The following is a 132,819-nucleotide window of genomic DNA, read 5'->3' as shown; positions in this document are numbered from 1 at the left end:
CAAGCCCTCAATTCAATCCTCAGTACCTGCATAAAGAAGAAAATATAATGCTCATGAGTCTTTGATAGAAAACTAGTCCTAAGACTGGGAATGTGGCTCAATGGTAGAGTGCTTGCCTAGCATGCATGAAGCCCTGGGTTCAATTCCTCAGTACCACACACACAGAAAAAGCCTCAAGTGGTGCTGGGGCTCACATGGTAGAGTGCTCTCCTTGAACACAGAGAGGCTCAGGGATAGTGCCCTGTCCCTGAGTTTTGCCCCAAAACTGGCAAAAAGAAAAAGAAGGAAAGGAGTCTGTCCAAATCCAGGTGCAGTGGAGAACCCGTGGCTGATTTCCTGCTGTGGCATGACTACAGGAAGCCACTGGCACCTGTGCATTGAGCACTGACCATGGAGCCCACTAACTCACTTGGGGCCAGACTGCTTCACCACAGGGGCTGTGAGGCCTTACACACCTTGCTGCAGCCCTGAGTGCCAGCTCACCACACTATACATGGTGAAGCTGACATCCACCTCTGAATCACTGGAGTGATTCCTCAACCTCCCCAGACCCATCATCATTCACAATGCAGCCATCTTCCTTTTGCACACCTGGTTGAATACAGGAGTGGCTGGAAGCCCCCAGGGTGGCAGGCAGCATGGGGAGGGGGGACACAGCTGTGGTGAATACACCTTGCAGAGTCTGACCAGCAGGGGGCAGCAGAGGCCGGCCAAGTGCAGAGAAGCCTGTTGTCAGCACACACAAAGCCCACACCTGAGGCTCCTGAGCCAACTGTGAGGAGTGTCCAGGGCTTTGGCATCTGGCCTGCAGGGAGGGGCTCTGGGAAGGAGGGCCTTGCTCCAGAGACTAGCTCTCAGTGCCACCTAAAACCTTCCAGGCCACATGCGCACCTGTGGGGCAAATGGCCAACCTGGGATCCCCCCAGTCTGAGTGGAGGCAGGGACGCGATGTAGTCTTAGGCCTGTGATCCAGACTCTGGGGAGTTCCTCAGAGCCATGATGCTGTAGCCAATGCCCAGCACAAGAATGCTGACCTACCATCAGCCGTCTGCAGCAATGACGAACTCTAAGGGGCTCCTCAGGCACCTGAGGAGAGAGCAAATGGCTACACCTGAGAACTGCTGGAGACTTTCGGGGTGGGGACTGCCACAAAGGAGAGGACCATGTGGAACAGGATCCAGGCTGCTTTGACCACAGCCAGGATGCTGTGTGGTGAAGATCCTGATTGCAGTCACAGCCACCCTCCAGGGGTCTGACCCCAAGGGCAGGTGTCCTGGAATGCTGGTATTCCCCAGACCCCACTCACCAGACAGGTTCTCTGTAGTTCAATATGCAGACATACCACACCTACAAGATACCACTGATGTTCTGGTGAGAGAGAGAATAGAAACAGGAAATCAGGGAGGAAGTTAATGAGGAAGGAGGGAGGGAAGAAGGAAAGAAGGAGGGATGGAGCGAGGAAGGAAGGAAATCTGAGAATCGTAGTCTTGGAGCCTCAGCACTTTGGAGATTTTGGAGGTTGAGACAGGAGGCTCACCGGAGCCAGCAGTTATCTAGCCAGGCCTTCCTAGATAATGTGGATCGCTTCTCAAAGAACAAAACAAGAGCCAGTCATCAGTGGCTCACCTCTGTAATCCTAGCCACTCAGGAGGCTGACATCTGAGGATCCCAGTTCAAAGCCAACCTGGGTAGAAGAGTCCCAGTGAGACTCTTATCTCCAATTAACCACTAAAAAACCTGTAGAGGAGCTGATATGGTGGAAGAAGTACCACGGAATATTATAGTATTTGACTTGTGTTGTATAAAAAGGATAATGAATGATTTTAAGCTATAAATATTACTGTGCTTTCTGTGGATAAGACTTCCCTGGTTAACTAACTAGCTATTTTATTTTATTTTATTTTTTTGGGTCTGGTCATGGGGCCTGAACTCTGGGCCTGGGCGCTGTCCCTCAGCTCTTCAGCTCAAGGCTAGCGCTCTACCACTTGAGCCACAGCGCCACTTCCGGCTTTTTTCTTTTTGCTTATGTGGTGCTGAGGAATCGAACCCAGGGCCTCGAGCATGCAAGGCAAGCGCTCTACCACTGAGCCACCTTCCCAGCCCCAGGTGTGAATTTCTTGTAACAATCATTGGCTAAACCCAACACCCAAACTTCCCCTTTCCCTGCCCTAGCCAAAAATGCTTAAAGGCCAGGGTGGGATGGCACTCGGGGTATTCCCTGGGTTTCCGGACTTCAGGTGCGGTCCTGGCGTGTCAGCACTTTTTGCTCAATAAAATCTTTTACATTCACTGTGGACTGAGTGGTCTCACTGCACCTCCCCACTACAGAGCTAAACCTCCAAATGTTAGACCACTATTCTTGAGCAAAATAGCTCAAGGGCCAAAACAATTCTAGGCAAAAAAGACAACGAGGGAGGGAATCTCGAAGCCAGACTTCAAACTCAACTATAGAGCCATAATAACAACGACAGCTTGGTACTGACATAAAAACAGACCTGAAGACCAATGGAATAGATTAGAAGATCCAGAAATAAATCCAAATGCCTACAGTCAGCTGATATTTGACTAAGGAGCCAAAGACATACAGTGGAAGAAGCACAGCCTCTTCAACTACTGGTGCTGGGAAAACTGGGCAGCCATGTGCAGAAAACTAAAAGTGGACCCCAGCCTGTCACCATGTACTAACATCAACACAAAGTGGATTAAAGACCTTAACATCAAACCTCAACCTCTGACATACTGCAGGACAGAATGGGAGAGACACTTGAACTTATTAGGCACAGCAGGAACTTCCTGAACAGAGTCCCGGGGTCACAACAAATTGGAGAGAGACTCGATAAATGAGACTACCTTAAAATAAAAAGTTTCTGCACAGCTTAAGACATAGCAACCAAAGTAGAAAGAAAGCCAACTAATTGTAAAAAAAAAAAAAAAAAAAGTATTTACCAGCAATATATCAGACAAGGGCCTAATATCCAGTATATATAGGGAACTCAAGAAACTAATCCCTCCCAAACCTAACAAACCAATTACTAAACGGGCAACGGAACTAAAGAGAGACTTCTCAGAAGAGATAAAAATGGCAAAGAAACACATGAGGGGATGTTCATCATCCCTGGCTGTAAAGAAAATGCAAATAAAAACAACCCTGAGACACCACCTTACCCCAGTCAGAATGGCCCACATCCTAAAGTCAAATGCTGGAGGGGATGTAGAGAAAGAGGAACCCTATTGCACTGCGGGTGGGAATGTACACTAATATACTACTTTGGAAAGCAGTGTGGAGGTACCTCAGAAAACTAAATATAGACCTCTCCTATGACCCAGTCATACCACTCCTAGGCATCTATCCTGAACAACAGGGACCAGGATACAAGGACACATGCACCTCCATGTTCATTGCAGCATTGTTTCCAATAAGCAATATATGGAAACAACCCAGATGCCCCACTACAGATGAGTGGATCCAAAAACCGTGGTGCCTAGATACAATGGAATATTATGCAGCCATTAGAAAGGACAAAATAATGGCATTCACAGGGAAATGAATGGAACTAGAAGAAATCATGTTGAGTGAGGTAAGCCAAGAACAAAGAGACAAATGGCACATGGTCTCCCTGACCTGTGGATGTTAAGTCCAAAATGTAAGGCGATACGACAAAGTAAACAGGACTAGAGAAACAGAGAACTTCCACTCATCTGATTGAATCATTACTAAAAGACCCCATGCTGCTGACCACATATATGGTATATGTGCACACATAGGAGGGAAACTAGGAGGAAGACACAGAAACAGGGGGAAACAGAAAAACAACAGCTGCACTGGTCATTGATCAAAACAAAGTAGGCAACTCAAGGCAGGGATGGGAGGGAGGGAATGAGAGGGAAAGAGGGAACAGCTGACACTAAGCAAAAGGAAAGAAATGTACATATCACCCGATGTGGAAGAAATAACCGTATTGTCAGAGCTCATAGAATTCACAAACTTTCTAGACCACGATAATGACAATTTGCCTCATGAAGGTTAGGATGTGTTTGTGACTTTAATGAAGTATCACTATCTCACAATACTATGAAATTTGTGAAATTATGTAAATCACTTAATCACAATAAAAAATTAAAAGAAAACAGCTCAAGGAAGCACCTAAGCCCTGAGTTCAAGCCCCACATCTGACAAAAACAGAGAAAAACATCCAGTCCCCTGTGGCTCATGCATGTAATCCTGTAACCCTAACTACTCCTGAGGCTGAGTTCAGAGAAGAAATGTTCAAAGCCAGCCTGAGCATAAAAGTCCATGAGACCCTTATTTCCCATTAACTCCCACAGCTGTGCCCCCACCTCCCCATGCTGCCTGCCACCCTGGGGGCTTCCAGCCCCTCTTGTATTCAACCAGGTGTGGAAAAAAAAGGTGCTGCATTGTGAATGATGATAGGTCTGGGGAGGTTGAGGAATCACTCCAGTGATTCAGAGGTGGATGTCAGCTTCACCATCTGTGAAGTGAGTGTAGTGTGGTGAGCTGGCACTCAGGGCTGCAGCAAGGTGTGTAAGGCCTCACAGCCCCTGTGGTGAAGCAGTCTGGCCCCAAGTGAGTTAGTGGGCTCCATGGTCAGTGCTCAATGCACAGGTGCCAGCGGCTTCCTTAGTCATGTCGCAGCAGGAAATCAGCCACGGGTTCTCCACTGCATCAGATCTGGATTTCTAAGAGAGACTTGAGAGCGTTCTTTTCCTTCCTTCCTTCCTTTCTTCCTTCCTTCCTTCCCTTCTTTCCTTTCTTTCTTTCTTCTTTTTTTGTTGGTCATGGGGCTTAAACTCTGGACCTGGGCACTGTTCCTGAGCTCTTCAGCTCCAAGTTAGCACTCTACCACTTTGAAACACAGTGCCACTTCTGGTTTTTTGGTGGTTAATCAGAGGTAAGTGCCTCAGGGACTTTCCTCCTGGCTCTGAACCACGATCCTTAGATCTCAGCCTCCTGAGTAGCTATGATTACAGAAGTGAGCCACCAGTGCCCGACTGAGCTCTTCTTTCTCTTTCCTTCTTTTTGCTTTCTTTCCTTTCTTTCTCTCTCTCTCTCCTTTTTTTTTTCTTTTTTCTTTTCTTCCTTTTCCCCCATGTATTAAGGTTTGAACTCAGTGCCCTGGCTCTGTCCCTTAGCTTTTTCCAGTCTTGACTAGAAGTCTGCCACCCACTTGACACATCTCCAAGTCTGGAGCTCAATCTATCCTAATAGAAGGCTAATTGGAGATAAGAGTCTCAAGGATATTCTTGCCTGAGATGGCATGGAATTCCAATCCTCAGAAAGTCTTCTGGGTAGCTATGATTACAGATGTCTAGCCACTGGTGCCTAGCTTCATTAGCAATTTCTCTCTCTCTTTTTTTTTTTTTTGGTGAGTCCTGTGACTTGCACTCTGGGCCTTAGTGCTGTCCCTGAGCTTTTTTGCTTAAGTCTAACATCTGCCCCTTTGAGCCAGAGCTTCACTTCTGCTTGGGGGAAGAAATGCAGATCATTGTAAAAGTCTCACAGAGCCAGGCACCGGTGGCTCACGCCTGTAATCCTAGCTACTGAGAAGCCTGAGATCTAAGGATCCAGCCCAGGCAGGAAAGTCCATGAAACTCTTATCTCCAATAAAACACTAGAAAACCAGAAGTGGCACTGTGTCTAAGTGGTAGAGTGCTCACCTTGAGCTGAAGAGCTGAGGGACAGCGCCCAAGCCCAGAGTTCAAGCCCCACGACCGACAAAGAAAAAAAAAATGCTCACAGACTTTCCTGCCCTGGCTAGCTTTGAACTGCAAACCTCAGAACTCAGCCTCCTTAGTGTTATGCCAAGGTCACAGGACCCCCACCAAGAAGACCACCGAGAGTCAGACTCTACAGCTGTTTTAAGGTTTTATTAGACGGGCTGCAGCTCGGGCCCCGTCCTACACTCTGACACAGTGGAGCCTAGGAGGACAGCCCCAAGCTAAAGATTTGCAGGTCTTATAAAGGCACACAACCAGGTGGTTTAGCACCATCTATTGCACTGCTACAAACAAGCAACAAGTGGTCACTGCCTCAAAACTTTAACCTTCATTCCCCCCTTGACTTATGGTCCTGAGACACAATATTGTGGCTCCGGCCCAAAACTGAACTCCAACAGCTCTCGATCTTGACTAGTCCCTCTCTGACCTTAGCCATACCATTAAACAACAATACCAATAACAATCAGTTCATTTTTCTTTTCTTGAGGCATATGCGGCTTGGTTGGGTAGGATGCTTGGAGACTTCCCATGTTTCTCCATGGTCGTCCAGGACAAAGGGGTCAGCCAGTCTGGCGTGGGAGCAGTGGATCCAAGCAGCAATGCCATCCACCTTAAGGGCAATGGGTGTAGCCAGTAGCACCATGTAAGGTCCCTTCCACCATGGTTCCAGAGATCTCAAGTTGTGCCTTCGAACAAACACCCAGTCCCCTGGTTTAAACAAATGGGGGTAGGAATAGAAGCAGAATAGAATGTGGCTTTTAGTTGAGGCCACATACTCTTATGCACCAGGTGTAAATAATCAAGTTTACACAGAAATTCAGTATCATCCAAATCAGCAAGCAATTATTTCAAAAGGAGTAAGGCCAAGCTGATAGGGTGAATTTCTTACTCTAAGAGGAAGGAGCGATACCCAGTCTACACCAGTCTCCAAGGCCAATTTAGTTAAGGTCTCTTTTAGAGTCTGATTCATTCTTTCTACCTGCCCTGAACTCTGGGGTCTATAAGCACAGTCCAATTTCCAATCTGTCCCCAGTGCCGTGGCTATTCCCTGACTTACTTTTGAGATGAAGGCCGGTCCATTGTCCGACCCGATGGTGGATGGGAAGCCATACCTGGGTAGGATTTCTTCCAGGATCTTCTTTTTTTGGGGGGGTGGCCGTGAGGCTTGAACTCTGGGCCTGGGTGCTGTCCCTCAGCTCTTTAGCTCAAGGCGAGCACTCTACCACTTGAGCTACAGCACCACTTCCGGTTTTCTGGTGGTTTATTGGAGATAGGAGTCTCACGGTCTCTCCTGCCCGGGCTGGCTTTGAACCGCGATCCTCAGATCTCAGCCTCCTGAGTAGCTAGGATTACAGGCGTGAGCCACCAGCGCCCGGCTCTTCCAGGATCTTCTTAGCCATGATGTTCTTGGTCTGATGCTTTGTTGGGTAGGCTTCAACCCATCCTGAAAAGGTGTCTACAAAAACTAGCAAATATTTATATCCAAATTTTTCAGTTTTAATTTCTGTGAAGTCTACTTCCCAATACACACCTGGCCTATCTCCACGGAGGCGAGCTCCTTTTGTAACCGGTTGATTGGGGGCATTGGTGAGCTGACAGGCTTTACAATTTTTAACAATGTCCTCAATGAGTTGATTTCCTTGCCTGATTTTTACTTTTGAGTGTCAGCAAGTCCTGCATTCTTCGGGTTCCCATGTGAGAGACCCGATGGATTCTCTTAAGAATCCCCTTGCCCAATCTTTGTGGCAAGATAAGTTTCCCCTCACCAGTTTTCCACCAGTCTTTGTTTCCTTCTCTGTCCGGGGGTTTATAGGCTATGGGAATTTTCTTTATCCACTCCAACTCTTCTTGGGAGTACTGAGGCTCAGGAGGCAAAGCTCGTGGCCCTGGGTCTACTAGAGTCAGTACTTCCTCTCTGGGCTGGAGGGCCGCCTCCTTAGCTGCCTGATCAGCCAAGTTATTTCCTTTGGTTATAGAATCAGTTCCCTTTTGATGGCCAGGGCAGTGCATAATGGCAATATTTGCTGGTTCCCATAAGGCCCGGATGAGGCTTAAAATTTCTTGTTTGTTTTTAATAGTCTTTCCCTCAGCTGTCAGCAGCCCCCTCTCTTGGTAAATGGCTCCATGGACATGCATGGTGGCAAAAGCATACTGACTGTCCGTGTAAATGTTTAGTCTCTTCCCTTTTCCCATCTGTAGGGCTTTTGTTTGTTTGTTTGGGTCTGGTTGTGGGGCTTGAACTCTGGGCCTGGGTGCTGTCCCTCAGCTCTTCAGCTCAAGGCTAGCGCTCTACCACTTGAGCCACAGCACCACTTCTGGCTTTTTTTTTCTGATTATGTGGTGCTGAGGAATAGAACCCAGGGCCTCAGGCAGGCAAGGCAAGCGCTCTACCACTGAGCCACCTTCCCAGCCCCCCATCTGTAGGGCTTTTGTTAGTGCCACTAGCTCTGCTCTTTGTGCAGACGTTCCCTGGGGAAGTGCTTCTGCCCACACTATCTCAGTGTCCGTGGTGACTGCTGCGCCCGTGTACCTTTTTCCATCTCGAATGAAACTGCTGCCATCTGTGAACCAGGTATGCTCAGCATGCAATAGTGGTGAGTCCAACAAGTCTGGCCTGAGACTATATACTTGGGCCAGGGTCTGCTCACAGTCATGCAGGGGCACTTCCAGATCCAGATCCGGCAGCAGAGTAGCTGGGTTTAATGCTATGGGTACACAAAAGCTGATCCACGTGGGGTTAAGTAACAAGGTCTGGTAATGGACCATGGGGGCATTGCTCATCCACTGGTCGGGCGGTTGTCTTTTTTCTTTTTCCAGGGCTGAGGACCGAACCCAGGGCCTTGCACGTGCCGGGTGGGCGTCCTTCCGCTGGGCTAAAACCCCAGCCCTCGGGCGGTTGTCTTAGCACCCCCTCTAGAGCGTGTGGAGTGGCTACAGCCAGGTTTTGTCCCAGAGTCAATTTATCAGCATCTTTTACTGAGAGCTGCTGCGGCTATTATTCTTAGGCACAGAGGCCACCCAGCAGCAACAAGGTCTAATTTCTTTGACAAATAAGCAACTGGCTGCTTCCAAGGTCCAATTGGCTGGGTGAGCACTCCCTTTGCTATTCCTTTACGTTCAGCCACGAATAATGTGAATGGCTGTTCACATCAGGTAAGCCCAAGGCAGGGGCTTCCAAAAGGCTTCTCTTAATTGCCTCAAAGGCTTTTTGCATCTGCTCAGTCCAATGAAATTCTGGGAGATTTTTAGTCAAGATTTCCCTGAGGTCCTTCTTATGTTGTACCTGTTGTTGCTCCAGAATTCTAGCCAAACTCTTTTCCTTGGCCCGGTCTCTCTTTTCACGCTCAATTTCACATTCTCTGTCCTTCCTTTCCTGTCTTTGCTCCTCCGTCTCATTGTAAACCTTTTCTGCCATGGCTACTAGATCCCTAATAGACTTTTCACCAAGTCTGCCTAGAACCTGCAACTTTCGCTTTATGTCTGGTGCAGCTTGATTTGTATAGGCAAACATAATCATCTGAGTCAACTTCTGGGTCTCAAGATCATATGGGGTATATTGACTAAAAGCTTCCATAAGCCGCTCAAGATATGCTGCCAGACTTTCACTTCCTCCCTGTCTAACATCATAAACTTTGGCCATATTAGTAGGTTGGCGAGCCACTGCCTTGAGATCTGTCAACAGAGCCTGGCAGTAGACGAGGAGTCGCTCCCTACCTTCAACTGTATTGCAGTCCCATGTTGGTCGGATCTCAGGAAAATAGGCAGCGATCAGGGCAGGATCCGTGATGGGCACTCCTGTGGGGTCAGGGATATGTTTCCAGGCCGCCTTTCTGATACGGTCTTTCTCTTCGGTGGTAAAAAGGACCTGTAAAAGCTGACTGCAATCATCCCAAGTGGGCTGATGAGTAAAGAGAATAGTTTCAAGCAAATGAATTAAATCCTGGGGTTTCTCAGAAAAGGGGGCATTTTGGATGCACCAATTTTATAGATCACTGGTAGAAAATGGCCAATATTGGAGTTGCTGTTGACCATCTGCATCCACAGGACCTACAGCGCCTAAGGGAAAAGCAGCTGCATTAGAAGGGGGTTGATCCCAAGGCGTTGTGGAGTGACTGGCCCCTCAGAAACTTTAAGGGCAGGTGCTGAGGGTTCTATAGCTCCCTCCTCCTCTTGATCGTTCTCAGGTTCTGCAAAAGGAACCTGGAAAGGGGAGTATGGGGGAGGAAACATTTCTTCTTCCAAGTTATCTCCCTGAAAAACCGGGGGGTACCTTTTCTTTTCCTCTTTCTCAGTTTCTTTTTGTAAGTCTAGGGGGCTAGATGGAGTGGTGCCTGTGGTTTCCAGTCCCGTCAGTCGTACAGTCCAAAAAACAATAAACAGTACAAACAAAACACACACAGGCCTGACAGTTACGGAAAAAAACTTACGAAGTGGAGATCTCCCGAATTGGTCTGTTGACTCCTGTAATGGGACACCCACGCCCCATAGCAGAAGGAGCAGACCCACAGTGGGCGAGTTGGGCTTCGGTTAGGAGGCTCTCTTGGTCAGTTCTGGCCCAAAATCGAACCGACCCCTGCCCCACAATTCACACGGCGGGGTTCCAGGGACCGCCACTTCATCCAGCAGGGTTACCCCCGCCCCACAAAAGGATCTGGGACGTCTCTCAGTTCCTCCAGGGTTGTCATGCAAGCGTGTCCACTTCGACAACCCTTTACGAATCAGAGCAGTGGTTCTCACAAGGGAAAACGACAGTAAAACAGACAAATGACAGGACAAGACTAATTAACAAAGACAGCGCTGTTTTACCTTTGGAGTCTGAGGTCTTGGGGGTCTTTGGGGGGATCCCGGATGAGCCCCCACTAATATGTTATGCCAAGATTGCAGGATCCCCACCAAGAAGACCAACGAGAGTCAGACTCTACAGCTATTTTAAGGTTTTATTTAGACAGGCTGCAGTTCAGGCCTTGTCCTACACTCCGACACAGCAGAGCCTAGGAGGAGAGCCCTGAACTAAGGATTTGCAGGTCTTATAAAGGCACACAACCAGGTGGTTTAGCACCACGTGTTGCTCTGCTACCAACAAGCAACAAGTGGTCACTGCCTCAAAACTTTAATCCTTCATTAGTAGATACTGGTCATTAGATACTGGTGTCAGGCTTAAAATTAGGTTTCTAGGGGCTGGGAAGGTGGCTTAGTGGTAGAGCGCTTGCCTAGCATGCATGAAGCCCTGGGTTCCATTCCTCAGTACCACATAATCAGAAAAAGCCAGAGGTGGTGCTGTGGCTCAAGTGGTAGAGCTCTTGCCTTGAGCACAGAGAAGCTAAAGGACAGTGGCCAGGCCCTGAGTTAAAGCCCCAGAACCAGCCAAAAAAAAATTAGGTTTCTATCCAACTTTCTTTCTTCTTCTTTTTTCTTTTCTTTTCTTTTTCCTTTTGGCCCATCTTGGGGCCACAACTCAGTGCCTGGGCACTGTCCTTGAACTTCTCTTGCTCAAGGCTAGCACTCTAGCACCACTTCTGGCTTTTTCTGTGTCTATGGTACTGAGGAATGGAACCCAGGGCTTCATGCATGCTAGGCAAGCACTCTACCACTAAGCCACCTTCCCAGCCCTTCTAACCAAGTTTCTATGAATCTTTTTCCTTGATGCCAGTACTGGGGCTTGAACTCTCAGTCTGGACGATGTTGCCTTTTTTTGGATGATTTTTTTTTCAAAGCAGGTGCTCTATCACTGGCATCACAGCTTCTCTCCAGGCTTTTTGGTGGTTTAATCGCAGATACAAGTTCCACTTTTCCAGCTCCAGTTGAGTTGGAATTATAATCCCATAATCTTCAAATCCCTTGAGGAACCAGGACTACAGGTGGGAGTCGACGGTACCTTCTAGTTCAGCATGCTCTTGAACTCTTTTATTTCCCTCTATGGAGACTTAGCAATAGTGGGTTGCAACCAAACAAGCTGGATTTTTCTGGAAGGTTTAAACTCACAATCCTAATGGCCTTACTTGCTCAGTGCTGACGCTCTCTCTTAAGCCACAACAGGTCTCACCCTCCTGAGTAGCTGGAATTACAGATGTAAGCAATGGGCTGGTTTTGTCTTTTTTTTATTTTTTGGCCAGTCCTGGGGCTTAAACTCTAGGCCTGGGCACTGTCCCTGGGCTCCTTTTGCTCAAGACTAGCATTCTACCACTTTGAACCAAAGCACCACTTCTGGCATTTTCTGTGATTAATGGTAGATAAGAGACTCCAGAACTTTGCTGGCTGGGCTGTGTTCAAACCCCTAACCTCAGATCTTAGTCTCCTGCATAGATAGGATTACAGGCATGCATCACCAGCAACTGGCTTGTGTGTATGTGTGTGCGCGCACGCACACCATTCATTGATGCTGGGACACACCCTGGACACTGTCCCTGAGATTCTGTTTCTCAAGCTAGAGCTCTACAACTTGAGTCACAGCACCACTTCTGGAGATAAGAACTTATTGGAGATAAACCTCACAGACTTTTCTGCCTGGGTTGGCTTTGAACCTGGATCCTCAGACCTCAGCATCCTGAGTATCTAGGATTATACGTGAGTCACCAGTGGCCAGCTGATTTTCTTATTGCTTTTTGGTGTTTGTGTATGTCCTGGACCTGTGTCATGAATTCAGAAACTGAATGCTGTCTGCATTGCTTTTCTCAAGGCTAGCACTCTGTCAGTTGAGCCACAAATCCACTTCAGGCTTTTCTGGGTGCTTAATTGGAGATAACAGTTTCAGATTTTCCTGCTTGAGGTTGGATTCCAACTTCCAACCTCACATCTGAGCCTACTGTAGCTAGGATGACAGGCATGAGCCACTAGATCCCTGCTTATAATAATATTTATTATCAGGGCTGGGAAGGTGGCTCAGTGGTAGAACGCTTGCTTTGCATATATGAGTCCCTGGGTTCGATTCCTCAGCACCACATAAGCAGAAAAAGTCGGGAGTGGAGCTATGGCTCAAGTGGTAGAGCGCTAGCCTTGAGCTGAAGAGCTGAGGGACAGTGCCCAGGCTCAGAGTTCAAGCCCCACAACCAAAAAAAAATATTATTTATTACCAGAAAGTAAAATAAACAGAGTAAATGGCTTCATCAGGCTGTGCCATTGCCATAGAACCATTCAGGAGACAGGAATTCCCTCTTGCTCCTCCCAGGCTGAAGAATTTTAGTCAGATTTCTTTGTTGAGAACATAGAATACAGATGGCCACGGTTCCCAGAACACCCCACATCACGTTCTGATATTTAAACTGGAAATCAGAGGAAGCTGTATTCACCTTTCTTTATCTCTGGGGATTGGCCTGCCTGGGATTTGCATCCCCTTTAGGATATACTGGTGTCCTAAAGGGGACATTCATGTTCATTTCCAAGGGACCTTAAGAAAACAACACAAACTAGTAAAGTGCACAAAGGCTGTATTATCTAAATTCCTTTGAAAAGGGATATTTCACTGGGACTTCCTAACCATTGGGTGTCAGGCCATAGAATTGGTACATTTCACAGAAATTAGAGGAGTAAGTCTTGACGTGGATATTATGGGCTGGCTTTATGTCCATTAGGATCTGCTCCAAGCTCACTGGGAAAATCTCTCCTCCTTGCCTTGATACCCATTCAAATATTGCAACTGATTGCATTCCATAGGGGCCGGGTACAGCCCTCGCTGTAACTGCCTCAGCCTGGCTGTGCGGCTCAACAATTTCTATAGAGCAGCCATGGAGATGTGGTTCCCAGAGACACTGAACCAGCCCAGCTGGCAGCACTGGCTCAGGGTGGGCAGGATGGCAGAGAGCTGGGCCTCAGTGATCCCACAGTGGTCCAAGGCCAGGGCCTCCAGGGTGCCAGACACTCTTTCCAGCAGAGCTCGGAGGGGCCCAGACTCAAGTCACCCAAATTCACAGTCCTGAGATGCAGGTGCTTGAGCTGACTGGTGGAGGGATACAGAGACAGACACCTCAGGTCTGCTTCATTCAGTGGACTTGAAATCAAAGACAGACTGGTCAGAGGCTTGAGGGTCTTGAGGAGAGAGCAGAGAGACTGGGTGAATGGTGGTGGTGAGCAGCGCAGACTCGGGCAGGAGATGGTCAGCAAAGGTTGTCCTGCTGCACCGAGGGAGACCAACCACACGATGCAGCTGGCTGAGACCCCTGTCACTCCACCACCCCAGCCTGATGCCTGTCAGTGCCACCTGAGCCTGGCCCAGGCCGCACCCTCTCCAGCCCCCTCTCCTCACTGTCTGGACACACCACTGGGCTTCCTGCCCGCGGGGCCCAACCACCCATGCATCTGAGCATCGCAGCACAGCATCCTGTCCTGTTCCCTTGCTTCCAGTTTCTATCCTGTGAGCTCAGACTTGCTTCCTATAGAGGAACTCACAGCCACTCACTTCTACATAGGACTCCACAGTGGGCTTCCTGCCCTGAGCACACTCCCAGCATGCACCCTGCTTGCTAATTAGATTGAGAAACCAGATGAGAACTAACAGTAAACTGGAGAATGAACTTCCTCCTGTGTTTCCTCACTATACCTCACCAGCATGCTCACCACTCACAGTTTAGGCATTTCATATCTGTCCAACACAAGGTCGGCGCAACTCTAGTTCTTCTACCCTGCTAACCGCAGGACCTTCTGCAGACCTCCATAAAGGAAGATGACCTGATGCATATAAAGTTGCTCAAGGGGCTGGGAAGGTGGCTCAGTGGTAGAGCGCTTGCCTTGCATTCTCAAGGCCCTGGGTTCGATTCCTCAGCACCACATAAAAAGAAAAAACCAGAAGTGGCACTGTGGCTCAAGTGGTAGAGGGCTAGCCTTGAGCTGAAGAGCTGAGGGACAGCACCCAGGCCCGGAGTTCAGGCCCCACGACTAGACCCAAAAAAAATAAAAAAATAAAGTTGCTCAAGACTGATCTGTTCCATGAAGAAGTAATTCACACTGAAAATACAATATACCACATTTATCGTGGAGAGGGATAGCATGAGAAGGTTCTTCATCTGGCCCAGATAAGGAACCTTATTTTCCACTGTTCTGTGATGGAACAAATCATCCAGAACCAGCTCCTGGATAGAGTCCAGGTGAAGCACACAGAGAGTGCTTTTTTTTTTTTTTTTTTTGGGTCCAGTCGTGGGGCCTGAACTCTGGGCCTGGGCGCTGTCCCTCAGCTCTTCAGCTCAAGGCTAGCACTCTACCACTTGAGCCACAGCACCACTTCCGGCTTTTTTCTTTTTGTTTATGTGGTGCTGAGGAATCGAACCCAGGGCCTCAGGCATACAAGGCAAGCGCTCTACCACTGAGCCACCTTCCCAACCCCTCCCTTTCTGTTTTTTAAAAAAATATCATGATTATGAAAGTACCAAAGACTCTACTGCCCGGGCTGACATGGAACCCCGACCCTCAGACTTTAGCCTTTTGAATAGATAGGAGTACAGAAAATAATTCAGCACTGCTTTCTATGTTAGCACATGTCATGTCTGTCTGTGCTTGAGTTAGATGCTGGGCTGTTGTGCTGCCAGTCAAGATCTCCACACTGAGCCTGTCCACAAGGCCTTCCTCCTTTCCTTCCTTCCTCTTCTCCTTGCTTCCTCCCTGGGATTCTTCCTTCCACTCTCACTCCCTTTCTAGAACTCCAGTGACATCTTGATTGCTTTATACTTCTGAAGCTTTCTCTGCCTATTGAACTGCAGAGAACCTGTCTGGTGAGTGGGGTCTGGGGAATACTAGCATTCCAGGACACCTGCCCTTGGGGTCAGACCCCTGGAGAGTGGCTGTGACTGCAGTCAGGCTTTTCACCACACAGCATCTTGGCTGTGGTCACAGCAGCCTGGATCCTGTTCCACATGGTCCTCTCCTTGGAGGCTGACCCACCCCGAATGTCTCCAGCAGTTCTCAGGTGTAGCCATTTGCTCTCTCCTCAGAGCAAATTCTTCATTGCTGCAGACGGCTGATGGTAGGTCAGCGTCCTTGTGCTGGGCATTGGCTGTGGTACCATGGCTCTGAGGAACTCCCCAGAGTCTGGGTCACAGGCCTAAGACTACATCGTGTCCCTGCCTCCACTCAGACTGGAGGGAACCCAGGTTGACCATTTGCCCCACAGGTGGGCACGTGGCCTGGAAGGTTTTAGGTGGCAATGAGAGCCAGTCCCTGGAGCAAGGCCCTCCTTCCCAGAGCCCCTCCCTGCTGGCCAGATGCCAAAGCCCTGGACACTCCTCACAGTTGGCTCAGGAGCCTCAGGTGTGGGCTTTGTGTGTGCTGACAACAGGCTTCTCTGCACTTGGCCGGCCTCTGCTGCCCTCTGCAGGTCAGACTCTGCAAGGTGTATTCACCACAGCTGTGGCCCCCCCCTCCCCCCTCCCATGCTGCCTGCCACCCTGGGGGCTTCCAGCCACTCCTGTATTCAACCAGTGTGAAAAAGGAAGATGGCTGCATTGTGAATGATAATAGGTCTGGGGAGGTTGAGCAATCACTCCAGTGATTCAGAGGTGGATGTCAGCTTCACCATGTGTAGTGTGGTGAGCTGGCACTCAGGGCTGCAGCAAGGTGTGTAAGGCCTCACAGCCCCTGTGGTGAAGCAGTCTGGCCCCAAGTGAGTTAGTGGGCTCCATGGTCAGTGCTCAATGCACAGGTGCCAGCGGCTTCCTGTAGTCATGCCACAGCAGGAAATCAGCCACGGATTCTCCACTGCACCTGGATTTGGGCAGGACTCCATTCATTTTTTTTTCTTTTTCTCCCAATCTTGGGCTTGAACTCAGGAACAGGCCACCTTTCCTGAGCCTCTGTGCTCAAGGCTAGCTCTCTACCCCTTGAACCCCAGCACCACTTCAGGCTTTTTCTGTGTGTGTGGTACTGAGGAATTGAACCCAGGGTTTCATGCATGCTAGGCAGGCACTCTACCACTGAGCCACATGCCCAGCCCTGAGACTAGTATTCTATGAAAGACTCATGAGCATTGCACTTTCTTCTTTATGCAGGTACTGAGGATTGAATTTAGGGGCTTAGCCCTGTCCCTTAGCCTTTTCCCCTTTGGCTGTCAGTTATTCTGACCACTTGACACAGCTCTAAGTCTGAGGTTTTATCTATCCTCAAAAAACGCAACTCAAGGATTTTCCTCCTGGACTGGCTGAAAACTGCCATCCTCAGGACTCACTCTCCTATAACTAGGATGAGAGATGTTGAACTACTGGTGCCTAAGCACCACTAGTCATCTTTATTTTTTTTTTTCAGTTGTAACTCCAGACAGGATCCAAAGAGGAGTTTGACTGTGTCATCTCTGGGTTTTGTGGAGATTTCATTTACCCTTCTGTGTTAGCATGTTAAGACATGGGTCAACCTTAAAAAGGCACAGGAAATGACGTAGTCATCTTTCTTTTGTTGTTGTTGGTCATGGGGCTTGAACTCTGGGCCAGGGCACTGTCCCTGAGCAATTAAGCTCAAGCAAGAGTTCTACCACTTGGGGGGCTGGGAAGGTGGCTAAGTGGTAGAGCACTTGCCTTGCATTCCTGAGGCCCTGGGTTCGACTCCTCAGCACCACATAAGCAAAAAGAAAAAAGCTGGAAGTGGCGCTGTGGCTCAAGTGGTAGAGTACTAGCCTTGAGCTGAAGAGCTGAGGGACAGCGCCCAGGTCCAGAGTTCAGACCTCACGACTGGACCCAAAAAAAAAAAAAAAGAGTTCTACCACTTGGGCCACAGTGGCACTTCTGGTTTTCTGGTGGTTCATTGGAGATAAGAGTTGGGTCCGCTTTCCTGCCAGGACTGGCTTTGAACTGTAGATCCTCAGATCTCAACTTCTCCAGTAGGTAGGATTATAGGTATGAACCACTGGCGCTCAGCTTAATTTTTAAGTCCTAGGGCATGAACTCATGGCCTGGACACTATCACTGAGGTTTTTTTTTCTTTTTTCTCTCAAATCTAGCCTTCTACCAATTTGAACCACTGACCCACTTCAGCTTTGGGGGAGGAAAGAAGGATAACTGTGATCCTAAGATCTCAGCTTCCTGAACAGCTAGGATTACAGGGCTGAGCCACTGGCACCCGGCTTAGTTTTTCTTTTTATTTAGTCCTAGGGTATGAACTCAGGATCTGGCACTATCCCTGAGCTTTTATGCTCAAGTCTAGCCTTCTATCAATTTGAACCACTGACCCACTTCAGCTTTGAGGGAGGAACAAAGGATAATTGTAATCAAAAGTCTCACAGACCTTCCTGCCTTGGCTGATCTTGAATGGGGATCCTCAGATCACAGTCTCCTAAATAGCTAGGATTACAGACTGCGACGGACCAGCTCGGCCAGAGCACTGGGACCGACAGGACAGGGATCTCGGGATAGGTGGGCAAAGGAGTCGGCGAAGTGACAAACAGACACAGACTCAAAAGAGTTGCATCTGAGTGTATCTTTATTGCGGAGAATTAACACTTTTATACAGTGTGTGATTGTGACATAGATTCTTTGTTTATTTAAGCACATAATCAATTTTTTTTAAAAGCAAAGCATTGATGAATTACATGAAAATTGATGACTCTCCCACCAACTGTTTAAGCTAAGTGGTGCGAAACAAGTCTAGCCTATTGTTTAATAGAATACGTCATCTATTCAGCCTTTTTATGTTTCATAATTAACAAACCTAAGACAGGGCTGTACTTACATTATACTCTTTTTAATTTTATTTTTATCCAACTAATTTCATCTTTATAAGCTCCTGTATAAGGAAATGGTTCTTGGTTGGTTCAGGAAATATGTTAGTAACTTTATATTTTATGTGAAACCACCATCTATTCCCTATAACGTAAGTTGGACTAAACTTAATCATAACTGTTGGGAGAATCTTTCTTTTTCTTTTATAATCAGAGGTCCCTTCTTTTTTAGAACTCTCTGAACTACTGGGATAACTCTTTCTAACTTAGTTTAATTCATTGATTTTATCTGTTGGACACATCTGGAAATTTTAAGTCTCTATATTTACTATGCGTGAGCTGCAAAACCACTTGTGAAGTTGTAGGAGTTTCTGGAGGCAGTGTCACATCAGATGATAGATTGATTGGGGCATTGCCCACATTTAATTTTTGGCCTTAGTCTTTATTACTTAGAGAAGCCGTCTCTATTGGACTGGAAAAATACAACATGCTCTGTTCGCGGATCAATAGAAAAATAGCCAAAACGAGAATAAAAGCAACGAATGTACAATCAAGAAGAATATAGTAAGAATAAAGGTAGAGGCTATAAAGGTGCAGCCAAGTGTATGGGAAGCCTTCAACCAACACCCCCTTCCTGCAGGCATGGCACCCACTGGTCACAGAAAGATGTCCACTCAGCTGGAAATACCAGGAACCACTGGAAGTGCAGAAACTTAAGCGTTTGACCTTGTTTCTCTGGCCAGAGACTATTCATTGAATTTTCAGTCCCTTATTCTGTTGTCGATGTCAAATCAGAAGCCATCTATCCACCACAGGCAGCTTTATGGAAGTGCTCCGCCCACCTGCACCGGCCTCTCTTTGCTGAACCCAGCTAAGGACTCCTTGCAGACACATCTTCATGGCTGCTTTGCCTGCTGTGATCTCTGCTCCTTTCCAAACACTTGCTTCGGCCGCTTCCCCTCCATTGTGCCTCTCGGACTGGGTTCCAATGGTGGTTGGATACTGAGCGGCTTGTGAGAGCAGGAAACAAGGGTTGTTGTGTACAATGGCAGGCCTGAACTGGCCTGGAGGTAGGACAGAGGCTCTCCCAGGTGGGACTTGTCAGGGCACAGGGCAGGCATCCTGCCACTGGGCCCTGGGTCACTGGTGAGCAGCAGTCACACTGGAACTTCCCTTTCTCAGAGAACATTGGGTTAAGTCTGACCAGATTGTCATTTTTAGGGAATCCAGTTCTCCACCAACTCCTGGGGGATGCCTGTGGCTTGAGTCTATGCCAGGCTCCACTCCTGTCCAGAACCTTTCATTCCAGAAGTTTCAACCAAGTGTATGTGGTGTGGCAACAGACATGAACCAATGGCACTCTGCTTACAATAACTTATTTATTGTCACACACTAAAATGAACAGGGTAAGTGACTTCATCAGGATGCATTCATTTCCATACAACCATTCAGGAAACAGAAATTCTCTCTTGTTCCTCCCAGGCTGAATGCACGCCACTCAGATTTCTTTTTGAGAAGACAGAACACAGGAGCCCATGGTGAGTAGAACATCCCACATCACCGTCCTGACACTGAAAGTGGAAAGCAAAGGAACTTGTTCTCTCCTATATTTTCTCCTGGGGAGTGGCAGAGGGTTTGTGTTCCCACTAGGATGTACGAGTGTCCTAAAGGAGACATTCAGGTTCATTTCCAAGGGACCCAAGGAAACACCATAAACTATTCCCGGACACAAACCCCACAGTAGTTGAAGTCCTTTGTAAAGGAATATTCCTCTGTGAAAACCCAGTTGCCACTGGGTGCCAGGCTACAGAACTGATTCTTCTTACAGCCCGTGCATGAGTAAGTGCAGATCTGGACCTTATGGGCTGGCTGTAGGTCGCTCAGGATCTGCACCAAGCTCACACAAACCTGGGCAAAGTTCTCCTTGTTGACTTCACATCCATACAACAAACATTCGTGGTCATAGCTCTCCACAGGGGCCGGATACAGCCCTCGCTGCAACTGCCTCAGCCTGGCTGTGTGGCTCAGCAGGTTCTGCAGGGCAGCCAAGGACATGCGGTTCCCATAGATGCTGAAGAAGCTCAGCTGGGAGCACTGGCTCAGGGCGGGCAGGATGGCAGAGAGCTGGGCCTCAGTGATCCCACAGTGCTCCAAGGCCAGGGCCTCCAGGGTGCCAGACACTCTCTCCAGCAGAGCTTGGAGGGGCCCAGGACTCCATTGACCCAAATATATGGTCCTGAGACGCAGGTGCTTGAGCTGACTGGTACAGGGACACAGGGACAGACACCTCAGGTCTGCTTCATTCAGTGGACTTGAAATCAAAGACAGACTGGTCAGAGGCTTGAGGGTCCTAAGAGGAGAGAGCAGAGAGACTGGTGTGAATGGTGGTGGTGAGCAGAGCAGACTCGGGTAGGAGATGGTCAGCAAAGGTTGTCCTGCTGCACTGAGGGAGACCAACCACACGATGCAGCTGGCTGAGACCCCTGTCACTCCACCATCCCAGCCTGATGCCTGTCAGTGCCACCTGAGCCTGGCCCAGGCCGCACCCTCTCCAGCCCGCTCTCTAGTCCCCTCTCCTCACTGTCTGGACACAGCACTGGACTTCCTGCCTGCAGGACCCAACCACCCATGCATCTGAGCATCGCAGCACAGCATCCTTTCCTGTTCCCCTTGCTTCCAGTTTCTATCCTGTGAGCTCAGACTTGCTTCCTATAGAGGAACTCACAGCCACTCACTTCTACATAGGACTCCACAGCAGGCTTCCTGCCCTGAGCACACTTCCAAGCATGCACCCTGCTTTCTGACTTCATTGGAGACCAGGGCAGAACTAAGCAGCACCCTCAGGAGGAGGAGCCTCTTCCTGTGTCTCCTCAGTCCCCTCAGCCCCGCAGTCACCCCACACAGTTGAGCCCCTTTCATATCTACCCACCCCAAGTTCAGCTCAGCCCTGTGTGCTCACTGAGCTTTTCTGCCCAAGTTTACCTTTCTACCAACTTGAACCACTGGTTCACTTTCAGTTTAGGGGAGAAAGGCAGATGGTAATAGGTAAAAGTCTCACAGACGATCCTCTCCTTGCCAGCTTTGACTTAGGATCCTCACCTGAAGATCTTCTCCAGCTTATCATAAGGGAAGAAGCCTTCGTGTTCTTTGATTTGATGATTTCCGTGTAGCAGCATCTCAGACAAGTATTTGTGTAAATTCTCCAAGATGCAAGAACAACATTCCATTTTCACCTTAGCCAAAGAAAGCTTGCAAAGGTTCTTCATCTGAGCCAGATAAGGAACCATACTTTCCACTGTTTTGTGGTGCCACAAATCATCCACAACCAGCTCCTGGATGGAGTCCAGATGAAGCACTCCAAGAGTGTTTTGTATTTTAGAGGTGGAGCCAGGGGTGGAGGCAAACAGAACCTGCAGCTTCTTAGAGCACAGCTGAACCTGGCCTCTTCTTGTCTCCACCCACTGGAGCACGTGGGCCAGCACACAATCCCAGGGGCCATCACTGATGGTGACATCCATGAATATCCTGAAGGAGGGCTCCTTCCTCAGGTCTGCACAGTGGTTGGCTGCTGACTTGTCAGTCAGGGCTGCTGCTGAGCAGGCTTGAGACATTGCTATGTACCCTGAGGTCCAGATGTTCATGGACATATTCTGCAGATCTAACACTTGCAGTTTGCATCTACAGGGGAGACACAGGACAGTCTCAGAACAGACATGGCAGAACGGCCACTTTCTGCTTAATCATTATTTGATCTAGCCAATCTATCGTACTATGTTTCCTCCTGCTTTTTCCTAGATTTTATCTTTCTGGTTTTTTTCTTTTTTATTGTGCACTAGTAATGGGGCCTGAATACAGGGCATGGATGCTGCCGTTAGGTTTTTCTACTCGTGGCTCATTGTTCTACCATTTGAATCATACCTCAACTTTTTTTTTTTTTTGGGGGGGGGGGACCTGTCCTGGGGCCTGAACTCTGGGCCTGGGCGCTGTCCCTCAGCTCTTCAGCTCAAGGCTAGCTCTCTAACACTTGAGCCACAACACAACTTCCGGCTTTTTTCGCTTATGTGGTGCTGAGGAATCGAACCCAGGGCTGCTTGCATGGAAGGCAAGCACTCTACCACTGAGTCACCTTCCCAGCCCTTCACACCTCAACTTTTGGTTTAACGTTTTACTTTTTTTTTTTTTGATGGTTGTAGGGTTTGAACTCAGAGCCTGATTGCTATCTCTAAGCTCTTCAGCTCAAGGCTAGTCCTCTATCACTTGAGCCACAGTGCCAAGTGGTAAGAGACTCAGACTTTTCTGCCCAGGCTGGCTTTGAATCTAATTCTCAGATCTCAGCCTGCAGAGTAGCTAGGATTACAGGAGTGAGCCACTAGTTCTAGGCTTTGGCTTTATTTTGATTACAGATAAGAACCTCAGGCACTTTCTTACCCTGGCTGACTTTTCACCCTCTCACCCACCTAAGTAGATAGGATTATAGGAGTGCACCATTGAAATCAAGAAACTTTTCCCAGCCTTTCCCCACTTCATCACCACAGCCTGCTGTAGGTGGCAATCCCACAACCATGCCTGCAGCCATCCCTAGCAACCCTCCGAACCCAGGGGCCACTTCCACAAGGAGCTCTGCAGGAATTCCTAGGATCCTCTGGACCCCAGGTCTCCCCTGAGTCCATCGTACTCTGGCCGACTCCAGTTTGTCTCATCCCCAGACTCTGTGGTCCTCCCTGGCTCCCAACCTGGGTCCCCTTACCTGGGCCCCGCTCCCTGCTCAAGCAGCACATCAAGGCCCTCCAGGGTGACTTGCAAGATCTCCAGGTCAGCTGAGCCCACCAGGGCCCCCAGGGGGAGGCAGGCAAAGGGCCAGGCCTGCACCATGGCCTTCAGCACCTCCATGCGTCTCTTGGCAACCACCTCTCTGAACAGCGTGGAGAAGAGATCCAAGGGAAGGACGTCCAGAGCAGAGATGGCCAAGGCCTGGTCCTCTAGCAGGCTCTGCACGGCCAGCTGCCGCAGTGTGGGCAGGGACATGGTGCTCAGTGTTCTGGAGCCGCAGGGAGAGGGCCTGGGAGCACACAGGAAGAGGCAGCTTTAGCGGTTGAAGCTGAGAAGTCCCTTCTCAGAGAGAACTCATCTCAAAGTCCACATCCCGACTCCAGCCATGGGGAGATGTCAGTTCACGCCCTTTCCACATAGTCCGGATGCCCCCCCAGCACAGCGCTGGGACACAGGACAGCAGGATGCTACCCACATAGACAGCCCCAAGCTCATCATGGTCCCATCCAGGTCCAGCCACTACTCTGAGCTCAGGGCCTAATTGTCAGGTATAATGAGGAGCCTAAAGGTCAGCCCAATCTGTGTGTGTGTGTGTGTGTATGTGTGTGTGTGTACCAATCCTATGCCTTGAGTTCAGGTCCTGACACTTTCCTAGAGGGCTAGTATGAGTGCTCTACCACTTGAGCCATAGCTGCCTTTCTGTCATTTTCATGTTTAATTGAAGGTCAAGGTATCAAAGACTCTCCTGCATGGGTGGGAAGTCTTAGAACCCCCCACCCTCAGATCTTAGTCTTCTGAGTTAACATGGAGGAGTGGAGTTAGCCAAGAGCACATGACACACCCTAGCTTGTTGTCTTAAGGTCTGGCCAGCACTCAAAAGTGCTACAAGAAAAGCCACAGGAATGGCAGCTGCCCAATCTCTGTTCTCTTTTCCTTTTTAGATACCTGGGCCTATCTGGATGAGGACTACAGGCAATAAGCACCATTAGTATTCAGTGTCACCACTGGTACTGAGCAATAGTAATGTCAGGTACAGGCTAGTGCGGTATATAGAAAGCACCACCTTCGAGATGGAACCCTCACTCAAGGCTGACTCTGAGAGAGAGACTCCCAGGGCTGCTCTTCCACCCAGGAGATGTTCCCCACTGCCAGAGGAGCAGGGAGGTGGGGGGGACACAGATCAAGACAAGGCTTAACCTTTCAGGAACTGCTCTGTCAGGGAGGTGGAGCTGTGCGGTGGAGATTCCCCAGCACCTTGGAGGACCTGGGTTAGAACACAGAACCAACACAGAGAAAGAGGAATCTCTAAAACACCCAGAACTTCTATGACCACTCCCCCACCCACCCTCTGAAATGAAATACTATACAGCGGAAAAAGAGAAAAAAGAGAAAAAGAGAGCATCCCCTGGAGTATGGGGCTTGAACTCAATGCCTCTTGTTTACCCTTAGCTTTCCTACCCAAGGCCGGCAGTCTTCCACCAGAACCACATATCTAATTCTGAAATTTTGCTGCTTACATGAAGAGAAGAATCTCAAGGATTGGAAATGTGGCTTAGTGGTAGAGTGCTTGCATAGCACGCATGAAGCCCAGGGTTCCATTCCTCAGTACCACATCCACAGAAAACCCAAAGTAGGGCTGTGGCTCAAGTGGCACAATGGTATCCTTGAGCAAAAGCAACTCAGGGACAGCTCCCAGGTCCTGCCTTCCATCCCCAAGACTGAGAAAAAAAATAAAGCCTCAGGGATTTCTATCTGGGCTGGATCTAAACCACCTCAGATATCAGTCTCCAGAGTAGCTAGGGTTAATGGTATAAAGCACTGGTATCTGACTGGTTTTTTTTGGTGCTTCAAATTTGGATTGTTTTCGTGCTTGCACTAGACATTGACCTTTAGGGCCTGGGTGCTGTTCCCAAGGGCGGGTCAAAGCCAATGCTCTACCACATGAGTCACAGCTCCAGTCAAGGTTTATATATTTGGGGGGCAGATCAGGACCTTCTCCACCCATAATATCCTGTTACTTGGATTCTTCACTCTTAGCGAACCTCAAGTTGGTAGGGTTACAAACAGGAGCCACAGATTCCTGATTTGAACTCAATATTTAACTTGTCAAAATTGAGGCTTGGTCTAGTGGCTCCCACCTGAAAGCCCAGCTCCCGTGGAGTAGAAATTGAGAGAATTGAAGTCCTATCCCATCATTTACCAACCACCTGGCATGGTGGTTCTTATCTGTCATCCCATATTGCCAAGCCTGAATTAGTGGAGTTCTGGGGGCTCAGCCCTGTAATCCTAGCTGCTCAGGAGGCTGAGATCTGAGGATCCAAGCTCAAAGCCAGCTTGAGCAGGAAAGTGTGAGGCTCTCATCTTCAGCTGACCACCAGAAAACTGGATGTGGTGCAGTGGCTCAAAGTGGGAGAGTGCTACTTTTGAGCAAAAAGATCTCAGGGACAGCAGCCAGGCCTCTACCACAAGCTCCACATCACATATATATGAAAGCATGGATGTTTGGATCTGAGTCTGAGTGTTCAGGTAAAATATTGAGACTCTATTTAAAGCTGGAAGAGAAGTTGTGTCTTTAGGAGTATAGTGAAGACCTTGAAGGAAACTGTTGAACGACAAGGCCCAGACCTTAATTTCAAGCTCTACTACTGATGAAAGCAGTAATAAAGTAAAGAATTATTGAAAATTTTCAAGGCAGGTGCTGGTGGCTCACACTTGTAATCTAGCTCCTAAAGAGCCTAAGATCTGTGAAATGAAAGGCTTTGAACTCTGGGCATGGCTCTGTCCTTCACCTCTTCAGCTCAAAACTAGTGATCTACCATGTGAGCCACTGCGCCATGTCTGGTTTTCTGAGTGGTTTATTGGAGATATTATTCACACAGACTTTCCCTGCCAAGGATGGCTTTCAAATGCAGTCCTCAGATTTCAACCTCCTGAGTAGTAAGGATTTCAGTTGTGAACCACCCTTGGCCAGAAAGTCTGTGACTATGTTCAAAAACACCAAAAAGCTAGAAGTAGATCTGTAGATCAAGAGGTAGATAGCCTTGAGGAAAAAAATCACAGCAGTGCCAAGACCCTGATTTCAAGCTACAAAAGAGGCCTATGCGCTTGCCTGCGCGCAAGCACAAGCACAAGCACACGTACACGTACACGTACACGTACACGTACACGTACACGTACACACGTACACATACAAACACACACACACACACACACACACACACACACACACACACACACAAGCTCAGGGGCTCGTAATGTGGCTTAGTGATAGAGTGCTTTCCTAGCATGCATGAATCAAGCCCTGCTTTCCATTCCTCAGTACCACAGACACAGAAAAAGGCCAAAAGTGTTGCTGTGGCTCAAAGTAGTAGAATGCTAGCCTTGAGCAAAAGTAGCTCAGGGACAACGCCCAGACCCTGAGTTCAAGCCCTCAAAAGAAGAGGTCCAAATCACAATACTCTGTGGCATACTGGACCTACAGTCACCCCTGGCACTGGCTGAGGGGAATGCTGGGGGTTCGTCATGGAGGTAGGGACTTACCAGATGTAGACAGATCAGCAGGGCTCTCTGAAGGGAGCAGGCACAGGCAGTGACTCCACTTACCAGGATTCTGAACTCCCCTGGCTCCTCTGAAGCTTTATTCCCCCTGCCTACTGGGTCCTACCCTTGGCCAACTCCCAGTGTCCAATCAGAAAGCAGCATCTGCTCAGTCCTGAAGCTCCACCCACTTGATCCTGATTGGATTTCTGCCTTGTCCAGAGGGTCCTGGAGGAAAGGGGGAGGGTAGGGAGAAGGAAAGTTTAACACCCAGTCCTGACTTGTGTGCACTGCAACGCTTGTGCTTCCCTCACTCCTCTGTGTCCTTCACGTCCAAGTGTGTGAGACAGACAGGCTTCCCTTGCTCCGCTCTCCACCACAAGCAGTAGATGTTTTGCCTCTAGCTAGGAGGCCCAAAGTCACTGACAAAGATAATCTGGCTGTGTGTGTGAGAGAGAGAGAGAGAGAAAGAAAGAGGGACAGAGAAAGAGAGAAAGACAGAGACAGAGGAAGAGATCGTACTGGGGCTTGATCTCAGTATCTCACACCCTGTCCCTTCAGTTTTGCAGATCAAGCATAGCACTCGGAGCAACCCCTGAGCCACATCTCCACTTCAGGCTTTTTGGTGCTTAAAATTGGAGATAATAATGTTCAGGGAGCCAGTCACTGGTGGCTCAAGCCTGTAATCCTAGCTACTCAGGAGGATGAGATCTGAGGATCATGGTTCAAAGCCAGCCTGTGCAGAGAAGGCCTGAGACTCTCATATCCAAATAACCACCAGAAAACCGGAAGTGGCGCTGTGGCTCAAGTAGTAGAGTCCATGTTTTTTGTTGAAGAGCTCAAGGACCATGCCCAGGCCCAAACTTTAAGCTCTGGACCATGGAGAAAAAAAGCAGTCTTCAGGGATCTGGGAAGGTGGCTTAGTGGTAGAGTGCTTGCCTAGCATGCATAAAGGCATGGGTTCAATTCCTCAGTAGCACATAAACAGAAAAAGGCAGAAGTGGCTCTGGGGCTCAAGTGGTAGAGTGCTAGCTTTGAGCACAAAGAAGATCAGGACCTCAAGGCCCAGGACTGGAAAAAAAAAATCTTCAGGAATTTTTTTCTTATCTGGGCTGGTGTCCAACCTAGATAATCACATCTCAGCCTCCAGAGTAGACAGAATTACAGTCCTCAGCCTCTAGCACTCAGATGATAGGTTTTCTGTGTATTTAAGGGGAGAAATAAAGCAATCTTGTTTATCTGAGGCTTGTTTATTGTTTTTGTTTCTTAGGGTTTTTTTGGGGTGGAGGGAGGTTGGTCTGGTCATGGGTCCTGAACTCTGGGCTTGGGCACTGTCCCTCAACTCTTCAGCTCAAGGCTAGCACTCTACCACTTGAGCCACAGTGCCACTTCCGGCTTTTTTCTTTTTGCTTATGTGGTGTTAAGGAATCAAACCCAGGGCCTCAGGCATTCAAAGCAAGCCCTTTACCACTGAGCCATCTTCCCAGCCCGTCTTTTTTTGGTTTTGCATGATAAGTGCACCCAAACTTAGTGTGGCAACTTCCTCCTAACACACAGCTATTAGTGATGCTGAAGGGAGAATTACTTGCAGAATGGCTTACACAGTACCACATTCTGATATCTTTTTTTGATTAAACAAACAAACAAATAATCAAAACAAAACTATAAGCCAAACAATGCTGGCTCCTGCCTAAATCCTATCTACTCAGGTGTCCAAGTTCTGAAGATTGGAGTTCAAAACCAGCCTGGGAAGAAAAGTGTGAGAATATTTGTTGTTGTTAATTTTGTTAGTCGTGGGACTTGAACTTGGGACTGGGTACTATTACTCAGCTCTTCAGCTCAAGGGGAGCACTCTACCACTTGAGCCACAGTGCCACTTCCTATTTTCTGAGTGGTTTATTGGAGATAATATTCTCCCAGACTTGCCTGCCCAGTCTAGCTTTGAATCTTGATCCTCAGAACTCAGGCTCCTGAGTAGCTAGGATTATAGGCGTGAGCCACCAAGGACTGGCTGTGAGACTCTTCAATCCAATTAATCCAGAGGACTATGCCCTGAACTCCAAGCCAAATAATGGAGAGAGAGAGAGAGGGTAAGAGGGGGAGAGAGAGGGAGACAGAGAAGAGAGACAGAAAGAGAGAGACACAGAGAGAGAGACAGAGAGAGACAGAAAGAGAGAGAGGAAAAATGTGCCTATATTATTCTGGAGAAATGCTATCAGGATACACTGGACTACAAATCAAATATTCTTTGTTTTGTTTGCTTTTGGTTTTGCTTATTTGCCAGTCCTGGGGCTTGAGCTCAGGCCCTGGGCACTGTCCCTGAGCTTCTTTTGCTCAAAACTAGCACTCTACCACTTGAGCCACAGCACCATATTCAGCTTTGTTTACGTGGTACTGAGGAATCGAACCCAGGGCTTCATGCATGCTAGGCAAGCAGCCTATCACTAAGCCACCTTCCTAGCCCCCTGTTCAATCTCTTGCACTTAAGAAAATAATTCAGCACTCCTTTCTATTTTAGCACATGTCATGTCTATCTGTGCTTGAGTTAGATGCTGGGGTGTTGTGCCTGCCAGTCAAGATCTCCACACTGAGCCATGTCCACAAGGCCTTCCTCCTTTCCTTCCTTCCTCTTCTCCTTGCTTCCTCCCTGGGATTCTTCTTTCCATTCTCACTCTCTTTTTAGAACTCCAGTGACATCTTGATCCCTTTGTACTTCTGAAGTCCTCTCCGCCTATTCAATTGCAGAGAACTTCTCTGCTGTGTGGGGTCTGGGGAAATACTAGAATTCCAGAACACCTGCACTTGGGGTCAGACCCCTGGAGAGTGGCTGTGACTGCAGTCAGGCTCTTCACCACACTGCATCCTGGCTGTGGTCACAGCAGCCTAGATCTTGTTCCACATGGTCCTCTCCTTGGAGGCTGACCCACCCCGCCTGTCTCCAGAATTCTCAGGTGTAGCCATTTGCTCTCTCCTCAGGTGCTTGAGAAGTCCCTTGCAGTTCTTCATTGCTACAGACAGCTGATAGTGAGTCAGCATCCTTGTGCTGGGCATTGGCTGCAGCAGTGTCTCCATAAGGAATTCCCCAGAGTCTGGGTCACAGGCCTAAGACTGCATCATATCTCTGCCTCCACTCTGACTGGGGGAACCAATGATGGCCATTTGCCCCACAGGTGCGCACGTGGCCTGGAAGGTTTTAGGTGGCAATGAGAGCCAGTCCCTGGAGCAAAGCCCTCCTTCCCAGGGCCCCTCCCTGCAGGCCAGATGCCAAAGCCCTGGACACTCCTCACAGTTGGCTCAGGAGCCTCAGGTGTGGGCTTTGTGTGTGCTGACAACAGGCTTCTCTGCACTTGGCCGGCCTCTGCTGCCCCCTGCTGGTCAGACTCTGCAAGGTGTATTCACCAGAGCTGTGCCCCCTCCTGCCCATGCTGCCTGCCACCCTGGGGGCTTCCAGCTACTCTTGTATTCAACCAGGAGTGGAAAAGGAAAATGGCTGCCTTGTGAATGATGATAGGTCTGGGGAGGTTGAGGAATCACTCCAGTGATTCAGAGGTGGATGTCAGCTTCACCATGTGTAGTGTGGTGAGCTGGCACTCAGGGCTGCAGCAAGGTGTGTAAGGCCTCACAGCCCCTGTGGTGAAGCAGTCTGGCCCCAAGTGAGTTAGTGGGCTCCATGGTCAGTGCTCAATGCACAGGTGCCAGCGGCTTCCTTAGTCATGTCGCCGCAGGAAATCAGCCACGGGTTCTCCACTGCACCTGGATTTGGACAGGACTCCTTTCCTTCTATTTCTTTTTGCCAGTTTTGGGACAAAACTCAAGGATAGGGCACTATCCCTGAGCCTCTCTGTGTTCAAGGAGAGCACTCTACCATGTGAGCCCCAGCACCACTTCAGGCTTTTTCTGTGTGTGGTACTGAGGAAGTGAACCCAGGGCTTCATGCATGCTAGGCAAGCACTCTACCACTGAGCCACTTTCCCAGACTTAGGACTAGTTTTCTATCAAACACTCATGAGCTTTATACTTTCTTCTTTGTGCAGGTACTGAGGATTGAATTGAGGGCTTGGTTCTGTCCCTTAGCCTTTTCCCCCTTGGCTGTCAGTCACTCAGCCACTTGACACAGCTCCAAGTCTGAAGTTTAGTCCATCCTAGCAAAAGGTTATGAGTGAAAGAAAGTCAAGGATTTTCTTCCTGGGCTGCCTGGAAATTGGTATTCTCAAAAAAAAACCTCTCCTGTATACCTAGTATTACAGAAGCTGAGTTACTGGTGCCTAAGCTTCCCGAGTAACTTTGCTTTTTTCAGTTGTTGTTTATGGGGCATGCACTCTGAACCTGGGTACTGTCCCTGAGCAATTCAGCTCAAGGAAAGAGCTCTACCACTTGCTCAACAACACCACTTCTGGTTTTCTGGTGGTTCATTGGAGATAATAGTCTGGTAGACTTTCCTGCCGAGACTGGCTTTGAATTGTGATCCTAAGATCTCAGCTTCCTGAACAGCTAGGATTACAGGGCTGAGCCACTGGCACCTCGCTTAATTTTTCTTTTTATTTAATCCTAGGATATGAACTCAGGATCTGGCACTATCCCTGAGCTTTTTTGCTCAAGTCTAGCCTTCTACCAATTTGAACCACTGACCCACTTCAGCTTTGGGGGAGGAAAGAAGGATAATTGTAATCAAAAGTCTCACAGACCTTCCTGTCTTGGTTGATCTTGAATGGGGATCCTCAGATCTCAGCCTCCTGAGTAGCTAGGATTACAGACATGAACCAATGGCACTCAGCTTACAATAACTTATTTATTGTCACACACGAAAATGAACAGGGTAAGTGACTTCATCAGAATGCATTCATTTCCATACAACCATTCAGGAAACAGAAATTCTCTCTTGTTCCTCCCAGGCTGAATGCACGCCACTCAGATTTCTTTTTGAGAAGACAGAACACAGGAGCCCATGGTGAGTAGAACATCCCACATCACTGTCCTGACACTGAAAGTGGAAAGCAAAGAAACTTATTCTCTCCTATATTTTCCCCTGGGGAGTGGCAGAGGGTTTGTGTTCCCATTAGGATGTACCAGTGTCCTAAAGGAGACATTCAGGTTCATTTCCAAGGGACCCAAGGAAACAGCATAAACTATTCCCGGGCGCAAACCCCACAGTAGTTGAAGTCCCTTGTAAAGGAATATTCCTCTGTGAAACCCAAATGCCACTGGATGCCAGGCTATAGAACTGGTTCTTCTTACAGCTAACGCATGAGTAAGTGCAGATCTGGACCTTATGGGCTGGCTGTAGGTCGCTCAGGATCTGTACCAAGCTCACACAAACCTGGGCAAATCTCTCCTTGTTGACTTCACATCCATACAACAAACATTCGTGGTCATAGCTCTCCACAGGGGCCGGATACAGCCCTCGCTGCAACTGCCTCAGCCTGGCTGTGTGGCTCAGCAGGTTCTGCAGGGCAGCCAAGGACATGCGGTTCCCATAGATGCTGAAGAAGCTCAGCTGGGAGCACTGGCTCAGGGCGGGCAGGATGGCAGAGAGCTGGGCCTCAGTGATCCCACAGTGCTCCAAGGCCAGGGCCTCCAGGGTGCCAGACACTCTCTCCAGCAGAGCTCGGAGGGGCCCAGGACCCAAGTCACCCAAATACACAGTCCTGAGACGCAGGTGCTTGAGCTGACTGGTGGAGGGACACAGGGACAGACACCTCAGGTCTGCTTCATTCAGTGGACTTGAAATCAAAGACAGAGTGGTCAGAGGCTTGAGGGTCCTGAGGAGAGAGCAGAGAGACTGGGTGAATGGTGGTGGTGAGCAGCGCAGACTCGGGTAGGAGATGGTCAGCAAAGGTTGTCCTGCTGCACCGAGGGAGACCAACCACACGATGCTGCTGGCTGAGACCCCTGTCACTCCACCACCCCAGCCTGATGCCTGTCAGTGCCACCTGAGCCTGGCCCAGGCCGCACCCTCTCCAGCCCCCTCTCCTCACTGTCTGGACACAGCACTGGGCTTCCTGCCCCCAGGGCCCAACCACCCATGCATCTGAGCATCGCAGCACAGCATGCTTTCCTCTTCCCCTTGCTTCCAGTTTCTATCCTGTGAGCTCAGACTTGCTTCCTATAGAGGAACTCACAGCCACTCACTTCTACATAGGACAGCGGGCTTCCTGCCCTGAGCACACTCCCAGCATGCACCCTGCTTTCTGATGTCATTGGAGACCAGGGCAGAGCTAAGCAGCACCCTCAGGAGGAGGAGCCTCTTCCTGTGTCTCCTCAGTCCCCTCAGCCCCGCAGTCACCCCACACAGTTGAGCCCCTTTCATATCTACCCACCCCAAGTTCAGCTCAGCCCTGTGTGCTCACTGAGCTTTTCTGCTCAAGTCTATCTTTCTACCAATTGGAACCACTGGTTCACTTCCAGTTTGGGGGAGGAAAGGCAGATGGTAATAGGTAAAAGTCTCACAGACATTCCCCTCCGTTCCAGCTTTGACTTAGGATCCTCACCTGAAGAACTTTTCGAGCTTCTCATAGGGGAAGAATCCTTCACGTTCATTAATTTGGCGATTTTCCTCCAGCACCATGTCTGACAAGTATTTGTGTAAATTCTCCAAGACGTAAGAAGAACATTCCATTTTCATCGTAGCCAAAGGTAGCTTGCGAAGGTTCTTCATCTGGGCCAGATAAGGAACCATGCTTTCCACTATTTTGTGGTGCCACAAATCATCCACAACCAGCTCCTGGATGGAGTCCAGATGAAGAACTCCAAGAGTGCTTTGTATTTGAGAGGTGGAGACAGAGGTGGAGGCAAACAGAACCTTTAGCTTCTTAGAGCACAGCTGAACCTTCTCTCTTCTTGTCTTTACCCACTGGAGCACGTGGGCCAGCACACAATCCCAGGGGCCATCACTGATGGTGACATCCATGAATATCCTGAAGGAGGCCTCCTCCCTCAGGGCTGCACAGTGATTGGCTGCTGGCTTGTCAGTCAGGGCTGCTGCTGAGCAGGCTTGAGACATTGCTATGTACCCTGAGGTCCAGATGTTCAGGGACATATTCTGCAGATCTAACACCTGCAGTTTGCATCTACAGGGGAGACACAGGACAGTCTCAGAACAGACATGGCAGAATGGCCACTTTCTGCTTCATCATATTTTGATCAAGCCAATCTAGCGTACTATGTTTCCTCCTGCTTTTTCCTAGACTATATCTTTCTGTCTTTTTTCTTTTTTATTGTGCACTAGTAATGGGGCCTGAATACAGGGTATGGATGCTGTCCATTAGGTTTTTCTACTCCTGGCTCATTGTTCTACCATTTGAATCATACCTCAACTTTTTTTTGGGGGGGAGGGTCCTGTCCTGGGGCCTGAACTCTGGGCCTGGGCGCTGTCCCTCAGCTCTTCAACTCAAGGCTAGCGCTCTACCACTTGAGCCACAGCATAACTTCCGGCTTTTTTCTTTTTTTGCTTATGTGGTGCTGAGGAATCGAACCCAGGGCTTCTTGCATGGAAGGCAAGCGCTCTACCACTGAGTCACCTTCCCAGCCCCTCACACCTCAACTTTTGGCTTAATGTTTTACATTTTCTAATGTCACTTACATTTTTTGTAGGGTTTGAACTCAGAACCCAAGTACTATCTCTAAGTTCTTCAGCTCAAGGCTAGTCCTCTATCACTTGAGCCACAGGGCCAAGTGGTAAGAGACTCAGACTTTTCTGCCCAGGCTGGCTTTGAATCTAATTCTCAGATCTCAGCCTGCAGAGTAGCTAGGATTACAGGAGTGAGCCACTAGTTCTAGGCTTTGACTTTATTTTGATTACAGATAAGAACCTCAGACACTTTCTTACCCTGGCTGATTTTTCACCCTCTCAGCCACCTAAGTAGATAGGATTATAGGAGTGCACCATTGAAATCAAGAAACTTTTCCCAGCCTTTCCCCACTGAATCACCACAGCCTGCTGTAGGTGGTGATCCGGCAACCATGCCTGCAGCCATCCCTAGCAACCCTCCGAACCAAAGGGCCACTTGCACAAGGAGCCCTGCAGGAATTCCTGGGATCCTCTGGACTCAAGGTCTCCCTTGAGTCCATTGTACTCTGGCCGACTCCAATTTGTCTCATCCCTGGACTCTGTGGTCCTCCCTGGCCCCCAACCTGGGTCCCCTTACCTGGGCCCCGCTCCCTGCTCAAGCAGCACATCAAGGCCCTCCAGGGTGACTTGTAAGATCTCCAGGTCAGCTGAGCCCACCAGGGCCCCCAGGGGGAGGCAGGCAAAGGGCCAGGCCTGCACCATGGCCTTCAGCACCTCCATGCGTCTCTTGGCAACCACCTCTCTGCACAGCGTGGAGAAGAGATCCAAGGGGAGGACGTCCAGAGCAGAGATGGCCAAGGCCTGGTCCTCTAGCAGGCTCTGCATGGCCAGCTGCCGCAGTGTGGGCAGGGACATGGTGCTCAGTGTGCTGGAGCTGCAGGGAGAGGGCCTGGGAGCACACAGGAAGAGGCAGCTTTAGCAGTTGAAGCTGAGAAGTCCCTTCTCAGAGAGAACTCATCTCAAAGGCCACATCCTGACTCCAGCCATGGGGAGATGTCAGTTCACGCCCTTTCCACATAGCCCCGATGCACCCAAGCACAGGGCTGGGACACAGGGCAGCAGGATGCTCCCCACATAGACAGCCCCAAGCTCATCATGGTCCCATCCAGGTCCAGCCACTACTCTGGCTCAGGCCCAATAGTCAGGTATAATGAGGAGCCTAAAAGTCAGCCCAATCTGTGTGTGTGTGTATGTGTGTGTGTGTCCCAATCCTATGCCTTGAGTTCAGGTCCTGACACTTTCCTAGAGGGCTAATATGAGTGCTCTACCACTTGAGCCATATCTGCCTTTCTGTCATTTTCATGTTTAATTGAAGGTCAAGGTATCAAAGACTCTCCTGCCTGGGTGGGAAGTCTTAGAACCCCCCACCCTCAGATCTTAGTCTTCTGAGTTAACATGGAGGAGTGGAGTTAGCCAAGAGCACATGACACACCCTAGCTTGTTGTCTTAAGGTCTGGCCAGCACTCAAAAGTGCTACAAGAAAAGCCACAGGAATGGCAGCTGCCCAATCTCTGTTCTCTTTTCCTTTTTAGATACCTCGGCCTATCTGGATGAGGACTACAGGCAATAAGCACCATTAGTATTCAGTGTCACCACTGGTACTAAGCAATAGTAATGTCAGGCACAGGCTGGTGCCGTATATAGAAAGCACCACCTCTGAGCTGGAACCCTCACCCAAGGCTGACTCTGAGAGAGAGACTCACTGGGCTGCTCTTCCACCCAGGAGATGTTCCCCACTGCCAGAGGAGAAGGGAGGTGGGGGACACAAATCAAGACAAGGCTTAACTTTTCAGGTACTGCTCTGGCAGCGAGGTGGAGTTGTGTTGGGGGGGGGGGGAGTCTCCAGCACCTAGGAGGACCTGGGTTAGAACACAGGACCAACACAGAGAAAGAAAATCTCCAAAACACCCAGAACTTGTCCTATAGCCACTCCCCCACTCACCCTCTGAAATGAATTACTATATAGAAGAAAGAGAGACAAAAAAGGAGAGAAAGCCAGCATCCCCTAGAGTGTGGGGCTTGATCTCAATGCCTCTTGTTTACCCTTAGCTTTCCTACTCAAGGCTGGCAGTCTTCCACCAGAACCACATATCCAATTCTGAAATTTTGCTGCTTAACTGAAGAGAAGAATCTCAAGGATTGGAAATGTGGCTTAGTGGTAGAGTGCTTGCATAGCACGCATGAAGCCCAGGGTTCCATTCCTCAGTACCACATCCACAGAAAACCCAAAGTAGGGCTGTGGCTCAAGTGGCACAATGGTATCCTTGAGCAAAAGCAACTCAGGGACAGCTCCCAGGTCCTGCCTTCCATCCCCAAGACTGAGAAAAAAAATAAAGTCTCAGGGATTTCTATCTGGGCTGGATCTAAACCACCTCAGATATCAGTCTCCAGAGTAGCTAGGGTTAATGGTATAAAGCACTGGTATCTGACTGGTTTTTTTGGTGCTTTAAATTTGTATTGCTTTTTGCGCTTGCTCTAGATATTGACCTTTAAGGCCTGGGTGCTGTTCCCAAGGGCGGGTCAAAGCCAGTGCTCTATGACTTGAGTCACAGCTCCAGTTAAGGTTTATTTATTTTTGAGGAGATCAGGACCTTCTCCACCCAGAATATCCTGTTACTTGGATTCTTCACTTAGCTAACCTCAAGTTGATAGGATTACAAACAGAAGCCACAGATTCCTCATTTGAACTCAATCTTTAACTTATCAAAATTGAGGCTTGCTCTAGTGGCTCCCACCTGAAAGCCCAGCTCCTGTGGAGTAGAAATTGAGAGAATTGAAGTCCTATCCCATCAGTTACCAACCACCTGACATGGTGGTTTTTATGTCATCCCATATTGCAAAGCCTGAATTAGTGGAGTTCTGGGGGCTCAGCCCTGTAATCCTAGCTGCTCAGGAGGCTGAGATCTGAGGATCCAAGCTCAAAGCCAGCTTGAGCAGGAAAGTCTGGGAGACTCTCATCTTCAGTTGACCACCAGAAAACTGGAAGTGTGCTGTGGCTCAAAGAGGGAGAATGCTACTTTTGAGCAAAAAGATCTCAGGGACAGCATCCAGGCCTCTACCACAAGCTCCACATCACATATATATGAAAGCATGGATGTTTGGATCTGAGTCTGAGTGTTCAGGTAAAATATTGAGACTCTATTTAAAGCTGGAAGAGAAGTTGTGTCTTTAGGAGTATAGTGAAGACCTTGAAGGAAACTGTTGAACGACAAGGCCCAGACCTTAATTTCAAGCTCTACTACTGATAAAAGCAGTAATAAAGTAAAGAATTATTGAAAAATTTCAAGGCAGGTGCTGGTGGCTCACACTTGTAATCTAGCTCCTAAAGAGCCTAAGATCTGTGAAATGAAAGGCTTTGAACTCTGGGCATGGCTCTCTCCTTCACCTCTTCAGGTCAAAACTAGTGATCTACCACGTGCTCCACTGCGCCACGTCTGGTTTTCTGAGCGGTTTATTGGAGATATTAGTCACACAGACTTTCCCTGCCAAGGCTGGCTTTCAACTGCGATCCTCAGATTTCAACCTCCTGAGTAGTAAGGATTTCAGTTGTGAGCCACCCATGGCCAGAAAGTCTGTGACTATGTTCAAAAACACCAAAAAGCTAGAAGTAGATCTGTAGATCAAGAGGTAGATAGCCTTGAGGAAAAAAATCACGGCAGTGCCAAGGCCCTGATTTCAAGCTACAAAAGAGGCCCATGCGCTTGCCTGCGCGCAAGCACAAGCACAAGCACACGTACACGTACGTACGTACACACGTACACGTACGTACGTACACACGTACACATACAAACACAAACACACACACACACACACACACACACACACACACACACAAGCTCAGGGGCTGGTAATGTGGCTTAGTGCTAGAATGCTTTCCTAGCACGCATGAATCAAGCCCTGCTTTCCATTCCTCAGTACCACAGACACAGAAAAAGGCCAAAAGTGTTGCTGTGGCTCAGAGTGGTAGAGTGCTAGCCTTGAGCAAAAGAAGCTCAGGGACAACACCCAGATCCTGAGTTCAAGCCCTCAAAAGAAGAGGCCCAAATCACAATACTCTGTGGCATACTGGACCTACAGTCACCCCTGGCACTGGCTGAGAGGAATGCTGGCAGGTCCTCATGGAGGTGGGGACTTACCAGATGTGGACAAATCAGCAGGGCTCTCTGAAGGGAGCAGGCACAGGCAGTGACTCCACTTAGCAGGATTCTGAACTCCCCTGGCTCCTCTGAAGCTTTATTCCCCCTGTCTACTGGGTCCTACCCTTGGCCAACTCCCAGCGTCCAATCAGAAAGCAGCATCTGCTCAGTCCTGAAGCTCCACCCACTTGATCCTGTTGGGATTTCTGCCTTGTCCAGAGGGTCCTGGAGGAAAGGGGGAGGGTAGGGAGAATGAAAGCTTACCACCCAGTCCTGACTTGTGTGCACTGCAACGCTTGTGCTTCCCTCACTCCTCTGTGTCCTTCACGTCCAAGTGTGTGAGACAGACAGGCTTGCTCTGCTCTCCACCACAGGCGGTAGATGTTTTGCCTCTAGCTAGGAGGCCCATAGTCACTGACAAAGATAATCTGGCTGTGTGTGTGTGTGTGTGTGTGTGTGAGAGAGAGAGAGAGAGAGAGAGAGAGAGGCAGAGACAGAGAGAGAGAGACAGACAGACAGACAGACAAACAGACAGACAGACAGACAGACAGATAGACAGACAGACACAGAGACAGAGACAGAGACAGAGAGAGAAAGAGATCGTACTGGGGCTTGATCTCAGTATCTCACACCCTGTCCTTTCAGTTTTGCAGATCAAGCATAGCACTCTGAGCTACCACTTGAGCCACATCTCCACTTCAGGCTTTTTGGTGCTTAAAATTGGAGATAATAATGTTCAGGGAGCCAGGCACTGATGGCTCAAGCCTGTAATCCTAGCTACTCAGGAGGATGAGATCTGAGGATCATGGTTCAAAGCCAGCCTGTGCAGAGAAGGCCTGAGACCCTCATATCCAAATAACCACCAGAAAACTGGAAGTGGCACTGTGGCTCAAGTAGTAGAGTCTATGTTTTTTGTTGAAGAGCTCAAGGACCATGCCCAGGCCCAAACTTTAAGCTCTGGACCATGGAGAAAAAAAGCAGTCTTCAGGGATCTGGGAAGGTGGCTTAGTGGTAGAGTGCTTTCCTAGCATACATGAAGGCATGGGTTCAATTCCTCAGTAGCACATAAACAGAAAAAGGCAGAAGTGGCTCTGGGGCTCAAGTGGTAGAGTGCTAGCTTTGATCACAAAGAAGATTAGGGACTGTGCTCTGTCCAGGACTTCAAGGCCCAGGACTAGAAAAACAAAAAATCTTCAGGAATTTTTTTCTTATCTGGGCTGGTGTCCAACCTAGATAATCACATCTCAGCCTCCAGAGTAGACAGAATTACAGTCCTCAGCCTCTAGCACTCCGATGATAGGTTTTCTGTGTATTTAAGGGGGGAAATAAAGCAATCTTGCTTATCTGAGGCTTGTTTATTGTTTCTGTTTTTTAGGTTTTTTATGGGGGGGGGGCGGGGAGGGTGTTGGTCCGGTCATGGTTCCAGAACTCTGGGCTTGGGCGCTGTCCCTCAGCTCTTCAGCTCAAGGCTAGCACTCTACCACTTGAGCCACAGTGCCACTTCCGGCTTTTTTCTTTTTGCTTATGTGGTGCTAAGGAATCAAACCCACGGCCTCAGGCATTCAAGGCAAGCACTCTACCACTGAGCCATCTTCCCAGCCCATGTTTTCTTGGTTTTGCATGATCAATGCACCAAAACCTAGTATGGCAATTTCCTCCTAGCACACAGCTATTAGGGATGCTGAAGGCAGAATTACTTGCAGAATGGCTTAAACAGTACTACATTCTGATATCTTGTTTTGATTAAACAAACCAACAAATAATCAAAACAAAACTATAAGCCAAACAATGCTGGCTCTTGCCTAAATCCTATCTACTCAGGTGTCCAAGTTCTGAAGATTGGAGTTCAAAACCAGCCTGGGAAGAAAAGTGTGAGAATATTTGTTGTTGTTAATTTTGTTAGTCGTGGGACTTGAACTTGGGACTGGGTACTATTACTCAGCTCTTCAGCTCAAGGGGAGTGCTCTACCACTTGAGCAACAGTGCCACTTCCTATTTTCTTTTTTTTTTTTTTTTTTTTTTTTAAAGTATTTTTTTTTTTTTTTTTTTTTTTTTTTGGGTGCGGTAGTGGGGCCTGAACTCTGGGCCTGGACGCTGTCTCTCAGCTCTTCAGCTCAAGGCTAGCGCTCTACCACTTGAGCCACAGCGCCACTTCCGGCTTTTTTCTTTTTGCTTATGTGGTGCTAAGGAATCGAACCCAGGGCCTCGAGCATGCAAGGCAAGTGCTCTACCACTGAGCCACCTTCCCAGCCCCCCACTTCCTATTTTCTGAGTGGTTTATTGGAGATAATATTCTCCCAGACTTGCCTGCCCAGTCTAGCTTTGAATCTTGATCCTCAGAACTCAGGCTCCTGAGTAGCTAGGATTATAGGCGTGAGCCACCAAGGACTGGCTGTGAGACTCTTCAATCCAATTAATCCAGAGGACTATGCCCTGAACTCCAAGCCAAATAATGGAGAGAGAGAGAGAGGGTAAGAGGGGGAGGGAGAGGGAGACAGAGAGTGAGACAAAGAGAGAGAGACACAGAGAGAGAGACAGAGAGAGACAGAAAGAGAGAGAGGAAAAAAATGTGCCTATATTATTCTGGAGAAAGCAAATATTCTTTGTCTTGTTTGCTTTTGGTTTTGCTTATTTGCCAGTCCTGGGGCTTGAGCTCAGGCCCTGGGCACTGTCCCTGAGCTTCTTTTGCTCAAAACTAGCACTCTACCACTTGAGCCACAGCACCATATTCAGCTTTGTTTATGTGGTACTAAGGAATCGAACCCAGGGCTTCATGCATGCTAGGCAAGCAGTCTACCACTAAGCCACCTTCCCAGCCCCCTGTTCAATCTCTTGCACTTCAGAAAATAATTCAGCACTCCTTTCTATTTTAGACATGTCATGTCTATCTGTGCTTGAGTTAGATGCAGGGGTGTTGTGCCTGCCAGTCAAGATCTCCACACTGAGCCATGTCAACAAGTCCTTCCTCCTTTCCTTCCTTCCTCTTCTCCTTGCTTCCTCCCTGGGATTCTTCCTTCCAGTCTCACTCCCTTTCTAGAACTCCAGTGACATCTTGATTGCTTTGTACTTCTGAAGCTTTCTCTGTCTATTGAACTGCAGAGAATCTGTCTGGTGAGTGGGGTCTGGGGAATACCAGCATTCCAGGACACCTGCCCTTGGGGTCAGACCCCTGGAGAGTGGCTGTGACTGCAGTCAGGCTCTTCACCACACAGCATCTTGGCTGTGGTCACAGCAGCCTGGATCCTGTTCCACAAGTTCCTTTCCTCTGAGGCTGTCCAACCCCGAATGTCTCCAGCAGTTCTCAGGTGTAGCCATTTGCTCTCTCCTCAGGTGCCTGAGGAGCCCCTTGGAGTTCTTCATTGCTGCAGATGGCTGATGGTAGGTCAGCGTCCTTGTGCTGGGCATTGGCTGTGGCACTGGGGCTCTGAGGAACTCCCCAGAGTCTGGGTCACAGGCCTAAGACTACATCCTGTCCCTGCCTCCACTCAGATTGGAGGGAACCCAGCTTGGCCATTTGCTCCACGGTGGGCACAAGGTCTTGAAGGTTTTAGGTGGCAATGAGAGCCAGTCCCTGGAGCAAGGCCCTCCTTCCCAGAGCCTCTCCCTGCAGGCCAGATGCCAAAGCCCTGGACACTCCTCACAGTTGGCTCAGGAGCCTCAGGTGTGGGCTTTGTGTGTGCTGACAACAGGCTTCTCTGCACTTGGCCGGCCTCTGCTGCCCCCTGCAGGTCAGACTCTGCAAGGTGTATGCACCACAGCTGTGTCCCCCCTCCCCATGCTGCCTGCCACCCTGGGGGCTTCCAGCCACTCCTGTATTCAACCAGGTGTGGAAAAGGAAGATGGCTGCCTTGTGAATGATGATGGGTCTGGGGAGGTTGAGGAATCACTCCAGTGATTCAGAGGTGGATGTCAGCTTCACCATGTGTAGTGTAGTGAGCTGGCACTCAGGGCTGCAGCAAGGTGTGTAAGGCCTCAAGCCCCTGTGGAGAAGCAGTCTGACCCCAAGTGAGTTAGTGGGCTCCATGGTCAGTGCTCAATGCACAGGTGCCAGCGGCTTCCTGTAGTCATGTCACAGCAGGAAATCAGCCACGGGTTCTCCACTACACCTGGATTTGGACAGACTCCTTTCCTTTTTTGTCTTTTTCTTTTTCTCCCAATCCTTGGCTTGAATTCAGGCACAGGCCACCTTTCCTGAACCTCTCTGTGCTCAAGGCTAGCATTCTTCCACTTGAGCACCGGCACCAATTCAGGCTTTCCTGTGTATAGGTACTGAGGAATTGAATCTAGGGTTTCATGCATGCTAGGCAAGCACTCTACCACTGAGCTACATGCCCAGTTTGGGAATAATATTCTATGAAAGACTCATGAGCATTATCCTTTCTTATTTAAGCAGGTACTGAGGATTGAATTGAGTGCTTGGTTCTCTCCCTTAGCCTTTTCCCCCTTGGCTGTCAGTCACTCTGCCACTTGACACAGCTCCAAGTCTGAGGTTTGTCTGTCCTCACAAAAGGCTTATCTGAGATAAGCAACTCAAGGATTTTCTTCCTGGGCTGCCTGGAAACTGACATCACTCTCCTGTGTACCTAGGATTACAGATATTCAACTACTGGTGCCTAAGCTTCACTAGTAATTTTTCTTTATTTTTATTGTTTTTGTTCATGGTGCATGCACTCTGGACCTTGGTAATGTTCCTGAGCAATTCAGCTCAAGGAAGAGCTCTACCACTTGCACAACAACAGCACTTCTGGTTTTCTGGTGGTTCAATGGAGATTAGAGACTCATGGACTTTCCTTCCGAGACTAGCTTTGAACTGTGATCTTCAGATCTCAGAATTCTGAATAGCTAGGATTACAGGCCTGAGCTACTGGCACCCAGCTTAATTTTTCTTTCTTTTTTCAGGCCTAATGCATGAACTCAGGGCCTGGAAAGTATCCCACAGCTTTTTTGCTCAAATCAGTCTTCCACCAATTTGAACCACTGGCCCCTTTCAACTTTGGGAGAGGAGAAGAAATAAAGAAACTGAAGAGACAAGTCTCACAGAGGGGCTGGGAAGGTGGCTCAATGGTAGAGTGCTTGCTTGCCTTACATGCATGAGATTCTGGGTACGATTCCTCAGCACCACATAAGCAGAAAAGGCCAGAAGTGGTGCTGTGGCTCAAGTGGGAGAAGTGCTAGCCTTGAGCTGAAGAGCAGAGGGACAGTGACCAGGCCCAGAGCTCAGGCCCCAGGGCAAGGAAAAAAAAAAAACCGCTCACACACCTTGTGTCAGCTGGTTTTGAATGGGGATGCTCAGATCTCAGCCTCATGAATAGCTAGGACGACAGACATGAACCAATGGCACTCTGCGTACAATAACTTATTTATTGTCATAGAGTAAAATGAACAGAGTAAATAACTCCATCAGGATGGGTTTATGTCCATAACAATACAGGAACCAGGAATTTCCTCTTGTTCCACGCAAGTTGAATGCACTCCACTCAGATTCCTTTTTTTTTTTTCATTGTGAAAATACTTTACAGAGGGGTTACAATTACATGAGCAAGATAATGAGTACATTTCTTATCAAGCATTGTAGCCTTCTCCTTTATTTCCCCTTCCCATCCCATCCTCCCCCTGCTACCCCCTCAGATGCCTTTGATGAGGACACAGGACATTGGAGCCCATGGTGGCCAGAACACCCCACATCCTGACAATGAAACTGGAAAGCAGAGGAACTTGTCCTTTCCTATATTTTCCCCTGGGGAGTGGCAGAGGGTTTGTGTTTCCACTAGGATGTACCAGTGTCCTAAAAGGACATTCAGGTTCTCTTCCAAGCGACAGCATGAACTACTCCTGTGCACAAAACCCACAGTAGTTAGACTTCCTTGTAAAGGCATATTCCTCTGTGACTACCCAGTTGCCACTGGGTGCCAGGCTATAGAACTGGTTCTTCTTACAGCTAACGCATGAGTAAGTGCAGATCTGGACCTTATGGGCTGGCTGTAGGTCCCTCAGGATCTGTACCAAGCTCACACAAACCTGGGCAAATCTCTCCTTGTTGACTTCACATCCATACAACAAACATTTGTGGTCATAGCTCTCCACAGGGGCCGGATACAGCCCTCGCTGCAACTGCCTCAGCCTGGCTGTGTGGCTCAGCAGGTTCTGCAGGGCAGCCAAGGACATGCGGTTCCCATAGATGCTGAAGAAGCTCAGCTGGGAGCACTGGCTCAGGGCGGGCAGGATGGCAGAGAGCTGGGCCTCAGTGATCCCACAGTGCTCCAAGGCCAGGGCCTCCAGGGTGCCAGACACTCTCTCCAGCAGAGCACGGAGGGGCCCAGGACCCAAGTCACCCAAATTCACAGTCCTGAGACGCAGGTGCTTGAGCTGACTGGTGGAGGGACACAGGGACAGACACCTCAGGTCTGCTTCATTCAGTGGACTTGAAATCAAAGACAGACTGGTCAGAGGCTTGAGGGTCCTGAGGAGAGAGCAGAGAGACTGGGTGAATGGTGGTGGTGAGCAGCGCAGACTCGGGTAGGAGATGGTCAGCAAAGGTTGTCCTGCTGCACCGAGGGAGACCAACCACACGATGCTGCTGGCTGAGACCCCTGTCACTCCACCACCCCAGCCTGATGCCTGTCAGTGCCCCCTGAGCCTGGCCCAGGCCGCACCCTCCCCAGCCCCCTCTCCTCACTGTCTGGACACAGCACTGGGCTTCCTGCCCCCAGGGCCCAACCACCCATGCATCTGAGCATCGCAGCACAGCATGCTTTCCTCTTCCCCTTGCTTCCAGTTTCTATCCTGTGAGCTCAGACTTGCTTCCTATAGAGGAACTCACAGCCACTCACTTCTACATAGGACAGCGGGCTTCCTGCCCTGAGCACACTCCCAGCATGCACCCTGCTTTCTGATGTCATTGGAGACCAGGGCAGAGCTAAGCAGCACCCTCAGGAGGAGGAGCCTCTTCCTCTGTCTCCTCAGTCCCCTCAGCCCCGCAGTCACCCCACACAGTTGAGCCCTTTCATATCTACCCACCCCAAGTTCAGCTCAGCCCTGTGTGCTCACTGAGTTTTCTGCTCAAGTCTATCTTTCTACCAATTTGAACCACTGCTTCACTTCCAGTTTGGGGGAGGAAAGGCAGATGGTAATAGGTAAAAGTCTCACAGGCCATCCTCTCCATGCCAGCTTTGACTTAGGATCCTCACCTGAAAACCTCGTCGAGCTTCTTATAATGGAAGAAGCCTTCATGTTTATCCGTTTGGTGAGTTTCCTGCAGCATCATCTCAGAGAAGTATTTGTGTAAATTCTCCAAGATGCAAGAATATACTATTTTCATCGTAGCCAGAGAAAGCATGCGAAGGTTCTTCATCTGGGCCAGATAAGGAACCATGCTTTCCACTGTTTTGTGATGCCAGGAAGCATTCACAACCAGCTCTTGGATGGAGTCCAGATGAAGCACTCTAAGAGTGCTTCGTATTTGAGAGGTGGAGGCAAACAGAACCTTCAGCTTCTTAGAGCACAGCTGAACCTTCTCTCTTCTTGTCTTTACCCACTGGAGCACGTGGGCCAACACACAATCCCAGGGGCCATCACTGATGGTGACATCCATGAATATCCTGAAGGGGGCCTCCTCCCTCAGGTCTGCACAGTGATTGGCTGCTGGCTTGTCAGTCAGGGCTGCTGCTGAGCAGGCTTGAGATATTGCTATGTACCCTGAGGTCCAGATGTTCATGGACATATTCTGCAGATCTAACACTTGCAGTTTGCATCTACAGGGGAGACACAGGACAGTCTCAGAATAGGCATGACAGAATGACCACTTTCTGCTTAATCATTATCCAATATAGCGTACCACATTTCCTCTTGCTATGTCCTAGTTTGTCTTTCTTTTTTCTTTATTGTGCACTAGTAATGGGGCCTGGTGGCAGGGCATGGATGCTGTCCCTTAGGTTTTTCCACTCCAGGCTAGTTGTTCTACCATTTGAATCACACCTTCACTTTTGGCTTTGTTGTTGTTTTTGGTCTTAGGGCTTGTTTAATTGGAGATGAGAGTCTCACTGGGACTCTTCTATCCAGGCTGGCTCTGAATATGGGTCCTTAGCCTCCTGAGTAGCTAAGAATGCAGGCATGAGCCACTGGCACCCAGCTTTGGCTTCCTTTTTTTGTTAATGGCAAAAAAGAACCTCAGGCACTTTGTCTCCCAGGCTCATTTTTCAACATCTCAGCTACCTATGTAGCTAGGATTATAGGAGTGCACCATTGACATCATGAAACTTTTCCAAACCTTTCCCTGCTCCATCACCCATGGCCTGCAGCCATCCCAGCAACCCTCCACACCCAGAGTCCCTCTTCCACAAGGAGCTCCACAGGAATCTCTGGGATCCCTGGCCCCAGGTCTCCTGTGAGTCCTCCACCACACTCTCTCTGACTCTTGTTTATCTCTTCCCTGGACTCCGTGGTCCTCCCTGGCTCCCAACCTGTGTCCCCTTACCTGGGCCCCGCTCCCTGCTCAAGCAGCACATCAAGGCCCTCCAGGGTGACTTGTAAGATCTCCAGGTCAGCTGAGCCCACCAGGGCCCCCACGGGGAGGCAGGCAAAGGGCCAGGCCTGCACCATGGCCTTCAGCACCTCCATGCGTCTCTTGGCAACCACCTCTCTGCACAGCGTGGAGAAGAGATCCAAGGGAAGGACGTCCAGAGCAGAGATGGCCAAGGCCTGGTCCTCTAGCAGGCTCTGCATGGCCAGCTGCCGCAGTGTGGGCAGGGACATGGTGCTCAGTGTGCTGGAGCTGCAGGGAGAGGGCCTGGGAGCACACAGGAAGAGGCAGCTTTAGCGGTTGAAGCTGAGAAGTCCCTTCTCAGAGAGAACTCATCTCAAAGTCCACATCCCCACTCCAGCCATGGGGAGATGTCAGTTCACGCCCTTTCCACATAGCCCCGATGCCCCCCCCTAAGCACAGTGCAGGGACACAGGGCAGCAGGATGCTCCCCACATAGACAGCCCCAAGCTCATCATGGTCCCATCCAGTTCCAGCCACTACTCTGAGCTCAGGGTCAATTGTCAGGGATAATGAGGAGCCTAAAGGTCAGCCCAAGCTGTGTGTGTGTGTGTGTGTGTGTGTGTGTGTGTGTGTGTGTGTGTGTGTGTGTGTGTGTGTGTGTGTGTGTGTGTGTGTGTGTGTCTTGTGCTTTGAACTCAGGTCCTAGCACTTTCCTTGGGAGCTAATATCAGTGCTGTACCACTTGGAACCATAGCTGCCTGACCCTCAGCTCTTGGCCTTCTGAGTAGCTAGGAGGATAGGAGTTAAGCAAGGGCACATGCCAAACCCTAGCTTGTTGTCTTAAGGTCCGGCTAACACTCAAAAGTGCTAAAAGAAAAGCCACAGGAATGTAAGCTGCCCCATCTGTTTGGGGCAGAGAGAGACTCCCAGTGCTGCTCTTCCACCCAGGAGATGTTCCCCACTGCCAGAGGAGTAGGGGGTTGGGTGACACAGATCAGGACAAGGCTCCATCTTTCAGGAACTGCTCTGGCGGGCCTCAGGGTATTTTCCTGCACAGGTTGGCCAGGTTTTGGGATCTTCAGATCTCAGCTTCGTAGCTAGGATTACAGGCAGGAGCCACAACTCTCAGCTAAGGTCTGGGATTCTTCAACTCTTAGCCTGCCAAGTTGATAGGATTACAAACAGGAGCCAGGGACACCAGATTTGAACTAAATATTTAAGTTGTCAAAATTGATGCTTGGTCTAGTGGCTCCCACCTGAAATCCACTTCCTCTGTAGTAGAAATCGAGAGAACTGAAGTCCTATCCCATCAGTTACCAACCACCTGGCATAGTGGTTCTTATCTGTCATCCCATATTACAATGTTTGAATTAGTGGGGGTCTGGTTCACTCAGCCCTATAATCCTAGCTGCTCTGGAGGCTGAGATCTGAGGATCCAGGTTCAAAGCCAGTTTGAGCAGGAAAGTCTGTGATAATTCTCATTTTCACTTAACCACAAGAAAACGAAGTGGTGCTGTGGCTCAAAGTGGGAGAGTGCTAGTTTTGAGCAAAAAGAGGTCAGGGACAGCATCCAGGCCTCTAGTTCAAGCCCCACAACTAATTAAAAAAAAAAAAAGCATGGAGGTTTGGATCTGAGTCTGAGTGTTCAGGTAAAATATTGAGACTCTACTTAAAGCTGGAAGAGAAGTTGTGGCTTTAGAAGTAAAGTAAAAGCCTTGCAGGAAAAAGTTGAAAGGCAATGCCCGGACCTTGATTTCAAGCCATAGTACTGGTACAAAAAAAGTGGATAAAAGTTAGGGCTGGAAGGTGGCTCAGTGGTAGAGTGCCTGCCGAGCATGCATATGGCCCTGGGTTCGATGCCTCAGCACCACATAAGCAGAAAGAGTTGGAAGTGGCGCTATGGCTCAAGTGGTAGAACTCGAGCCTTGAGCTGAAGAGCTGAGGAACAGTGCCCAGGCCAAGGGTTCAGGCCCCGCAACTGACAAAGACAAAAAAAAAAAAGATAAAGTTTAAAATTTTCAAGGTAGGCTCTGCTCTGGTGGCTCACACTTGTAATCTTAACTCCTACAGAGCCTAAGATCTGAAGAATACATTGCAAAGCCAGCTTAGGAGGGAAAGTCTGACTCAAGCCCCTTCCTTCCCCATGGAATGCCTTAACTCTGGGCCTGAGCCTCGTTCCTGAGCTCTTCAGCTCAAGGCTAGCACTCTACCACTCTACCACTTGAGCCATAGCAAAACTTCTGGACTCCTGTGTGGTTTTTTGGAGATAAGAGTCTCGGAAGCTGGGTGCTGGTGGCTCATGCCTGTAATTCTAGCAACTGAGGAGACTGAGATCTGAGGATCGCCGTTCAAAGCCACCTGGGCAGGAAAGTCTGAGATTCTTATCCCCAATAAACCAGTCAGAAAACCAGAAGTGGGGCTGTGGATCAAGTGGTAGAGCACTCTCCTTGAGCTGAAGAGCTCAGGGACAGTGCCTAGGCCCAGAGGTCAAGCCCTATAACTGACTCAGGGACTTTACATTCCTGGACTGGCTTTGAACCTCTATCTCAGATGTTAGAGTTACTAGGATTACAGGCATAAATCACCAGCATCCGGCAAGTCTGAGACTCTTTTTTTTTTTTTTGTCAGTCGTGGGGCTTGAACTCTGGGCGCTGCTCTTGCTCTCTTCAGCAACAGCACCGCTTCTGGTTTTCTGGTGGTCTGTTGGAGATAAGAGTCTCACAGACTTTCCTGCCCAGGCTGGCTTTGAACTGAGATTCTCAGATCTCAGCCTCCTGAGTAGCTAGGATTACAGGCGTGAGCCACCGGTGCTCGGCTGAGACTCTTATCTTCAATAAAACACCAAAAAGCTGGAAGTAGTACTGTGGATCAAATGGTAGAGTGATAGCCTTGAAGTGAAATATTAGTACAGTGCCAAGGCCCTGATTTGGAGCCCTAAAACTGGCACCAAAAAACCCAAACTCAGGAACTGGTAATGTGGCTTAGTGGTAGAGTGCTTGCCTAGCATGCATGAATCAAATCCTTGGCTCCATTACTCAATACCACAGACACAGAAAAACCAAACGTGGTGCCATGGCTCAAAGTGATAGAGTGCTCGCCTTGAGCAAAAGCTCAGGGACAACACCCAGACCCTGAGTTCAAGCCCCAAGGCAAGCACAAAAGAAGAGGCCCAAGGGCTGGGAAGGTGGCTCAGTGGTAGAGTGCTTGCCTCATGCATGAGGCCCTGGGTTTGATTCCTCAGCACCACATAAGCAGAAAAAAAAAAGCCAGAAGTGGTGCTGTGGCTCAAGTGGTAGAGTGCTAGCCTTGAGCTGAAGAGCTGAGGGACAGCCCCCAGACTCAGAGTTCAGGCCCCACAACCGGACCAAAATAAAAAGAAAGAAAGAAAGAAAGAAAGAAAGAAAGAAAGAAAGAAAGAAAGAAAGAAAGAAAGAAAGAAAGAAAGAAAGAAAGAAAGAAAGAAAGAAAGAAAGAAAGAAAGAAAGAAAGAAAGAAAGAAAGAAAGAAAGAAAGAAGGAAAGGAAGAAAGAAAGAAAGAAAGAAGAGCCCAAATCACAATACTCTGTGGCATACTGGACCTACAGTCACCCCGGCACTGGCTGAGGGGAATGCTGGGGGGTCCTCATGGAGGTGGGATCTTACCAGATGTGGACCAGATCAGCAGGGCTCTCTGAAGATAGCAGGCACAGGCAGTGACTCCACTTACCAGGATTCTGAACTCCCCTGGCTCCTCTGAAGCTTTATTCCCCCTGTCTACTGGGTCCTACCCTTGGCCAACTCCCAGTGTCCAATCAGAAAGCAGCATCTGCTCAGTCCTGAAGCTCCACCCACTTGATCCTGATTGGATTTCTGCCTTGTCCAGAGGGTCCTGGAGGAAAGGGGGAGGGTAGGGAGAAGGAAAGTTTAACACCCAGTCCTGACTTGTGTGCACTGCAACGCTTGTGCTTCCCTCACTCCTCTGTGTCCTTCACGTCCAAGTGTGTGAGACAGACAGGCTTGCTCTGCTCTCCACCACAGGCGGTAGATGTTTTGCCTCTAGCTAGGAGGCCCATAGTCACTGACAAAGATAATCTGGCTCTTTGTGTGTGGTGTGTTCGTGTGTGTGTGCGCGCGTGTGCGCACGTGCGCGAGCGCGCGTGCGGTGTGTGTGTGTGTGTATGTGTGTCTGTGATATATATATATAGAGAGAGAGAAGAGAGAGAAGAGAGAGAGAGAGAGAGAACTGGGGCTTGATCTCAGCATCTGATACCCTGTTCCTTCAGTTTTGCAGATCAAGCATAGCTCTCTGCTCAACCACTTGAGCCACACCTCCACCTCAGGCTGTTTAGTGGTTAAAATTGGAGATAATAGTGTTCAGGAAGCCAGGCATTGGTGGCTCACACCTGTAATCCTAGCTACTCAGGAGGCTGAGATCTGAGGATCATGGTTCAAAGCCAGCCTGGCAGTGAAGGCTGAGACTCTTATCTCCAATTAACCACCAGAAAACCGGAAGTGGCGATGTGGCTCAAGTTGTAGAGTCCTAGCCTTGAGCTGAAGAGCTCAGGGACAGTGCCCCGGCCCAGGCTTCAAGCCCCACGATGGAGGGGAGAGGGGGGGAAGGCTTCAGGGATCTGGGAAGGTGGCTTAGTGGTAGAGTGCTTGCCTAGCATGTATGAAGGCATGGGTTCAATTCCTCAGTACCACATAAACAGAAAAAGGCAGAAGTGGCTCTGGGGCTCAAGTGGTAGAGTGCTAGCCTTGAGCACAAAGAAGATCAGGGACTGTGTTCTGTCCAGGAGTTCAAAGCCCAGGACTGACAAAAAAAAAAAAATGTCTTCTGGACTTTCTTATCTGGGCTGGTTTACAAGGTGGATAATCACATCTCAGCCTCCTGAGTGAACAGGATTACAGACTTGAGCCACTGGCTCCCAGCTGATAGGTTTTGTGTTTAATAGGGGGAAAAAGCAATCTTCTTTATCTGAGTTTTTTTGATTTTTTTTTTTTCCTTTGAGAGTTAAATGCACCCAGGCCCAGACTTCAAGCCCCTGAACCATGGGGAGTGTGGGGGGGAGAAAGGCTTCACAGGTCTGGGAAGGTGGCTTAGTGGTAGAGTGCTTGCCCAGCATGCATGAAGGCATGGGTTCAATTCCTCAGTAGCACATAAACAGAAAAAGGCAGAAGTGGCTCTGAGGCTCAGGTGGTAGAGTGCTAGTCTTGAGCATAAAGAAGATCAGGGACTGTGCTCTGTCCAGGACTTCAAGGCCCAGGACTGGCAAAAAATATATATCTTTAGGACTTTTTTCCTTTTCTGGGCTGGTGTCCAACCTGGATAATCACATCTCAGCCTCCTGAGTAGACAGAATTACAGTCCTGAGCCACTAGCATCCACATGCTTGGTTTTCTGTTTGTTTAAGGGGGAAATAAAGCAATCTTGTTTGTCAGAGGTTTTTTGTTTGTTTGTTTCTTGCTTTTGCCTGTTAAATGCACCCAAACCCAGTCTGGCAATTTCCTCCTATGGAATCAACTATGAGAGAGGCTGAAGGGAGAATTACTTGGGCTGGGAAGGTGGCTCAGTGGTAGAGCGCTTGCCTTACATGCCTGAGGCCCTGGGTTCGATTCCTCAGCACCACATAAGCAAAAAGAAAAAAAAAGCTGGAAGTGGTGCTGTGGCTCAAGTGGTAGAGTGCTAGCCTTGAGCTGAAGAGCTGAGGGACAGCGCCCAGGCCCAGAGTTCAGGCCCCACGACTGGACCCAAAAAAATTACTTGGAGACTGGCTTACACAGTACTACATTCTGATAGTTTCTTGTTGTTGTTGTTTTGGTTTTTGGTGGTTTTTTTGTTTTTGTTTTTTTCGTCCTGGACTTGGGAGCTGTCCTCATGCTCTTCATCTCAAGGCGAGTGCTCTACCACTTGAGCCACAGCATCACTTCTGGTTTTTAAGTGGTATATTGGAGATAAGCCTCTCACGGACTTCTTTTTTTTGGGGAGGGGCGGGGGTCCGGTCGTGGAGCCTGAACTCTGGGCCTGGGCGCTGTCTCTCAGCTCTTCTGCTCAAGACTAGCACTCTACCACTTGAGCCACAGCACCACTTCCGGCTTTTTTCTTTTTGCTTATGTGGTGCTAAGGAATCGAACCCAGAGCCTCAGGCATGTAAGGCAAGCGCTTCTACCACTGAGCCAACTTCCCAGCCCCTGTCTCACAGACTTCTGTGGGAAAGGTGGCTTTGAACCCTGATCCTCAGATCTCAGGATTACTGTAGCTAGGATTACAGGCTCGAGCCAGTAGCGCCTGGCTTAATAGCTTGTTTTGATTGAACAAACCAACCAACAATAATCAAAACAAAACTCTGCAAAGGAGGAGACTACAATGCTTGATAAGAAATGTACTCATTATCTTGCCCTTGTAATTGTAACCCCTCTGTACAGTATTTTCACAATTAAAAAAAAAAAAAACTCTGAGCTGGACAATGCTGGCTCATGCCTGAATCCTAGCTCCTCAGGTGGCCGAGTTCTGAGGCTCGAGGTTCAAATCAGCCTGGGAAGAAAAGTGAGAGACTCTTACATCCAATTAATCAACAGGAAACCTGAAGTAGCACTGTGGCTTGAAGTGGTGGAGCATTAGCCCTGAGCCAACAGAGCTTACCGACTGTGCCCTGAACCTGAGTCCAAGCCCAACAAATGAGAGAGAGAGAGAGAGAGGGAGAGAGGGGGAGATGGAGGGAGGGAGGGAGGGAGAAAAGAAAAAAGAATCTGGCTATATTATTCTGGAAAATGCTATCAGGATACACTGGACTACAGATCAAATATTCCTTTTTTGTTGTTGTTTGGTTTTGTTTTTGCTTATTTGCCAGTCCTGGGTCTTGAACTCAGGGCCTGGGCACTGTCACGGAGCTTTTTCTCAAAGCTAGCACTCTACCACTTGAGCCACAGCACCACTTTCAGCTTTGTTTATGTGGTACTGAGGAATCGAACCCAGGGCTTCATGCATGCTAGACCAGCAGTCTACCACTAAGCCACCTTCCCAGCCCCCTGTTCAATCTTTGGCACTTGAGAAAATAATTCAGCACTGCTTTCTATGTTAGCACATGTCATGTCTGTCTGTGCTTGAGTTAGATGCTGGGCTGTTGTGCTGCCAGTCAAGATCTCCACACTGAGCCTGTCCACAAGGCCTTCCTCCTTTCCTTCCTTCCTCTTCTCCTTGCTTCCTCCCTGGGATTCTTCCTTCCATTCTCACTTTCTTTCTAGAACTCCAGTGACATCTTGATCACTTTGTACTTCTGAAGCCCTCTGCCTTTGGAACTGCAGAGAACTTGGCTGGTGTGTGGGGTCTGGGGAATACCAGCAATTCTAGGACACCTGCCTTTGGGGTCAAACCCCCAGAGGGTGGCTGTGACTATAGTCAGGTTCTTCACCACACAGCATCCTGGCTGTGGTCACAGCAGCATGGATCCTGTTCCATATACTCCTCTCCTTTGAGGGTGTTTATGTTAAGGTTGTTTTTTTTTTTTTTTTTGTCGGTCGTGGGGCTTGAACTCTGGGCCTGGGCGCTGTCCCTCAGCTCTTCAGCTCAAGGCGAGCGCTCTACCACTTGAGCTACAGCGCCACTTCCGGTTTTCTGGTGGTTTATTGGAGATAGGAGTCTCACGGTCTCTCCTGCCCGGGCTGGCTTTGAACCGCGAACCTCAGATCTCAGCCTCCTGAGTAGCTAGGATTACAGGCGTGAGCTACCAGCGCCCGGCTTTTATGTTAGTTTTTAAAAAGAGGTACGTGGTATTCAGGTAAGGGGTAGGTTTATTCATTGATCCGGCTGGCACCAGGTCATCTTGGTCCTCCCTGTGGTGGGGAAAGGCCTGGTAAAGAGAGCTGGGAGAGCTGGGAAAGAGAGAGAAAAGAGCTACAAAAGAGCTAGAAAAGAGAAAAGAGGTAGAAAAGAAAGCGTCTGGGCCTGGGCTAGGCCTTATCTAGGGTATGGGTGGAGAAAAGTGTGGCCACATCAAATTCAGATGTGATCTCAGCAGATGCAGATGTGGCCTCTTCCAGGTGTGCCAGTTGCCTAGGTAACACAGGTACTGGGTGGAGACTTTGCTGTGAGGAGGGTGGAGTCTGCTCGCCATCCAGGAGCAGACCTCACAGTCCTCACCCCGCCTGTCTCCAGCAGTTCGCAGCTGTAATCATTTGCTCCCTCCTCAGGTGCCTGAGGAGCCCCTTGGGATTCCTCTCAATAACTGACTCTCGCCTCTCCCAATCAGACTTGAGGAGTCTGTCCCAGAGCCCGAGCAGCCCTCGGCTAAGTGACCTGAATCTGCGTGTGCCAAGTCTGGAGCAGAAGGAATGGCATGCTGGGCTCGTGTGCTGTGGAGACACAGGTGCACACCATGGGGGAAGGGGAAGTATGGTAAGGAGAGAAGCCATTTTGAAGCTGTGCTGAAACAGGACCAGAGGTTGTAGAGGTTCATGCAGGAGTGTGTCCCTCATTGCTCCAGATGGTTGATGGTGGGGCAGCATCCTTGTGCTGGGCATTGGCTGTGGCACCGTGGCTCTGAGGACCTCCCCAGAGTCTGGGTCACAGGCCTAAGACTATATCATGTCTCCACTCTGTCTGGAGGGAACCTCGATGGACCATTTGCCCCAATGGTAGGCATGAGGCCTGGAAAATTTTAGGTGGCACTGAGAGCCAGTCTCTGGAGCAAGGCCCTCCTTCCCAGAGCCCCTCCCTGCAGGCCAGATGCCAAAGCCCTGGACACTCCTCACAGTTGGCTCAGGAGCCTCAGGTGTGGGCTTTGTGTGTGCTGACAACAGGCTTCTCTGCACTAGGCCGGCCTCTCCTGCCCTCTGCTGGTCAGACTCTGCAAGGTGTATTCACCACAGCTGTGTCCCCCCCTCCCCATGCTGCCTGCCACCCTGGGGGCTTCCAGCCCCTCTTGTATTCAACCAGGTGTGGAAAAGGAAAATGGCTGCTTTCACTTTTGTGAATGTTTGGGGGTTGAGGAATTACTTAGTGATTCTGAGTCATGCTTTGAGTCTAAATGTCAGTATTGGCACTGCACACCCACACAAATCGCACGAAAAAGAATACTTCACTCCATGCCTGAAAAAAACCCAGCATGTATGGTAGAGTAGTATTTGGGTAATAGACAGTGGCACTAGATTGAACTCAATATTTCATACTTGTTGGGTATTTATTCTGCCATTTCAGCCATGCCTCTATTTCCCCCCATTCACCCTCCCCCCTGCCTTTTTAAATTTTATTTTTGGGGGAGGGATGTCCAGTAGTGGGGCCTGAACTCTGGGCCTGGGCGCTGTCCCTCAGCTCTTCAGCTCAAGGCCAGCGCTCTACCACTTGAGCCACAGCGCCACTTCCGGCTTTTTTCTTTTTTGCTTATGTGGTGCTAAGGAATCGAACCTAGGGCCTCATGCATGCAAAGCAAGTGCTCTACCACTGAGCCACCTTCCCAGCCCCTAAATTTTATTTATTTATATTGTCAGTGGTGGGGCCTGAAGTCTGGGCCTGGGTGCTGTCCCTCAGCTCTTCAGTTCAAGGCCAGAACTCTACCACTTGAGCCACAGTGCCACTTCCGGATTTTCTGCTTATGTAGTACTGAAGAATCAAACCCAGGGCCTCATGTACTCAAGGCAAGCACTCTACCACTGAACCACCTTCCTAGCCTAGCCCTCTATCCCCTTTATAAAGTGCGTGTGTGTGTGTGTGTGTGTGTGTGTGTGTGTGTGTGTGTGTGTTTCAGAACGTGAGCTTGAACTTACGGCCTGGGAACTGTGTTTTAGCTCTTTCACTGAAGACTGGTTCCCTACCACTTGAGCCACATCTGCTCTTGTGGCTTTTTTTGTGGTTCATTGGAGATAGAGTCTCACAGACTTTTGCCAGGGCTGGTTACAAACCTGGATCTTCAGATCTCAGCCCCCTGAGTAACAAGAATTACAGGTGTGAGCCACCTGAGTATTTCTTTTATTGTTTGTTTTTGTCAGTGGTGGGGCTTCCACTCTGGGCCTGGGTGCTGTCCCTCAGCTCTTCAGCTCAAGGCTAGTGCTCTACCACTTGAGCCACATCACCATTTCGTTTTCTGAGTGGATTTTTTTTTTTTTTTAAATTGGAGATGAGAGTCTCAGGGACTTAGCTGCCTGGGCTGGCTTTGGTGATCCTCAGATCTCAGCCTCCTAAGTAGCTAGGATGACAGGTGTGAGCCCCCGACTTTTTATTTATTTTTAATCACAGCACTTTCCTTAGTGAGAGTTATGGTTTGGTAGCCTGTCCTAGACCTACCAGAAGAGATGTGAGTTAGGAGAGTGACAGTTCTCATTAGACTGTTAATCCTGAGTAGAATGAATTTTTCTTTAGACTTTGACAACTAAAATGGCACCCCCCTCCCCGGGTCTTAAGGCTTCCCCTCCTCCCCCTTCCTTATTCATGCCACTTTTTATTTTTATTTGCTTGTCTGCTGTGTGGGCCTGGGCGCTGCCCCTCAGCTCTCCAGCTCAAGGCTAGTGCTCTTCTGCCACTTGAGCCACAGCGCCACTTCCAGTTTTGTGGTGGTTCATTGGAGATAAGAGTGTCAGGCCTTCACTGTCCAGGCTGGCTTTGAACCGTGATCCTCAGATCTCAGCCTCCTGAGTGGCTAGGATGACAGGCGTGAGCCACCGGCGCCCGGCCATGCTATTTTTAATAGCTATAAAAAGGGCCGAACTGAGCAGCAGAAACTAGAGAGCACCCAGGGGCTGGGAGGGCAGGGGGCCGGGCAGCGTACTGGGCGGTTGCGGCCCACGTGGCTGCCGTGGGTGGCGGGCATTGCGCGTGCGCACGGCGGTAGTTGCTGGGCTTTCGGGGAAGCATGGCAGCCGCCGGGGACCCCAAGGGGTGGACTGGATGGGGCTTCAGGAAGTGGAAGGCAGGCTGGAGGCGCCTGTGGCGCTCCGAGGAAGAGCCAAGCAAGCCCCAAGACGACGACGGGGCTCCTTTGATTCAAAGGCTAGCCCTCCAGGCCAGCCTCACCTTCCCCGGCCCCGGGGACCCCGGCGACCTTGAGGCGACCTCTGGCTTCAGGGAGAACCTGGGCCGTCTGCAGAGCCTGCTGGGCCAGGTGCGGGCCCGGGACCTCCGGCTGGCCCCGCGCAGGGCCTCCCGGCGGGCGCCCTTCACCTACATGCGCATCTGCGAGACCCCGGCCTTCAGCCTGGGCGTGTTCCTGCTGCGGGCCAGCGCCCGCATCCCGCTGCACGACCACCCGGGCATGCACGGCCTGCTGCGGGTGCTCTACGGCACCGTGCGCATCCGCTGCCTGGACCGGCTGGAGCCGGGCGGCGGGCCGGGCCCGGGGGCGCTGCGGCAGCAGGCCCCGCCGCCGGGGACCCCCGAGGGGGCCACCCCGCGGCCTGGGGTCCTGCGCTCCGAGGCCGAGTACACCGAGGCCAGCGCCCCCTGCGTCCTCAGCCCGAGCCAGGACAACTTGCATCAGATCCTGGCGGTTCGGGGCCCAGCTGCCTTCCTGGACATCCTGGCTCCGCCCTACGACCCCACCCTCGGCCGGGAATGCCACTATTACCAAATGCTGGAGCACCTTCCCCTGGGGCCGGAAGAAGCCCAAGGAGGCGCCACCTGTGACCTTCCCCGAGCCGTTTGGCTCTTGGAGACACCGGAGGCAGATGACTTCTGGGGTGAAGAAGAATCATACCCAGGGCCCAAAGTGCTCCTGTGAAGTCACTACCTAGCCACCGAGAACGCGGTGCTGAAGATGCCCTGCCCCAGCACAGCCTGGCGGCCTGGGGCCCTCCCTCCGCCTCAGGGAATCTCCCTAACTCTGGTTGCCTGGGACCCAACACAAGGACTGTCCCCAACCTGGGCCTTGGATGAGTGTCCTTTTATAGTGTCCTTTAAAGGCCTCCTAATATAAATCTCAACACAAATATTTATATACAAAGTGTTTCCTGTGCTTATTGTGGGTGTGTCCTTGAAGAGTCTGGGGAATCTGGTCTGAAGTTTTTTTCTCATGTGTAGATCACCCAAGCACCCTCCCCAGAGCTGGAAGTGAGAAAGTGATGAGAATACCTGATGGGGGGGGGCTGGACCCCCTTATTCTGTGAGCTAGATCACCCTTTTCTCTCCACCAGTTTCTTGCCTCTGGTGTTTTATTAGAGTCACAGAAAACAAGCAACACAGTAACAGTGGGGTGTCTTTTAATCCAATTAGAGACAAGGGAGTGTTACCAGAGATAGGTGTCAGCCTCGTTCAGGCAACTCACCTTCATCGCCCCCCCCCCCTACAGTCACAGAACTTTGCAGATGTTTACACTGGAAGCAGCAGGGATTACGTCAAGGTACTCTCTGTCAGGGATCATTCCAGAGATCAACCAACAAGACCAATGTTATCAAATGACCACAGGGAACTACTAATGTTATCAAATGACCACAGGGAACTGCTGCGTGAAGCCCCGTGGGGAAATTCTGATTTGCTTCCCAGAATGCAGAAGACTTGTACGGTTAGCAAAATGAGCTCCCTTCCCATAGCTTAGTACCCTCCTTCCCCTCTCCACATGCTCCCTTCCATGGGCAGCACCAGGCCCATGTAGTGAAGGCAGTAAGTAATCAGCCTCCAGCCCCCTTTCCCTTGGGATGGCACTTCTCTGGGGCAGCTACAACCATAGAAGGCAGCAAGAGCCCCTTAGAGTGACCTTCAGGTCAGGGCAGTTGCAGGAGCCTTATCTACTATTTGGACAGCAGCCATAAATCCTAGTCCGCCATGATGAAGCCCCTGGCCCACACGTCCACACCAGGGTCTCTCCTCCTAGCCTTTTCTAGCTCCTAGACTTCCTGGGTTACATAGGTCACCTCAGAAAATAGCCAGCGCTTCTTCTGACTTCTCCCTGTGAGAAGGGGTCTTGCCGGCCCCCTTTCCCAGCAACCAACCTTTCTTTGTTCTTTGTACCTGGATGTCTGCTTGGTTTTCTGGCAAAGTCTTAATTTACCCCATCATATATCCCAAGGTCACACTGCTTCCCTGCATGCCTGTACTCTCAACCCAGTTCAACTTTGTGTGTTTTTTTTTCCCCTGAGCTTCTGCTTTGGTTTTCACTTCCCAGTGTCCAGGAGAAAAACTAGTGACATTGGCACCAAGCTAGGTAGGCCTCCTAGAGCAGTACAGAATGGAGTCCATATAATAGAAGCAGGAATGTCCACATTTAGGGCAGGGTTCCACACCGAAGGACACCATATTGGGCTGCCTTATGCCCCTCAGTGTGTCCATGAGCTCGGCACAGTACAGGGAACCCCTCTGTGTGCGAACAGCACTCGGGCTATCATAGGCTTCCAGAGGGACAGGGTACAGCTCGAGGCATAGCTGGTTCAACCTGGCAGTGTGGCACAGCAGGTTTTTCAGGACAGCCAGAGAGAGGTGGTTCCCATAGAAACAGAGCTTGGTGAGCTTGGAGCATTGGCTCAGGGCGGGCAGGATGGCAGTGAGATGGGAGTCCTCGATCCCACAGTCCTCCAAGTTCAGGATCTCCAGGGTGGCTGCAAGTTGCTCTAGTAGAGCTTGGAGCATCCCAGGACGCACAGGGATCAGGCTGACACCTTTCAGACTCAGGTGTTTTAGCTGGTGAGTGCTCAAGCACCTGGGCAGACACTTCAGATCAGATTTCCTAAGCCTGCAGTGTGTTATTGACAGGGTCTCCAAGGGAGTCTTCAGAGACCTGAGGAGAAGGCAGGGATGCAGTTCTGATATAGGTATTGCAGACTGGAACCTTTTTCACCCAATTCAAGGTAGATCTGACCATCTGAGTATGACCACGTGGCAGAATACCTCCCTAGCAAGCACCAAGCCCCTGAGTGGACCCCTCATACCCCCAAGAAAACAAGCAAAGCAAAGCAAAGACTGTGGTCACTAATCACCCTATTGGAGGTTGAGGATTTTGAGTAGCTCAGTCCCCCAACTCCACAGCTCTCTTTCTTCAAGCCCATCCTTCAGCTCTGGCCACTTAAGGCCAGTGGCCACATGTAGGAAGACAAATCCAGGGCAGGTCTGGCAACATTGCTAGGGCTCATTCCTGAGGTCTCATCCTGAAAGCTTTAAGTGCTGTCCATCCCCCCTCCACCTCCCTAGAAATCTTCCTCAACCCCAGAACCAACTGCCTCCTCTCCCTGGGCGCACAACACCTGTTCCAAATGGAGCTCAGAGAGCAGTGTGCACAGGACAAACCGGGCAGGTGCTCAATCTCTCCTTCATTGTCCTCTTCTTCCTCATACATGCCCTGACCATAGGCTTCCTAAAGGGAAACTCCTAGCCACTTTTCCTAGATTAGATGCCCCACTGTTGCCTTGCAGACATGAAGGCACTTTCCACAGCCATCTACTCTGATTTGTCTTCTGATTTAGAAAGGCTTTGGGAGACCGCATAGCAGGATAGTTTAAGATATAATAACAGGCCTTGGAATGTGGCTTAATGACAGAGTGCTTGCTTAGCATGTATGAAGCCCTGGGTTCGATTCCTCAGTGCCTCATACACAGAAAAAGCCAGAAGTTTGGGGCTGGGAAGGTGGCTCAGTGGTAGAGCGCTTGCCTTGCATGCATGAGGCCCTAGGTTTGATTCCTCAGCACCACATAAGCAAAAAGAAAAAAGCCGGAAGTGGCGCTGTGGCTCAAGTGGTAGAGTGCTAGCCTTGAGCTGAAGAGCTGAGGGACAGAGCCCAGGCCCAGAGTTCAGACCCCACGACCGGACCCCCCCCCCCCAAAAAAAAAAGCCAGAAGTGGTGCTGTGGTTCAAGTGGTAGAGTGCTAACCTTGAGCAAAAGAAGCTCAGAGACAGAGCCCAGGCCCTGAGTTCAAGCCCCAGGACTGGCAAAAAAAACATACGGTCAGAGTAAGAAATGGAACATGCACACTAATATCTATCATCCTGGCTGATAGTCAGCACATGTCTATCCATGTTGCAGGCAACAAAAAAAAGCTGGGCATTGCTCTTCAGAGAGCTGCCCATTCTTCCTTACCTGAGTATCTGGTGCAGGTTGCCTTGGAGAAAAGAGACTCGATTCATATAGAGCTGCTGGAGACAGTCGAAGTTGCTGAACTGAGAAATAAATATGGCGGCACGTTCCATCTGTTTCTTTGAAGACATACATTCAGGCACATAGATGTGTGAGAGGAAGAGTTTGTGCAAATTTTTCATCTTGCCCAGGTAAGGAGCAAACATGGCCAATGTGCTCAGGCTCAAAGGGCAGTTCACTTCCACCTCCTCCACATACACTAGCTCCAGTGGGTCCAAGAAAGAGAACGGGTGCAATTCATTGATATTACAGTAACAATGTTCCCAAATCTGCAGCTTCCTACAGCACAGCTGGACCAAACATTTCTTCTGCTTAGCCCACTCAAACAAGTAGTTTTGAGGTTCATTTTCATCACAACGCTTCAAGGACAGGTCTACTGTCACCCTTAAGGGCTGCTTCTCTCCTGGCCCTGGAAAGGCCTCCATTAATTGGTTCCTTCTTCTCTTTGGTGGTGGTTGTGAGGTATCAGTATCTATTGCTCCAGACCACACATTCCAGAAGTTTTGGTGTTCTTTTGTCAAGTCTAAGACTTGCAACTTGCATCTCCTGTGGAGAAACCAGGGGGAAAATTATAAGATCATACATAGAGATCCAATACCCAATGAGTATTTCTATCTGTCTATCTATCTATAATCTATCTATCTATCTATCTATCATCTATTTATCATTTGTATTGCTTCTGGGTCTTGAAATCAGGGACTCACTCACTCCTGCTTAACCTTTGAGCTTAAGAAGTGAGCTATTGGGGCTGGGAAGGTGGCTCAGTGGTAGAGCGCTTGCCTTGCATGCACTCTATGCATGCAAGGTTCGATTCCTCAGCCCACATAAGCAAAAAGAAAAAAAGCCGGAAGTGTCGCTGTGGCTCAAGTGGTAGAGTGCTAGCCTTGAGCTGAAGAGCTGAGGGATAGTGCCCAGGCTCAGAGTTCAGGCCCCACGACCAGACCCCCCCCCCAAAAAAAAGAAGTGAGCTATTAAATAATAAAGAAATAAATAAGATCTGTACTATACCACTTGAGCAATGCCTTCAGTTCTGGCTTTTTGCTAGTTAACTGGAGATAAGATTTGTCTCCCAGTGTTGGCTTTAAACCTTGATCCTTACATCTCAATCTCCTGAGTAGTAGCTATGATTACAAATGTGAGTCACCAGTGCCAGCTCTGGGATTTAAATATACATACCAGATACCAGCTGCATCATTTGCAGTTTGGTCACCATCTAAATGTGTCTTCTTAAAAAAAAAAAAAATTAGAAGCCAGGCACTGGTGGCTCACATAATCCTAGCTACTCAGGAGGCTGAGATCTGAGGATCACCGTTCAAAGCCAGCCCAGGCAGGAAAGTCCGTGAGACTCTTATCTCCAATTAACCATCAGAAAACCGGAAGTGGCACTGTTTCCCACGTGGTAGAGCACTAGCCTTAAGCTGAAGAGCTCAGGAACAGTGCTCAGGCCCCCAAGTTCAAGCCCCATGACTGACAAAAAAAAAAAATTATGGCTGGGAATGCGGCTTAGTGGTAGAGTGCTTACCTAGCATGCACAAAGCCCCGGTTTGATTCTTCAGTACCACATAAACAGAAAAAGCCAGAAGTGGTGATGTGGCTCAAGTGGTAGAGGGCTTGCCTTGAGTTGAAGAGCTGAGGGACAGTGCCCAGGCCCAGAGTTCAAGCCCCATGACTGACAAAAAAAAAAAAAAAAAGTATTTATTTAGTGCTGGTCCTAAGACTTGAACTCAGAGACTGACATTGTCCCTGAGCTTTGGTGCTCTACCACTTTGAGCCACAGCTCCACTTCCAGCTTTTTGGTGGTTAATTGGAGACAAGAGTCTCAGCCTCCTGATAGGATTGCAGATGTGAGCCACCAGTGCCCAGAGTTTCTAGTTAAATCTCTCTCTCTCTCTCTTTCCACCCTCCCTCCCCCTTCCTCTTGAAATACTATGGCATGAACCCAGCCCCTGATGCATGCTAGGTAAAGGCTCTTCCTCCTTACTGATCCTTGAGGCCTGGTCCTCACTGGCAAAGCTTGGGGAAGGTGGCAGATGCATCTGCTTCCTTCAGCAGCAGCTTCAGCCACCCCTGCATCCATCACTGTGCTCTGCTCACAAGCTTCTTCCCAGACAGAGCCCAGCAAAGGCCCAGACAGAGCCCAGAAAAGGCCCAGACAGAGCCAGCAAAGACCTAGGCCTCTCTAATCCGCCCAGCGCCATCGGATGCTTTTCTCTCCACTCTCCTGGTTCTCAACTCAGTCTTCCCTAAGCTCCACAGCTCTCACTTCCAGCTCTCTGGCTGGACCCCACTCACCTGGGCCGATCCTTCTGAGCAAGTAGCATATTGAGTGCACCCAGGGCGATTTTTAGGAGCTCCTGGTCTTGTCTGTTCATCAGGGGTCCCAGGGGGAGGCAGGGGAAGGGCCAGGCCTGCACCATGGCCTTCAGCACCTTCATGCTTTTCCTTTTCAAGGCCTCCAGGAACAACAGAGGGAAGAGATCGCAGGGCAGGTCCTCCAGAGCAGAGATGGCCAAGGCCTGCTTCTCCAGCAGGCTCTGCATGGCCAGCCGCACGAGTTTGGGTGGGTTATCTCCCATCTTGATGAACCTTCAGGGAAAGGAATCTGGGACAGCATGCAGAGAGTTTCAGTCATGGCTCAAAGGGAGAACACAGTGTGTAGATGCAAGTGTGTGCTTGTCCTAGGGCTTAAACTCTGGGCCTGAGTACTCTCAGTGCAGTCTTTGAGCTTCTATGTTGAAGGCTAGTATTCTACTATTTGAGCCACACACTCACTTCCGTTAATTGGAGAGAAGAGTCTCATGGGCTTTCTTGCCTGGGCTGGCTTTGAACTGTGGTCCTCAGATCTCAGCCTCCTGAGTAGTTTTGACAGGGTCTGTCTGCCTAGCTCAGGCGGACCCAGGCCAGGGCTCCTCTTCCCTCTCTCTCCTCTATTTCTATCTCTCTCTCTCTCTCCCCCAATTGTTCAGCTTTATTTATTTATTTATTTATTTTGGGTCCGGTCGTGGGGCCTGAACTCTGGGCCTGGGCGCTGTCCCTCAGCTCTTCAGCTCAAGGCTAGTGCTCTACCACTTGATCCACAGCGCCACTTCCGGCTTTTTCCTTTTTGCTTATGTGGTGCTGAGGAATCGAACCCAGGGCCTGGAGCATGCAAGGCAAGCGCTCTGCCACTGAGCCACCTTCCCAGCCCCTCAGCTTTATTTAAAAGAAAGTTTAGGGGGGCTGGGAAGGTGGCTCAGTGGTAGAGCGCTTGCCTTGCATGTCAGAGGACCTGGGTCCGATTCCTCAGCACCACATAAGCAAAAAAAAAAAAAGGCGGAAGTGGCACTGTGGCTCAAGTGGTAGAGAGCTAGCCTTGAGCTGAAGAGCTGAGGGACAGCGCCCAGGCCCAGAGTTCAGGCCCCACGACTGGACCCAAAAAAAAAAAAAGAAAGTTTAGAGCTGGGGGTGGTGAATGCCATTCATTCCAGCCAACTACCAGAAGGCAAGATAATACAGCAGGGTGGAGTATCTTGAGTGGGGATTTTTGAGAAACTATCTTTAAAAAAGAAAAAAGAAAAGAAGAAAAACTCCTGTAGTTGAATTTACAAGATTATAGTATCACCAGCTTCTTCAATTATCCTAGAAAGTAATAAAATGAAAGAGTTACCTTGTCAAAAAACAAGTCTAGAGCCCGGCACTGGTGGATTACACTTGCAGTCTTAGCTACTGAGGAGGCTGAAATCCAAGAATCTTGGTTTGAAACCAGCCCAGGCAGTAATGCCCGTAAGACTTTGATCTCCAATTAACTACAGAATGAGCTGAGAAAAGAACTATGACTCAAGTGGTAGAGCCCTAACCTTGAGCAAAAAAGCTTAGGGACAGCGCACAGACCCTGGGTTCAAGCCCCAGGACCAGCATAAAACAAACGAACAAAAACGGCTCCCAAACAAACAAAAACCATGTCTGCACAGATTGTACACATCTTTGATCCTAGATACTCCAGGTCAGCGTTATGGCTGGTTGAACTTTAAAACCAGTGTGAGCAAAAACTTATGGAAACACCAGCGCAACCAACCTCGCAAGTGTGGTGGCCCAACTTTTAATTCCTTTCAGCTACTGGGGGGACCTCAGTACTAAGGCCTACCTCGGGCCTACCCAAGAAACTTCAGTCACAAATAACTGATAGCAAGTGCTGGGGTGGGAGGTTTCAGGTGGTAAAAAAGCACACCTAATCACCAGGCACTGATGGCGCACGCCTGTAATCCCAGCTATTCCGGAGGCTAAGATCCAAACCAAAGCCTGATATCTGTTCATCTGATGATTGACACCCCAGAGATTGAAGAAGGGTCTCTTCCGGAGGTGAGGGACTTACCTGAGGTGGCTCAGGCCTCTCAAAAGTCCCAGCGCCCTTGGCTTCCCGGAAGCTTCTTTCTATTCAGCCTTCCCCTTTCAACTCCTAGTGTCCAATCAGAAAGCCGCATCTGATTTGATCTCTTTTGCTCCACCCGGTGAATCCTGATTGGCTCTCCGTCCTCTCCTAGATAAACTGAATTAGAGGTTTCTACAGGAAAAGGGTAAAGTTTAGGGATACTAAAAAGTCCAGGATTCATTCCTGAGTTCTCTTCACTCCACTGGTTTGTACTTTATTCCTCTAGGATCTTCTTGGTCCAAATCCGAGAGGGAAGTTTACTCTGTGGCCGACACTCGGGATGTGGTTTAGTGGTAGATCACAGATGCACTAGGTCTGTATTGCTGGACCTGGAGTCCTGAATTTATGGCTTGCCAGAAAGATGCTTTATCATGTTGAGCCACACCCCAGCCCATTAGAACATTCTCAACTATCGCTAGGTGTTGTTTCTTAAAATTCGTTTCCTTCCTTAAATTCCTCCCTTGCTTGCCTTTCTTAAGGTTTTCTTTTCATTTATTTATTTTTTCAGTAAATGTTATTTTGTAACCTTTGGAGGATCTGAACTATCTGCTTCCCTCAGCCTCCAAAATGCTGGAATTACAGGATTGTCTTTTTGAGGCTGGTTTGTTAGAATCATAGAAAAATGATAGACTTTTACATAATCAATAAATATTGTAAATAATTCTAGAACTTTTATAAAGGGAGGGAGTGATCCAGTACTTTAATTCTGTTGGAAATATAGCAAGGATAGCAAGGGGCCATATCCTTGTGTTGCTTGCCCTAAGAAAAGGAAGTTTGCCTGATTGCTGTTTTTTTCTTTCTTTCTTTCCTTCTTCTCTTTCTTCCTTCCTTCCCTTTATTTTTGTACCCATAATGGGGCCTAGGCACTGTCACTTAGCTTTTTCAGTCAAGGTTGGCATTTTACCACTTGAGCCATGTCTCCATTTCTGACTTTTTGCTGGCCCATTGGAGATAATAGTCAGATTTGGCTTTGAATTAGGATCCACAATTCTCGCCTGAAATAACCCAGCATACACTTCAGTTGCTCACCTACTCCGGCCCTCATCTTAGACAGAAAATAAGTTTGAACTATCTGTTTTATATTCAGTTTCTGCTTCTTTGTTTCTGGAGAGCAGGTTCTTTATGTTGCCTAGGCTGGTTTACAACTCCTGGACTCAAATGACCTTTTTGCTCCAGACTCTAGGCCCAAGTTACTGCACTTGCTTCTCAACTTTGTCCTTCATTTCCTCTTTCCTTATTTCATTTGTCTATCTTTTCCTTGTTCCCCTCTCTCCTTCCATCCTTCCTTACCTCCTCTTTTCTTTCATTCCCCTCTCCTTCTTTTCCTTTTGTTTATTTAAAGTTAAGATGAATTAGGAAAATGTCACTAACCCCATTGTATGCAACTTTATTTGTGTGTGTATGTGTGTGTGTGGTGTGTGTGTATGTGTGTGTATGTGTATCCATGGGATTATAGGGGCTCTTGGGTTTTTTTTTTGTCATGACTAGCACTCTACCACTTAAATTACATCTCCACCCTTTTTTTTTTTTTTTTTTTTGCCAGTGCTAGGACTTGGACTCAGGGCCTGGGCACTGTCCCTGAGGTTCTTTTGCTCAAGGCTAGCACTCTACCATTTGAGCCATAGTGCCACTTCCAGCTTTTTCTGTTTATGTGGTACTGAGAAACCAAACCCAGGGCTTCATGCATGCTAGGCAAGCACTCTACCACTAAGTCACTAAGCCAAAGACCCTAAATTACATCTCTAAAGCTGAGCACCAGTGGCTTAGGCCTGTTATCCTAGCTACTCAGGAGGCTAAAATCTGAGGATCATGGTTTGAAACCAGGCTGGGCAGACAAATCCAAACGATTCTTTTGTTGTTGTTGCCAGTTCTGGAGCTTGAACTCAGGGCCTGGCCACTGTTCCTAAGGTTTTGTGTTAAAGGCTAGCCCTCTACCACTTGAGCCACAGCTCTACTTCTGGCATTTTTTGGAAGGTAATTGGAGATAAGAGTCTCAGAGACTTTCCTGTCCTGACTGGCTTCACACTAGGATCCTCAGATCTCAACCCAGGGCCTCATGCATGTGAGGCAAGCACTCTGCCACTGAGCTACCTGCCTGATAGATTTTTATGTCCAATTAACCAGCAAAAGTTGGAAGTAGAGGTGTGGTGCTATTGGTAGAGTTCCAGCCTTGAGTGAAAAAGCCAAGCAAGGGTGCAGTACTTGAGGCTGGGAATGTGGCTTAGTTGTAGAGTGCTTGCCTAGCATGCATGAAGCCCTTAGTTAAATTCCTCAGTACTACATAAGCAGAAAAAGCCAAAAGTGGTGCTACAGCTCAAGTGGTAGTACTAGCCTTGAACAGTGCCTAGGCCCTGAGTTCAAGCCTCAGGACTGGCAAAAAGAGTGTGATACCTTTAGTTTAAGCCCCAGTAATGGAAAAGAAATGGAAAATTAACTTGAAATTCAATGTTGACCTACATGGCATGGAAAAGAATGCATTAAAAATGAACTAGCCAAGCCGGGTGCCAGTGGCTCACGCCTGTCATCCTAGCCACTCAGAAGGCTGAGATCTGAGGATCTCGATTCAAAGCCAGCCAGGGCAGAAAGTCCATGAGACTCATATCTCCAATAAACCACTAGAAAACCAGAAGTGGCGCTGTGGCTTAAGTGGTAGAGTGCTCGCCTTGAGCTGAAGAGCTGAGGGATAGTGCCCAAGCCCAGAGTTCAAGCCCTACCACCGACAAAAAATAAAACAAAAAAATGAGCTAACCACCTGTGCCCAGCTCTAAGTTTGAAATAGTTTTATGAAGACCACAGATACCATTTCTAAAGCAAAACAGAGAATACCTTTGTGTAGCAAGCAAAGAGTAGATTGAGGATTTTCAATGTTCCCATCGTGGTTTTTGGTGCTGATTCAGGACCTCATCCTCAGACATGAGAGGCTAGTTCTCTCTGACTGCTAGCTGATCTATGATCTGAGCTCACAGTCCTGAACTGAAACTCTGGAGACCAAGGGATCTTGGTCCCATGAGGTGTTTACTGAGTTACTGAAAGTTCTATGAAGAAAATCAGAGTACCAGGGTCTGGGATAAATCCCCTAAGTGTCAACAGTAGGGCTGGGTGGCAGGTGGCAAATGACGGCTAAGCAGGTAGGATCACCTTTTATAAATTGTGGAGGCTTTCTCCTGGCAGGACTAGTGACTAAGGACAAGAGGACAGGACAGGACATGGGGAAAAGTCTTGGATAGAAAGTCATCTCCAAGGGATAGTACTTATTACTTGTTGCTTTGTTTTGGACAATCACTGTCTGTATATAGACCAAGAGATTAGACTATTCGAGCCTTATACTCTCTACTGCTGGGATTAGAAGATAGACCACTAGACCCATCTTTTTTTTTCTTGATATCTTGGTGCCTAAAGCAGAAGGAAATGGTCCCGTGTAGCTGGCCAGGTGCCAGTGGCTCAAGCCTGTAATCTGAACTATCCAGAAGGCTGAGATGTAAGGATCAAGGTTCAAAGCCAACCTGATCAGAAAAGTCCATGAAAACTCTTACTCTCAATTAACCAGCAAAAAGATGGAAGCAGATGGATGGCTGAAGTGGTAGAGTACAAGCCTTAAACAAAAAGCAACAGCACAAAAAAAAAAAAAAAGCAACAGCACACAAGCCCTAAGTTCAGGCACCAGTACTTGCAAGTTAATTAAATAAGTTAAAATAGAAAAAAATAGCCCTTTGCAAGTCATTTTTCCTGGGCTTCCATGTATGTTTTAGAAGACAAAGTTTGTTTTTCTGCTTTTGTTTGTTTTTGGTTATTTATAAGCCTTGAAATTGGGGTCTGGGTATCATCCCTTTCTTTTGCTCAAGGCTAGTGCTCTACCACGTTGAGCCACAGCTCCACTTCTGGTTTTTGAGTGGTTGATTGGAAATAAGTCTCATGGGGACTTTCCAGCCTGGGCTGGCTTCAAACTGTGATCCTCAGATCTCAGCCTCCTGAGTAACTAGGTTTACAGGCTTGAACCACCAGTGCTAGGATATGAACTTTTGACTATGGATTGGACAAAAATTGTCAACAGAATAGCTTCTTAGCTCTGCTCTCTTCTACCTGACACCCACCCCAGTGGTTATTAACTTGATCACCTCTCAGTGTTTCTCCTAACTTTGGCCTTTTCAGTCAGGTCTTAAGGAAATCATCTCTGGTATTCAATGAACCTCTGTAATTGCATTTTCATTTACCTCATGTTCCAGGAGATTCACAGTAGTCAGGGACACATTTCTAGAAGCTTCTAGGTTAATGGCTATGGCCAGGATGAGTCCATGTCCACCCTACTGGGCAGTTGGTAGAGAATGAGATGGGGCCCAGTGCTGGTCCCTGAGTTCATTGTGCTAATGCCCTTGAAAGGGTTTGGAGGGAATGCTGGTATTGTCTCCTGGTTCATGAATATTTCCCTTCCATGGACCTCCCATCCAGCACCCACAACAGAGCCCCAAGTCAAGTCAAGAAGTGATGGGACCACCCAGTCTTGGCTGGACCACCTCATTCTGTGAGCTACATCACCCCTTTCTCTTCACCAGGTTTTCTTCTCACATGTTTGAGTAGTCTCCCTCTTTCTCACACACACAAACCCAGCCAAAGCTGTGGCTGGAGTTGTAGAGTGCCAGCCTTGAGCAAAAAAGCTCAGGGAGGGGCTGGGAATGTGGCTTAGAGGTAGAGTGCTCACCTAGCATGCATGAAGCCCTGGGTCCAGTTCCTCACTACCACATAAACTGAAAAAGCTGGAAATGGCACTGTGGCTAAAGTAGTAGAGTGCTAGCCTTGAGCAGAGAGGGGCTTAGGGACAGTGCCAGGCCCTGAGTTCAAGCCCCAGGATTGGAAAAAAAAAGAAGAAGAAAAGCTCAGGGACAGCACCCAGGCCATGTACAAACCCTAGGACTGAAACATGTGCACACACTTTTGTACACATACATCCCCCCCAAGAGACCCCAAGATGGGTGCTGGTGGCTCACGCCTATAATCCTAGCTACTCAAGAGGCTAAGATCTGAGGATCGAGGTTCAAAGCCAGCGCGAGCAGGAAAATCCATGAGCCTCTTATTTCCAATTAATCACCAGAAAACTGGAAGTGGTGTTGTGGCTCACGTGGTAGAGTGCTTGCCTTGAGCTGAAGAGCTGAGGGACAGCGCCCAGGCCCAGAGTTCAGGCCCCATGACTGACTGAAGGTGGGGGGAGGGGAGGGAAATGAGCAAACACAGTAACAATGGTGGATGTCTTTTAATCCAGCCACAGAAGGCAGAAAAGACAGGCTTCAGGGATCATACAACACACCAAGCTCTTTTTCTGACTGCAAAACACAAGTGTCAATGTCCCATCATTCCCCATGTCAACCTTTACCCCTCTGTTCCCTTTCCCCCCAAGCTTCTCTTCCTATTCCCATTGGGCAATGGTCTGAAAGTCAAGTTCCATATCACTGACCAGAAGTCCCTACTTTGGCTTTCATTTCCCAGTGTCCAAGCAAGTCAAGAGAGCATGTGCTATTTGCATCCAGCTAATCACTCATCTGACAGCTAAGAAGACAGTCCATGTCATAGTAGCAGCGGTAGCCACATTCAGGGCATTGATCAACACTGAAGGAGACCTTCTGGGGCTCCCTCAAGTCCCTCAGCATATTCATAAGCTCGGTACAATACTGGGAGCCTAGCTCTGCGCGGAGAGCATCTGGTTCGTCATAGCTCTCCAGAGGGACTGGGTACATCTCTTCAGTTAACTGGCTCAGCTGGGCTGTGTGCTGTATCAGGTTCTTCAGGACAGGCATGGAAATGTTGTTGCCATAGAAACAGACCTTGGTGAGCTGGGTGCAGCAGCTCAGGGCAGGCAGGATGGCAGTGAGCAGGGAGTCTGACATCTTACAGTTCTCCAAGTCCAGGGTCTCCAGAGTGGATGCAACTTTTTCCAGAAGTTGTTGGAGGGCCTTAGGACAAGTCAGGACGATAGCTTTCAGGTGCAGGTGTTTCAGCTGTGCAATGTTCTGGCACATGGGCAGGCACTTGAAATCTGATATTAAAAGCTGGCAGTAAGATATTGACAGGGACTCCAGTGGGGTCTTCAGACACCTAAGAAAGATCAAGAAATCAGTTCTGCCAAAGAGGCGGTAGACTAGATGAGGATCAGGAAAAACCTCAATATTCCAGTCATAAAGGCTCTGACCATTGGACAGCAAAGATATTACAGGTCAGTCAGGTGCTGGTGGCTCACACCTATAATCCTAGCTACTCAGGAGGCTGAGATCTGAGGATCATGGTTCAAAGCCAGCCTGGGGAAGGAAAGTCCATGAGACTCTTATCTCCAATGAACCACCAGAAAACCAGAAGTGGTGTGGTGGCTCAAGTAGTAGAGCACTAGCCTTGAGCTGAAGAGCTGAGGGACAGCGCCCAGGCCTAGAGTTCAGGTCCATGACCAACAAAAAAATGTCTATGGGCAAGATGCCTGGGCCAAGTGGCAGAGTGCCTTCCTAGCAAGCTCTAAGCCTGAAGTGGATCCCTAATACCACCGAATAAAAACAAAACAAAAACAAAAGGTAGAGAGTGTGTTTACCTGTCACCCCATTGGAGGTTGAAGGCATTGAGTAGCTCAGTGCCACAACTCTACAGCTCTTTTCCTTCACAGTCAAGCTCATCCCTCAGCTCTGGTCACACAAGACCAGTGGCTCCTTGTAAGAAGGGCAAATCCAGGCCAGGTTTGGCAACATTGCAGGGGTTCCTTTCCTGTGGGTTCCTGACTTTCAACCTGAAAAGCTTGAAGTGTACCACGCCTCCCCCCCCCCCCCCCCCCCCATGCTTTTCTCTGCCTTAACCCCAGAAGCAACTGCCTTCTCTCCGAGGGTGCATACCACCTGTCCCAGATGAAGCCTCAGAGCTGACTTGTTCATCCTTACCTGAGCACCCCCTGCAGGTTGCCTTTGAGGAAAGCTACGTGATCCATATGCAGCTGCCGGAGACAGTCCAGTTTGCCCAGGTGAGTTAAGAACACACCAATCCGTTGCTTCTGTTCCTTAGAAGTCATCTGTACAGGGATGTAGATGTGGGAGAGGAAGAGCTTGTGCAGATTTCTCATCTCACTCAGTTGGAAAGCAAATACAGCCAGGCTGGACAGGCTCCAGGGATAATGAAGCTCCAAATCCTCCAAATGCAGCAGCTCCATTATATCCAGGAGATGGTATGGGTGCCATTCTTTCACTGTACAGTTACAATGCTCCCAAAGCTGCAGCTTCTTACAGCACAGCTGGACCAAGCCTTTCTTCTTCTTCACCCACTCAAACAAGTAAGTTTGAGGTTCATCTAGGTCACAGAGCTCCAAGCACAGGTCTACTGTCACCTTCAAGACCTGCTTCTCCCCTGGCTCTGGATGGAACTCCGTTAAGTCATTCCTTCTTTTCTTCAGCGGTGGTGGTCCACAGTCAGTGGAGACAGCTTGAGGCTGCACATTCCAGAAGCTCTGGTTTTCTTTTCTCAAGTCTAACACTTGCAGCTTGCACCTCCTGTGGAGAGACCCAGGTGTGGGAGGGAGTTAAAGATCATTTTAGAGGGCTAGGAAGGGGGCTTGGTGGTAGAGTATTTGCCTAGCATGCACGAAGCTCCGGGTTCGACTCCTCACTCAGTACCACATAAACTGAAAGAGCCAGAATTGGCACTGTGGCTCAAGTGAATGTTAGCCTTTGAACAAAAGATGCTCAGGGACAGTGTCCAGGCCCTGAGCAAGCCCCAGGACTGGCAAAAAAACAAAAAGATTATGTTAGAGGTCCAATACCCAGAGAGATCCTTGAATCTCAGCCTCCTCAGCAGCTAGGATTGACAGGCATGAGCTACGAGTGCCTGATTCAGCCTGGGCTGTTAATATATAGAACCTAAGCCACATTTTTGTATTTGACCAGTCTTCCTTTCCTTTCTTTTTTAAAAAAAATTCCCTTCCTTTTATAAATCTCTCTCAATAATACTATGGCATGAACCTAGCCCCTGATGCATGTTGGGTAAAGGTGCTTCCTCTGAGCTACAGAGGCAGTAATCTGTTTTCTCTCCTTGAATCCAGCCTGGTTCCCAATGGCAAAGCTTGGGGGGGAAGGCGGCAGATGCACCTGCTTCGTTCAGCAGCTCCTTCAGCCACCCCTGCATCCATCACTGTGCTCTGCTCACAAGCTTCTTCCCAGAAGACAGAGCCCAGCAAAGGCCCAGACAGAGCCCAGCAAAGGCCCAGACAGAGCCAGCAAAGGCCCAGGCCCCTCTAATCTGCCCAGCGCCATCAGTTGCTTTTCTCTCCACTCGCCTGGTTCTCAACTCAGTCTTCCCTAAGCTCCACAGCTCTCACTTCCAGCTCTCTGGCTGGACCCCACTCACCTGGGCCGATCCTTCTGAGCAAGCAGCATGTTGAGCCCACTCAGGGCGATTTTCAGGGTCCCCATGTCTAATGTCTTCTTCATCAGGGGTCCCAGGGGGAGGCAGGGGAAGGGCCAGGCCTGCACCATGGCCTTCAGCACCTTTGTGCGTTTCCTTTTCAAGGCCTCCAGGAACAACAGAGGGAAGAGATCGCAGGGCAGGTCCTCCAGAGCAGAGATGGCCAAGGCCTGCTTCTCCAACAAGCTCTGAGCCGCCAGCTGTACCAGTGTGGGCAGGGCCTGATCGCCCATCTTGATGAACCTGGAGGTAAAGATCCTGGAACAGCATTCGGGAAGATGTTTCCTTTGAGACAAGGCTAAACCCCTTCTCACCCATCCAAAGACCATTACTTTGGCCATGGTAGAAGAGTCCTCAGTTTGCCATTTCCACTCAGGATTTGATGGCATCCAAGCCACAGCTCTGACACAAAGGGCCTCAGGACTGCCCTTGTCCAGTTCACCACTTAACCACCCATTTCCTGAGTTCCAGGCATGGTAATAGAATTGAGGGACCTGAAAGCTCACCCTCATGATTTTGTTTTAGTATTTGGTCATTATGTGTCCACCCTAAGGCTGACTCTGAGAGATTTTCCCCACGCTAGAGGAGCAGAGGGAAGAGACAGATCAGGGCAAGGCTCCGCCTTCAAAGTAGGCACAGGGTTTAGGGTGGAGCTCAGTGCTAGAGGGCTGATTAACACGCACAGGTCCAGCACCACAAACAGCAAACAAGCAAACAAAACACAGCAGAAGCAAGAATCTTCCCCATAACCTTGGGCAAAATATTGTACACAATAAGTCTTGTACTACCTGTCTCGGACTGATGGAAAGGAATCCAACCTCATCTTTTAAGCCATCAAGCTGTACACCCCTGAGCAATACACGCCCACTTGTATTTGTGTTTGTGTGTGTGTGTGTGTGTGTGTGTGTGTGTGTGTGTGTGTGTGTGTTGTTGGTCCTGGGGCTTGAACTCAGGGGGCCTGGGCCCAGTCCTTGATTTCTTGCTCAAAGCTAGTGCTCTACCACTGGAGCCATAGCTCCACTTCTGGTAGCTTATTGGAGATAAGAGTCTCATGGACTTGCCTGCCTAGGGGGCCTTGTACTATGATCCTCAGATCTGGTCCTTCTGAGTAGACAGGATTACAGACGTGAGCCACCAGCACCAGGCAGACCCTAGGCCTCCTCTTCCATCAGCCTGGAGAGGTGGGAGAGCAGGTGGGATCTATCTCTCCAAGCTCAGGTGTTAAGCTTCCACTAAAGCTCTCTAACAAAGACAAGGCCAGTTCTGGTGGAACTTTTGAAAGACTAAAAACAACAACCACAACAATAAAAAAACCCATAACCACCACAACAAAAATCCCTGGGAGTTGAACTTGTAAGATTACAGGACTCCCAGTTTCATCAACAATCACTGAAGGAAATAAATGAAATTTTTCAGCTGTCAAAATACAGGCCTGGCTTCTTTGGCCAGACCCTCCATCCAAGTTACTCCAGGACAGAATTAAGACAGGTGGAAGTTGAAGAGCACTGGGGCAAAAACATAAACTCAAACCTATCAGCCCAGTTGGTTGCCCTACCTTTAATTCCTTCCAGCTACCCGAGAAATCACAATCCCAAACAACTGATAGCAAAAGTTCTGGGGTAGCCCTCAAGTGGGAAAAAAGCATGTCTGCCAAGTACAAGATCCTGAGTTTAGAAAACCCTAGTACTGCAAAACAAAACCAAAATAAAGAATTAAAATCCCAACCATAAATGAACTTTTTTTTTTTTAGAGATCCAATACAAACCAATAAACCTGCTTTAAAAAAATTTAGGAGTTTGGGCTGGGAAGGTGGCTCAGTGGTAGAGTGCTTGAGGCCCTGGGTTTGATTCCTCAGCACCACATAAGCAGAAAAAAAAAAAGCCGGAAGTGGCGCTGTGGCTCAAGTGGTAGAGTGCTATCCTTGAGCTGAAGAGCTGAGGGAGAGCGCCCAGGCCCAGAGTTCAGGCCCCACGACCAGACCCCCCCCCCAAAAAAAAAATTTTTTTTTTAAGAGTTTAAAACAACAGAAACCATAGTGCAAATCAAAATACTTGGACTGAGGACAAAGCTCCATAGGGAGTCCAACCAAGAATCGTAAATCTGTTCATTGAAAGCAGCAAAACAATAACATTCTCAAGGGTAATCTGAGCTTCCTGACACCACTGCCCTGGTTTGAAAGAGGGCCTGATAATTCATTTGGAAGCAAAAGACTTACCAGACGTGGTGCAGGTAGTTGAAGCTCTCTGAACTCAGCAAGACCAAGCAGAGACTCGAGGGTTTCAGAAAGCTGTTTGTCTTTGAGATCTGGGAGTCTTTATTTATCTTTACCACTATACTTCCCCCTTTAACTCCTGGTATCCAATTAGAAAGCAGCATCTCATTAAAGTCCTCCAGCTCCACCCAGTTCACACTGATTGAATTTTTTTTTTTTTTAAGCTTTCTCTAGATTTAACATATGGCTACAGAAGTTCCTGGGGGAAGGGGAAAGGGCTTGAGGGAGAGTCAAGTTTACTCTCCGTACTCCATAGGGTTTTATATATATATATTTTTTGGGGTCCGGTAGAGGGCCTGAACTCTGGGCCTGGGCACTGTCCCTCAGCTCTTCAGCTCAAGGATAATGCTCTACCACTTGAGCCACAGTGCCACTTCCGGCTTTTTTTTTTTCCGGCTTATGTGGTGCTGAGGAATCGAACCCAGGGCCTCATGCATGCAAGGCAAGCGCTCTACCACTGAGCCACCTTCCCAGCCCCTCCATAGGGTTTTATTCCTCTGTGACCTTCATGTTGGAGATTGGATACAGAAAATTTTCTTCTGGGGCTGGGAGTGTGGCTTAGTGGTAGAATGCTTGCCTAACATACATGAAGCCCTGGGTTCGAATCCTCAGTACCATATACATAGAAAAAGCTGGCAGTGGCACTGTGGCTCAAGTGGTAGAGTGCTAGCCTTGAGCAAAAAGCAGCTCAGGAACAGTGCCTAGGCCCTGAGTTCAAGCCCCAGAACTGGCAAAAAAAAAATTGTGGAGCATCTGTTCCTAAATTAACGGAGTGATCTAGCAGAGCAAGACAAACTGAATACTCAGAAATCAGGAAGTGAACTTTGAGAAGCCACGAAAGAGCTGGCTGAGCACCAGATCTTCAGGACGTAGGCTCGGTGTCAGGGATGACTGACAAGAGCCTAAATGTGCATCAATAGGTTTCAAGGTCTCAATGGGCCAAGCCCTCATCTGGGGTGCCCTTGCTCTGTGGGGTACACTAAGCCACCTGGGGGATGAGGATGGCTCTGTAACACCTGCACTGCCATAATCTACATCACAGGAAGACCTTAGGTCTAGAAGAGGAGACAAAACCAGAGCCCTCTGTGTGATACACCGATAGGGACTCACACACACTAAAGCAAGCCTGCTAGAAACACCTGGGAGAAAGGGAAGGCCAGGGAAGGCTTTACTCTGTGCTCTTGAATGGTTTCCCACTGAGAACATTGTCCTGTACAACTCAGGCTGGGGGCACAGAGAAAGCAGGCAGAGAGCCCTGTACTGCCAGACTGGGCAGCCAGGCCCTGACCAGGGCTAGGCAAGCCTAGGGCCCAGTGCTTCAAGTAGCTGCTATCTATCTCCAAGGAAGGACCTTAGGACCCAAAGTCAGATTTCAGGATCTCCAAGAGCCAAGCTGCTCCACATAGGCCACACTGGAGCCTGAGGTCTCCATGTCCCTGTGTGTGTAGAGGGAGGTGTGGGGGGGGGGGGCGCGGAGGGAGTGTTCTAGTACCAGAAATGGTATGGGTAGGGCTGTAGGGTGGAACCAGGATATCCAGGATGGCAGCTGACCTGTCTACCACTGGATCTGGTGCCAAGTCAGGACACAGGAGTCGCTGGCTTTGGTGTACTTGGCCCTGAAGCAAAGCGGGTTGGCAGCAAGGCCTCGGGCTCTCAAACCCCAGCGGTGGCTAGAACTGTGGGTTTTGCCCTCACTGCCTGCTGCCCCCATGTAGCTTGTCCAGGCAGCTGATGGTCTGTTCTGTACTATGTCATAAAGCACCTGGAGCAGACTGAGCACAACTGGGGGGTCATGCAGCAGGATCCACCCAGCATCCTGGCCCCCACTTCGGGAACACATGATGAAGTCTTGGGTGGCGGCAGCTGCAGAGTGGCCATGTTAGGGTGACATTGAGGACCTGCGTGTGCACCTGGCCCAGCAGGCTCTCCAGTTGGCTCAGGGTCTAGGTGAACAGGCGACATCTGGGCTTGGGAGCTAGACCCAAGTCAAAGTGAGAAGGCCAACATCGCCCACTGCCTGCAAGGAAGCTGAGACTGGCCTGGCAGACTGTCCTTCCGCTCAGGAAGCTCCTCCCACTTGCCAAAGGGCTTGCTCCACTGCTCCTGTGGGTGCTGTAGGTGGCTCCATCCTGTGCTCTGTCTAGCCCTTGAGGTCCTATCTAATCCATCGCTTGTGGTCCCCAGTGGTGATGGAATTCCACAACTTCTGGCCCATACTACACATTGTCCACTGCTCTGTTTGTTTACCTTGTGCCCACTTTTTTTTTTTCAAACTTCCGGTTTGCCCACGTTGACTTCTAAGTGGAGATCTTTTTCTTTTCTTTTTTTTTTTTTTTCTTGGGGGGGGGCGTGTTGCTGGGCTTCAAATCAGCCTGGGTGCTGTCCTTGAATTTCTTGAATCACAGCTCCACGTCTAGCTTTTTGGTGGTTAACCGGAGATGAGTTCCATGGACTTTCCTGCCTGGGCTGACTTCAAGTTTCAATCTGCAGATGTCAGCCTCCTGAGTAGCTGGGATTATAGGGGTGAGCCACCAGTGTTCTCCTTGAAGACCCTCTGGTCTCTTCCTTAGTGCTGAGATTACAGGTGTATACCACCGCCTCCAGGTAACATCTGTTGACAGCAATGCCCATCATACAAAATCAAGTTAATTCCTTTAGTTTCTCTCTCTCTCTGTCTCTCTCTTTTTCTTTTTCTCTCTCTCCCTTCCCCGCCCCTCTAAATATCTTGAGAAATTCAGGAATCCTCTGGAATCCTAGCATTCTAACATTAGTTCAAGATCTAGAAACTTAATGTAGGATTTGGTCATGTGGTAATTTTATGAAAGTTAGTGCAGCTACTCAACCTTGATTCTTTCATCCTACATATAAAGAATTCAGGCAAGGGCTGGGATGGAGCTTAGCGGTAGAGTGCTTGCCTAGCATGCATGAAGCCCTGAGTTCGATTCCTCAGTACCACATAAAACAGAAAAAGTTGGAAGTGGTGCTGTGGTTCAAGTGGTAGAGTGCTAGCCTTGAGCAAAAGAAGCTTAGGGACAGTGCCCAGGGCCTGAATTCAAGCGCCAGGACGGGCCAAAAAAATAATTCAGGCAAGAGTCAAACACAGTAAAAGTAGTAGGTAAGTTTATTAGGGAAGAAATGTGGCAAAGAAGAAGACATGGCACAGACGTACCTCAGGATGAAAGTACTTCTGCCCATCTTCAGCCATTTTCTGCCATTTTGAGGGGTGCAGCAGTGGCCTTAGGTTAAACAGAGAGAATTGGGGGTGAATAGGGAGAGAGAAGTTTTGGAAATAGTCCCAATCAAAGGTGGTTTCAGAGATGGCCCAAGATTCTCTAAGTCCATTGTCTCAGGATAGGTTTTGTTGGGCCTTAGGATAAGAACCTTGTACATCTCGTAGGTGGTGCTGAGTTTTCTGGATTCTAAGATAGGAGAGAATGCCTCAGAGCATAAGATCTCTCCTCAAGACTAGCCCAAGGGACAGTTGCTGTCCCCAGGCTGTAGAGAGTTTTGCTGCATTAACATTTGACCTCTAGGCCAAGATTTTCCTGGCCAAGGTGGGTTAAATCTATTGTTTTGAAACTCTTCCTTTTAAACTACAATAAAGCCAATCATCAATTCTTAGGTGGGTTAAATATAAAAATTTTAAAAACCCAAGTTGTGACATTGGATGACCTCTGCTGTTTCTCAGATTCGTTGTAATCTTGCCCTCCATTTTAAGTTCCCTTTATATTTCCCATCTCTCAGGCATGAGTAATTGCTACCTATTCAGTGGTTGTAAAAAAAAAATGTGAAAAGAGCCAGGCACCAGTGTCTCACGCCTGCAATCATAGCTACTCGGAGGCTAAGATCTGAGGATAGCAGTTCAAAGCCGGCTTGGGCAGGAAAGGCTATGAGACTCTTTTTTTTTTTGGTCCGGTTGTGGGCCCTGAACTCTGAGCCTGGGCGCTGTCCCTCAGCTCTTCAGCTCAAGGCTAGCACTCTACCACTTGAGCCACAGCGCCACTTCCGGCTTTTTTCTTTTTGCTTATGTGGTGCTGAAGAATCGAACCCAGGGCCTCATGCATGCAAGGCAAGCGCTCTACCACTGAGCCACCTTCCCGGCCCCCTCTATGAGACTCTTATCTCCACTAAACCACCAGAAAACCTGAAGTGGCACAATGGCTCAAGTGGTACAGCACTTGCCTTGAGCTGAAGAACTGAGGGACAACGTTTAGGCCCAGAGTTCCAGCCTCATGACCAACCAAAAAAAAAAACCCCAAAATTTAAAAAGGGCCCAGTGCTAGTGGCTTATCCTTGTAATAGATTATTATTATTATTATTTTGTTGATTGTGGGGCTTGAACTCTGGGCCTCTTGAGCTCTTCATCTCAAGGCTGGCACTCTACTACTTGAGCCACAGCGCTACTTCCACTTTTATGGTAGTTCATTGGAAATGAGAGTCTCACAGACTTTCCTGCCCTGGCTGGCTTTGAACTGTGATTCTCAGATCTCAGCCTGGCAATCCTAGCAATTAAAGAGGCTGAGATGTGAGGATCATGGGTCAAAGCCAGCCAGGGTAGAAAATTTCATGAGATTCTTATCTCTAACCACCAAAAGCTAGAAATGGCTCAAGTGGTAGAGAGTTAGCCTTGAACACAAAACCTCAGGGACAGAACCAACCCCCCAGTATTGGCACCAAGAAATAAAAATGCATAGACAGCTGGATAGAAACCTAATTTTAAGCCCGGCACCAATGGCCCACACCTACAATCCTAGCTACTCAGGAGACTAAGATATGAGGATCAGGGTTTGACAACCTGGTCAGGAAAGTTTGTGTGACTTATCTCTAATTATCTACCAAAAAAGCCAGAAATGGAGCTGTGGCTCATGAGGTAGAGAGGTAGCCTTGAGCAAAGGCAGCTCAGGGACAGAGCCCAGGTCCTGAGTCAAGCCGCAGGATGGGTTTAAATATACACAAAAGGTTCAAAGCACTCTGAACATAGAACCATTAGAGATCGTATAAACTAAAAGCATGAAGGTGGGCACCAGTGGCTCACCCCTGTAATCCTAGCTACTCAGGAGGCTGAATTCTAAGGATTGAGGTTCAAAGCCAGTCCTGTCAAGGAAAGTCCATGAAACTCTTTTGTTGTTGGTGGTGGTGGTCATGGGGCTTGAACTCTGGGCCTGGGCACTGTTCCTCAGCTCTTCAGCTCAAGGCAAGTGCTCTACCACTTGAACCACAGCGCTACTTCCAGTTTTCTGGTGGTTAAATGGAGATAAGAGTCTCATGGACTCTTCCTGCCCGGGCTGGCTTTGAACTGTGATCCTCAGATCTCAGCCATCTGAGTAGTAAAGATTTCAGATGTGAGCCACCAGCGCCCAGCTCCATGAAACTTTTTTTTTTTGCTGGTCATAGGGCCTGAACTCTGGGCCTGGGTGCTGTCCCTGAGCTCTTCAGCTCAAGGCTAGTGCTCTACCACTTGGGCCACAGGGCCACTTCTGGCTTCTTCTGCTTATGTGGTGCTGAGGAATTGAACTGACAGCCTCATGCATGCAAGCCAAGGACTCTACCATTGAGCCACCTTCCTAGTCCCCTCCATGAACCTCTTATCTCCATTAACCACCAGAAAACCAGAAGTGGTTATATGGCTTAAGTGGTAGAGTACTTGACTTGAGCTGAAGAGCTGAGGGGACCGAGCCCAGGCCCAGAGTTCAAGCCCCATGACTGACAAAAAAAAAAAAAAGAGCTGGTATTGGTGGGTGGTTAACTCTTGTAATCCTAGTTACTCAGGAGACTGAGATCTGAGGACAGAGGTTTGAAGGCAGCTCGGACAGTAAAGTCTGTAAGACTGTTTTTTTTTTTTTGTTGTTGTTGTTTTAGCCAGTCCTAGGGCTTGAATGTGTCCTGGGCACTGTCTCTGAACTTCTTTTTGCTCAAGGCTAGCACTCTAGCACTTGAGACATAGTGCCATTCTGGCTTTTTCTGAGTAGTTTATTGGAGATAACTCTGGGACTTTCCTGCCTGGGCTGGCTTCAACAACAGTTCTCAGATCTCAGCCTTCTGAGTAATTAGGATTATAGGTGGAGCCACCTCTTTGGCTCTGTAAGACTTTTTTTTGGTGTACCAATCCTAGGACTTGAACTCAGGGCTTGAGCACTGTTCCTGAGTTTCTTTTGCTCAAGGTTAGCACTCTACCACTTGAGCCACAGCACCACTTCCGGCTTTTTCTGTTCACGTGGTACTGAGGAATGGAACCCAGGGCTTCATGCATGCTAGGCAAGCACTCTACCGCTAAGCCACATCCCAGCCCCTCTGTGAGACTCTTATCTCCAATTAACCAGGAAGATTATGGAAGTGGAGGTGTGGCTGAAGTGGTAAGCAACAATCTTGAGTAAAAAAAAAGGACCAGTGCCCAGACCCTGAGATCCTGTCTTAGTATCAGCATTAGAAAAAAAAAACTCTTAGATTTGATGTTTCTAGGAAAGCACCAGGGAACAAATCATACAAAACTAGTAGCTTTTCTACATATCAAAAACAAATTCCATGAGAAAAAAATGCAGGAAAATGATCCCATTCATTGCCCTGCCCCCATAAGGTATCTAAGAATATACTAACCAATGATATGAAAGACTTCTATAATGAAAATAGCAATGTGCTAAAGGAAAATACTAAAGGAGACTTTAGACACTGGAAAGGCATCCCATGTTCATGGATAGGTGAGCCTCCTCTGCTCAAAGCTAGCATTCTACCACTTGAGGGTTTCATGAATGCTAGGTAAGCACTCGACCACTAAGCCACTTTCTTAGTCCAATTCAGTCTTTTTTGTTGTTGTTGTTGGTTGTAGGGGCTTGAACTCTTGGCCTGGACACTTTCCCTAAGCTCAGGATGAGCGCTCTACCACTTGAGCCACAGTGCCACTTCCAGTTTTCTGCTGGTCAATTGGAGTTAAGAATCTTACAGACTTTCCTGTCCAGGCTGGCTTTGAACTTCAATCCTCAAGGGGCTGGGAAGGTGGCTCAGTGGTAGAGCGCTTGCCTTGCATGCCTGAGGCCCTCGGTTCGATTCCTCAGCACCACATAAGCAAAAAGAAAAAAGCCAGAAGTGGCACTGTGGCTCAAGTGGTAGAGTGCTAGCCTTGAGCTGAAGAGCTGAGGGACAGCGCCCAGGCCCCACAACCGGACCCCCCCCCCCCAAAAAAAAAAAAAACAAAAACAAACGTATGTGAACTTCAATCCTCAAATCTCAGCCTCCTGAGTAGCTAGTTGTGAGCCACTGGCGCCCCAGCTCAAATTCAGTCTTTTACAACAAGTTTCTCCCAGAACTCACTCAGGAAGAACTCCTTTCGTCCCTTCTGAGGGCACACACTCAAGGATCTCCCAATAAGCCCCTCCAACACAAAGCACCATCTTGGTCTCCCAGCAACTTGCACCAGGTGACCCTGGAGTTTGGACAGGGGGTGTGTGCTGTACATTTCAGGTAAACCACCTGTGGTTTATGAACCAAACAGACACAGAAGCCAGAAGGAAGAAGTGCCCAGAGGAAAGTAGACAATGGGAGGTTATGGCACCACTGCATTGGAAGCTGGGAGTTCCTGGGGCCAACACCCCATTGTATGTCAGATGACTCAGGGCCTCACCCACTAGCAGTTCTCCAGAGATCTGTGGATTTAAACTGTAAGGGAGGCAAACTGATCATGGAAGATATGAACTGGTTTACACTGAGATTCTCTTTATTTCTGTTTCTTTAAAACCATCTATACAGGAGCAACAACCTCAAGTCCCTCTCCAAACATGAATTTTAACCCAGAAACTCAATATTCCATTTCTGAACCCCTTTAGAACATGCATCTCTGAAGGTTCTCAACTCCCCAGGTCAACACCTCCCATCCAAGGCTGCCCCCACTGCTGGCCCTGTCCTTTTCCCTCCCAAGACTGCACAAGTTCTGAGTCCCTCTAGGATGTACCTATGTTCTTTTTTCTTTTCCAATGCCTGTGCCCAACTAGATAGGCTGACACCCCAGAGCACAGATTAGCTTGGGCTTCAAACTGTGGCTCGTTGCCAGGGGGAGGAATGGTACTGAACCAGACTGTTCTGGACTGTCTTAATGACTCCACCATCACCATCAGCTTATCACGAAGTTGGTTGAGTCTCCACTGTTGCTGGCCACCCTGGGGGCCGTAGACCTCCAGAGGAGTAGAATACATCTCCAGGCTTAAGTGGCTCAGGTGCACAGTGTGGACCAGCAGGGCCTCCAGGGCGGTCACAGACACGGGGTTCCTCAGGTAGTTGAAGGTGGTGAGGCTGGAGCAGCGGCTCAGGGCGGGCAGGATGGCGGTGAGCTGGGCGTCCCGGATCCCGCAGTCCTCCAGGTCCAGGGTCTTCACGGTGGCCGCGACGCTCTCCAGCAGAACTCGGAGGGGGCTCAGGGCTGAAGCGAGTCATCCTGACACCGCTCAGGTTCAGCTCGCTGAGCTGACGGATGCTCGGGCTCTGCGACAGACACGTCAAGTCTGATTCTGAGAGCCGAGAGTCGGTTATTGAGAGGGACTCCAGCGGGGTCCTCAGGAACCTGAGGAGGAGAGCCAAGGGTTAGATCTGAGAACTGAAGGGGAGAGGCGGGGGGGGAGGGGGGGGGAGGGTAGGGGGACGGCCTCCAAGGAGAGGACCATGGGGAACGGGATCCAGGCTGCTGTGGCCACAGCCCCACAGATAGCTTCCTGGTACGGTGGCCCTTTCTAGGCCACCAAAACCCTCTGCCTTTCATGAACCCCAGGTTAGCCCTCTGTATTTATTTACATGCACCCCAGCTTTGACCTCTGCCTTCACATGCGTGCTAAGAGGAGACCTGGCTACAGGACAGAAGTCGACATTCCTAATGTTCTGGTGTCTGGATCTCTGAGACAATCCCTGGTGGTCGGCACAGTAGGTGCTCACTAAACTTCCAGGGACAGCAAAGGCTCCCTCACCTGAGCACCTGGTGCAGGCGGCCTTCCAGGAAGCAGACAGAGTCCATGGACAGCTCCTGGAGGCAGCCCCAGGTGGGCAAACTGAGAGGTGAACTGCAGGACCAGCCGCTCCTGCTCCTCTGGGGCAATGGAGGCGGCCCGGTGGACGTGGGAGAGGAGGAGGCTGCGAAGATTTCCCATCCGGCTGAGGTAAGGAGCAAAAGTGGCCAGGCTGGACAGGGTCCAGTTGCAGTTCACTTCCACTTCCTCAACACAGGCCAGCTGCAGCCTTGTCCAGGATGTTCTTGACCCTGTGCACGTATGGGGTGATGATCTTCAACTTCTTACAGCTCAGCTGCACTAAAGCCTTTCTCTGCTCCACCCACAGGAGGAGGTAGGAGAAGAATGGGTCCAGGGCTGCCTGCCTGAGGCTCAGGTCCACAAACACCTTCAAGGGTGGCTTTGCCTCCATCCCTGCCCCATTCTCCTCTGCTGGACTCTTCTGCCTCTTAGTCTTGGCCTGTGCTGGGTAGACATAGGGCTCGTTTCCGGCCCAAAGCTTCCAGAAGTTGTGATGCAGGTTCCTCAAATCCAGAACTTGCAGTTTCCATCGTCTGTGGGAATACAGGAGCCTGGGAATGTAGGCAGAGCCCACCTTCTACCTTCCCCCGCCATTACCCCCTCCCTCTCCCTCTCTCTTTCTCTCTCCTCTCTCTTTCTCTCTCTTCTTTTTGGTGCCAGTCCTAGGGCTTGAACTCAGGGCCTGGCCATTTTCCCTGACCTTTTTTTGCTCAAGGGTAGTGCTCTACCTTTTGAGACACAGCTCCACTTCTTGCTTTTTTGGGCAGTTAATTGGAGACAAGAGTCTCCAAGACTTTTCTGCTCTGGCTGGCTTCAAACCGCAATCCTGAGATCTTAGCCTATTGAGTAGCTAGGATTATAGTGGTGAGCCCAAATCCAGTAGTGGAGCTGTGGATTAAGTAGTAAAGATTAACCTTGGGGCTGGGAAGGTGGCTCAGTGGTAGAGCGCTTGCCTTGCATGCATGAGGCCCCTGGGTTCAGTTCCTCAGCACCACATAAGCAAAAAGAAAAAATCCGGAAGTGGTGCTGTGGCTCAAGTGGTAGAGCGCTAGCCTTGAGCTGGAGAGCTGAGGGACAGTGCCCAGGCCCAGAGTTCAGGCCCCACAACCGGACTTCCCCCCCCCCCCCCCAAAAAAAAAAAAAGATTAACCTTAAGGGACAAAACTCAGTGACAGTGCCCAGACCCTGAGTTCAAGTCCCCAGTATTTGCACACTGGCTTATGTGAGCATGTACACACACACACACACACACACACACACACACACACACACACACGCGCACGCTTACACACACAAAGATAGATAAATCAGCCAGGCTCTGTTGGCTCAGTCTGTACTCCTAGCTACTCAGGAGGCTGAGATCTGAGGATCATGGTTCAAAGCCAGCCCAGGCAGGAAAGGCTGTGAAACTCTTATCTCCAATAAACCTCCAGAAAACTAGAAATGGTATTGTGGCTCAAGTAGTAAAGCTCTAGTCTTGAGCTGAAGAGCCAAGGGACAGTGCCCAGGTCAAGCCCCATGACCCAAAAAAAGGAAATCAGACTTAGTCCACTCCTCAAACTCAAGATCGTCCTCCCTTAACATCCCAAGTGCTGGGCTGCAGGGTGTGAGCCCCCAGGCCTGGCCTCCCTCTGAGATCTTCCCCCTCATCCCAGACAGCAGCTTGTCCCTTCTCTGACTTCCTGTCCTCCACTTTCCCCCTTGACTCCAGCCCGGTCCCCACCTCAAGTGCAGGGAAAGCTCCTTTCATGTTCTCTGTGTCTGTTCTAAGGAGACCTCCACACCTGGAAGATGTTCCTGGATGTGCTCAGCCATTGCCCTGGCCTCTTTGGTACTCCTGGGTTGTGTCAGAAGAACCCTCTAGACCACCTCATCTCCCCGACCCCCGGCTATCTCATCCCTGGTCTGTAGAGCTCTCTTTTCCCAACTACCTGGATACCACTTACCGGGACCAAACCTTCGGAGCAAGCAGCATGTCCAGCCCGTCCAAGGCAACCTGCAAGGCCTCCAAGTCTGACGCCTCCATCAGCGCCCCCAGGGGGAGGCAGGGGAAGGGCCAGGCCTGGATCAGGGCCTTCAGCGCTTCTGTGCATCTCCTGGCGAAGGCCTCCCTGAACAGTGGAGGGAAGAGCTCCACAGGCAGGTCCTCCAGAGCCGAGATAGCCAAGGCCTGGTTCATCAGCAGGCTCCGAGCCGCCAACTGCACCAGTGTGGGCGGGGCTTGATGGTACATCTTGATGAACCTGGAGGGAAAGGATCTTGGGACAGCATGCCTTTCCTGTCCTCTGCAAGTTAGCAATCCCAACTTGCCCCCTCCTGATTAAAGAACCAATGGAGGGAGCCTCAGTTTCCATCCACTTCCAGGTACTGTGTCACTCACTGAATTCTGAACCCATTACCACAGCCATGGTGGAACCTGTCACCTCACATCCACTCTTTAAAATTTTTTTTTTTGCCAATCCTGGGGCTTGAACTCAGGGCCTGGGCACTGCCCATGAGCTTCTTTTTTTTTTTTTTTTTTTGGGGTGGGGGGGTCCTGTCATGGGGCCTGAACTCTGGGCCTGGGCGCTCGTCCCTCAGCATTTCAGCTCAAGGCTAGTGCTCTACCACTTGAGCCACAGCGCCACTTCCGGCTTTTTTCCATTTGCTTATGTGGTGCTGAGGAATCGAACCCTGGGCCTCAGGCATGCAAGGCTAGCACTCTACCACTTGAGCCACAGCGCTACCTGAAGCTTTTTCTGTTTATGTGGTAATGAGGAATCAAACCCAGGGCTTCATGCATGCCACGCAAGCCTTCTACCACTAAGCCAAATTCCCAGCCCTCACATCCCAGTGATGGGAAAACCTTCCCATCACTGGCTGAGTGCTGATGGTTCCCATCTGGAACCCTAGCTACTCAGGAGGCTGAGATCTGAGGATCATGTCTCAAAAGCCAGCACAGGCGGGAAAGTCTGTGAGACTTGTATCATTAATTAACCAACAATATGCTAGAAATGAAGCTGTAGCTTAACCGTAGAGCACCAGCCTCACTTAATCTGGCTGGAAAAAATTAAAGTCATTAGTTTTGTCACAAGTTTATCACTTGTGAATACAGTTACCTGGAGGACTGCAGAAGGGAAGACCACAGTCTGAACCTCTCCATGCCGCAGAAGACAAAGTCACTCTCTATCTGAAAAACAAATAAATAAAAGCTAAGCAAACAAGGCTCATGGCTTAAGTAGTATAGTGATGGCTAGAAGCATGGGGTCCTGAGTTCAACACTGAAAATAAATCTGGTACTATCAGTGTGCATGAAAGTACATAAATGCCCTGGATGATGGAATGGACCAAGGAGGAAGGGGGAGGATGAACATGGAGGCTGTTTTAAAAAAGGGAGACTGCAGGGCTGAAAGCTTAAAGGCTGATTTGGCACAAGACATGTTTGGGGGGAGGGGCGAGGCTGCAGGGGTGGCCCCTCCCCTTTGGGAACTCTAGGGCACTGGAGATCCTCAATTAACTCTTCCTTAAAAACCCTCTGCTACTGTCCTGTGAATGGAATCTTTTATGTATTTAGCTGGGCTGGGGTTTGAACTCAGCTGCTCATGTGTGTTGCTCAGGCTCTCTTCCCGGTCTTCTTGCTGTGGATGGATTTCAGAAGGGCATTGCAGCTTGTTATTATTTGGGCAGGGTGTGCAGGATTTAGTTATTTTGGGCAAGATCTCCGTTCTGCCCCCACTGGCCTGAAAGAAGGATTCTTCCAATCTCAGCCCCTGAGCAGCTTGCTGCGATTCCAGGCATAGTCTCAATGTTCCCACCTTTGGCCATTTTCTGGCTCTACAGGAGGTTGTAGCTTCACCCATTGCCCTTTATATTATTGTTATTACTATTACTATTATTTCTGGTCCTAGGGCTTGTGATCTGAGGGACTTGGTGTGTCCCTGAGCTTCATTTCCTCAAGACTAGCACTGAGTCACAGCTCCATTTCCGGCTTTTTGGGCGGTTCACTGAGAGTCTCAGGGGCTTCCCCGCTCGAGCTGGGTTCGAATCGGGATCCTCGTATCTCCGGATTTACAGGCAAGCGCCACCGACACCAGGTTAGCTTATGTTACTTTATTATCTGTGTACACGCAGGGCATACCTGCGTACTGTTGACCCAGTGAGGGCCCTGGCCTTGGCCTGGCCGCTCTCCCTGGAGCCTGGCGCTCTGCCCTCGGGCCACGGCTCCACTCCCGCCCACCGTGATGCTACGGGAGGCGCCCTTACCCAGTCCATCCGGACCGAGGGGCTGGGGTCCAAGGAGGGTGCGTTACCTTCCCGACACCCCTTTGTTCGTGCCTCTCCTTCTGGAAGGTTCCTTCCCTCGGGCTGTGCCTCCTGCAGCGCCCCACCACCGCGGCTGAGGAGGAGCAGGGCCGGAAGACCCGCTCTGAAGCCGCCTCCTGGCCTGCGGCCCTGCGCATGCGCACTGCGCGGCCGATGGCCGGCGCCGCACGCACATGGGCTCAGGTTTGGAGGTGCACAGAGAAGGCTGGGGAGGCAGGAGCGGGGTGCGGGCAGAGAGGAGGCTGGGGAGGCAGGAGCGGGGTGCGGGCAGAGAGGAGGCTGGGGAGGCAGGAGCGGGGTGCGGGCAGAGAGGAGGCTGGGGCGGCAGGAGCCGGAGGTAGAGAGGGCCGGAGCCGTGTGCCCGGGAGGGAGAGCCAGTCAGGAGGCCTGGTCAGGAGAGCTGAGCCCCCACACCCGTCAGCAGGTGCAGAGGGGGTGCCAGGGCCTCCCCGGGGAGAGCTCAGGACGCTGCGTACGCCAGCCGCTAAAGTCACCCCTGCCCTGTTCTAGAAGCTTCTGTGTGGCTGGTGTGGCCCCGAACCCACTATGTGAGGTGCGCGCGGGGCTGGCGTCTACAGAACTCAAAGAATGCGGGACAGAATCTCCCGCGGCCCTTCAGCCCCAAGTCTCGCGGCCGTGGAGGCAGCTCGCAGTCTGTGGGACAGAACTACTGAAGGACTGGGAGGACCCAGAGCACTTTTATAGGAGCACTTGGGGCACGAGATGGAAAGACACTGACCTGGCCCGAGGCGCAGCTCCCATGCTCTTCCCAGGTTGGGGGGGGGGGGGGTGATGAGGCCCGAGGCGGAGCTCCCATGCTCTTCCTAGGTTGGGGGGGGGGTGATGGGGCCCGAGGCGGAGCGCCCATGCTCTTCCCAGGTTGGCGGGGGGTGGGGGGGGTGGGGGGGGTGGGGGGGGTGATGGGGCCCGAGGCGCAGCTCCCATGCTCTTCCCAGGTTGGGGGGGGGGTGATGGGAAATGGGTAAGAAGGAAGACTTACCCAACTTAAAAAAAAAATTGTATAGAACATGTTTAACTTTTAGTCCAAAAGCAACATCCAATTTATAAAACCATAAAGCTAAAAGCTCTACCGTTTTAGGGTGGATGAGTTAACTATTTGTGTGAAGATACATTTGTGAATCCGATCATTTATTATTTGGTCGGATGTGGGGCTTGAACTCTGGGCCTGGGCGCTGTCCCTCAGCTCTTCAGCTCAAGGCAGGCACTCTACCACTTGAGCCACAGCACCACTTCCAGTTTTCTGGTGGTTTGTTGGAGATAAGAGTCTCATGGACTTTCCTGCTTGGGCTGGCTTTGAGCTGCAATCCTCAGGTCTCAGCTTCCTGAATAGCCAGGATTACAGGGGTGAGCCATCAGTGCCCGACTGATCTTTTTATTGTTAAAATTAGATTTTTTGTTATTAAAGTGATGTACAGAGGGGTTGTTTCATAAATCAGGTAATGCAGATTGTTTTTATTTATGTTTGGTGTGTGTGTGCCTGTCCTAGGGGGCTTGAGTGCAGTCCCTGAGCTTTATTTGTGCGGGTCCTGGGGCTTGAAACTCAGGGCTTGGGCGCTGTCTTTGAGCTTTTGTTGTTGTTGTTTTGCTTGTCCTGGGTCCTTGAGCTTTTTTGTGTGTGTTTGTGTGCTGGTCCTGGGACTTGAACATGGGGCCTAGGCGCTGTCTCGGATCGTGTGTGTGTGTGTGTGTGTGTGTGTGTGTGTGTGTGTGTGTGTGTGTGTGTGTGTGCCGGTCCTGCAGCTCGACTGAGGGCTTGGGCACTGCCCCTGACCATTTTTTTTGCGTCTCACGGACGTTCCTGCTCGGGCTGGCTTTGAACCGCGATCGTCAGCTCTCAGCCTCTTTAGCAGCTAGGATGACAGGCGTGAGCCAGGCCGCCAGCCTTTCCTTCTTTCCTTTTTCGGTAGGGTCTCACGGTTTGCTCGCCCGAGGGGAACGGCCTACCGATGCCTCTAAGTGGCAGGTTGACGGGGCGCCTGGAGGCCAGCCCCCCCCCCCCCCGGCCAGCCCCGCCCCCCGGCCAGCCCCGCCCCCCGGCCAGCCCCGCCCCCGGCCAGCCCCGCCCCCCGGCCAGCCCCACCCCCGACCAGCCCTGCCCCCCGGCCAGCCCCGCCCCCGGCCAGCCCCGCCCCCCGGCCAGCCCCGCCCCCCGCCCCCGCCAGGCCCCCGGGCCAGGCCCGGCCTGGAACCGCCGCCTCCGGCCTCCGCCTGCTCAGGCCCACTTCCGGAGTGGGCGGGACCACGGGCGCCATGCCGCCCTGCTCTCGGGCTCTGTAACCGAGCTAAGGCCGCGCCCGTTCCCTTCCCATCCCGGAGCCCTCCCTGCTAACCCCCCACCCCCACCCCACCCCACGACGAAGAGCCGCAAGAACGGGACCACGGGGCTGAACTGGGCCGCGTTATCCGCCGGAAGCCATCGAGTTTCCCGCCCGAGGCCGCCATGTTTCCCGCCTCTCGTTCTGGAAGGTTCCTTCCCTCGCGCTCCGTCCCCCAGCACCGCACGCTCCCACCCCCGCGGCGCCCACCTACCACGGAGGGGTCCCTGCGGGCGGAGCAGAAGGAGGGCAGGGCGACCTCACTCCGAAGCCCACCTCCCGATCTCCTGCTGCGGCGCCGTGCCCTGCTCACCCTCCTGCGCATGCGCGTCCTCCCTTGACGCACGCACCGACGCTGGCCGCCAGGGGGCGCCACACGCGCTGCTTCCGGCAGAGCTGCTTGGACAGGGCCAGCGCCCCCCTCTCCCAGGTGTTTTTCTGATCAGGGTTGGCCTGGAGCCTTCTGGTGGCAGGCCCGAGTTACTGGGCTTGCAAATGTGAACCACCGACCTCAGCTTGTTCATTTTAAACTAGAGCTTGAACGCAAGGCCTTGAACTGGCTGGGCAAGTGTCCTTCCACTATGACTCCAGTCCACAGAGTTCAGAAAGGAAAGCCTCGGGGACACAGTGAAAATCAAGTTGATATTTTTTTTTTCCTTTTTTGTTGGTTGTGAGGCTTGAATTCTGGGCCTGGGCGCTGCCCCTCAGCTCTTCAGCTCAAGGCTAGTGTTTTACCACTTGAGTCACAGCACCACTCCCGGTTTTCTGGTGGTTAATTGGAGATAAGAGGCTCATGGACTTTCCTGACAGAGATGGCTTTGAACCGCAATCCTCAGATCTCAGGATTACAGGCGTGAATCACCAGCGCCTGGCTTCAAGTTGATTAGTTGACTATTGAATCTATTTTGTTGGCTGGGTTTTAGGTATGTATGATTCCTAAGTAGGATGTGTGTGTGTGTGTGTGTGTGTGTGTGTGTGTGTGTGTGTGTGCATGTGCTCTGCATGGTCAGTACTGGGGTTTGAACTCAGGACCTTGCACTTTTTAAAAAAATGTGTTATAAAACTTTAGTGAAAAAGTTTATAAACTGTCTTTAGGTAGTTGTACAAAAATATTTAAATTCAACCAGTCAGTTAATAAGTACTGTACATATTAATCAATATCACCCATACTTCTCCAAGTTTCTCATCCCCACTTAAGTGGGTCCTGCATTTTTGCGTAGCTTTTTCTTTTTCTGTGTTGTCACTCTATGACTAGAGACACATTTCTACTTTCTACTTTTTTTTGCCAGTTAATGAGGCAATAAGTCTAATTTGCCCATCTGGGCTGGTTTCAAATGGAGAGCAAGCCTTAGATCTCAGTTTCCCGAATAACTGGGATTTCAGGTATGAGCCACCAACACCCAGCTTTCTCAGTTGTGTGTGTGTGTGTGTGGTGGGGTTTGAACTCAAGACCTGGGTGCTTTCCCTAAGCTCTTCTTTTCAAGGATGACATTTTACCACTTGAGCCACAGCTCAACTTTTTTTGCTGGCTAATTGGGGATACGAATCCCCAGCCTGCCTGGGCTGGCTTTGAACTGCAGTCCTCAGACCTCAGCCCCCTGAATAGCTAGAATTACAGACATGAGCCACCAGGACCTGGCTCTAAGTAGTTTTAGTGTGAGATAAGAAGGATTTAATCTTCTGGGTGCTGGTGGTTTAGGAGTATAATCCTATAATTGAAAGCCAGTCTGAGTAGCAAAGTCCATGAGACTCATCTCCAATTAGCCACCAAAAAGCCAGAAGTAGAACTGTGGTTCTGTTGGTAGAATGTCAGCATTGATCAAAACAGTACCCTGGCCTAGAGTTCAAGCCTCAGCAGTAAAGCCACACACACACATACACACACAAAATGGTTTTTTTAAAAATCTTTCCTTGACATTAGAAAGAAATAGTAAAGTCTGAAAATAGCATGGCTGGAAGATATTGCACACATCAAAAGCATATATTTTCCAGAGTTAAAGCAACTTCCTTACAATAGTCATGCCATTTTCAAAGAAAACAATAGAAATCTCAGGACATGAAACAATCCTTTGATGTCATAGTCAGTAATAGCCAGTCCTGGGCCACTCAAAGGTGAGGCCTGGGTTCTGCCACCATGAAGGCTCCATGTAGTCTTTTACTTAGGGTCAAGGATCTTCCCAAAAGGGACATTTAACAGACAGCCAACAGCCCAGGAAGTTTCCAGGACCCTTTGGTCTGACCATAACCCACTGAGCCCCTTGGCAAGTATATTTTGATCATTCTCCCCAGAGGTAACAGTGACCTACAGGGTTAAAAGCCATCTCTGATACAGTCTCATAGGCCCACCATAGGAGATGGAAACAAAATTTAGTTTTTCTCTCCTAACACATGAGCACAGTGAGAAAGTACCAAAAATTAGAGCCTGGGCCAGTGGTCGAAGGCTCATGCCTGTAATCCTAGCTACTCAGGAGGCTGAGATCTGAGGACTGTGAATCAGAGTAAGCCCAGGCAGGAAAATTCTTTTTTTTTTTTTTTTGTCGGTCCTGGGGCTTGAACTCTGGGCCTGGGCGCTGTCCCTCAGCTCTTCAGCTCAAGGCGAGTGCTCTACCACTTGAGCTACAACGCCACTTCCAGTTTTCTGGTGGTTTATTGGAGATTGGAGTCTCACGGTCTCTCCTGCCCGGGCTGGCTTTGAACCATGATCTTCAGATCTCAGCCTCCTGAGTAGCTAGGATTACAGGCGTGAGCCACCAGTGCCTGGCTCAGGCAGGAAAATTCTTGAGACTCTCTTTTTTTTTTTTTTTGCCAGTCATGGGGCCTGAACTCTGGGCCTGGGTGCTGTTCCTCAGCTCTTCAGCTCAAGGCTAGTGCTCTACCACTTGAGCCACAGCACCACTTCTGGCTTTTTCTGCTTATGTGGTGCTGAGGAATGGAACCCAGGGCCTCATGCATGCAAGGCAAGCGCTCTACCACTGAGCCACCTTCCCAGCCCCTTGAGTCTCTTATCTGCAATTAACCACCAGGAAACCAGAATTAGTGCTGTGGCTCAAGTGGTAGAGTGTTAGCGTGTGTACTGGGGCTTGAACTTAGGACCTGGGTGCTGCCCCTTAGTTCTTTTCATTCAGGGCTGGCATTCTACCACTTGAGCCACAGTTTCTCTCATCCCTCCCAACCCGAGTTCTCTTGGAGTCATGAGGCTGTGATCTTCCTAGTGTTTCGAAATGGCTCCTCTTCCTGTCACCCTGTGCACCTGGTCAGTGCTGGAAAGAGCTCAAAGTTCGGATCTAACTTCTCAAGATGCTCAGTGAAAATTGTCCCAGAGCATAGGGCAGGGTCAGGGTCCTCTTCTGCAGAAGGGTGGCTGCTCATCCTGTCAGAGTTGTGGAGACCCAGTGTTGGGCCTAACCTGAAGCCAGCTGCTTTCCCATTCTAGTGGTTTCCATAATTCAGGAAACAGACACAGTTTCAGCTGTGGCTCTAACTTCCTCTCTGATGGTCATTTTCTTCCTTTCTTTTTTTTTTTGGTCGGTCGTGGGGCATGAACTCTGGGCGCTGTCCCTCAGCTCTTCAGCTCAAGGCCAGCGCTCTACCACTTGAGCCACAGTGCCACTTCCGGCTTTTCCTGCTTATGTGGTGCTGAGAAATCGAACCCAGGGCCTCACGCAGGCAAAGCAAGCACTCTACCACTGAGCCACCTTCCCAGCCCCTCTGATGGTCATTTTCTAAGCTATGGCTTTTAAATATATATTTTAGCCTGGCGCTGGTGGCTCACTCCTGTAATCCTAGCTACTCAGGAGGCTGAGATCTGAGGATCACAGTTCAAAGCCAGCCCAGGCAGGAAAGTCCATGAAACACTCATCTCCAATAAACCACTCAGAAAAACCTGAAGTGGCACTGTGGCTCAAGCAGTAGATCGGTAGCCTTGAGCTGAGGAGCTCAGGGACAGCGCCCAGGCCCCAGAGTTCAAGCCCCATGACTGACCAAAATAAAACAAAACAAAACTTTTTTTATTATTTACTATCATTCATAATTTATTATTATTCATTACTATTATTAAATGTTTAATGAGTTACAATTTAACAAAGCACTTTATAAATATGTTCCTTAATCAAGCATTTGTCTAGAATGAGATTTATTTTCTGACCTAACATAAATTTATACATTATACAAATTACTCGAAGTCTAAAATTTGATTTCCTCATATTAAAACATAAAAATATTTAATGGTCGAGATTAAATATTACACAAAAACTCAGAAAGGAACACTCATCGTAAATTTAATTGAATTAAAGCCATTTGTAAGTGCACTGTAGTTGTTTGCACTATTATTTTGATTTCTGTGACACTGGGCATCCTACAAGTTATGACACATTAAAAAAAAGAAAAAAGAAAAAGCTATTGCTTTCCTAAACCTTTTCCTAAATAAGGGCTCTTTCCTTCTCTCTTCCCAGCCCTCCTCACACCTTGGGTACATTCTCAGGACGGCTTTAGGTTGAATGTCACCAGGGGGCGCTGTGTGCTAAGAATTGGCTGCTGTTGGAGGAACTTCCTGAAGAGAAGTGGAAGATGCTTCACCACCTCCAACTAGGGGAGGACAGGGAGGTAAGGCTGGAGCGGAGACGCCAGGTGCAAAGCTTGCTTAGCAATGACCGACCGTTGATGACATAACCTGAGGTCTGTATCTCGTTTCATGAGGGAGTTAATGAGAAGCAGATACATGAGCCGCAAGACCTGCACTGCCCAGGTCGGGTGTCCTGGCTCATACTCAAGCAGCCATGGGTGGTTTGGAGACATCCAGCAGCCGCCTATGGTGACTTGAACTCAGGCCAGAGTGGGTAAAGCTTTCTCTGGTGGAGAAAACTCTTGTCATGGGCAGAGGGTGAGAAGACGCTTCCTACGAGGTGGGGAGAGCCCGAGGGGCCTGGGTCCCCAAACACTTCCAGCCAAGCTCTGTTTGCTCCAAGAGCTCTAGGAGTTTCCATCCAGGAACAAAGAAACCCAGTAGGAAGTCCAGATGCAGGAGCAGCTGGGGGCCTTTTTATTTTTTTAAGTCCCCATAACCAGGGACCTCTGAGATGACTCATTTCTCAGATGAAGAGAAATAGACTGAAGGCCTGGGAAGGTGGCTCAGTGGTAGAGTGCTTGCCTAGCATGCATGAGGCCCTGGGTTCCATTCCTCTGTACCACATACACAGAAAAAGTGGTGCTGTGCTCAAGTGGTAGAGTGCTAGCCTTGAGTTAAAGCAGCTCAGGAACAGTGCCCAGGCTCTGAGTTCAGACCCCAGGACTGGAGAGAGAGAGACACAGAGAGACAGAGAGACACACACTGACTGACTGAGGCCAAGGAGCATGATGGGATATCCCCAGTGAATTCATGTCTGTCTGAGACTGGGAGCTGGGAAGTTGCTCTCCCAGACTCAAGAGTTAACAGTGGTTTGCCTTTAAAGCATGAAATCTCTGATCATCACTAAACCCCAGTATACTGCCCCCCATGACATGTTTTCCAAAAAATAAATAGAAAATTACTTGGGGGGAGTGGGGTGGTAGTATATGGCTTTGGATTTTTTTTTTTACATTTGCTTTCCGTAGTTGGTGTAGATCGTAGAGACCCTGAGTCTGAAATCACAGCCACTCCTAGATTGGCTGGTGGCTCACACTTGTCATCCTACCTATGCAGGACGCTGAGATCAGAGGATCTCAGTTCAAAGCCAGTCTAGGCAGGAGAGTCCATGAAACTCATCTCCAGTTAACCACCTGGAAATGAAATTGGGGCTCAAGTGGTACAATGTCAAAAACGAAGGGACAGCAGCACCCAGGCCCTGAATTCAAGCTCCTGTATTGGCACAAAAGAATAAATCTTAAAAAAATGTTATGAAATGGGCACCAGGGGCAAGCTTATTTTGGACACATCAATCCCCATCCTCAGGACTGTCTTCCAAGAAATTTTCTAGCCTTGGATTCCACAGTGAAGGTGTTATATGTTCAGCATCTGAGTGGACTGTGCCTCAGGGCTGTCTTGTCCCCTGAGCTTTTCTCTTGGCTACTTTTGTTTTTTATTTTTTAAATATGTACCAGTCATGGGACTTGAGCTCAGGGACTAGGCACCGTCCCTTAGATGTTTTGCTCAAGGCTAGTGTTCTAACATTTTGACCCACAGCTCCATTTCCAGTTTTCAGGTGGTTCACTAGAGATAAGAGTTTCACAGGTTTTCTTGCCCTGTTTGGCTTCGATCTGCTAGCCTCAGATCTCAGCTTCCTGAGTAGCTGGGATTACAGGCGTGAGCCACTGGTGCCTGGCTGAAGGTGGGCTCTTATGAGTTTCTTCTCTAAGCCTTCATCCCCAGCCTCCTACCAGATGGCTCTCCCTAGTCTCAAATCTCTCAACAGATTTGAGAGGTTCAGAGGTAGAGGGAAGAGTCTGTGAACCCTCCGCCCTCCCTATTTTTTTTTGCCAGTCCTAAGGACTGAACTCAAGGCCTGGGCATTGTCCGTGAGCTTCTTTTGCTCAAGCAGTCTACTACTTGAGCCACAGTGCCACTTCTGGCTTTTTCTGTGTATGTGGTGGAATCAAACTGAGGAATCAAACCCAGGCCTTCATGTATGCTAGGCAAGCACAGTACCTCCAAGCCATATTCCCAGCCCTGAATCTCCCTTCTTGTGAGCCAGTGCATCTCCTCTCCAATGTAGCGAATGAGGATGACAAGCAGGCTCCTATCTTGCTACCTGCTCCCATGGTACCATGCCCCCTTCCACATTCACACCTCTTTTCTTTTCTTTTCTTTTCTTTTTTTGTATGTGTAAGTACCATTAGCTTTCTTCCATTCAAGGCTGGTGCACTACAACTCAAGCCACATGTCCACGGTCTGGCTTTTTGGTGGCCAACTGGAGATAAGAGTCTCATGGACTTTCTTGCTCTGGTTGGTTTTGAACCATGATCCTCAGATCTCAGCCTCCTGAGTAGCTAGGATTACAGGTGTGAGCTCTCCCTGACCCCCATCTTCCATGGGGTTTTCATGGTGGCTCTCAGGATCAAGTTGTTTCTCCTATTGGACCACACAACTCCTTGAAGGTATATGCTTTATTGTAAGAACTTGAGGGAGGCCACTTACCTTCCTGGGCCTCAGTTTCCTCTCCTGTCAAATGAGGAGATGGAACTGATTTTTTTTGTGTGTGTCGGTCATGGGGCTTGAACTCTGGGCCTGGGCGCTGTCCTTCAGTTCTTCATCTCAAGGCTAGCTCTTTACCATTTGAGCCACAGTGCCACTCCTACTTTTCTAGTGGTTTATTGGAGTCTCATGGACTTTCTTGCCCCTTTGGCTTTGAACCACAGTCCTCACCTCTTAGCCTCCTGAGTAGCTACGATTACTGGCGTGAGCCACTGGCGCCCTGCCCTCGAACTGATTTTTGCTGGCTGTGTATGCCCATCACACACATGGCATTGTTGTAGTGTTAAAGAGCTTTAATTATGGAATAGAAAAGAAAACCTCTTGGTGCCATAAAATACAGATCATGATTCTAAAGGCCCATCCAATAGGCTGGATTTAATAGTCAGGTTGCCACTTGCTGTGTGGCAAGTCCAGTGGTACCAAGGGTCTCCAGCTGGCTCTGGCGGGGGGCTGTCCTCAGGAGTGTGGGATGGGGCGCAGGGGAAGGGGCGGTGCCAGAGCACTTAATGGGGGTTTGGGGTAGGAGGAAGTGTAAGTGCTCTCTTTCATGCCAGTCTGGGGTGAAAGCCACCTCTTCTTCAGGCACTCACACAGTCCATAGTTTGTAGGGGGACCTGCAAGACAAATCAGTAACAAGACAAACTTGGAGTAACACAGGGCTTCAAGGAACATGGCCTAAAGAAGCTGTGATTTGCTTGGGCTCCAGGGCCTACACCTGTAATCCTACATAGGAGGCTGAGAGCTGAGGATTATGGTTCAAAGCCAGCTCAGGCAGAAAAGTCTGTGAGATTTTTATTTTTGTTGTTGTTGTTGGTTGTAGGGCTTGAACTCTGGGCCTGGGTGCTGTCCCTCAGCTCTTCAGCTCAAGGCTAGTGCTCTACCACTTGAGCCACAGCACCACTTCCAGTTTTCTGGTGATTTATTTTCTTATTGGTGATTAGAGTTTCCTGGCCTTTTCTGCCCAGGCTGGCTTTAAACTGCGATCCTCAGATCTCAGCCTCCTTAGTAGCTAGGATTACAGGCGTGAGCCATGGATGCCCAGCTTCTGTGTGATTTTTATCTCACACTAACCAACAGAAATCTGGAAGTGGAGCTGTGGCTCAAGTGGTAGCGTGCCAGCCTCGAGTATAGAAGCTCAGGAACAGTGCGTAAGACCTGAGTTCAAGCCCCAGGACTGGCACAAACCCCCACAAAACCAAAGAAACAAAGAGCAAGGAGCAAAAGCGAGGCCCTGCAGATTATCCTGGCTGGGTCTCAGGGACTGAGTCTGGCGGGGCAGGCAGAGTAGAGGTTCAACGACTAGAAGAGGTTCATGAATACGCCACCTCTACAACACACACCTGCCCCAAACTATTACATCCACTAGTCACAGTCTCTAAGAACATTTCTCGCTGAGCAGGTGCTGGCAGCTCATGTCTATAATCCTAGCGACTCAGCAGACTTAGATCTGAGTCATCTGTCTTCCCCCCGTCATGCCAACTCTTTGAGGGCACGAGTTCATACCACTCCACAGGAGTTTGTGGACCCAGTACCTCAACGAGGAACAGAAATATAGTGGAAGTATTCACTATGGGCAAGGCAGATGGTGGGAGGGAATGTGTTGCTCCGATGCTGCCCAGGTGAGGGCATCCTAGATGATCTCTAGCATCAGTGGGAGAGAGGCAGGGAGCAGCTGGTCTGAGCTGGTCTGGAGCTAGGATCTCTCGTGTGGGGCCTTGTGAATGAGAGCAGTGTATCTCAGGCCTTTGTGCTTGTGAACCCCTTCCAGGACAGCACGGAAGAAAATCCTGATCTATCATATTACCCAGAAGGGGGAAGTCGGATTTCTCCGGCAGCCACAGCAACTTCTGCCTACTCCACGTGCGGACCAAGGGCATGCCTGGGTTGTAGTCCCGCCGATTGTAGTGATCGTCGTAGGAGCTGATGAGGTAGCGGTGTGAGGGCTCCCGGTGGTGGGTGATCAGATGTTTGTACGGAAGCCCCTGCAAGCACAGGTGGTGGTGGACACATTACCCCTCTGAACAAGGCATCCACCTGGCTCCAGGTTCAGTCCGATGGACCACAGGCTTCCATGGCTGACTGGAAGTTCTGAGGAGCCACTGAATTAAAGACACATTGGTTGATCTCACTGCAACATGGCCTGCATTCACAGACAGATGCCAGGTGTCTGCAGTGAGATCCTTGTATGAGAGTCCTCTGGCCTAGGTCAAGTCCAGAATTCCCTAGAAGTAGCTCTAGTGACAAATTAAACTTAAAGTCATAGCCAGGTGCTGGTGGCTCACACCTGTAATCCCGGCTACTGAAGAGGATCATGATTCAAAGCCAGCCCAGGCGGGAAAGTCTGCGAGACTCTTATCACCAATTAACCCAGAAAACCGCAAGTGGGGCTGTGTCTCAAAGTGGTAACGCGCCAGTCTTGAGCAAAACGAGCTCAGAGTCAGTGTCCAGGCCCTGAGTTTAAGCCTCAGGACTGACAAAAAATAAAAATAAAGTAACTAAAAGTTACACCTGTAATCCTAGCTACTCAGGAGGCTGAGATCTGAGGATTGAGGTTTGAAGCTAGACTAGACAGACAAATCTCAGAAAGTCTCATTTCCATTAACCAGCAAAAACTTAGAAGTGCAAGTGTGGCTCAATAGGTAGAGAGTGCCACCCTTGAATGAAAAAGCCAAGTAAGAATGAGAGGCCCTTAGGCTGGGAATGTGGCTTAGTGGTAGAGTGCTTGCCTTGCATGCATGACGTCCTGGGTTCGATTCCTCAGTACTATATACACATGAAAAGCTAGCCTTGTGCAAAAGAAGCTCAGGGACAGTGCCCAGGCCCTGAGTTCAAGCCCCACCCAGGACTGGCAAAAAAAAAAAAGTGAGAGGCCCTAAGTTCAAGCCCCAATACTGGCACAAGAAAAAAAAGACAAGACAATTAAAGTCAGAACACAGCTGAATATAAAGTGTGCCTTGTGATCTGAAATTAAGTTCCTTGATTGGTTTCAAGTTTCATCTGCCCAAGTGCCAATTTCTAAAGCAATTGAAAGACGCTGGATACCAGCCAGACGTGGGTAGCTTGTAGTTCAACTGGTATAATGGTGGGAAGAATCCGAGAAGGCTCAATAAACTGCCTTCGCTGAAGAAGGATTTACAGCTCCCTCAGCTGGGAACGCGGGGAGCCATCTCTTTGGTGAGGAGTTATTTACGGAGAGAAGAAAAGCCATCTTCTCCTTACTCGGGGACCACTGCTTGAGACACTGCTTGTCTTAAGAAAATCCTTCTGGCCTGGAGTGGAAGCCCTGGGGGAGGAGGATGATTTACAGGGACGGATGGTGGGGATTTGCCTGTCTGCCCTCTTGTCTGGAGCAGGCCAGGAGGTCTGTCTGCTTTGGTCTGCAAACGCATTGCACCAGACTTCGATTGCTGGCTCCATAAATAAGTCAGGCCACAATGCCAGAGGGAGAAAAGTGGGGTGAGTGCAGACATGAAGCAGGGTTCCGAAGGCCTGCCTCGCTGGGGCCCCGGGGCGTGTGTGTATCCAATCTGGTTGGTGAGGCCCAGCTTCCCACATAGAGGAAGGCATGGCTGCAGGCCCTGGGGCCACTTTCTAGCTGTTTCTTTAGGTGCTAGGTGTGGCTCCGTTGTCTTGTTTGTGGCCCTGAGATTTTTGTATTGATCAGGGATGACTAGGACAGGTTTCTCAGGAGAAGGGGGCTGGGGGAGGGGAGTTGGTACCATGCATGGCCACACAGCGATGGTGAACGGGGGAGAGTATCACCAGCCCTGGTGGCTCCTGCCTGAAATCCTAGGTACTCATGATCTGAAGTTCATGGCTCCAAGCCAGATAGGTTAGAAAAGTCCATGCTCTAGCAAAGAGGCTGGAGGTGGAGCTGTGGCTCCAGCTTGGAGCAAAAATCTAAGAGAGGCCTTAAGTTCAAGTCCCAGACCCTGTATTTTTAAAAAAAGAAGGGAGGACTGTGAGCAACTTTAGTATTGGGTAGTTTGGATAATTTCAGAGTGCTCAGGGCTACGCGGGTGGTTTCGCGTTGCTCAGTGTCTGACCCTGGCGTAATTGAGGGTAGAGGAAATATATTGGACTAAGTGAGAATTAAATGGTACCATTTGCACTCTTCCTTCAAAATTGTTTCTCTCTCTCTCTCTCTCTCTCTCAATCAGTCTTTTCTGTCCTTGGGCTTGAACTCAGGACCTGTGCATGGTCCCAGAGCTTCTTTTGCTCAAGGCTAGCACTCTACCACTTGAGCCACAGCATCACTTCTGTTTTTTTCTGTTTCTGTGGTACTGAGGAATTGAACCCGGGATTTCATGCATGCTGGCAAGCAGTCTACCACTAAGCTAATTCCCAGCTCCCCCTTCTTTTTTTTTTTTTTTTTGCAAGCACTCTACCATTTGAGCTACAGTTCCACTTTTGGCTTTTCACTGGTTAATTGGAGACATGAATCTCATGAACTTTACTGCCTGGACTATCCTTTTGTTTTTTTGGTCGGTCGTGGGGCCTGAATTCTGGGCCTGGGCGCTGTCCCTCAGCTCTTCAGCTCAAGGCTAGCACTCTATCACTTGAGCCACAGTGCCACTTCTGGCTTTTTCTGCTTATGTGGTGCTGAGGAGTTGAACCCAGGGCCTCACGCATGCAAGGCAAGCGCTCTACCACTGAATCATCTTCCCAGCTGCCCAGGCTATCTTTGAACCTTGAACCTCGATCCTCAGATCTCAGCCTCCTGAGTAGCTGGGATTACAGGTGGAAGCTACAGGCTATTTACTTTCTTTAGGAATTTGCAAACTCCAATATGAGTCTGTACAAAGTCAACACATTCTAGAATAGGAAAAAACTTTTTTTTTTCCCAGTCCTGGGGCTTGAACTCAGGGTCTGGTCAGTCTCCCTGAAACTGTTTGGGCTGAAGGCTAGTGTTGTACTCCTTGTGCCACAGCATTACTTCCAGATTTATCTGAGTAGTTTATTGGAGATCAGAGGCCCACAGACTTTTCTGCACTGGCTGGCTTGGAACGGCAATCCTCAGATCTCAGTCTCCTGAGTAGCTATGATTAAAGGTGTGAGCTGCTGGCACCCAGCTAGAATAGGAAATTAAAAACCTGGTTGGTACACCTTCCCAGGAGAAAAGTTCAGGAAGAGGGTCCTCCCCGAGCAAGGACAACCCTGCTATTCACTCTGTGCCTAAGAGGGGAGAAGAGCCACATGGGGGCCAGAGAGGGAAGGAAATCAAAGATGAGCGGTGGTAATAGTTGAAGCAGCCACAAGGAGGCAGTGCCGCACCTAGGTCCCTGTGTACAAACAGAATCCTTAGGAATGAATGATTGATTGATTGTGTGTGTGTGTGTGTGTGTGTGTGTGTGTGTGTATTTGTCAGATGTGGAGCTTGAACTCAGGGCCTGAGCACTGTCCCTTAGCCCCTTTGTACTCAAGGCTAGTGCTCTACCACTCCAGACACTGCACCACTTCTGTTTTTTGAGTGGTTAATTGGAGATGAGTCTCATGGGGACTTTTCTGCCCAGGGTCGCTTCAAAACACAATCCTCAGATCTCAGCCTCCTGAGTAGCTAGGATTACAGGCATGAGCCACCGGTGTCCAACTGTGTGTGTGTGTGCGTGTGTGTGTGTGTGTGTGTGTGTGTGTGTGTGTGTGTGTGTGTGTGTGTACACGTGCACGTGAGTATCTGTACATGCGTGCTGGGGGCTGGAGGGGCTTCTTAATTTTTTTCAACCTTGGGTCATCGTTTATCATGGGTCCAGAAGTCTTTAAGAAAGGCTATATAATGCTCTATTGTATGAAAACCTGGCTAGGAACTCTTGCTCTTGGGTGTTTGGGGGCTGGGGGCCCCAGATCACTGGTTCTAAACTGTCTTCAGAGCACATTACTGGTCTCAGCTAGCAGCCCCAGAGGTCATTGTGATCTAAGGATGTCAGCAGTAGGAATGCCAGCGTGATCTGAGGGTCAGTGTGGTCCAGATTCCACCAATGCGGTCCTAGGATGCCAGTAGAGAGCTGAAAGCCAGACACAACTCCCCAGAGCAGAAGGCACCAATCATCACTGGCAGGTGATGAAATACCGTCCCCTGGGATGGCCCTTGCTCTGGGCACCGAGCCATGTGATCTCTCAGGTCCCTCTGAGCTCTAAAATGTTCTGATTCTCACATCTCCTCTACCTCACTCCCTACCTCTGTGCCTGTTTTCCAAGTTCAGGCAGGTGTAGCATCACCTGATTGAGACTCCTCTCCCTCCCCCCCCCCCCCCCCCCCCATGATGATGATGGCTGGCAAAAGATGTCACTCAGCATTTTCAACTCTGCCCCAGTGGGGAGCACCTTGGGCTTCCTCTCCCCAGGGCACACCTGACGGGAGCCACACACTGGTGCCAAGGAAGGGGCTGCTTTTCCTGCAGGGGCCAAGCCTGCATGAGCTCGCCCTTGCACACACGTCTCTTACCTCCATTTTTTTCTTCACATACCAGCTGGAGATGTTGTCGGGCCTGTAGTCTAGGAAAGGGGTGTACTCCATTCTGGAAACACTCTGGGGTGTCTGACCAGTGACTTTGCTGAACTGGAAAAGACCACACACATTCTCAGACTCCTGTCCCATCTCCAGTGAGGCCGAGGAAAAGGGGGAACAGCAAGGCGGGAGCCACAGCACAGGAAGGCTGTGGAGCAGGGGCTGAGCGACAGGTGCTGCTGAGTCTATGGATTCGCCCATCACAGGTCCCTCAGGTAAGTGAAATTGTGCAGTATTTGACCTTTTGGGGCTGGGAAGATGGCCTAGTGGTAGAGTGCTTGCCTAGCATGCATGAAGCCCTGGGTTCCATTCCTCAGTACCACATGCACAGAAAAAGCCAGAAGTGGTACTGTGGCTCAAGTGGTAGAGTGCTAGCCTTGAGCAAAAGAAGCTCAGGGACAGTGCCCAGGCCCTGAGTTCAAGCCCAGGACTGGAAAAAAAATGGTCCTTTAGTGTCTGGTTATTTCACATAATGTCTTCAAAAACATTCATCTTGTAGCATATTTCAGAATTCCCTTCCTTTGAAGGGTGGATACCAGCTGGGCACCTGTGGCTCACGCCTGTAATCCTAGCTACTAAGGAGGCTGAGATCTGAGGATCTCAGTTTAAAGCCAGCTCCCACAGGAACATCTGTGAGACTCTTTTTTTTTTGTTGTTGGTCATGGGGCTTGAACTCTGGGCCTGGGCGCTGTCCCTCAGCTCTTCAGCTCAGGGCAAGTGCTCTACCACTTGAGCTACAGCACCACTTCTGGTTTTCTAGTGGTTTATTGGAGATAGGAGTCTCATGGTCTTTCCTGCCCGGGCTGGCTTTGAACCATGATCCTCAGATCTCAGCCTCCTGAGTAACTAGGATTACAGGTGTGAGCCACCGGTGCACAGCAAAGGTTTACTTTTGTTTTTTTTTTTTTTTTTTTTTGGTCAGTCGTAGGGCCTGAACTCTGGGCCTGGGCACTGTCCCTGAGCTCTTCAGCTGAAGGCTAGCACTCTACCACTTGAGCGTCAGCCCCACTTCTGGCTTTTTCTGCTTCTGTGGTACTGAGGAATTGAATCCAGGGCCTCATGCTTGCAAGGCAAGCACTCTACCACTGAGCCACCTTCCCAGCTCCTCGTGAGACTCTTATCTCCAATAAACCAATAGAAAACCAGAAGTGGCACTGTGGCTCAAACAGTAGAGAGCTCGCCTTGAGCTGAAGAGTGCAGGGACAGCACCCAGGCCCAGAGTTCAAGCCCCTGACTGACACAAAAACAAAAAAAAAACAAAAAAACAAGGGGTGGATACTGCCCACCGTATGTGTGTATCATATTTTATCTATTCATCCATCAGTTTGCACCTCCCTGGTTGTGCCTGTCTTTGGGCTGCTGTGAGTATTGTTACTCTGAACATGGACATGGATGTGTTTGAAGTCCAACTTCTGTCAGTTCTGGAGCTTGAACTCTGGGCCTGGGTGCTGTCCCTCAGCTCTTCAGCTCAAGGCTAGCGCTCTACCACTTGCTCCACAGCGCCACTTTCAGTTTTCTGAGTGGTTTTTTTTTTTTGGTTAGAGACCAGAGTCTCATGGACTTTCCTGCCCGGGCTGGCTTTGAACCGTGATCCTCAGATCTCAGCCTCCTGAGTAGCTAGGATGACAGACGTGAGCCACTGACACCTGACTGTCCTTAAGTTTTTGTGTTCAGGGCTAATGCTGTACCTCTTTGAGCCATGGTGCTAGTACTGGTTTTCTGGTGGTTAATTGGAGATAAGAGTCTCACAGATTTTTCTGGCCATGCTGGCTTCAAACTGTGATCCTTAGATTTTACTCTCCTGAGTAGCTAGGATTCCAGGCATGAGCAACTGGCACCATGGAGATATTTCTTTTTTAGAGTATATTTTCAGCCACTGCTTTACCTCTTAGTACTACCAACACCACATTCCCTAACTATTGGTGTGTTTTACCTTGGTGTTAGAAAACATGCTTTCTTGGATTAGGAAAGCCATGTATTTACTGAAATATGGAAAGTTTTTCAGTCATTTTTTTCAAATAATCTCTTTATCTTTTTCTCTCTTCTCTTTCTGTAATTCTCTAAATGTGTATATTAATCTTTGAACCATACTCAACTTCTGGTTTTCTGGTGGTTAATTGGAGATATGAATTTCACAGACTTTCCTTCCGGGGCTGGCTTTGAACTGCTACCCTTGGATCTCAGCCTCCTGAATAGCCAGGATTATAGGTGTGAACTACTGGTGCCTGGCCTTCCAATCACTTTTTTTTTTATTGTAAAGATACTATACAGAAGGTTACAGTTACATGAGTAAGGTAATGAGTACACTTCCTACCTTTCAATCACTTTTGAAGCACAAGGTAACAGTGGGAGCTTACTTGTCCTGTATATAAGGCAGGGATAAGTCATAGGACCAGTGCTAGACACCCGCGGGACATCCTTGGACACCCGTGGCAAGCTTGCCTCAGCAGGTTGCCAAGTCTGGGAAGGTCAAGCAAGGTAGAGGAGGTGTTCTTCAAAGGTATTGGGGACAAGAAGTATCCAATGCCCAGAAATAGTCAACTGAGATACATCTGTAACGACCCTCTTTGTGGTGTTTGCAGTAGGATGGGGACCTTGGTGACGGACTCTAAGACCCCTCTGCAGAGCACAGAGGCCCAGTGGCGCAGTCTTAAGATCCAGCCATCTGCTTCCCTGGACTTGGAAATAGTAATGAACTTTGCCCCTCCCTTGACCCAACAGTCCTTCTCTGAGCCCTGTGTCTACCCTCAGTCCCTCCTCACCTGTCTCCTCTCTTCCACCCAGTTTCCAATGAGCACTTTGGATGAATAGCTCCTCTGGCTCTGAATGAAGAATGGTGGAGGGTTCACCGGGCTCAGAAACATGATGTGCCTGGCTCAGGGGAGGGAGGGATGACGCCGAGTTGCTAAGTTTGGGTTCTCTTAAAAAAAAAAAAAAAAAAAAAGTCTGGAGCTGCTCTTCTTCGGATTGCGAAGAGAATGACACTATTAGCTTCAGGAAGTTAAAAATACAAAAAGACAGCAACACAGTCCCGAGAGCACAAGTTCCCCCTCCAGGGGCAGTGACATAATCTTGGCTTCTCTTCTGTTGACCGTCTCCATGGTGACAGGCACTAGGTAGGCAGACTCTCTGCTGGGGAGCAACTGATCTGACAGAAGAAAAATAAACGAGCCTCCCCACCCCAGTAAATCAGCCAGCGGAGGCAGGAATGAACAGATCCAGTTTCTGTGTTGTCACTCACCCCAAGATGAGTGCAGCCCTTGATATACATAAACCGTTGAGGTAAGGTGAGTTGAATTTTTGTGTGTGAGTGCGTGCTGGTCCTGAGACTTGAACTCAGGGCCTGGGTGCTGTCCCTGAGCTTTTGTGCTCAAGGCTAGTGTTCTACCGCACGAGCCACAGCTCCACTTCCAACTTTTCGTGGTTAACTTGAGATGAGACTCTCATGGACTTGCCTGCTGGGCTGGCTTCAAACCGCAACCCTGAGTTGAGGGTTAAGTTGCTGGGGTTAGAGGTGTGAGCCACTGGTTCCCAGCATGGTAGACTTCTTGATGAAGAGATATTTTTTTTCTTATGGGCATATGCTGATTGACAATGCTAATTAGTAGGCAGAAATTTTATATTTAAACTTTTTTTTTTTTTTGCCAGTCCTGGGGCTTGAACTGGGCTTAGAGCACTGTTCCCTGAGCTTCTTGTGCTCAAGGCTAGTACTCTACCACTTTAAGCCACAGTGTCACTTCTGGCTTTTTCTGTGTGTGTGGTACTGAGGAATCAAACCCAAGGCTTCATGCATGTTAGGCAAGCACTCTACCATCAAGCCACATTCCCAGTCCCTTAAACTTTTATCCAAACATTACTTACTTGATTTCCAGGAAAATAGTTTCCAAGTAGGCATTAATTTTTGTCCTTCTATCTTCCTGTATCTTTCCTCCTACAATCCATTCTATAAACAATTATACTGCCCTCCTACCACTTCCCTCTTTCTTTCTCTCTTCTTTTTTCTTTCTTTTTGCTGGCCCTGGGGCTTGAACTCAGAGCCTGGGTTCTGCTGTCATTTAGATTTTTCACTTAAGGCTGATGTTTTACCACTTGAGCCTCAGCTTGGTTTCCAGCTTTTTGCTTGGTTTCCAGCTTTTTGCTGGTTAATTGGAGATGAGTCTCAGGGACTTCCTGCTTGTGCTGACTTTGAACTGTGATCTTCAGATCTCAACCTCCTGAGTAGTTAGAATCACAGGCATGACTCAACAATGTCTGGCTTCTTTTACCTTCTTTTCATTTTTCTCTTTATTTGTTCCTTCTTTCTCTCTTGCTTTTTCCTTTCCTCTCCCCTTCTCTCTCCCACCCTTACCCTCCCACATAGGTTTTGAATCTAGGGCTTCACATTTGCTAGGTGAAATTTTGCTTATGGCATAAAATGGTACTATCTTCTCTAGAAGATTATTATTATTACTATTACTACTACTACTACTACTATTATTATTTGTCCATCATGGGGCCTGAACTCTAGGCCTGGGTACTGTCCCTCAGCTCTTCATCTCAGGGCTAGCGCTCTACCACTTGAGCCATAGCACCACTTCCAGCCTTTTCTGTTTATGTGGTGCTGAGGAATCGAACCCAGGGCCTCATGTATGCAAGGCAAGTACTCTACCACTGAGCCACCTTCCCAGATTCATCTAGAATATTATTATAACTAGCTTTTCCAAAGTTCCAGTAGGAACTACTACTACTAATAATACAGAGAACTACAGGCTGGGAAGGTGGCTCAGTTGTAGAGCACTTGCCTTGCATACATGAGGCCCTGGGTTCGATTCCTCAGCACCACATAAGCAAAAAGAAAAAACCCGGAAGTGGCACTGTGCCTCAAGTGGTAGAGCGCTAGCCTTGAGCTGAAGAGCTGAGGGAGAGCGCCCAGGCCCAGAGTTCAGGCCCCACGACTGGACTCCCCCCGCCCCTGCAAAAATACAGAGAACTAATAAAAAACTAATACTATTAATACAGAGAAGCTGCATTTGGAGACTCCTTAGTTGAAAGCTGGTATCTGCATAGTGGGCCGTTGTCTCAAAGACTAGTAGCCCAGGACAGAGCTTACACAAAGTTTTTGAGGACAAAAACCACATGCTTGGTGTGGAGACAAAGGCTTAACAAAAGCAGACCTTATATGGGCATACTCAGGTACAAGCTCAGGTACCAGCAGAACTTTGCCATATGCCTCAACTTTCCATATGGGGTATATTTAGAGGCTAATCAGAGGCAGGTGATTTAAGCCATTTGAGGAGGTAATCAAGACAGAAAAGAGCATTTTTTTTAATGCAAAACTTTCATAAGGCTATGACATCTGCATTTCTCTGAAGCAGAGTTTTCTTAGCTTGAGCTAGGCATCTGCATTCAACCAATGGCCTCTCTGGCTGCTAAGTTTTCAGCACTGGGTGGAGCCCTCCCTCTACCCAGCAAGAGGCACCAGGATGTCTGTAAGAAGTTACTTAGACTCAGCCTCCTCACTTCATCACAAGTAATTAAGAGACTTTAGCTTAATTCAGGGCTTGAAATTTTTAGTCATTACTTAATCAGAACACAGCATGCTCAGACCTGTGACAGACTTTCCCAGAAAAGTCTCAAATTCTTCCTGCAGTAGAAAGGCTTTGCAGAAAAGATTTTTATTCTATTATGCAATGAATAATTCTCTTCTGTCTAGAATGTCTAGAAACATTTACTTTGTTTTGGTGCCAATCTTGGGGCTCGAATTCAGGGCCTGAGTGCTGTCCCTGAGGTTTATTTATTTATTTATAATTTCCTTTTTTTTGGGGGGGGGGTCTAGTCGTGGGGCCTGAGCTCTGGGCCTGGGCGCTGTCCCTTAGCTCTTCAGCTCAAGGCTAGCGCTCTACCACTTGAGCCACAGTGCCACTTCTGGCTTTTTTTCTTTTTGCTTATGTGGTGCTAAGGAATCGAACCCAGGGCCTCAGGCATGCAAGACAAGCACTCTACCACTGAGCTACCTTCCCAGCCCTATAATTTCCTTTGAAGCTAGCATTCTACTTCTTCAGCCACAGCTCCACTTTTGGCTTTTTGATGATTAACTAGAGATAAGAGACTCACAGGCTTTGCTGAACAGGCTGTTTTTGAACTGGGATTCTCAGATCTCAGTCTCGTGAATAGCTAGGATTACAGGTATGAGCCACCAGTATACTGCTCAAAACAATTCTTTTTTGCCAGTCCTGGAGCTTGAACTCAGGGCATGGGCACTGTCCTTGAGCATCTTTTTTTGGGGGGGGGTTCCGGTCGTGGGGCCTGAACTCTAGGCCTGGGCACTGTCCCTCAGCTCTTCAGCTCAAGGCTAGTGCTCTACCACTTGAACCATAGCGCCACTTCTGGCTTTTTGTGGAGCTTATGTGGAGCTGAGGAATCGGACCCAGGGCCTCATGCATGCAAGGCAAGTGCTCTACCACTGAGCCACCTTCCCAGCCCCCTGAGCATCTTTTGCTCAAGGCTAGCACTCTACCACTTGAGCCACAGCACTATTTCTAGCTTTTCTTGTTTCTGTGGTACTAAGGAATTGAACCCAGGGCTTCATCCATGCTAGGCAAGCACTAAGCCCACATTTCCAGCCCTCAAGACAGTTCTTAAGGACAAAAATCAGTTTAGGGCTGTTGCAGCAGTGATTAAATGGTTGACAGGACCTACTTGGCTTCAGATTCCATTGCACCATGACCAAGTTTCCTGGCCAATTCAAATATCAGGAAGTCCATGAGATGATACGTTAATCGGATATTCTTTGGCAAGTAGCTAATAGAATGTTTATCCTATATAAGAGGTCAATAGATGTTTCATGTTTCTGTTGCTTGTGTACCTAAATCAAGTGTATTGTAGCAACAAAGTTCAGTCAAGTACTTAAGTCCTTTTGCTGTAATTTAAGAATACATTTGGGAAGCTAGGGTAAAAAAATCCCAAGGAGAATGAGTAGATTATCTTTTTTTTTATTGTGAAAATATTGTACAGAGGGGTTACAATTACATGTCAAGCATTGTAGCTTCCTCCTTTGTTTCCCCTTCCCATCCCTTCCCATCCTTCTCCCCGCCCCCCTGCCCAATCCTCCCTGCTCTCCCCCTCCCCCCCACCAAGGTTATAAAGTTTGCTTTCAACATAACGACTTGTGCATCTCATTGTTGCAATGGGTCCACCTGTATCCCTATTTAAACGATTTGTTTTTCCCCTTCCCCTCCACAAATTATACCGACATCAAATACAGTGAAATCAGGGGTTATACCGTGGGGGAGGGACATACAAAGCAACAAAGAAATAATCTTATAAATGCATTAGAAACAATCGCATGAAAGAAAAAAAACATTTGAATACATATCTTAGGGTTCATTTCCCTAACATCACCTTATCTGAGCTTTTCTGCTTGACTCAGACATATACTAGATAGTGCAAATAATGGAAACCATGGGACCTATGTTTCTTTGGGCCTGGCTTACTTCACTTAATATAGTTTTTTCCAAGTCTTTCCATTTCCTAACAAATGGGGCAATATCATTCTTTCTGATGGAGGCATAGAATTCCATTGTGTATATATACCACATTTTCTTGATCCATTCATCTACTGAGGGCATCTGGATTGGCTCCATATCTTAGCTATAGTAAATAGTGTTGCAATAAACATAGTTGTGCTGGTAGCTTTAGTGTGGTCTTGTTTGTAAACTTTTGGGTAAATGCCCAAAAGTGGGAGCTCTATGTGGAGTCTTTTGAGGAACCTCCATATTACTTTCCAAAGTGGTTGAACAAGTTCACACTCCCACCAACAATGCAGTAAGGTCTTCTGTCCACATCCCCTCCAGCATCTGTTGTTTTTAGAGTTCGTGATTATAGCTATTCTAACTGGGGTGAGGTGGAATCTCAATGTTGTTTTGATTTGCATTTCTTTTATGGCTAGGGAGGTTGAGCATTTCTTCATGTGTCTAATGGCTGTCCTTCTTTCCTCTTCAGAGAAGTTTCTCTTTAAGTCTTTTGTAGATTATCTTTAAATAGAGGTTCTTATCAGTGAAAATAACCTGATAATCCTATCAAGGACTGTCATCTCAGTGATAACCAGCCCCCCTCTAATTGAATGAATACACTGTATCCAACTACAACTTGTTTACTTATTTATGGGCAGTACTGGAGTTTGAACTCAGGGTCTTATGCTTGTATTTTATTTTTAGTGAAAGTGATAGGAATATCTTTCTAAGATGAGAGTAATGATGGTTAGAAAAATTGAAGAAAAAGGAAAGAAATAGGCTAGACACACTCTTCCACAGGTGAGGACTGTTTATTGAGATATATCAGTGAGGGGCACAGCTTTCCTGTGGGCTTGGAGACTGTGCAAAGAGCTGGGAAAGGAGTTTGGGTTTTATGAAGACTGAGCAAGGAAGCTGAGGTTAATGTAAAAGCCATTAGGGAGGCAGGGGCTTTCAGTTGGGCCCAGGATGGAATGTTTACAGCCAGGCCTAGGTAGATTGCCCGGCAGGTGTCAGGCAGTCTATGCATATCTTTGGTGAATTGCCTGACATCTGTATGCACCTGGGAAGACGGGGTGGGGGTCAATCCTTCATAGTCCATCTTTGGATACATAGAATGGGCCAAGAGGGAAGAGGCAAGTCCTCCATAAAGGGTCTTGGAATACATAAAAAGATTAGGCCAAGTGGAGAGCAACATGCAGTTGTGAGAACAAAGCAGATTCACATCATTTGAAACCTGAAGAAGTATAAAAAGTCGAGGGACATCGTGGTCTTTTCTAGCTACTTCCTTGCAGAAATGGGGGCATCGAAGTCACTGGGGCTGGGGTGTTCAGGTTCCAGGTCTGTGCTGGGCAGGGCAGGGTGGTGTAGGCAAAGCCTCTGGTTGCCTGCAATATAGAATGGCCTTGAAGTGCTCCCATGTAGTATCCTGAGTGAGGGCTGTTATCCTATTAAAGAGAAACTTCAAAAAGCTGAGATCAGGCAAAAGTCTGACACAGTGGCAGGACTGGTTGATATGGATAGCACAGGAAAACACACCTGGGCACAAGCCAGAAAATTTCCATTTGGAGCATAATCCCAGTTGTGGCCCATTAAGGGAAAGAGGAATTTCCATATAACTGGACTATAGACATCTGGACTATATAGTATGGATGGAAAATTAAAATAGCAAGTAACACTGGGTGGCAGTGACTCGCTACTCAGGAGGCTGAGATCTGAGGATCGTGGTTCAAAGCCCCTGGGCAAGAAGATCCACGAGACTCATCTCCAATTAACCACCAGAAAAAAAATACTGGAAGTGGGACTGTGGCTCAAGTGGTAGAACACTTGCCTTGAGCTGAAGAGCTCAGGGACAGTGCCCAGGCCCAGAGTTCAAGCTCCACGACTGAAAGAAAGAAAGAAAGGAAGAAAAGAGCGAGCAGATAGCAAGAATGTAAGTTCCTGTCCAGTTAGAAGTAGACAGAGAGGGACATTAGATGGGCATTCTTATGAACTATTTTCTCATGATCTCCCATCTCTGTTTCGTTTTGAAAGGGAAGGCACAAAGTGACTTCATTTAGGATCTGAAACCATCCCTTCTTATCTGCCTGTGGATGGACTCTGTCCCAGGGGTCTAGATGCTTGTTGTTTGGATGGCTTGTCCCAGTTGGCTTCTCTTTCGTCAGTCTCAGGATTTGAACTCAAGGCCTGGGTACTGTTCCTGAGCATTTCTGTTCAAGACTAGCACTGTACCACTTTGAGCCACAGCACCACCTTCAGAATTCTGCCACAGCACTTTTTTTTGCTGGTTATTTTGAATTTTGCTGGTTATTGAGAGATCAGTCTCAGGATTTGAACTCAAGGCCTGGGTACTGTTCCTGAGCATTTCTGTTCAAGACTAGCACTGTACCACTTTGAGCCACAGCACCACCTTCAGAATTCTGGCACAGCACCACTTCCAGAATTTTGCTGGTTATTGAGAGATGAGAATCTCACAGGGATTTTTCTGCCTGGGCTGGCTTTGAACCATAATCCCGGATTGCCCATTACTCCCAATTGAAGCAAGGAGATCAAATAGAAATAGCGTTAAAGGAGGGTACCAATAAATACTTGCAAGACGTTTTTTGTATTTTTGTTGTTGTTATTGGTTGTGGGGCCTGAACTCTGGGTCTGGGCACTGTCCCTCAGCTCTTCAGCTCAAGGCTAGCACTCTATCACTTGAGCCACAGTGCCACTTCCAGCTTTTTTTCTGCTTACGTGGTGCTGAGGAATTGAACCCAGGGCCTCATGCATGCGAGGCAAGCACTTTACCACTGAGCCAACTTTCCAGCCCTGCAAAAGTTATTTATCCAGGCTAGGAAGGTGGTTCATTGGTAGAGTGCTTGCCTTGCATGCATGAAGCCCTGGGTTCAATTCTTCAGCACCACATAAACAGAGCCAGAAGTGGCACTGTGGCTCAAGTGGTAGAGCACTAACCTTGAGCAAAAAGAAGCTCAGGGGAAGTGGCGCTGTAGCTCAAGTGGTAGAGCACTTGCCTTGAGCTGAAGAGCTGAGGGACAGGGCCCAGGCCCAGAGTTCAAGCCCCACGACGGACACACACACACACAAAAAAAAGAAGCTCAGGGACAGCGCCCAGGCCCAGAGTTCAAGCCCCATGACTAACAAAAAAGTTATTTATCCATCTGTGAGTTTGACTAAATGCAACATAGGATAAAATCTGTAATGACAAGCTCAGTAAACATGAAAGTTTTAAAAAAGCAATGGAAAAAAAATTAAAAAGCAATGGATTAAACGATCTAGTTAGTTTCTAATAACATAGCATTATAGGATACTAATTACTTGGGAAACAGACATTAAACAGGGAAAATGGCATTTGAGTTAAAAGGTGGTCATTTGACGGATCTTAACATAGACATTTAAGTGAACTTTAGTTTAGTTGCCTCTTAGTTTTGTGTGACAAACTTAATAGTGCACAAAAAATTACTTTCATAGATGGATATAAAGAATGAGATGCTGGTTTTACATCAGTGTATTAATCTTGACCTTATTTAAATCACAGCCAACTTGATTACATACCAATTTTACCAACTTTACTTATAATCTCTATCTTTTAAGACATACTCATACCATCTGCTACATACTCAAACCTTCTAGGGGTTTTTCTTTCCATTTTGGAACAAACATTTAAGAAAATTCTTACTTTTCAAATCCTTTTTTATCCAAAGGATACCATTTTTTGTTTCCTCAATTTCCTTTTCCAAGGCTTTTTTTTTGTCAGTCATGGGCTTGAACTCGGCCTGGGCACTTTCCTCAGCTCTTCAGCTCAAGGCTAGTGCTCTACCACTTGAGCCACAGTACCACTTCTATTTTTCTGGTGGTTTATTGGAGATAGGAGTTTCATGGCTTTTCCTGCCTGGGCTGGCTCTGAACCATGATCCCCAGATCTCAGCCTCCTGAGAGGCTGATGTGAGTCACCAGTGCCTGGCTTTTTAAAAATCTTTATTTTTTATTATTTTATTATTACCATTATTATTTTTTTTTGTTGATTGTGGGGACTGAACTCTGGGCCTGGGCGTGGTTCCTCAGCTCTTCAGCTCAAGGCTAGTTCTCTACCTCTTGAGCCACAGCGCCACTTCCAGCTTTTTCTGCTTCTGTAATATGGAGGAGTTGAACCCAGGGCCTCATGCATGCAAGGCAAGCGCTCTGCCACTGAGCCACCTTCCTAGCCATCCAAGGCTTTCTTTACTAAATTTCTTCTTTCTTTACATTTTTCCTTCCTGGTTTTCTTCATCACAACTGGCTAGGAGTGGGGCTGGGTCTCATTTCTTTTACAACTTCCATTGATAAAGATTTTTTCTTTTAACAAGCAGCACACTTGATAATTAACTTCTTTGACACAAGATTTACAGTTGCAGGGCTGGGAAGGTGGCTCAGTGGTAGAGTGCTTGCCTTGCATGCCTGAGGCCCTGGGTTCGATTCCTCAGCACCACATAAGCAAAAAGAAAAAAAGCCGGAAGTGGCGCTGTGGCTCAAGTGGTAGAGTGCTAGCCTTGAGCTGAAGGGCTCAGGGACAGTGCCCAGGCCCAGAGTTCAGGCCCCACGACCGGACCCAAAAAAAAAAAAAAGATTTACAATTGCAGTTAAGGAACAAATAATTTCAGGAAATATCAATATAAACAAAGTAGAAAAAGATTACTTTTTTTATACCATAATGACAGTTTTTATGTATTATAATGAGATTACTTTGAACATGTTCAAATACACATACATTTGTGCACAAAAGTTTTAAGGCTTGCTTAGGTTTTTAAAAATATGAAAAATCAGCCATAGTTCTTTTTTGAATTCTAATGGAAAAACTTAAGATTTAGCCAACAATTGACAGAATTTAACAGAATTTCTATGCTTAAACAAACATTGATAACAATAACAGAGAAACCTTTAAAACATTTTTGGTAATGAGGCACATTAGTATATGAATTGACCTTTGAACACACAGGAGAGTGAAGACAGAGTAGTGGAAGAATGGGAGTTGCAGAAAAACCCACTGTGTGGCCTTTGTCACTTCCTAGGTGTCAGTATCCAGGGCCTGTAGTGAGAATTGGGGGAGTAGTGGATGATCCTCCTCCAGGGAGCTTTCTGCAGCCTCCTAGAGGAGTTGGCCTTAAAGGAGAAATTAAGAATCCAGATTCTGAAGTGAGTGGACTCAGGAAAGAGAAAAGGATTGGATTATTGTCTGAGTCCCAAAGACAAACAGAAGGACTAGTTTGTTTTTATTATGGGATTTTTGGGTGGGAAAAAGAGGGCAGTAAAAGAGAGAAGCTAGCCCCAGTGTGTTAGCCAGTCAACCACTCAGTGATAGATAGCAAGAGCCAGAGCCAGAGGTCTGTTTATTTAGGGTCCAGAAGGGAAGAAAGTGTATTAACCCGAGAAGGGGGTGGAGAAATGTATAAGTTTGAAGGGGCTTATTTGACAAGGTTTATGAAGAAGCCCTAGAGGTAAAAGTTTAACCCAGTTTTGTTTGAACTCTAAGGTTAGTTAAGATTTACTTAAGGGTTTTGTTAGCTCTCTAACTTTCACGGGGTCTGGGGGTGGTAGACAATATGATTGTCTGTCCCATGGAGCTAAAGAGTGAGTAGTTAGTAAGAAAGAGAGAAGGGCTTGCTTAGAGGGATGGAAAAGACAGTGTAGATAGTGTAAGACCTTTTCTATTAGGGGAAATTTGCTTAGAGAACAGATTGTTTTAGATTAGAGAATCTGGACCAACTGCAGAGAGCAAGAATATAGTTACAAGAGCAAGGAAGGAGAAAAGGATCTCTGGTCTAAAGATCATCACAGAGAGAGAGAGAGAGAGAGAGAGAGAGAGAGAGAGAGAGAATTGAGGCTTGAATTAAGGACCTCAGTGAATCCTTTACTTCTTTTGCTCAAGGCTGGCACTCTGCCTTATGAGACATCAGTGGTTAATTGGAGCTATGAGTCCTACTGAATTTCTGTTGTTGTTGTTGTTGTTGTTTTTGGTCGGTTGAGGGGCTTGAACTCTGGGCCTGAGCGCTGTCCCTGTGCTCTTCAGCTCAAGGCGAGCTCCTTACTGCTTGAGCCACTGCACTACTTCTGGTTTTCTATTGGTTTATTGGAGACAAGAGTCTCACGGATGTTCCTGCCCGGGCTGGCTTTGAACAGGGATCCTCAGATCTCAGCCTCCTGAATAGCTAGGATTACAGGCATGAGCCACCGGTGCCTGGCTTCCCACTGAATTTCTTTCTCATGCTGGCTTTGAACTACATTCCTCAAATCTCAGTCTTCTGAGTAGTTAAGAGTACAAGTGTGGCCAGGCACTGGTGGCTCACACCTGTAATCATAGCTAATCAGGAGGCTGAGATCTGAGGATCATGGTCCAAAGCCAGCACAGGCAAGAAAGGCTATGAAACTCTTATCTCCAATAAATTACCAGAAAATTGGAAGTGGTGTTGTGGCTCAAGTGATAGGGTGCTAGCCTTGAGCTGAAGAACTGAGAGACAGTGCTCAGGTCCAGAGTTTAAGCCCCTGACCACCACCACCAACAACAAAAAACCCAAGAGAGTACAGATGTGATCCACCAGTGCTCACCTAGAGGATTCTTGCTTGTTTATTTGCTTTGGCATTATAGTGATGGAACTTAAGCCTCACACCTGCTAAGCAGGTGCTCTACACTTAGGCCTCATATCTGCTAAGCAGGTGCTCTACAACGAAGCTAAACTTCAAAAGAGAGAAGGGAAATAGAAATGCTACGATTGCAAGTATAGTAGGCTTTAAAACCATCCAAAAAGATCTGTTGCCTGGAGAGGAGAATGCATCTCTGCCTTGTCAATGTCAGGCTTGGTTAAGTAACTGCCCTGGCCAGTAAAAGATGAGCAGAACCCTTGAGTTTTCCCTTCAGGGAAGAAGTTGGTGGAGATGGTGCATAGTTCTCCATGTTCTTTTTCTCTCTGCTATGAAACTGCTATGAACCATGGCTTGGTTCCAGTGCAGACAAAGGCAGGGTAGAGCTACACTTTGACCTGTGAGAACCATGTAATGTGAATAAGAAATAGATCTCTGCTTTTATAAGCTTCTTAGGGGACCATTTGTCATTGTGACACAGTCTGACCTATACTAGCCTATGGGACAGCCTAGAGATAAGACAAGGGAGCAAGCAATCATTGCAGAGTAGAGTATTTATGTAGGTGGACAAGATTTAGAGTCAGAAAGGCAGGTAGGTCCTGAGTAGGGGTGAGATTGATCTAAGACCAACAGTGAAAGGGAATTGGGTGGAAGCCAGCAGAATTTGCTGGCTACTATTTCAACTTTGTCTCAGGTCCTTGTCTTTTTTTCTGGTCCTGGGGCTTGAAATCAGGGCCTAGGGACTGTCCCTGAGCCTCTTTGTGCTCAAGGCTAGTGCTCTACCACTTGAGCCACAGCTCTACTTGTGGATTTTTCTGAGTAGTTTTTTTTTTTTTTTTTTTGGGTCCAGTCATGGGGCCTGAACTCTGGGCCTGGGCGCTGTCCCTCAGCTCTTCAGCTCAAGGCTAGCGCTCTACCACTTGAGCTACAGCGCCACTTCCGGCTTTTTTTTTCTTTTTGCTTATGTGGTGCTGAGGAATCGAACCCAGGGCCTCAGGCATGCAAGGCAAGCGCTCTACCACTGAGCCACCTTCCCAGCCCCTCTGAGTAGTTTTTTGGAGATAAGAGTCTCACAGACTTTCCTGCTCCAGACTGGCTTTGAACTGATATATGGGAATTTGATCATAAGCTATAGAGATGCCATATTTTGAGAGGTTGAATTGGGAGTATTTATTAGAAAGCTGTAAGTGGACTTATGTCACAAAGCTTTGCAGCACTGAATGTAGCTAGCACAAAGCTTATAAAGGCAAAAACCATATGATTGGGGTGAGGAACCAAACCTAACCAAAGTGTTATGTATAAGCAAAGCAGACTATCTAGGGGAACAATCGGGGACAATCAAGTTATCTGGGGAAACAATAAAGGGCAAGCATTTTCTGGAACAGAACTTTCCTGGGGCTAAACATGACACAGCTGCAATTCAAAATGACCTATTTCAACTCTAGGGCTTTGGGAACTGGGGTATCACCTGTCAAATGCCAGGATAACCATGAGGACAACATGATGGTAGACCTAGTATCCTTATTTCAGAACTATGAGCCTCACATTTCAGATCCTCCTGAGTAGCTAGGATTACAGGTGTGGTCCATCAGCAACCTGAACCAGGTCTTTTTTTTCTCCTTTTTAAATACTTTTTTATTGTAAAAATACTGTACAGAGGGGTTACAGTTACACGAGTAATGTAATGAGTACATTTTTTATGGAGCATTGTTGCCTCCTCCTTTGTTTTCCCCCTACCATCCCTTCCCCACCTCCCCAACTACTCCCCTCCACCACCAAAGTTGTAAAGTTCGTTTTCAATATAGTGCCTTGTGCATCTCATTGTTACAATGGGTCAACCTGTGTATCTATTTAAGCATTTTGTTTTTTTCCTTCCCCTCCCCAAATTAGAAAAATGTATATACAAGATGCAGGGCACCAGAATCAAATACAGTGAAAACTGGGGTTATACTGTGGGGGAGGAACATACCAAAGAAACAAAAAAAAATCACATAGTACATTATAAAGACTTTATTTTTTTTATTTTTTATTTTTTTTTGGGTCCGGTTGTGGGGCCTGAACTCTGGGCCTGGGCACTGTCCCTCAGCTCTTCAGCTCAAGGCTAGCGCTCTACCACTTGAGCCACAGCGCCACTTCCGGCTTTTTTTTTTTTCTTTGCTTATGTGGTGCTGAGGAATCGAACCCAGGGCCTCATGCATGCAAGGCAAGCGCTCTACCACTGAGCCACCTTCCCAGCCCCAATTATAAAGACTTTAAAAACAATAGCAAGAAAAAAAAAAAAAACATTTGAGTTAATTTCATTTAACATCATATATGGTCACCTGTACATAGCTTTTGACCTTTTTGTTTGTCCTAAACTTATACTAGTTGTAAAGTATATTAAATAGGTAGGTTTCATTAGGTAGCTGATGAAGAGAACACCAAGCGCTATTCAGGCAGGAAAAGAAGTTTATTTACCGAACGGCTGCTCCTGCCATGCATGGCGGAGAAGCATGGCTGAAAAGGAAAAGGGGGTGGGCAACCCACCCCTGGGCCAGGGCTTATCTAGGCCAGGGACAGGAAGAGGTGTGGCCAGGTGGGGGAAAGGTGTGGCCACACTGGATCTGGATGTGACTTAGGGTCTGGGACCCTCCTAAGGTCAGATGGGAGGCATGTGACCAGAGGTGGCCCAGGATGTGACCTAGCAGGAGGGGAAGGTGACTGCTTCCAGGTCTGCCAGTTACCTAGGTAACAGATACTGGGCAGAAACTTAGCGAAGAGGGAGGGAGGTGTCCCTGTGCAGACCTTAAACTAGTTATTGCAAATAAGGGAAACCATGGGACCTATGTTTCTTTGAGCCTGGCTTACTTCACTTAATATAATTTTTTCCAAGTCTTTCCATTTCCTAACAAATGGGGCAATGTCATTCTTTCTGATGGAGGCATAGAATTCTATTCTGTATATATACCACATTTTCTTGATCCATTCATTTACTGAGGGGCATCTAGGTTGGTTCCATATCTTAGCTATGGTAAACAATGCTGCAATAAACATAGTCATGCTGGTAGCTTTAGTGTGGTCTTGTTTGTGAACATTTGGATAAATGCCCCAAAGTGGGATTGCTGGGTCATAGGGGAGCTCTATGTGGAGTTTTTTTTTTTTTTGGTCGGTTATGGGGCTTGAACTCTGGGCCTGGGCACTGTCCCTCAGCTCTTCAGCTCAAGGTGAGCGCTCTACCACTTGAGCTACAGCGCCACTTCCGGTTTTCTGGTGGTTTATTGGAGATAGGAGTCTCACAGTCTCTCCTGCCCGGGCTGGCTTTGAACCGCGATCCTCAGATCTCAGCCTCCTGAGTAGCTAGGATTACAGGCGTGAGCCACCAGCGCCCGGCTTATGTGGAGTTTTTTGAGGAATCTCCATACTAGTTTCCAAAGTGGTTGAACAAGTTCACACTCCCACCAACAATGCAGTAAGGTTTCCCTTCTGTCCACATCCCCTCCAGCATCTGTTGTTAATAGAATTCTTGATTATAACCATTCTAACTGGGGTGAGGTGGTATCTCATTGTTGTTTTGATTTGCATTTCTTTTATGGCTAGGGAAGTTGAACATTTCTTCCTGTGTCTATTGGCCATTCTTATTTCCTCTTCAGAGAAGTTTCTCTTCAAGTCTTTAGCCCACTTATTTATTGGACAGTTGTTTCTTTGACCATTTGTTGTTGGGGGATTTAATCTTTTGAGTTCCAGGTATATTTTAGATATGAGACCCTTGTCCATTGTATGGCTAGTGAAGATCTTCTCCCAATCCGTTGGCTTTCTACTGATCTTGCTAGCTATATCCTTTGCCATGCAGAAGCTCTGCAATTTCATGCAATCCCATTTGTTCAACCTTTCTTTGATTTTTTTGTGATTCTGGGTCTCTATTAAGAAAATTTCAGCCTGTGTCAAGGAGCACTAGAGTTTCTCCTATTCCTTCCTGTAATATTTTCAGGGTGTCTGCTTTGACTTCGAGGTCTTTGATCCATTTGGAGTCAATTCTGGTGCAGGGTGATATATAAGGATCTAGCTTTAGTTTTCTACAGGTGTTTAACAAATTTTGCCAACACCATTTACTGAAGAGTCTGTTTTTCTTCTGTTCTATTTTATTAGCTTCCTTATTGAAGATTAGGTGGCTGTAGATCTGTGGGTTCATTTCTGGGTCTTCAGTTCTATTCCATTGATCCTGAGGTCTGTTCTTGTGCCAGTACCAAGCTGTTTTGATTAATATGGCTTTGTATTAGACTTTGAAATTTGGTATTGATATTCCTCCAGCACTGTTCTTTCTGTTAAGGATTGTTTTTGCTATTCAGGGTCTTTTATTGTTCCATATGAATTTTTGATTGCTTCTTCTATTTCATTGAAGAATGAGGTTGGAAGATGGTTAGGTATCGCATTGAATTCGTAGATAACCTTTGGAAGTAGTGACATTTTTATGATGTTGATCCTCCCAATCCAGGAGCATGGGAGGTTTTTCCACTTCCTAAGTTCTGCTTTAATTTCCTTTTTCAGGTTTTTAAAGTTTTCATCATAGAGGTCCTTCACTTCTTTAGTTAACTCCTAGGAATTTTATTTTTGGTGGGGCTATTACAAAAGGAGTTGCTTTCCTGATTTCAGCGGCACTCTTCTCATTGTTGGCATTCAGAAAAGCCATTAATTTTTGAGGGTTAATTTTTTTTTTTGTCGGTTTTGGGGCCTGAAATCTGGGCCTAGGTGCTGTCCCTCAGCTCTTCAGCTCAAGGCTAGCACTCTACCACTTGAGCCACAGCACAACTTCCAGCTTTTTCTGCTTATGTGGTGTTGAGGAATCGAACCCAGGGCCTCATGCATGCAAGGCAAGCACTCTACCACTGAGCCACCTTCCCAGCCTGAGGGTTAATTTTATACCCTGCTACTTTGCCTGGCCCAGGCCTTTGTCTTAATTGACCAAAGAAAGCAATGTGGAAAGCAACCCACTGTTCCTTATAGTGTTCTGAGCAATCTGGCAAATCTCTGTAGGAAAGTCCTGGCAATCCATTGAGAAAAGACTTCCATCTGAGAGTATAGAAGTGCCTGGGTTGCCTGGGTCTCTCCTGCCCTGAGCTGTGGCAGTTGGCCATCTCAGTCGTGCATTGAAACAGAGGTGCAATCAGTAACTGATTCTAAAGTCATTTGGACATGGAGAAAGCTACAGACAAGAAAGTAACGAACCCAGAGAGCAAAAACAATTAAAATAGCACTTAACATTTTCAACCTGACTTAGATCAGGCAGTAGCTGACCACTTTTTGAATAAAAAATTATTCAGGATGATCATGTGGCTTAGTAATGTCTTTCATTGTATTTTTTTTTGCCAGTCGTGGGGCCTGAACTTTAGGCCTGGGCGATGTCCCTCAGCTCTTCAGCTCAAGGCTAGTGCTCTATCACTTGAGCCACAACACCACTTCTGGCTTTTTCTGCTTATGTGGTGGTGAGCAATCGAATCCAGGGCCTCATGCATGCAAGGTAAGCACTCTACTACTGAGCCACCTTCCCAGCCCTCATTGTATTTTATTTATGTTTTTGGTTGGTCATAGAGCTTGAACTCTCGACCCTGGGTATTGTTCCTGAGCTCTTTAGCTAAAGGGGAGCACTCAACCACTTGAGCCACAGCACCACTTGTGGTATCCTGGTGGTCAAAGTCCATGAGACTTTCCTGCCTGGGCTGGCTTTGAACTGCGATATTCAGATCTCAGCCTCCTGAGTGGCTAGAATTACAGATGTGAGCCACTGATGCCCAGCTTGTCCTTCATTTTAATGATGAATGGCAGGGAAGAAAAGTCAGCAACAGTTCTGGGCTAACCCATTATGGAGCCTAACAAAAGTTTCTGTTCAGGCAGGTCAGGATAATCCTGGGTGACCATATAGCTTTGGGCAAACTATGAGATTCTGCAGCCTATGAGATGAGTCAGCCTTCAGCTGGACTAGAAAGATCCAGGAAGTAAAGACTGAAGGATTGACTCCTGCCCCATTACCATAGGCACATATAGACATCAGGCAAAATACCAGGTATGTGCTGTCGCATTTGACTGCAAAGTTCCTGTCACCCTAAGCAGATAATTCCATTCTTGGTCTAACCAAAAGTGCCCACCCCTCACCCCTAAGTGACCACAGCCTGTTTTTTTTTCTATTTGTTTCCTTGTTAAGACCAATATAAGCCTGACCCCAATCTGGCAGGAAGGTTGCTGCCCCTGGCTGTGTCTCAGTGAATAGTCCTTGCCGGTTGAGATGGAGTCTGGCCTGTTTTTTGTTTTTTTTTTCTCCTCCATTTTCCTAACAAAGACAAAGGGTATCACAGAGCCTCTTCTGTAAATGGGTTTAAGAACACCCACGTTGTAGGATTTGTGGGAGGTGACCAATTTATATAACCCAATACTGTGCCTAGCCTGGAGTTCGCTCTCTGTGAGCCTTCACACCTCTCTCTCTTTCATTCCTGGGACTTATAAGTGAATTTTAGGAAAACTAGTACTGAATGGATTAAAAGGAAATGTCACTGCAAGTGCAGGGTCAGAACACAGCGACTTAATGTTTTTTTTTTTTTTTTTTTTTTTTTGTGTGTGTGTGTGTGTTTGTCCTACTCAAGGAATAATACACGAGCAGATACACACAGCCTTTCTTATAGTAAGGTTTATTTCAAGGAACAAAACATCCTCTGAGCCAGGCATCAGTGGCTCACACCTGTAAATCCTAGCTACTCAGAAAGCTGCTTGCTGGGGACCATGGTTCAAAGCCAGCCTGGGCAGGAAAGTGTGTGACTCTTTATCTTTAATTAACCACCAAAAAAGTTGGAAGTGGAGTTGTGAGTCAAGTGGTAGTGCAAGCCCAAGTGGTAGAGTTCAAGCCCAAGTATAGATTCATAGACAGACAGAAAGAGAGAGAGAGAGAGAGAGAAAGAAAGAGAGAGAGAGAGAATGAATTCCATTTCCTGGTTGGTGATAGGTAGCTCAGAAACCCAGCAGAGCCAATAAGTTGCAGTGAGATTTTCTTTGTTCTAAACTGTTTAGAATGAAATACATCCATGAGCCTGTCTCCCAGCGAAGGTAAGCATGACATTGCAGAGACAAAGGTAAAATAAACACAGAAGAGTCCTGGGAGGAGAAAAGAGAAGGCTATTGACAGCACAGAATTCTTAGCTCAATCCTTGGGGTTCATCTGTTTAATGTCTGGCTTGGGCAATCTGAGTTGGCTCTTTGTCTTAAAATGGAAGTTGCTGTCTAAGTAGAACAACTAAGGAGATATATCCCAGGGCCTTCTCTAGAAAATTCCGCTTAGGATGGGGTTGAGTTTGGTCATCCTCAGTCTTCATGGGTCTCTAACTTGAAGCTTCCCTTCCTTATTACATTGCTTTAAAGCCCTTGGTTGGAAGCTCAACTTTGGCCTTGGGGCTCCTAAGCTCCTATTAGTCTTCATGTGTCCCTAGGGGCCAACCGTTATGGGGGAAAGCTCCTTCCGGTGTATCTTATCTTTTCCAGCTCAGGCAGGCAGGATTGGGAGCCCTGAGACTGGGCAAAAGCAGGATGACTGTCGCTGTACACCTGGAGAGGAGGGATTTCTCCTTGGCCACCATCCCAGAACATCAGAACTCCACCTCCTGAGCCATGATGGAAAGAGCCCCTGGAGACTGGACATAATACATCTATCCATGTGTCTTTAGGGTCTAGCCAATTGAATACTCCTATCACACACCCTGAATCAACCTAGACAAGTCTGACCATTAGCCAAGGATTCTGGGAGCAATCCTTGTAGATTTCTCACAGATCCACTCTCCCCAATGGGCCCTCATGATGGTCAACTTAGATTTTCCCTACAGAGAATGTGGACAGAGTCTTATCCCCCCACCCCCAGCTCCCAATCATTCCTTTTTTTTTTTTTTTTTTTGCCAGTCCTGGGGCTTGAACTAAGGGCCTGGGCACTGTCCCTGAGCTCAAGGCTAGCACTCTACCACTTGAGCCACAGTGCCACTTCCAGCCTTTTCTGTTTATGTGGTACTGAGGAATTGAACCCAGGGCTTCATGCATGCTAGGCAAGAACTCTACCGCTGAGCCACCTTCCCAGCCCTTTTTTTTGGTCAGTCATGTGGCTTGAACTCTGGACCTGGGCATTTCCCTGAGCTCTTCAGCTCAAGGCTAGCGCTCTACCACTTGAGCCACAGCACCACTTCTGGTTTTCTGGTGGTTCATTGGAGATAGAGTCTCATGGAGGTTCCTGCCTGGGCTGGCTTTGAACTGCAATCCTCAGATCTCAGCCTCCTGAGTAATTAGGATTACAGGTGTGAGCCACTAGTGCCTGGCCCCAATTATTTCTTCTACTCTTCTATGCCATTCATTAGGAAGGACATGCATTGGATGATTGTAGAATTCAGACCAAGAAGAAGACAACCACCTCTATAGGGGTGCCCCATTCATTGTCACCTTCATCTCTCAGAGTCCTATGGGACTTGGGTGGCCATAGTGTTCCAGCAGGAAGGAAGGAAGCTTATAACCCCTTGATAAAATGGACAATCAAATTTAAAATTCTCAAGGAGCAGGGAAATTCTAAGCAGCCAAAGCCAAGGGTGTTGAACACCCCATGGAAACCATCTTCCATATGGTGCCAGGTCACCGGTACCCCCAGGTCTTCCAGCCTCTTCTTGTACAAGAGTGAATGGTCCCGGAGCAGGTCATACTCGCAGCTCACAATGCAAGCCTCCGGGAGCTGAGACAGGATGTCATCGGGGGTGATGATGGGCGTGCAGGTTTCACTCCTAGCCATAGCTGTCTCCAGGTAAGCATCTTCATTCACAGGCCCAGGGACTATGGGCCGATAGCCTCGTTTCTTAAACCTCTCAGGGATGTTTTCGTGGCCCAACCACTTACTGTATTTCTTCCAGAATTCGGGAGACAAATGGGTCCCTTTCTTGATGGTGCTTTTCCACCCAGAGCTGATAGCCAGGTGACAAGACCAGCAGTCAAAGATCATGTCCCAGGTGAGGAACGGGATGTTGTGATTCTGCTGGAAGGAGGGACTCTGAAAATCTACTGCTTGCAGGGCGGCATAGATCAGGATCTGAGCCCGGATGCGGGGTAGGCCTGGATGGTTCCGGAGGAGTTTACAAAGCTCAGTTGCCGCCCACCCACCCACACTGTCCCCACACAGCACCACTCGAGCCCGATCTACCCCATACATGTTCAGCGACTTCAGAAAGTGGATGGTGGCCACAGTGCAGTCATTTAGCATGACTGGAAACCTGTACTTGGGTGACATCCGGTATCTACAAAAGAATGGAAGAATGTAGTTTATACGAGAGTATGAGTGGTTATTTCTACCATTTATGTCTGGCATCATTGATCTTGTTGCTATTCAATTTAATTTATTTTTCTTCTGTTGGTCATGGGGCTTGAACTCAGGACCTGGGTGTTGTCCTTGAGTTTTTTTTTTTTTTTTCTTTTTCGTTTTGCTCTACCACTTTGAGCCACAGTTCCACTTCTAGTTTTCTGGTGGTTCATTAGAGATGAGTCCCACAGACTTTCTTGCCCAAGCTGGCTTTGAACTATGATCCTCAGAACTCAGCCTCCCAAGTCACTAGGACTAGAGGTGTGAGCCACCGGCACCTGGCTAATTTTATTCTTATTGCTGTTCATGTGTGCCAGTACTGGAGCTTGAACTTGGGGTCTCAACACTGTTCCTTCGTTTTTTTCACTCAAGTGACTCACAGCTCCACTTAGTGATTTTTGCTGGTTAATTGGAGACAAGTCTCTCTCATGGACTCTTTCTGCCTGGACCGGCTTCATATTGTGATCCTCAGATCTCAGTCTCCTAAGTTACTAGGATTACAGGCATGAGTCCCTGGCTTCTGGCTAATGACTAGCGTTTTTTTTTTGGCCCAAATTTCTTTTGTTAACTTCCTGAAATCTGAGCGTGTGGGGGTAAATATTAGATTGGATGGTGGACCTGATGCCCTGTTTTCTACCCCAGGATTCTAGATTCATTCAGCAGCTTCCAACCCTATGTCTTAACAGAAGGCCAGCCAAGATCATCAGAGCCCTGTCAATCGCTGTTGGCAACAGCTTAGCCATCACTAACAGCAGCTCCATCTTTCTGAACCCACCTGGCGTTGCTAGCCTGAGTGTACCTGTCCCTGCTTCTTGTTTTGTGACTCTAGACTTGCCTGGGTTTTGATTCGAATTAATTTTGCCCTGCCTACAGGGGACTCTTATACACAAATCTCACCAGAGGCCAGCAGAGCTCATTCAGGATTCTAGAATATGGTTGTTCACTAAGGACTTCCCTTCCCCGTAGTTCAGAAGATTCCAGAAATCCAGATTTCATAAGAACTTTCATCTTTTTATTCTTGCATTGTCAGACAAGGGCTTCACTAAGGAGCCCAGGCTGGCCTCAAACTCTCCATCCTCTTCCTGCCTCAGCCTCTTGAGTACTGCACCATTATAGGCATGCACCACCGTACCTAGTCAACTTGTTTTAGAAAACATACTTGTCAGCCGTTTCTAGTCCAATACGCTCATTCCCGGCTCCTGTGGGATGGAGTTGGGACAGAGTCTCCTCATGATTGTGATCATCTCCATCAGAAATCAAGGTATCCAAGTTACTATTCACTGGCAGAATGCTCCTTCTATTGTCTAGCCTCAGTCCCTCCTGCTGCAGGAAACTTACTCTTTCCCCTAAGTCCCTTCCCTTGGGAAGAAAAGGATGTCAATGGGAATAAAAATGTGAAATCAGAAATCAGAACAAAATTATTGATTAAGGGCAAAACCTCTTGGTAGAGAGAAACTCCAGGTCGAATGGCCAGTATCAACCTTAGCCTTTTACATCCTTGCTAAAACCCAAAAGAATATCTCTCTCTCTTTCAACCTTCCCAGGCTAACAAGCTTTGAGTGTATCATGAACACCGGTTGATGACAACCGCAGATAGCCTCAAGATTTATCACGGGTTAAACTGAGCCATTGTGTAAGTCAGAAGCTTGCCCTCACCTAAGGTTGTATTTTGACTTCTGTAATCCAAGAATATGTTCTGACTTTGTAATCAAGTATCAATAGCATCAATAGCATTGGTAGAATCAATCAGGCCGACCAAGTCAAGATTATGTTTTGTTTATGCTTTTGCGACTCAAGGCTATGTTTTGCTTCTGTAACTGCTTGCTTGTTTTGGCAAATGTCACCTGTGTGTGACCCGTTTGCATAAAAATTCCCCATGGAAAACAAATGGGGCTGTTTCCAAAGCTCTGCGAGCTGGAGACAGCTGCCTTGTGACTAATAAAAGGCTTCCAGCCAGATTGACTGAGTGCTGTCTTATCTTACTGGGAAATCAGAATGCTACAATGATATCTTAGTTTGGTACAACCAGAACAGTTAAAAAAAGAGGTCAGCAATTGGACAGAGACTTCCATTCCCCTTATATATTCCCCTTATATTATAGAACCAAGAACTGTAAAGGAAGGACTTTGTCTAGGACTCTCTCTTCCCTCTCTCTCTCTCTCTCTCTCTCTCTCTCTCTCTCTCTCTCTCTCTCCCTCTCTCCCTGTCTCTCTCTCTCTCACATCTGTATGTACATCCTCACTTTTTATTCTCCAGAACTATTCTTACTATAGAAAGCTGGGCATGTCGGAGCTCTAGTAGCGCAATCGGTTAGTGCGCGGTACTTATAAGAAAGCTGGGCATGTGTAAAAGTTTGTAACTGACTTTCATGAATGCTTATGCCTTTGAAGGTTGGAAATCGTAGAAAATACCACTTTTTTTTTCCTGCAAGAACATTTCTTTTCAGGGGACTTCTCTGGATGCCAATTAATCAAGCATCAGACAAGAGGTTCTGGGCTGAGCTAGCTTACATTTGCCCCACCCAGTGTCCACCAAACCCTCTTAGAGGTTCTAGTGTTAGGTGGTAACTCTCTGGACATGTCTGTAACATGAAAAACCTGTTCTGCTCAGAACAAGGCTGCCACCCCAGTTGGGCATACGTGGTTTACACCTGTAATTCCTAGCTACTCAGTACTCAGGATCATGGTTCAAAGCTAGACCTGGCAGCAAAGTTCATGAGACTCTTACCTCTAACTAATCCCCCACCTCCACAAGCCAAAAGTGGGACTGTGGCTCAATTGTAGAGTTCCAACATTCAGCAAACAAACTAAGGGATAGCCTCCAGGTCCTGAGTTCAAGGCCAAGTTGTCACCAAAAAAAAAATTACTCCCACCCCAACCACCAAAAAGTAGGCCCGTAGAGATGTCTGCATGGAGCCCTAGCTGACTTCCAAACAACTGGGCATCGAGGGGCCTCTGTTCCCACATCCCCAAGGACCATGGGGCATGGAGGAGGGTGTGCCTGGCTCCGATTTCCTCTCTCTCCCCTTTTCCTTTCCTCCCTGGCTCCTTCATTTCCCTCGTCTCCCCTATCATCTTCCTG

General features: G+C 48.5%; 6 protein-coding genes and 1 non-coding gene across 7 annotated transcripts in view; 1 reads left to right on the top strand and 6 right to left on the bottom strand.

Annotated features, from left to right (window-relative positions):
• Positions 1-16,957: 16,957 nt before the first annotated feature.
• Positions 16,958-17,078, bottom strand: LOC122121519. Its single transcript, XR_006149956.1, has one exon. It is a non-coding gene; the product is annotated as a small nucleolar RNA SNORA26 (small nucleolar RNA).
• Positions 17,079-57,679: 40,601 nt separating this feature from the next.
• Positions 57,680-58,543, top strand: LOC122121442 (2-aminoethanethiol dioxygenase-like). The gene has a single exon (XM_042695657.1). It carries the CDS (start codon positions 57,680-57,682, stop codon positions 58,541-58,543), a length of 864 nt encoding a protein of 287 aa, XP_042551591.1.
• A 1,415-nt stretch (positions 58,544-59,958) lies between these two features.
• Positions 59,959-64,458, bottom strand: LOC122121441 (PRAME family member 12-like). Its single transcript, XM_042695655.1, has 3 exons — positions 64,175-64,458; positions 61,826-62,428; positions 59,959-60,532 (listed from the first exon to the last, which is right to left on the bottom strand). The coding sequence occupies exons 1-3, from the start codon at positions 64,456-64,458 to the stop codon at positions 59,959-59,961; spliced, it is 1,461 nt and encodes a 486-aa protein (XP_042551589.1).
• A 7,351-nt stretch (positions 64,459-71,809) lies between these two features.
• On the bottom strand, positions 71,810-74,941 carry LOC122121440 (PRAME family member 12-like). The gene is made up of 3 exons (XM_042695654.1): positions 74,652-74,941; positions 73,196-73,798; positions 71,810-72,374 (listed from the first exon to the last, which is right to left on the bottom strand). Exons 1-3 carry the CDS (start codon positions 74,939-74,941, stop codon positions 71,810-71,812), a joined length of 1,458 nt encoding a protein of 485 aa, XP_042551588.1.
• A 3,594-nt stretch (positions 74,942-78,535) lies between these two features.
• LOC122121439 (PRAME family member 12-like) lies at positions 78,536-88,218 on the bottom strand. Its single transcript, XM_042695653.1, has 6 exons — positions 87,932-88,218; positions 86,178-86,518; positions 85,926-86,109; positions 85,437-85,528; positions 85,037-85,387; positions 78,536-78,843 (listed from the first exon to the last, which is right to left on the bottom strand). The coding sequence occupies exons 1-6, from the start codon at positions 88,216-88,218 to the stop codon at positions 78,536-78,538; spliced, it is 1,563 nt and encodes a 520-aa protein (XP_042551587.1).
• Positions 88,219-100,244: 12,026 nt separating this feature from the next.
• Positions 100,245-109,157, bottom strand: CUNH1orf158 (chromosome unknown C1orf158 homolog). Its single transcript, XM_042695652.1, has 4 exons — positions 109,056-109,157; positions 106,231-106,344; positions 101,593-101,770; positions 100,245-100,402 (listed from the first exon to the last, which is right to left on the bottom strand). Exons 1-4 carry the CDS (start codon positions 109,155-109,157, stop codon positions 100,245-100,247), a joined length of 552 nt encoding a protein of 183 aa, XP_042551586.1.
• Positions 109,158-128,901: 19,744 nt separating this feature from the next.
• The window catches only part of LOC122121512 (arylacetamide deacetylase-like 3), a 10,126-nt gene continuing 6,208 nt past the window's right edge, over positions 128,902-132,819 (bottom strand). The window contains exon 4 of the mRNA XM_042695782.1: positions 128,902-129,676. Coding sequence (XP_042551716.1) covers positions 128,902-129,676 — 775 coding nt within the window. The remainder of the gene's footprint in view (positions 129,677-132,819) is intronic.

This window comes from Dipodomys spectabilis, unplaced genomic scaffold (assembly GCF_019054845.1).
Source record: "Dipodomys spectabilis isolate Male_0828 unplaced genomic scaffold, ASM1905484v1 ptg000188l, whole genome shotgun sequence".
In the NCBI taxonomy this organism is placed as follows: Eukaryota; Metazoa; Chordata; class Mammalia; order Rodentia; family Heteromyidae; genus Dipodomys; species Dipodomys spectabilis.
This window is presented reverse-complemented; position numbering and strand designations above follow the sequence as displayed.

What these genes read in the sequence shown, in the direction of transcription:
- LOC122121442 (XM_042695657.1), top strand. Translation starts at nt 57,680, where the DNA reads ATGGCAGCCGCCGGGGACCCCAAGGGGTGGACTGGATGGGGCTTCAGG.
- LOC122121441 (XM_042695655.1), bottom strand. Translation starts at nt 64,458, where the DNA reads ATGGGAGATAACCCACCCAAACTCGTGCGGCTGGCCATGCAGAGCCTG. An exon ending in GCTCAGAAGGATCGGCCCAG is followed by an intron (nt 62,429 to 64,174) that starts GTGAGTGGGGTC and finishes GTTTCTCCACAG; the next exon opens with GAGATGCAAGTTGCAAGTCT. An exon ending in AACCTGCACCAGATACTCAG is followed by an intron (nt 60,533 to 61,825) that starts GTAAGGAAGAAT and finishes CCTTCTCCTCAG; the next exon opens with GTCTCTGAAGACTCCCTTGG.
- LOC122121440 (XM_042695654.1), bottom strand. Translation starts at nt 74,941, where the DNA reads ATGGGCGATCAGGCCCTGCCCACACTGGTACAGCTGGCGGCTCAGAGC. An exon ending in GCTCAGAAGGATCGGCCCAG is followed by an intron (nt 73,799 to 74,651) that starts GTGAGTGGGGTC and finishes GTCTCTCCACAG; the next exon opens with GAGGTGCAAGCTGCAAGTGT. An exon ending in AACCTGCAGGGGGTGCTCAG is followed by an intron (nt 72,375 to 73,195) that starts GTAAGGATGAAC and finishes GATCTTTCTTAG; the next exon opens with GTGTCTGAAGACCCCACTGG.
- LOC122121439 (XM_042695653.1), bottom strand. Translation starts at nt 88,218, where the DNA reads ATGTACCATCAAGCCCCGCCCACACTGGTGCAGTTGGCGGCTCGGAGC. An exon ending in GCTCCGAAGGTTTGGTCCCG is followed by an intron (nt 86,519 to 87,931) that starts GTAAGTGGTATC and finishes GTATTCCCACAG; the next exon opens with ACGATGGAAACTGCAAGTTC. An exon ending in GTCGCAGAGCCCGAGCATCC is followed by an intron (nt 85,388 to 85,436) that starts GTCAGCTCAGCG and finishes GACTCGCTTCAG; the next exon opens with CCCTGAGCCCCCTCCGAGTT.
- CUNH1orf158 (XM_042695652.1), bottom strand. Translation starts at nt 109,157, where the DNA reads ATGTTTCTGAGCCCGGTGAACCCTCCACCATTCTTCATTCAGAGCCAG. An exon ending in ATGTGAAGAAAAAAATGGAG is followed by an intron (nt 101,771 to 106,230) that starts GTAAGAGACGTG and finishes CTGTGCTTGCAG; the next exon opens with GGGCTTCCGTACAAACATCT. An exon ending in ATCCGACTTCCCCCTTCTGG is followed by an intron (nt 100,403 to 101,592) that starts GTAATATGATAG and finishes TTTGTCTTGCAG; the next exon opens with GTCCCCCTACAAACTATGGA.